The sequence below is a fragment of the Salmo salar genome, chromosome ssa05 (genome assembly GCF_905237065.1).
Source record: "Salmo salar chromosome ssa05, Ssal_v3.1, whole genome shotgun sequence".
Taxonomy (NCBI): domain Eukaryota; kingdom Metazoa; phylum Chordata; class Actinopteri; order Salmoniformes; family Salmonidae; genus Salmo; species Salmo salar.
The window spans coordinates 10,054,621-10,197,116 of NC_059446.1; the positions used below are offsets into that span (position 1 = coordinate 10,054,621).

Genomic DNA, 142,496 nt, shown 5'->3' on the forward strand with positions numbered 1-142,496 from the left:
TATGTAGGGCACTACTGTTGACAAGGTCCTAACATTAAACAATTACACTAGTGACAAGGTCCTAATATTAAACAGTAACACTAGTGACAAGGTCCTAATATTAAACAGTAACACCGGTGACAAGGTCCTAACATTAAAACAATAACAAGGTCCTAACATTAAAACAATAACACCAGTGACAAGGTCCTAACATTAAAACAATAACACCAGTGACAAGGTCCTAACATTAAAACAATAACACCAGTGACAAGGTCCTAACATTAAAACAATAACACCAGTGACAAGGTCCTAACATTAAAACAATAACACCAGTGACAAGGTCCTAACATTAAAACAATAACACCAGTGACAAGGTCCTAACATAAAAGTTATGACCAAAATGTCAAACTTTATCTGTTTTTTCATTGCAATGACACACCAGAGTCTTTTCACTACTTGTAGTATTTTAGTGTGATAGAGATGAATAGCCCTGGTCTGACCCTAGGAGGTCGGGAGCCCGCTGGTTTTCTGTTCTACCTGATAATTCATTGCACACACCTGGGGCATCATTTATAAACGTTGCTTCTGCACAAAAGAAGGCGTATGCCACTTTCTAAGCAAACTTTGGGTTTAATTATTTATTTATTTTTTTACTTGACGGGAGAATGTGCGGTCCTCCGCGGACACTTTGACCCATACCTACGCACATAAACTGGAGAAATTACAAACTGCAACTTGATGGCTGAAACTCGAGAAACGCTTTGAAATTGATACCATTGTGTAAAATACATCGAAATATTACCTCTCACGTATTATATATGAAGAGTTCCCTGGAGTGCACACAAAAAAACATGATTTAGGATAATAAATACAAATGGATATATCTGTTTTTGCAAAAGAACCTCTCAAATATGTTGTACGGTTTAATCGGGAATAATTTTATTGGATCTAATTATTAAACAATACTTGCATGTTACGAAATGTATTCTAATAAATAATGTGAACAGTAGGACAAATGACGTTTAAACTGATGCTGTTTTCGATGCCTCAGTAGGGCAGATACGAGTGCACAGTGTCATATATTGTTATCACATGTTCGTTGTGCAGAACTGTCAATGTGATAATGTCCCTCTGTCATTGTCAGTTACAATCAGGGTAATTACCACACCTGAAGGTGTTACGCAATTCGGTAGCTTTGACGATCAAATGGGTGGGTATAAAAAGGCATGCAATTACAATGCGTAATGACGCACAATGGCTGCTTTGACACTGTTGGAAGATTTGGAGAATTTTCAGAGACCAGAGATTTACTGGCCAATGATCAAATCAAATCAAATTTATATAGCCCTTCTTACATCAGCTGATATCTCAAAGTGCTGTACAGAAACCCAGCCTAAAACCCCAAACAGCAAGCAATGCAGGTGTAGAAGCACGGTGGCTAGGAAAAACTCCCTAGAAAGGCCAAAACCTAGGAAGAAACCTAGAGAGGAACCAGGCTATGAGGGGTGGCCAGTCCTCTTCTGGCTGTGCCGGGTGGAGATTATAACAGCACATGGCCTAGATGTTCAAATGTTCATAAATGACCAGCATGGTCAAATAATAATAATCATAGTAGTTGTCGAGGGTGCAACAAGTCAGTAACACAAGAGTAAGTGTCAGTTGGCTTTTTCATAGCCGATCTTTGAGAGTATCTCTACCGCTCCTGCTGTCTCTAGAGAGTTGAAAACAGCAGGTCTGGGACAGGTAGCACGTCCGGTGAATAGGTCAGGGTTCCAGCAGGTCTGGGACAGCAGGTCTGGGACAGGTAGCACGTCCGGTGAACAGGTCAGGGTTCCATAGCTGCAGGCAGAACAGTTGAAACTGGAGCAGCAGCACGGCCAGGTGAACTGGGGACAGCAAGGAGTCATCAAGCCAGGTAGTCCTGAGGCATGGTCCTAGGGCTCAGGTCCTCCGAGTGAGTGGCTTATGATCCGGTTCCGATTACCAAGAGCCATTCTCTTGGATCTCTGTGCTGTAGTGGGTCCAGGTTTATGGAGACGCACCAGCCGAAACCAAGCCGTGCCTGTCCCATGTCAAGTCCTGACAACCCTCGGATTTCTGGCAACCGGCTGACCGGTCAGGGATCTCTCAGCCAACCTTTAGCCGCGTTATGCCAAACGTGTTAGGAGGTATAATTGGCTTGATGCACCTCTACATAAAGTTACCTTACACGGTGGGTGAATAAAATAAAATAAAAAGTGCAATTTGCAGCAATGTCCAGTTTCCCAAAATGTAATCGGTGCTATTGACTGCACTCATGTTGCTATAAGGGCACCGAATGCGAATGAATTTGCATTAACTGAACGCATTTTCATTCCATTAATGTCCAAATCATCATGTGATGCGGACATGGTACTAGCGTAGTGGTCTGGGTCAACCCATGTCTCATTCATATGGCAAAACAGTAGTGTTGGGCGCAGACTTGAGGCCGGAGCTGTGCGTGGTGGCTGGCTTCTAGGTACCGTTGAGTAATGTAGAAATATTAAATCAATTGCAATTTCTCTACTGCAGTGCCTAACCCATTCACTAACCTTGCAGGCAACAGTGGATATCCCCCTCAAGCGGTGGCTGCTCACCCCTTTCTCCAACCCACAGAGCGAAGAGGAACTACAACGTGTGCCATTGCCAGGTACACGCTGTTGTGGAGCACTTCTGAAGGGCAGATGGCGCTGCCTCGATTCCTCCGGCGGAAACCTTTTATACAAGCCTGAAAAGGCCTGCGACGTTGAGGGCGTGTGCTGTGCTACATAATGTGTTACAGGAATGTGGCTTTGCTCCCTGAAGGGTTGGTTGTTGGCCCCGATCCCCAGGCGTTTATTTATTTCATTTCACCTCTATTTAACCAGGTAGGCTAGTTGAGAACAAGTTCTCATTTGCAACTGCGACCTGGCCAAGATCAAGCATAGCAATTCAACACACAACAACAGTTACACATGGAATAAACAAAACATACAGTCAATAACACAGTAGAAAAAGAAAACAAAAAGTCTATATACAGTGAGTGCAAATGAGGTAAGTTAAGGCAATAAATTGGCCATGGTGGCAAAGTAATTACAATATAGCAATTAAACACTGGAATGGTAGATGTGCAGAAGATGAATGTGCAAGTAGAGATACTGGGGTGCAAAGGAGCAAGATAAATAAATAAATACAGTATGGGGATGAGGTAGATAGATGGGCTGTTTACAGATGGGCTATGTACAGGTGCAGTGATCTGTGAGCTGCTCTGACAGCTGGTGCTTAAAGCTAGTGAGGGAGATATGAGTCTCCAGCTTCAGAGATTTTTGCAGTTCGTTCCAGTCATTGGCAGCAGAGAACTGGAAGGAAAGACGACCAAAGGAGGAATTGGCTTTGGGGGTGACCAGTGAGATACCTGCTGGAGCGCGTGCTGCTATGGTGACCAAAGGCGGCGCCGTGCGCCAGCGTGTGAATGTGATGCGTCGCTTGTAAGAACAAGGTATGAAACATAACACTGAGTAATTCTTTCAATGTACAGCTTATGTCAAAACATTTATTTCCTTCAACTCCTTGGAAATCTCGTTAATAGCGTCGACGGTGTCTCTATGTGTTTGCAGGACTGCATCTGCGAGGACACGGCCGCTGGAGGGTTGTGACGTACGAGGTGCAGTGGAGACGCCGGGGCTGGGCGCACTCAGCTCCTGCTCAGCTGCAGCACCACCGCCCCCGCTGGAACACTCAGCTCCTGCTCAGCTGCAGCACCACCGCCCCCGCTGGAACACTCAGCTCCTGCTCAGCTGCAGCACCACCGCCCCCGCTGGAACACTCAGCTCCTGCTCAGCTGCAGCACCACCGCCCCCGCTGGAACACTCAGCTCCTGCTCAGCTGCAGCACCACCGCCCCCGCTGGAACACTCAGCTCCTGCTCAGCTGCAGCACCACCGCCCCCGCTGGAACACTCAGCTCCTGCTCAGCTGCAGCACCACCGACCCCGCTGGAACACTCAGCTCCTGCTCAGCTGCAGCACCACCGACCCCGCTGGAACACTCAGCTCCTGCTCAGCTGCAGCACCACCGCCCCCGCTGGAACACTCAGCTCCTGCTCAGCTGCAGCACCACCGACCCCGCTGGAACACTCAGCTCCTGCTCAGCTGCAGCACCACCGACCCCGCTGGAACACTCAGCTCCTGCTCAGCTGCGCACCACCGACCCCGCTGGAACACTCAGCTCCTGCTCAGCTGCAGCACCACCGACCCCGCTGGAACACTCAGCTCCTGCTCAGCTGCAGCACCACCGCCCCCGCTGGAACACTCAGCTCCTGCTCAGCTGCAGCACCACCGCCCCCGCTGGAACACTCAGCTCCTGCTCAGCTGCAGCACCACCGACCCCGCTGGAACACTCGGCGACTAAAAATAATATAAAATGTAAATTGTTGGTAAATAAATGTTTAAACTTGAATGCATTTGGTTTACTCTTTTCAAACGAGGGAATACAAATGACATACCTGGATCATCCGGTGCGTCTGGCACGTCCGTGTCCCCCTGGTGTCCCCTTTCCTCCGCCCGTGGCACACACTTTGTCTGTGTAAGGCTATGCGCCTTTTGGCCTACACTTTTTTCTTCTGAGCCAGCAGCATTCACAGCGTCCGCAACATGCTGCCACTAACGCCTTTTTGGCATTTAATGCCCACACTGTCCACTAAACATTTTTTTTCTTTCTTGCTTCAACCTCCCCAACAAGAATTTCCATTTCACACTAGGTTACCTTTTTTTTGCCTTTCTGTCATGTCAGTATGGATGAATATTAGTTAGGGGCATTTCACTGACTATCTACAGGCAACTATGGGCGTTAAAAGGGTGGCACAAGACGTGCGCCAAATTTGGAGTTGATTGGGATTTATAAAGGGAAACCAGCGTTGGACATTTGTGCACACACTGTTATAAATCAGACATTTCTGTGCGTAAGCACTTTCTGTGTTTCGTCCATAAGCCACATTTTTACGTGAATCCTCCGCACAGTTTTATAAATGAGGCCCCTGGTCTAAACCAGTCCCTGATTAGAGAACAAAACAGTGGAACTGGCTTTGCGGTCCAGAGTTGAGTTTTAATGTCAATAGTTTATTTACCCATACCTGGCCTGTTCCATGCTGTCCTAATAGTTTATTAACCCATAGCTGGCCTGTTCCATGCTGTCCTAATAGTTTATTTACCCATACCTGGCCTGTTCCATGCTGTCCTAATAGTTTATTAACCCATACCTGGCCTGTTCCATGCTGTCCTAATAGTTTATTAACCCATACCTGGCCTGTTCCATGCTGTCCTAATAGTTTATTAACCCCTACCTGGCCTGTTCCATGCTGTCCTAATAATTTAACCCATACCTGGCCTGTTCCATGCTGTCCTAATAGTTTATTAACCCATACCTGGCCTGTTCCATGCTGTCCTAATAGTTTATTAACCCACACCTGGCCTGTTCCATGCTGTCCTAATAGTTTAACCCATACCTGGCCTGTTCCATGCTGTCCTAATAGTTTATTAACCCATACCTGGCCTGTTCCATGCTGTCCTAATAGTTTATTAACCCATACCTGGCCTGTTCCATGCTGTCCTAATAGTTTATTAACCCATACCTGGCCTGTTCCATGCTGTCCTAATAGTTTATTAACCCATACCTGGCCTGTTCCATGCTGTCCTAATAGTTTAACCCATACCTGGCCTGTTCCATGGTGTCCTTGCCCAGGTATATGATCCAGTAGAAGAGGTTAAAGAGTGCGAAGGCCAGGGGGAACATGATGCGGGAGTACTGGTCTATGGGGCTGGTACCAGCCCGCGCTGAGATGTGGGGCACAGCTGAACCCTGCAGCAGGAAGATGGGCAACGGATCACTCTGGGCTATGGAGTTATACCTCTTCATCAGGCCCCCACTCTCTGATGGGGGCAGGGGGAAAGGGGGTGATGGTGGAGGTAGAATAGGGTTGAAGGTTTACGGGTGGATGTAGAGGACAGGTGGGGTGTTGGAGGTGGAAGGTTAGGGTGGGACGTAGAGGAGGGGTGGAGGGTTAGGGGTGGAAGGTTAGGGTGGGACGTAGAGGAGGGGTGGAGGGTTAGGGGTGGATGTAGAGGAGGGGTGGAGGGTTAGGGGTGGAAGGTTAGGGTGGGACGTAGAGGAGGGGTGGAGGGTTAGGGGTGGATGTAGAGGAGGGGTGGAGTGTTGGGGTGGAAGGTTAGGGTGGGACGTAGAGGAGGGGTGGAGGGTTAGGGGTGGAGGGTTAGGGGTGGATGTAGAGGAGGGGTGGAGGGTTAGGGGTGGGTGGAGGGTTAGGGGTGGAGGGTTGGGGTGGAGGGTTGCGGTGGAGGGTTAGGGGTGGAGGGTTAGGGGTGGATGTAGAGGAGGGGTGGAGGGTTAGGGGTGGAGGGTTAGGGGTGAGTGGAGGGTTAGGGGTGGAGGGTTGGGGTGGAGGGTTGGGGTGGAGGGTTATGGGTGGATGTAGAGGAGGGGTGGAGGGTTAGGGGTGGAGGGTTAGGGGTGGATGTAGAGGAGGGGTGGAGGGTTAGGGGTGGAGGGTTAGGGGTGGATGCCCATAAGAAGAAGGAGATTACTCAGGGAGGAGCTCAGTACTCTAAGGCTGAGTCACAAATGGCACACTATAACCTATATAGTGCACTACTTTTGACCAGGACCCATAGAGAACAGGGTGTAATTTGGGATTCAAGCCTTTAGCTCTGAGCTCCTAGTTGTGCTCTGTTTATTTTCACACTCATTAGAAACATCTAACCATGAGCCTGACACTACTGAGACGTGATCAAGCTCTCGCAGGACGCCAGCCTTCCATACATAGTAGCTTACTGGATTAGCATATAGCATGTAGCATGTAGCATGTAGAATATAGCATGTAGAATATAGCATATAGCATATAGCTATCTAGCTAGCTACGTCCACAAAGATATGAGAGCATGACAACTGTGTACATTATTATTTAATGTGTGGTGTTCTGTAGTTGAATGGGGACAGTCTTAGTGATAGTGTTCTGTAGTTGAATGGGGACAGTCTTAGTGATGGTGTTCTGTAGTTGAACGGGGACAGTCTTAGTGATGGTGTTCTGTAGTTGAATGGGGACAGTCTTAGTGATGGTGTTCTGTAGTTGAACGGGGACAGTCTTAGTGATGGTGTTCTGTAGTTGAACGGGGACAGTCTTAGTGATGGTGTTCTGTAGTTGAACGGGGACAGTCTTTGTGATGGAGTTCTGTAGTTGAATGGGGAGAGTCTTAGTGATGGTGTTCTGTAGTTGAACGGGGACAGTCTTAGTGTTGGTGTTCTGTAGTTGAACGGGGACAGTCTTAGTGATGGTGTTCTGTAGTTGAACGGGGACAGTCTTAGTGATGGTGTTCTGTAGTTGAACGGGGACAGTCTTAGTGATGGTGTTCTGTAGTTGAACGGGGACAGTCTTAGTGATGGTGTTCTGTAGTTGAACGGGGACAGTCTTAGTGATGGTGTTCTGTAGTTGAACGGGGACAGTCTTAGTGATGGTGTTATGTAGTTGAACGGGGACAGTCTTAGTGATGGTGTTCTGTAGTTGAACGGGGACAGTCTTAGTGTTGGTGTTCTGTAGTTGAACGGGGACAGTCTTAGTGATGGTGTTCTGTAGTTGAACGGGGACAGTCTTAGTGATGGTGTTATGTAGTTGAATGGGGACAGTCTTAGTGATGGAGTTCTGTAGTTGAACGGGGACAGTCTTAGTGATGGTGTTATGTAGTTGAACGGGGACAGTCTTAGTGATGGTATTCTGTAGTTGAACGGGGACAGTCTTAGTGATGGTGTTCTGTAGTTGAACGGAGACAGTCTTTGTGATGGAGTTCTGTAGTTGAATGGGGACAGTCTTAGTGTTGGTGTTCTGTAGTTGAATGGGGACAGTCTTAGTGATGGTGTTCTGTAGTTGAACGGGGACAGTCTTAGTGATGGTGTTCTGTAGTTGAACGGGGACAGTCTTAGTGATGGTGTTCTGTAGTTGAACGGGGACAGTCTTTGTGATGGAGTTCTGTAGTTGAATGGGGACAGTCTTAGTGTTGGTGTTCTGTAGTTGAACGGGGACAGTCTTAGTGATGGTGTTCTGTAGTTGAACGGGGACAGTCTTAGTGATGGTGTTCTGTAGTTGAACGGGGACAGTCTTAGTGATGGTGTTCTGTAGTTGAACGGGGACAGTCTTAGTGATGGTGTTCTGTAGTTGAACGGGGACAGTCTTAGTGATGGTGTTCTGTAGTTGAACGGGGACAGTCTTAGTGATGGTGTTCTGTAGTTGAACGGGGACAGTCTTAGTGATGGTGTTCTGTAGTTGAACGGGGACAGTCTTAGTGATGGTGTTCTGTAGTTGAACGGGGACAGTCTTAGTGATGGTGTTCTGTAGTTGAACGGGGACAGTCTTAGTGATGGTGTTCTGTAGTTGAACGGGGACAGGCTTTGTGATGGAGTTCTGTAGTTGAATGGGGACAGTCTTAGTGTTGGTGTTCTGTAGTTGAACGGGGACAGTCTTAGTGATGGTGTTCTGTAGTTGAACGGAGACAGTCTTAGTGATGGTGTTCTGTAGTTGAACGGGGAGAGTCTTAGTGATGGTGTTCTGTAGTTGAACGGGGACAGTCTTAGTGATGGTGTTCTGTAGTTGAACGGGGACAGTCTTTGTGATGGTGTTCTGTAGTTGAACGGAGATAGCCAGCCTTGGTGAATGCTGCTCGTTACAGCTGCATAGTGTAGACCCCCTAGCTACCAACCCTAACCATGTCTGTGTATTTGTGAGTGTGTCAAGCCATCCACCCGTCCAGTAAATAACTTACAGATGAAGCACTCTCATCATCCTCCTCATCATAACTTGCTTCAGCCAGGACCTCCATTTTTTTCTGCCTGGCGTTCTTCTTCTTCTTCAGTCTGTTGGCCTCCAGCGTCGCGAAGTAGTTGACAGCGGCGAACTCGATGAGCGCAGACGCCACGAAGGCAAAACACACAGCGATGAACCAGTCCATGGCTGTAGCGTAGGCCACCTTGGGCAGAGACTGGCGGGCGCTGATGCTGAGGGTTGTCATGGTGAGGACCGTGGTGATGCCTGTTGGTTGTTAGGATAGGGGGAGATGGAGACCATAGAAACAGAATTAGAACACTATTGTATGAGAGAGAGAGAGAGAGAGAGAGATAGAGAGAGGATTACATCTGCAACCCTATATCTGTGGCTCGTTTGCCTGTTCCCTCTCAGAGCCTCTGTATACACACAGTCTCTCCCAGTCACATCATGCGTTGGATACAGTCTCTCCCAGTCACATCATGAATTGGATACAGTCTCTCCCAGTCACATCATGCATTGGACACAGTCTCTCCCAGTCACATCATGCATTGGACACAGTCTCTCCCAGTCACATCATGCATTGGATACAGTCTCTCCCAGTCACATCATGCATTGGACACAGTCTCTCCCAGTCACATCATGCATTGGATACAGTCTCTCCCAGTCACATCATGCATTGGATACAGTCTCTCCCAGTCACATCATGCATTGGATACAGTCTCTCCCAGTCACATCATGCATTGGATACAGTCTCTCCCAGTCACATCATGCATTGGATACAGTCTCTCCCAGTCACATCATGCATTGGACACAGTCTCTCCCAGTCACATCATGCATTGGATACAGTCTCTCCCAGTCACATCATGCATTGGATACAGTCTCGACCAGTCACATCATGCATTGGACACAGTCTCTCCCAGTCACATCATGCATTGGATACAGTCTCTCCCAGTCACATCATGCATTGGATACAGTCTCGACCAGTCACATCATGCATTGGACACAGTCTCTCCCAGTCACATCATGCATTGGATACAGTCTCTCCCAGTCACATCATGCATTGGATACAGTCTCTCCCAGTCACATCATGCATTGGATACAGTCTCTCCCAGTCACATCATGCACTGGATACAGTCTCGACCAGTCACATCATGCATTGGACACAGTCTCTCCCAGTCACGTCATGCATTGGACACAGTCTCTCCCAGTCACGTCATGCACTGGACACAGTCTCTCCCAGTCACATCATGCATTGGATACAGTCTCTCCCAGTCACATCATGCACTGGATACAGTCTCTCCCAGTCACATCATGCACTGGATACAGTCTCTCCCAGTCACATCATGCATTGGATACAGTCTCTCCCAGTCACATCATGCATTGGACACAGTCTCTCCCAGTCACATCATGCATTGGACACAGTCTCTCCCAGTCACATCATGCATTGGATACAGTCTCTCCCAGTCACATCATGCATTGGATACAGTCTCTCCCAGTCACATCATGCATTGGATACAGTCTCTCCCAGTCACATCATGCATTGGGTATATGAAGTGATATACAGTGTAGGCTGAATTAAGTTTTGGAACACTATTGAGAGCGAGAGAGACACAGACAGACAGACAGACACAGACACAGAGACAGAGAGAGAGAGAGAGAGAGAGAGAGAGAGAGAGAGAGCGAGAGAGAGAGAAACAGACAGAGAGAGAGAGAGAGACACACAGAGAGAGAGCGAGGGAGAGAGACACAGAGAGCGAAGGAGAGGTAGAGGCGAGAGAGACACAGACAGAGAGACAGAGAGTGAGCGAGAGAGAGAGACAGAGTGAACATTCAATTGCCAAAATATTCCATTGTCTCTGTCAGGTCCACATAATTTTTAATCGTCTCATCTACTGCTCAGGAAGTAGCAGCCAACCATCTAACATTATCTCTGTTTGAAATGTCTCTCTGTCTCTCTCTGCCTCTGTCTCTCTCTGCCTCTGTCTCTCTCTGCCTCTGTCTCTCTGTCTCTCTCAATTCAAGAAAAAGGCAGAGGGATGTTATCATCATACTAGACACAGTGACAGAGGGTTGTTATCATACTAGACACAGTGACAGAGGGTTGTTATCATACTAGACACAGTGACAGAGGGTTGTTATCATACTAGACACAGTGACAGAGGGTTGTTATCATACTAGACACAGTGACAGAGGGTTGTTATCATCATACTAGACACAGTGACAGAGGGTTGTTATCATACTAGACACAGTGACAGAGGGTTGTTATCATCATACTAGACACAGTGACAGAGGGTTGTTATCATACTAGACACAGTGACAGAGGGTTGTTATCATACTAGACACAGTGACAGAGGGTTGTTATCATCATACTAGACACAGTGACAGAGGGTTGTTATCATCATACTAGACACAGTGACAGAGAGTTGTTATCATACTAGACACAGTGACAGAGGGTTGTTATCATCATACTAGACACAGTGACAGAGGGTTGTTATCATACTAGACACAGTGACAGAGGGTTGTTATCATACTAGACACAGTGACAGAGGGTTGTTATCATCATACTAAACACAGTGACAGAGGGTTGTTATCATCATACTAGACACAGTGACAGAGGGTTGTTATCATACTAGCCACAGTGACAGAGGGTTGTTATCATCATACTAGACACAGTGACAGAGGGTTGTTATCATACTAGACACAGTGACAGAGGGTTGTTATCATACTAGACACAGTGACAGAGGGTTGTTATCATCATACTAGACACAGTGACAGAGGGTTGTTATCATCATACTAGACACAGTGACAGAGGGTTGTTATCATACTAGACACAGTGACAGAGGGTTGTTATCATCATACTAGACACAGTGACAGAGGGTTGTTATCATACTAGACACAGTGACAGAGGGTTGTTATCATCATACTAGACACAGTGACAGAGGGTTGTTATCATCATACTAGACACAGTGACAGAGGGTTGTTATCATACTAGACACAGTGACAGAGGGTTGTTATCATACTAGACACAGTGACAGAGGGTTGTTATCATACTAGACACAGTGACAGAGGGTTGTTATCATACTAGACACAGTGACAGAGGGTTGTTATCATACTAGACACAGTGACAGAGGGTTGTTATCATCATACTAGACACAGTGACAGAGGGTTGTTATCATCATACTAGACACAGTGACAGAGGGTTGTTATCATCATACTAGACACAGTGACAGAGGGTTGTTATCATACTAGACACAGTGACAGAGGGTTGTTATCATACTAGACACAGTGACAGAGGGTTGTTATCATCATACTAGACACAGTGACAGAGGGTTGTTATCATACTAAACACAGTGACAGAGGGTTGTTATCATACTAGACACAGTGACAGAGGGTTGTTATCATACTAGACACAGTGACAGAGGGTTGTTATCATCATACTAGACACAGTGACAGAGGGTTGTTATCATCATACTAGACACAGTGACAGAGGGTTGTTATCATCATACTAGACACAGTGACATAGGGTTGTTATCATACTAGACACAGTGACAGAGGGTTGTTATCATACTAGACACAGTGACAGAGGGTTGTTATCATACTAGACACAGTGACAGAGGGTTGTTATCATACTAAACACAGTGACAGAGGGTTGTTATCATCATACTAGACACAGTGACAGAGGGTTGTTATCATACTAAACACAGTGACAGAGGGTTGTTATCATCATACTAGACACAGTGACAGAGGGTTGTTATCATCATACTAGACACAGTGACAGAGGGTTGTTATCATCATACTAGACACAGTGACAGAGGGTTGTTATCATCATACTAGACACAGTGACAGAGGGTTGTTATCATACTAGACACAGTGACAGAGGGTTGTTATCATCATACTAGACACAGTGACAGAGGGTTGTTATCATACTAGACACAGTGACAGAGGGTTGTTATCATCATACTAGACACAGTGACAGAGGGTTGTTATCATACTAGACACAGTGACAGAGGGTTGTTATCATCATACTAGACACAGTGACAGAGGGTTGTTATCATCATACTAGACACAGTGACAGAGGGTTGTTATCATACTAGACACAGTGACAGAGGGTTGTTATCATACTAGACACAGTGACAGAGGGTTGTTATCATCATACTAGACACAGTGACAGAGGGTTGTTATCATACTAGACACAGTGACAGAGGGTTGTTATCATCATACTAGACACAGTGACAGAGGGTTGTTATCATCATACTAGACACAGTGACAGAGGGTTGTTATCATACTAGACACAGTGACAGAGGGTTGTTATCATACTAGACACAGTGACAGAGGGTTGTTATCATCATACTAGACACAGTGACAGAGGGTTGTTATCATACTAGACACAGTGACAGAGGGTTGTTATCATACTAGACACAGTGACAGAGGGTTGTTATCATCATACTAGACACAGTGACAGAGGGTTTTTATCATCATACTAGACACAGTGACAGAGGGTTGTTATCATACTAGACACAGTGACAGAGGGTTGTTATCATCATACTAGACACAGTGACAGAGGGTTGTTATCATACTAGACACAGTGACAGAGGGTTGTTATCATCATACTAGACACAGTGACAGAGGGTTGTTATCACCATACTAGACACAGTGACAGAGGGTTGTTATCATACTAGACACAGTGACAGAGGGTTGTTATCATCATACTAGACACAGTGACAGAGGGTTGTTATAATCATACTAGACACAGTGACAGAGGGTTGTCATCATCATACTAGACACAGTGACAGAGGGTTGTTATCATACTAGACACAGTGACAGAGGGTTGTTATCATACTAGACACAGTGACAGAGGGTTGTTATCATACTAGACACAGTGACAGAGGGTTGTTATCATACTAGACACAGTGACAGAGGGTTGTTATCATCATACTAGACACAGTGACAGAGGGTTGTTATCATCATACTAGCCACAGTGACAGAGGGTTGTTATCATCATACTAGACACAGTGACAGAGGGTTGTTATCATACTAGACACAGTGACAGAGGGTTGTTATCATCATACTAGACACAGTGACAGAGGGTTGTTATCATCATACTAGACACAGTGACAGAGGGTTGTTATCATACTAGACACAGTGACAGAGGGTTGTTATCATCATACTAGACACAGTGACAGAGGGTTGTTATCATACTAGACACAGTGACAGAGGGTTGTTATCATCATACTAGACACAGTGACAGAGGGTTGTTATCATACTAGACACAGTGACAGAGGGTTGTTATCATACTAGACACAGTGACAGAGGGTTGTTATCATACTAGACACAGTGACAGAGGGTTGTTATCATCATACTAGACACAGTGACAGAGGGTTGTTATCATCATACTAGACACAGTGACAGAGGGTTGTTATCATCATACTAGACACAGTGACAGAGGGTTGTTATCATACTAGACACAGTGACAGAGGGTTGTTATCATCATACTAGACACAGTGACAGAGGGTTGTTATCATACTAGACACAGTGACAGAGGGTTTTTATCATCATACTAGACACAGTGACAGAGGGTTGTTATCATCATACTAGACACAGTGACAGAGAGTTGTTATCATACTAGACACAGTGACAGAGGGTTGTTATCATCATACTAGACACAGTGACAGAGGGTTGTTATCATCATACTAGACACAGTGACAGAGGGTTGTTATCATACTAGACACAGTGACAGAGGGTTGTTATCATACTAGACACAGTGACAGAGGGTTGTTATCATACTAGACACAGTGACAGAGGGTTGTTATCATCATACTAGACACAGTGACAGAGGGTTGTTATCATCATACTAGACACAGTGACAGAGGGTTGTTATCATCATACTAAACACAGTGACAGAGGGTTGTTATCATACTAGACACAGTGACAGAGGGTTGTTATCATACTAGACACAGTGACAGAGGGTTGGTATCATCATACTAGACACAGTGACAGAGAGTTGTTATCATACTAAACACAGTGACAGAGGGTTGTTATCATCATACTAGACACAGTGACAGAGGGTTGTTATCATACTAGACACAGTGACAGAGGGTTGTTATCATCATACTAGACACAGTGACAGAGGGTTGTTATCATCATACTAGACACAGTGACAGAGGGTTGTTATCATACTAGACACAGTGACAGAGGGTTGTTATCATACTAGACACAGTGACAGAGGGTTGTTATCATACTAGACACAGTGACAGAGGGTTGTTATCATACTAGACACAGTGACAGAGGGTTGTTATCATCATACTAGACACAGTGACAGAGGGTTGTTATCATCATACTAGACACAGTGACAGAGGGTTGTTATCATACTAGACACAGTGACAGAGGGTTGTTATCATCATACTAGACACAGTGACAGAGGGTTGTTATCATCATACTAGACACAGTGACAGAGGGTTGTTATCATACTAGACACAGTGACAGAGGGTTGTTATCATACTAGACACAGTGACAGAGGGTTGTTATCATACTAGACACAGTGACAGAGGGTTGTTATCATACTAGACACAGTGACAGAGGGTTGTTATCATCATACTAGACACAGTGACAGAGGGTTGTTATCATCATACTAGACACAGTGACAGAGGGTTGTTATCATCATACTAGACACAGTGACAGAGGGTTGTTATCATACTAGACACAGTGACAGAGGGTTGTTATCATCATACTAGACACAGTGACAGAGGGTTGTTATCATACTAGACACAGTGACAGAGGGTTTTTATCATCATACTAGACACAGTGACAGAGGGTTGTTATCATCATACTAGACACAGTGACAGAGAGTTGTTATCATACTAGACACAGTGACAGAGGGTTGTTATCATCATACTAGACACAGTGACAGAGGGTTGTTATCATCATACTAGACACAGTGACAGAGGGTTGTTATCATACTAGACACAGTGACAGAGGGTTGTTATCATACTAGACACAGTGACAGAGGGTTGTTATCATACTAGACACAGTGACAGAGGGTTGTTATCATCATACTAGACACAGTGACAGAGGGTTGTTATCATCATACTAGACACAGTGACAGAGGGTTGTTATCATCATACTAAACACAGTGACAGAGGGTTGTTATCATACTAGACACAGTGACAGAGGGTTGTTATCATACTAGACACAGTGACAGAGGGTTGGTATCATCATACTAGACACAGTGACAGAGAGTTGTTATCATACTAAACACAGTGACAGAGGGTTGTTATCATCATACTAGACACAGTGACAGAGGGTTGTTATCATACTAGACACAGTGACAGAGGGTTGTTATCATCATACTAGACACAGTGACAGAGGGTTGTTATCATCATACTAGACACAGTGACAGAGGGTTGTTATCATACTAGACACAGTGACAGAGGGTTGTTATCATACTAGACACAGTGACAGAGGGTTGTTATCATACTAGACACAGTGACAGAGGGTTGTTATCATACTAGACACAGTGACAGAGGGTTGTTATCATCATACTAGACACAGTGACAGAGGGTTGTTATCATCATACTAGACACAGTGACAGAGGGTTGTTATCATACTAGACACAGTGACAGAGGGTTGTTATCATCATACTAGACACAGTGACAGAGGGTTGTTATCATCATACTAGACACAGTGACAGAGGGTTGTTATCATACTAGACACAGTGACAGAGGGTTGTTATCATACTAGACACAGTGACAGAGGCTTGTTATCATCATACTAGACACAGTGACAGAGGGTTGTTATCATACTAGACACAGTGACAGAGGGTTGTTATCATCATACTAGACACAGTGACAGAGGGTTTTTATCATCATACTAGACACAGTGACAGAGGGTTGTTATCATCATACTAGACACAGTGACAGAGGGTTGTTATCATCATACTAGACACAGTGACAGAGGGTTGTTATCATACTAGACACAGTGACAGAGGGTTGTTATCATCATACTAGACACAGTGACAGAGGGTTGTTATCATACTAGACACAGTGACAGAGGGTTGTTATCATCATACTAGACACAGTGACAGAGGGTTGTTATCATACTAGACACAGTGACAGAGGGTTGTTATCATACTAGACACAGTGACAGAGAGTTGTTATCATCATACTAGACACAGTGACAGAGGGTTGTTATCATCATACTAGACACAGTGACAGAGGGTTGTTATCATCATACTAGACACAGTGACAGAGGGTTGTTATCATCATACTAGACACAGTGACAGAGGGTTGTTATCATCATACTAGACACAGTGACAGATGGTTGTTATCATCATTCTAGACACAGTGACAGAGGGTTGTTATCATACTAGACACAGTGACAGAGGGTTGTTATCATCATACTAGACACAGTGACAGAGGGTTGTTATCATACTAGACACAGTGACAGAGGGTTGTTATCATACTAGACACAGTGACAGAGGGTTGTTATCATCATACTAGCCACAGTGACAGAGGGTTGTTATCATACTAGACACAGTGACAGAGGGTTGTTATCATACTAGACACAGTGACAGAGAGTTGTTATCATACTAAACACAGTGACAGAGGGTTGTTATCATATTAGACACAGTGACAGAGAGTTGTTATCATCATACTAGCCACAGTGACAGAGGGTTGTTATCATACTAGACACAGTGACAGAGGGTTGTTATCATACTAGACACAGTGACAGAGGGTTGTTATCATCATACTAGACACAGTGACAGAGGGTTGTTATCATACTAGACACAGTGACAGAGGGTTGTTATCATCATACTAGACACAGTGACAGAGGGTTGTTATCATCATACTAGACACAGTGACAGAGGGTTGTTATCATACTAGACACAGTGACAGAGGGTTGTTATCATACTAAACACAGTGACAGAGGGTTGTTATCATCATACTAGACACAGTGACAGAGGGTTGTTATCATACTAAACACAGTGACAGAGGGTTGTTATCATCATACTAGACACAGTGACAGAGGGTTGTTATCATCATACTAGACACAGTGACAGAGGGTTGTTATCATCATACTAGACACAGTGACAGAGGGTTGTTATCATACTAGACACAGTGACAGAGGGTTGTTATCATCATACTAGACACAGTGACAGAGGGTTGTTATCATACTAGACACAGTGACAGAGGGTTGTTATCATCATACTAGACACAGTGACAGAGGGTTGTTATCATACTAAACACAGTGACAGAGGGTTGTTATCATACTAAACACAGTGACAGAGGGTTGTTATCATCATACTAGACACAGTGACAGATGGTTGTTATCATCATTCTAGACACAGTGACAGAGGGTTGTTATCATACTAGACACAGTGACAGAGGGTTGTTATCATCATACTAGACACAGTGACAGAGGGTTGTTATCATACTAGACACAGTGACAGAGGGTTGTTATCATACTAGACACAGTGACAGAGGGTTGTTATCATCATACTAGCCACAGTGACAGAGGGTTGTTATCATACTAGACACAGTGACAGAGGGTTGTTATCATACTAGACACAGTGACAGAGAGTTGTTATCATACTAAACACAGTGACAGAGGGTTGTTATCATATTAGACACAGTGACAGAGAGTTGTTATCATCATACTAGCCACAGTGACAGAGGGTTGTTATCATACTAGACACAGTGACAGAGGGTTGTTATCATACTAGACACAGTGACAGAGGGTTGTTATCATCATACTAGACACAGTGACAGAGGGTTGTTATCATACTAGACACAGTGACAGAGGGTTGTTATCATCATACTAGACACAGTGACAGAGGGTTGTTATCATCATACTAGACACAGTGACAGAGGGTTGTTATCATACTAGACACAGTGACAGAGGGTTGTTATCATACTAAACACAGTGACAGAGGGTTGTTATCATCATACTAGACACAGTGACAGAGGGTTGTTATCATACTAAACACAGTGACAGAGGGTTGTTATCATCATACTAGACACAGTGACAGAGGGTTGTTATCATCATACTAGACACAGTGACAGAGGGTTGTTATCATCATACTAGACACAGTGACAGAGGGTTGTTATCATACTAGACACAGTGACAGAGGGTTGTTATCATCATACTAGACACAGTGACAGAGGGTTGTTATCATACTAGACACAGTGACAGAGGGTTGTTATCATCATACTAGACACAGTGACAGAGGGTTGTTATCATACTAAACACAGTGACAGAGGGTTGTTATCATACTAAACACAGTGACAGAGGGTTGTTATCATCATACTAGACACAGTGACAGAGGGTTGTTATCATCATACTAGACACAGTGACAGAGGGTTGTTATCATCATACTAAACACAGTGACAGAGGGTTGTTATCATACTAGACACAGTGACAGAGGGTTGTTATCATCATACTAGACACAGTGACAGAGGGTTGTTATCATACTAGACACAGTGACAGAGGGTTGTTATCATCATACTAGACACAGTGACAGAGGGTTGTTATCATACTAAACACAGTGACAGAGGGTTGTTATCATACTAAACACAGTGACAGAGGGTTGTTATCATCATACTAGACACAGTGAGAGAGGGTTGGTATCATACTAGCCACAGTGCGTGCAGGTACAGACTCTTTGTTGATCCAGAAGGCTACTTGTGACAGCACCACCACCATAATCAGAGGGATGTACGTCTGAATCAGGTAGTAGCCTAGCTTCCTCTGTAGTAGAAAATGGACTACCATGACAGAGTAGTCACCTGGAAGATAAACAGAATAGGTATCAGGAGAGAGAGACCACAACACTGATACGGGGAGAAGAAGATACGGCGGGAGAAGAGAGGAGAATTAATGTCCTTGGGTGTCCTTGGACCTGGAAAGGCTGTAGGGATATAACCAATTAGAGACATATAGAGAAGATACTGTATCTGACTGCTCACGGGACGTGATTAACCCCCTGCCCTAAGACAGAACAGATCAGCAAATCATATTTATTTTATATTAGAGTCATTTAGCAGGCGTTCGTATCCAGAGCGACTTAAACTTGGTGGGACCACATATCACAGGGGGGGGGGGTGCAAGTGCTGGTTCAGTTTTTATTTTAAATTGTAATTTTTTGGGGGGGGGTCTAGGTGAGGAGGAGGACTATTTAAGATACTGTTTGAAGAGGTAGGGTTTCTGATGTTTTCAGAAGATGGTCAGGGTCTCTGCTGTCCTAAAATAGCCTGAAGGTAGAGAGGGGCACTTCCTCTTGCTGTTCCGTAGGTAAACACCAGGGTCTTGTAGTGGATGCGAGCTTCGTCTGGAAGTCAGTGGAGTGTGTGGAGGAGCGGCGTGACATGAGAGAACATGGGAAGGTTGATAACCAGGTGGCTGCGGAGTTCTGGATAAGTTGCAGGGGTTTGATGATACAAGCGGGGAGCCCAGCCAACAGCGAGTTGCAGTAGTCCAGACGGGAGAGGACAAGTGTATGAATTAGGACCTGCGCTGCTTCCTGTGTGAGTTAGGGTCATACTCTATGGATGTTGTAGAGCATGAACCTGCAGGAGCGAGTCGCTGTTTTGATGTTTGCAGAGAACGACAGGGTGTTGCCAAGGTTCATTGCACTCTGGGCGGGCGACACTGTGGAGTTGTCAACCGTGATGGAGACGTCTTTGAGCGGGCAGGGCTTGCCCGGAAGGAAGCGCAGCTCCGTCTTGTCGAGGTTGAGCTTGAGGAGGTGGGCCGACATCCAAGTTGAGATATCTGCCAGGCACGCAGAGATGCGTGTCGCCACCTGGGTGTCAGTAGGGAGGAAGGAGAAAAGTAGTTGAGTGTCATCTGTATAACAATGATAGGAGAGACCATGTGAGGATATGACAAAGCCGAGTGAATTGGTGGAGAGAAAGAAGAGGAGAGGGCCTAGAACCGAGCCCTGGGGGACACCAGTAGTGAGAGTACGTGGTGCAGACACAGATCCTCTCAACGTCATCTGGTAGGAACGGCATGCCAAGTAGGATACAATCCAAGAGTGTCCAGAGCCTGAGACGTCCAGGCCTGAGAGGGTGGAGAATAGGATCTGATGGTTCACAGTGTCAAAGGCAGCGGATAGATCTAGGAGGATGAGAACAGAGAAGATAGTCAGCTTTGGAAGTGTGGAGAGCCTCCGTGACACGTCTATTTATTATTAAATCCTCAACCTGTACCTGCTTCCCGTCTCCCAGCGTCTTTCGTCTCAAGACTGTTACAGAATGCAGACACCACAATTGGAAGCGTCAGGGAGTTTTTTGTTTGTTTGTTGGTGACATCGGGTCCGGGTGCCACTGCCGAAGCAACTGGGAATGCCTCAGCTGGCTTGTCGGGCTCCCGCGCCTGTCACGTTCATCTTAAGGATAAGACCAAGGCGCAGCATGCGTATCGTTCCACATCTTTATTAACATGTGAAACTCAGCAAGACATACAATAAACAAAACAACAACCCGTGACGACAGAGGTGCAACATGCACTAACTCAAAATAATCTCCCACAAACACAAGTGGGAAAAACAACTACTTAAATATGATCCCCAATTAGAGACAACGATGACCAGCTGCCTCTAATTGGGAATCATACGCAAACCCCAACATAGAAAAAAGAAACTAGAACACAACATAGAAAAATTAAACTAGACAAAACCCCCCAGTCGCGCCCTGAACAACTCTACCATAGAAAAATACGAGCTCTCTATGATCAGGACGTGACAGCGCCTCAGCCGGCTCGTCGGGCTCCCGCGCCTCAGCCGGCTCGTCGGGCTCCCGTGCCTCTGCCGGCTCGTCAGGCTCCCGCTCCTCGACCGGTCCGTCAGGCTCGCCCAGGTAGGACGCCCGGTGGCGCCCCTAGAGGGGGGGGTACTGTAACGTCTGCTCCCGCTCCCCCTCTCTGACTCTTGAGGCCGCCAGGCTGCTCATCATTACGCACACCTGTCGCCATCGTTACGCGCACCAGCGCTTCATCAGACTCACCTGGACTCCATCACATCATTGATTGCCTCCCCTATATCTGCCACCTCCTCAGTTTCATCCCCGTGTCTGCATTGAAGTTGTTTTATTTCACTTGTCCAGATGCTGTTTTTGCTTTGTTTCATGTCTATTTATTATTAAATCCTCACCCTGTACTTGCTTCCTGTCTCCCAGCATCTGTCGTCTCAAGATCGTTAGTGGTAGCCATGCTGGTTAAGTGTGCCTTGAATTCTAAATAAATCACAGACAGTGTGACCAACAAAGTACCCCCACACCATCATACCTCCTCATCCATGCTTCACGGTGGGAACCACACATGCATCAAACCCATGTCTAGTTAAATAAAGGTTAAATAAATAAAAAAATGGTATGTATATGTGTATATGGTATGTGTATATATATATATATATATATATATATATATATATATTTCTTTTTTTTTAATTGGTGTGTCATCATAGTGGTCTCTGACTTGTGGTCAGACTCACTCACGTGGAACAAACTTAAACTTGCACCTTTTTTCAATGCTGATTTGAATGTCATTGAGAAAACAGAGAAGTTTCAAATATTTTTTTCTCGCATCCTTTCATCCTTTCTGAATTTAAAAGTAATCCTTGAAGTAATCATCTAGTTTTTCAAAAGTATCTGTAATCTGATTACAAGATTTTTGCTGGTAACGAATTACAGTTACCGTTTTTTTTTTGTAATCCCTTACATGTAACGTATTATTGTTTTAACATGTAATCCGTTAGCCCCCAACCCTGCATACACATAAAGGCCTCCTGAGGGGCACAGCGGTCTAAGTTTGTAAGTCGCTCTGGATAAGAGCGTCTGCTAAATGACTTAAATGTAAATGTAAGTCACTGCATCGCAGTGCTAGAGGCATCACTACAGACCCGGGTTCGATCCTGGGCTGTATCACAACCGGCCTTGATTGGGAGTTGATCCAGTGTCGTCCGGGTTAGTGGAGGGTTTGGCCGGGGGGGGGCTCAACATGCTCTAGCGACTCCTTGTGGCGGGTCGGGGGCCTGCAGGCTGACCACGGTCGTCAGGTGAACGGTGTTTCCTCCGACACATTGGTGCGGCTGGCTTACGGGTTAAGCGGGCGGATGTAAGAAGAGCAGCTTGGCTGGTGACTGGCCCTTCGCCTCCCAAGCGCGTTGGGGAGTTGGAGCGATGAGACAAGATCGAAAAAGGCGGTCTTTTTAAACAATAATAATAAAATAAAACAGACACATAGTTGCCAAAGCTACAAAAAGAGCAAACATGAGATCTGAAAATAACTAGGTAGAGTCTTCCTCTCTTTCCTTCTGCAGAACAACATGGCAGAACAGTCTTTGTTTCGGCGACGATCTTAGTTTTGTGATAAAACCGCCAATAACACGGCCTGCCCATTGATATAACTATAGATATTCATTCATCAATCCGTTTGAGCATTCAGTTTGCTTGACATATTGATTTAGAGGCTAAAATAAACATTCTGCCAAATTGCTTTTTGCCTAGCAGAAGTGGAGAGCACACCTCCCTCTACTGATTGCTGATTGCCTAGGAGAGGTGAGGGAGAGAGAGACAGAAGGACAGAGGGGAGAGGGGGGAAGGAGAGAGACCGAAGGAGAGAGGAGTGGAAAGAGGGAGAGAGAGAGGGGAGGGAGAGAAAGAGAGAGGAGGGGAGGGAGAGAAAGAGAGAGGAGGGGAGGGAGAGAAAGAGAGAGGAGGGGAGGGAGAGAAAGAGAGAGGAGGGGAGGGAGAGGAGGAGAGGAGGGGAGAGGGGAGAGAAAGAGAGAGAGGAAGAGAGGAGTGGAGAGAGGGAGGGAGAGAAAGACAGGAGAGGAGAGGAGGGATAGAGAGAGGAAAAGGGGAGTGGAGAGAGGGAGGAGAGAAAGACAAAGGAGAGGAGAGGCGAGGAGAGGAGAGGAGGGGAGGGATGGAGGGAGAGAGAGAGAGGAAGAGAGGAGTGGAGAGAGGGAGGGAGAGAAAGACAGAGGAGAGGAGAGGCGAGGAGAGGATGGGAGGGAGGGAGGGAGGGAGGGAGGGAGGGAGGGAGGGGAGGGAGGGAGGGAGGGAGGGAGGGAGGGAGGGAGGGAGGGAGGGAGGGAGAAAGAATGGAACGGGGGAAGGAAAGATAGTGTGAGACAGCACCAGAATCACAACACTACTACACTACACTATGACCCTTTGTCTAAACACTCCCTCTCACTGCTTTCTCTCAATTCAATTCAAATGGGCTTTATTGGCATGGGAAACATATGTCTACATTGCCAAAGCAAGTGAAATAAACAAACTAGTGAGAAGAAACTAATTTAACAACATCAACAACAAAACTATTAGATATTAACATTAAACATTGCACTCAAAAAGGTTTCAAAAAGATAAAGACATTTCAAGTGTTATATTATCAGCTATTTAGCAATGTGCAAATAGTTGTAGTCTCGCTCTCTCTCGTCCTCTCCCTCCTTGTTATGGTATCTGGGCCACGCCATCCCTATCTTTGCGAGACTGCCTCCTCCTCGCCTCTCAGTGCTGTTCTAGAGATCTTCTGGGTCCTGCCTGGAGAAACATTATCTCACTCTCTCTCTCTCTCCTTCCCCTCTCTCTCTCTCCCTCCCCTCCCCTCTCTCTCGTTCTCCTACTCCTTCCCACCTCTTTCTCTCTCTCTCTCTCTCCCTCCCCTCTCTCTCGTTCTCCTACTCCCTCCCACCTCTCTCTCTCTCCTACTCCCTCCCACCTCTCTCTCTCTCCTACTCCCTCCCACCTCTCTCTCTCTCGTATTCCCTCCCACCTCTCTCTCTCTCCTACTCCCTCCCACCTCTCTCTCTCTCCTACTCCCTCCCACCTCTCTCTCTCTCCTACTCCCTCCCACCTCTCTCTCTCTCTCCTACTCCCTCGCACCTCTCTCTCTCTCGTATTCCCTCCCACCTCTCTCTCTCTCTCCTACTCCCTCCCACCTCTCTCTCTCTCTCCTATTCCCTCCCAACACTCTCTCTCTCTCCTATTCCCTCCCAACTCTCTCTCTCTCTCCTACTCCCTCCCACCTCTCTCTCTCTCTCCTATTCCCTCCCACCTCTCTCTCTCCTACTCCCTCCCACCTCTCTCTCTCTCTCCTACTCCCTCCCATCTCTCTCTCTCGTATTCCCTCCCACCTCTCTCTCTCTCTCCTACTCCCTCCCACCTCTCTCTCTCTCCTACTCCCTCCCACCTCTCTCTCTCTCTCTCTCGTATTCTGTCCCACCTCTCTCTCTCTCTCCTACTCCCTCCCACCTCTCGCTCTCTCCTACTCCCTTCCACCTCTCTCTCTCTCTCCTACTCCCTCCCATCTCTCTCTCTCTCCTACTCCCTCCCACCTCTCTCTCTCTCCTACTCCCTCCCACCTCTCTCTCTCTCTCTCTCTCTCTCGTATTCCCTCCCACCTCTCTCTCTCTCCTACTCCCTCCCACCTCTCTCTAGGATCACTCTCTAGGCTCTAAGCCCCACAGTTCTTTTTTTAAGGCAGACCGCATGCATTAGGCTTGACCACTTAAGCATCTTAGATGGCTGTTCAAGGAAATATGAGCTCTTAGGAGGAATAGGAGGAGGAATAGGGTGCACTACTTCTGACCATATGGCCCATAGGGAATAGGGTGCACTACTTCTGACCATATGGCCCATAGGGAATAGGGTGCACTACTTCTGACCATATGGCCCATAGGGAATAGGGTGCACTACTTCTGACCATATGGCCCATAGGGAATAGGGTGCACTACTTCTGACCATATGGCCCATAGGGAATAGGGTGCACTACTTCTGACCAGGGCCCATAGGGAATAGGGTGCCATTTGGGACGCAGACTTTTTGTCTGAATTTTACATTTTAATGTGCTTTCCTGGAAATACCAAATACATTTTGTCCACACACTTATATTACAGTTAATATGTAAATGTGTAAATGTAAAACAAAAATTATGGGTTATCCCCATTATTAATTCATGAATTTAGGTGTTGTAAATATAAAGTTTGACACACACACTTTTCGGTATACCAATAATTTCTAATTGTATATTAGCCTACAAAATATTAAATGTTGTCCATTAAGTAATGGTTTTAAAACAATGATGATCGAATTTAAAAAACTATGGCACTTATATACCAAGACCTAGACTGTTTTCTAATGAGAATCATGAACGTTGAGTTGATAAACGAGATCCTTCCCAGTGGTTTCAGTCCTCCTGTGGGTCCTTACCTGTGTTGGACTTGAACGTCTCCGTGGATAACTTCTGTCCCACCAGGTCGTACTGTAGCAGACTGATAGACTCCTGAGGACAGTCTACAGAAGCTTCCAGACCCTTCCTCCAGGTGAAGGTGATCTCACTGTTCGTGTACCCATCTGAAGTATACAGCGACAAGATCATTCAGTTGTCACACCATTCCTATATATAATGTTGACAGAAATAACAAGACATCGATCGCGTCTGAAATGGCCCTTTGTTCCTTATACGGTGCGTTATAAAGGGGATATGGAGCAAACTGTTTTGAGGAAGATGAAGCATACGAAGGTTATGGTTTCAGTGCATGAAGCAAACTCTCTCTCTCTGCTCAAAGTCTGTTTTGTTACGATCAATCATTTCAAAATGTTACTTTTACAGTTAATTGAGTTAAATCACAGGATTTGCTGTGATTAATCACGATTAATCGCAAATTCAGAATTTGCTCAAATGAAGCTGTAATTTATGCTTTTTCATACAAAAAAAAACCCATGACAAGAATATGGATTGATTGTGTCTACAGTAACAGTTCGAAGCACACTTTCTTTAACCTCAATATCAACTCGTTTTGACATCACATTGTTGTTTTTAGCAGTGTAGATGATGTTTTCAGTGTATTTTGATCGCTTTTTAGACAATGCAATTAATCACGATTAAAAAAAACATCTGTGAAATAAAATGACAAAAAAGTGAACTGATTAACTCTGACAGCGCTAATTACTTTATGAAAGAGCCAAACGAAGGACTGAGTACTCACAGCTGCCGAACCGCAGAGGACAGGTATGTCCGTCCATAGGGAAGTCCATGAGCCTCATGGGACACTCAGCAACGATGGTTAGTCTGAGATACACAGAATACACAACTTTAGACTTCTGATTTCATCATATAGATCTGTGTAAAAACTGTGTACACAGCACAACACAACTGGTTTCCTCTGTGCAAAGCAGCACTGCACCAGCATAATAGCCTAGTGGTTAGAGCGTTGGACTAGTAACCAAAAGGTTGCAAGATCAAATCCCCGAGCTGACAAGGTAAAAATCTGTTGTTCTGCCCCTGAACAAGGCAGTTAACCCACTGGTCCTAGGCTGTCATTGTAAAATAAGAATTTGTTCTTAACTGACTTGCCTAGTTAAATAAAGGTTAAATAACAATAATAGTCAGTCTTTATTCACCTCCTGTTGAAGAGGTTCTACAGGAGGGTCCAGGGAGGAGGGGTTACCTCATGTTGAAGAGGTTCTACAGGAGGGTCCAGGGAGGAGGGGTTACCTCATGTTGAAGAGGTTCTACAGGAGGGTCCAGGGAGGAGGGGTTACCTCATGTTGAAGAGGTTCTACAGGAGGGTCCAGGGAGGAGGGGTTACCTCATGTTGAAGAGGTTCTACAGGAGGGTCCAGGGAGGAGGGGTTACCTCATGTTGAAGAGGTTCTACAGGAGGGTCCAGGGAGGAGGGGTTACCTCATGTTGAAGAGGTTCTACAGGAGGGTCCAGGGAGGAGGGGTTACCTCATGTTGAAGAGGTTCTACAGGAGGGTCCAGGGAGGAGGGGTTACCTCATGTTGAAGAGGTTCTACAGGAGGGTCCAGGGAGGAGGGGCTACCTCATGGTGAAGAGGTTCTGCAGGAGGGTCCAGGGAGGAGGGGCTTGGGGCTCAGGTTACCTCATGGTATAGAGGACAGTCCCGTTCTGCATGATGCGGAACAGCTTGTTGGGAGTGGTCATGTTGTGGGCGATGGACTTCCTGGAGTTCCTGAAGAACGTGTCGGGTGTCCAGATTTTATCCACCATCTTGTTGTTGAGACTCAGGATCTCCACGGCGCCGTCGTACTTCAGCCTCTCGTCCACCCAGGTCTGGCGGAAGAACATGTCTATGGTGTACTCCTGAGGAGGAGATAGAAGGCTGGCGTTAGATGACTGATCACCAGACATCTGGATCTAGAATGTAGAATGTAGAATCTGGACTTTAGAATTTAGAATGTAGACCTAGAATCTAGATTCTACAATCCTGAAGAAGGCCAGAGGAATACACATTACAAAATGCAGGTCCTGCTCCAAACCATAGACATAATAAATGTGTTTGTAACTAAATATCTACAGTTAAATCCTTATCCGACAAGACGGTCCAGAGAGATGATGAGATGATTATGACAATAACTACCTATAGATATTCATTTATCAATCCGTTTGAAGATTCAGTTTGCTTGACATATTGATTTAGAGGCTAAAATAAACATTCCGCCAGGCCAGGACACTCCCCTAGTTAGTGTATTGAAACAGACTAATGAAACTAAATGGCTCATTATCTAATCTACAGTCTACCCATAAGGCAGCTGTGCAGTGGACAATAAAGCATAATAAATGCATGAGAAACTGTGTGTAAACATAACATATAAACACAGTTGCTTACTCGACATACTGCACATGTATGTGACAGTAAGCCTATGTGGGAATACGCTGAGTGTTTCTTACCATTTCCACATCTGACACTGGGCCAAAGCTTGTGACAAAGATATCTGTTTTCACCTCTGTAATCATACCTGAAAAGGATCTGGTGATTTTAATTGTTGCTCATAAAAATATGGAAAACTGTAAATAGACTAGGAACAATTCGTTTAGAGAAACTAACCAGGTAAAAAATTCTGTACAATGTAATAGCCAAACTATGCTATTTCCTACTTATTCATTGAAAAGTTCTGTAGATGTAAAATATAGTAAAATAAATCAGAATAGAGGAGGACAGGCCTACCTCCGGATCCTGGTCGTAACCAGTTGTCATATCCATCTAGTAGTCGGTCCAGAATACGGGTGATGTTTTCACCTGCGTAGCTTTCTTGTCCATAGACACAGCCAACACTGTAAGAAATCAATACAATCATAATTGATGACAATTTAGACTGTCCTGTGTAGACCTATAAGATTAGTAGGTTAAACCTATTAGGATTAGGATTGTTATGTTTACTACCATACATCATTGATATACATTCAAGAAACTACAGAGGCCTAACCATTGATAAAATTAGAAAAAGGTTATTTTTCTCACCAGGGCAAAGTGACCAATGTCAGAATCAAGAGAGCCATCCTTGGCAGCAGGTGTGATGGAAAAACGTTCCCTGTCAACTCTCTGAGTGTAAATGAAACAGTCAGCCTTTCTCTGTCCTCCACTAGTCTAAACTGAATGTATTTTAAACACAAGGACGTGTGAAGTAATCGAATTAGGAGATTAGCACAGAAAATCCAACCCATGTTTAGACTGGGGCACTCTTTAGGAAAAGAGACAGTGACAGTTGGATTACAGAAAAGCTGGGAAAATGTGTAAACATGTAAACAGTTTTATTGTATCCTCGGGGAGCTATAATCTTCCAGTTGTTAAAATGTATAATCTTGGATGGAATTTCAAGGATATTTGTAAAGGGTTATTTTTAGATCAAGAGTCTTGATCCCTGCGCGTCTAAACAGTAGGTGGCGCTATCTATTCACTTTGTCGGTTGAGCCACCAGAAAATCAATCAGCGAGGAAGTAACTCCAGGAAGTTTCTGGATCAGCTGACTGGTGTAAATACTATCCCACACAACTTTTGTAATATTTTCCAGATAGTTTATTCATATAAGTATATGTTTTTGGGATGGTGCCATATCATTAGGTCGGTACCTGAACATCGTTTGAGAGAATAAACAACATTTAACTAGCTAGCCGGTTAGCTAACCATCAGATCAGGGGGCGTGAGAGAGTTGCTAGCCAGCCGCTATGTCGGTCCACATGGAGGAGAGAAGTGGTGTTATCCCATGGGAAACTGGTCCCAAACCATGGAGGAGAGAAGCGGTGTTATCCCATGGGAAACTGGTCCCAAACCATGGAGGAGAGAAGCGGTGTTATCCCATGTAAAACACCATGGGAAACTGGTCCCAAACCATGGAGGAGAGAAGCGGTGTTATCCCATGTAAAACACCATGTGAAACTGGTCCCAAACCATGGAGGAGAGAAGCGGTGTTATCCCATGGGAAACTGGTCCCAAACCATGGAGGAGAGAAGCGGTGTTATCCCATGTAAAACACCATGGGAAACTGGTCCCAAACCATGGAGGAGAGAAGCGGTGTTATCCCATGTAAAACACCATGTGAAACTGGTCCCAAACCATGGAGGAGAGAAGCGGTGTTATCCCATGTAAAACACCATGGGAAACTGGTCCCAAACCATGGAGGAGAGAAGCGGTGTTATCCCATGTAAAACACCATGTGAAACTGGTCCCAAACCATGGAGGAGAGAAGTGGTGTTATCCCATGTAAAACACCATGTGAAACTGGTCCCAAACCATGGAGGAGAGAAGCGGTGTTATCCCATGTAAAACACCATGTGAAACTGGTCCCAAACCATGGAGGAGAGAAGCGGTGTTATCCCATGTAAAACACCATGTGAAACTGGTCCCAAACCATGGAGGAGAGAAGCGGTGTTATCCCATGTAAAACACCATGTGAAACTGGTCCCAAACCATGGAGGAGAGAAGCGGTGTTATCCCATGTAAAACACCATGGGAAACTGGTCCCAAACCATGGAGGAGAGAAGCGGTGTTATCCCATGTAAAACACCATGTGAAACTGGTCCCAAACCATGGAGGAGAGAAGCGGTGTTATCCCATGTAAAACACCATGGGAAACTGGTCCCAAACCATGGAGGAGAGAAGCGGTGTTATCCCATGTGAAACTGGTCCCAAACCATGGAGGAGGTATTTATTAAAGTGAATGCACCCCGTGGGACGTCTGGCAAAGAAGTCAAATGTAATCTTGGATAGTCTTCACCGTTAGGCTACACAACAAACACATTTCAAAGTTAGGGAGTCAATGTTATTTAAAATAAGAGTTACAATGAGAAAATTGTATTTCTTTTAAATGAAACTGGATGGCCCTCCCTTCAGCAAAATATATTTTACCTTCCCGAACGCAAAACAAAACAGAAAAAATGACTCTCCCGACACCAAAATAATAATTAAAACAAAGTGGACATGTCTGAACATGTCTCTACTGGTTACCCTCACTTCTTGGGCAGACCAGATCCTTAGATATGTCGCATTAGAAACTGTTCTTTGTCGTGAAAGCATTAGATGGCAACACAGGGCTGATGACCAGAAGGTTGTGGGTTTCCACCCCAGACAGAGTAGGCCTACCTTTCCACCCCAGACAGAGTAGGGCCTACCTTTCCACCCCAGACAGAGTAGGCCTACCTTTCCACCCCAGACAGAGTAGGGCATACCTTTCCACCCCAGACAGGGTAGGTCTACCTTTCCACCCCAGACAGAGTAGGCCTACCTTTCCACCCCAGACAGAGTAGGCCTACCTTTCCACCCCAGACAGAGTAGGGCCTACCTTTCCACCCCAGACAGAGTAGGTCTACCTTTCCACCCCAGACAGAGTAGACCTACCTTTCCACTCCAGACAGAGTAGGGCCTACCTTTCCACCCCAGACAGAGTAGGTCTACCTTTCCACCCCAGACAGAGTAGTCCTACCTTTCCACCCCAGACAGAGTAGGCCTACCTTTCCACCCCAGACAGAGTAGGTCTACCTTTCCACCCCAGACAGAGTAGGCCTACCTTTCCACACCAGACAGAGTAGGCCTACCTTTCCACCCCAGACAGAGTAGGCCTACCTTTCCACCCCAGACAGAGTAGGGCCTACCTTTCCACCCCAGACAGAGTAGGCCTACCTTTCCACACCAGACAGAGTAAATAAAAAAAGATATATATTTTAACTAGGCAAGTCAGTTAAGAACAAATTCTTATTTACAATAACGGCCAAACCCGGACGACGCTGGGCCAATTGTGCGCTGCCCTATGGGACTCCCAATCACAGCCAGATGTGATACAGCCTGGATCTGAACCAGGGACTGTAGTGACACCTCTTGCACTGAAATGCATTGCCTTAGACCGCTGCGCCACTCAGGAGCCTACCAACGCAGAACGTTTTAAGCTTTAGTTGCTGGCTACTCTTCTTCCGTGTCTTAACCCAACGAGAGAAGGTCACAAGTGTTTCCCTAAAAGCTCTCTGGGTTTAAATAGCTTCTATTGTACCGAACGTGAATCGCTTCATCAATTGATAGTTACAGAGTTAGATTACTTCCCAAGTAAAGCCTATATTTATGTCTCCTGGACTAAAGAAGGTTGCAGCGCAGCCTCTAAACGTCAAAGAAAGGAAACAATAATATCCCCATTTTCATTGTAGTCACGTCTTTCCCAGGTATGTTAGCTTGTGTCTAGCATAAAGCATGGTGGACCAAAGTGTTGTTATAGATCACTTTATATAATCTGATTCATCAAAATCTTAAGCTTACAAGGGTAGCCCTGAGTTTTTTTGCCATTTTCTTTAATAAAAGGTAGGTCTATGGCATACCCTCTCATACCCCCTAAATTTGAGTTTTAGTTTTAACTTAACAGCCCTTCACTGACATGGAGGTAGGCTACTTGAAGAGTGCATGGTGGGTTGAGGAATTGATGGACGAATCTATGGATATAACGGCCTATAGCCTAATGTCGTCTGTCAAACTGGTTGGCCTAACTCTTATTACTTAAATAGGAAGAAATAGTATCCAACACAAAGCCCTCTTGTCGTTAGTAAAGTCTAATTAAAATGAAGATATTGAAATTAATTATGCCTACTCGAATTTACCTCCTTTCAGCACCATGAGCTGTCCATTTCCCATTGATTGTGCAGGGGCTGCTGTTTCAAGTTTCGGCACCACAATGTAAGTTATTAGAACCTGACTTATTGTGAGGTAATAAGTCTGATAAAGACATCAGGGGCAAGACACATATATTGTGTTTAATAAACTCAGTTATAGTAGTGGCAAGCTATCAAAGTTGACCGGTCCTCCTCTTCTTCACGCTCTCCTTCTCGAACTGAACAGAACATAGGCTACAGGCTATGGAAGGAACGTGGACATCAGGTGGGTCATCCACTCTCTCCTAATTCAATCAACACATAATGGTTAAGTGTAAAGCTTGCATAATAAATCAGTCTTCCACAAGATAGACTCAATTATTTCTCTCTACACATTTCTCATCCAGTGGATAAGCCGTTATTGGTTGAAAATAAACCCTAAGTCATGTGTCTGATCTGTATCGTGCTGATGAAGATGAACAGAGAGGCAGGTAACTGCTGAGCCTCTCTGCTAGAGGGAGAGTATTGTGCTGATGAAGATGAACAGAGGAAGGTAACTGCTGAGCCTCTCTGCTAGAGGGAGAGTATTGTGCTGATGAAGATGAACAGAGGCAGGTAACTGCTGAGCCTCTCTGCTAGAGGGAGAGTACTGTGCTGATGAAGATGAACAGAGAGGCAGGTAACTGCTGAGCCTCTCTGCTAGAGGGAGAGTATTGTGCTGATGAAGATGAACAGAGAGGAAGGTAACTGCTGAGCCTCTCTGCTAGAGGGAGAGTATTGTGCTGCTGAAGATGAACAGAGGCAGGTAACTGCTGAGCCTCTCTGCTAGAGGGAGAGTACTGTGCTGATGAAGATGAACAGAGGCAGGTAACTGCTGAGCCTCTCTGCTAGAGGGAGAGTACTGTGCTGATGAAGATGAACAGAGGCAGGTAACTGCTGAGCCTCTCTGCTAGAGGGAGAGTATTGTGCTGATGAAGATGAACAGAGAGGCAGGTAACTGCTGAGCCTCTCTGCTAGAGGGAGAGTATTGTGCTGATGAAGATGAACAGAGAGGCAGGTAACTGCTAAGCCTCTCTGCTAGAGGGAGAGTATTGTGCTGATGAAGATGAACAGAGGAAGGTAACTGCTGAGCCTCTCTGCTAGAGGGAGAGTACTGTGCTGATGAAGATGAACAGAGGCAGGTAACTGCTGAGCCTCTCTGCTAGAGGGAGAGTATTGTGCTGATGAAGATGAACAGAGAGGCAGGTAACTGCTGAGCCTCTCTGCTAGAGGGAGAGTACTGTGCTGATGAAGATGAACAGAGAGGCAGGTAACTGCTGAGCCTCTCTGCTAGAGGGAGAGTATTGTGCTGATGAAGATGAACAGAGAGGAAGGTAACTGCTGAGCCTCTCTGCTAGAGGGAGAGTATTGTGCTGATGAAGATGAACAGAGGCAGGTAACTGCTGAGCCTCTCTGCTAGAGGGAGAGTATTGTGCTGATGAAGATGAACAGAGGCAGGTAACTGCTGAGCCTCTCTGCTAGAGGGAGAGTACTGTGCTGATGCCTGGCTCCAGGACCAGATGCAGAGGAAACTAACTCTGGAGAGGTTCCATAGAGGTGGGGATATCATGACATTCTCCACAATTTCGTGGTATCCAATTGGTAGTCACAGTCTTGTCCCATCTCTGCAACTCCCGTACGGACTCGGGGGAGGCGAAGGTCGAGAGCCATGCGTCCCTCCGAAACACAACCCAGCCAAGACGCAATGCTTCTTGACTCAATGCCCGCTTAACCCGGAAGCCAGCCGCACCAATGTGTCGGAGGAAACACTGTTCACCTGACGACTGTATCAGCGTGCTTCTCCCAGCGTGTCTCCCAGTCACGGACAGCTGTGACACAGCCTGGGATCGAACCCGGGTCTGTAGTGACGCCTCAAGCACTGCGATGCAGTGCCTTAGACCACTGCGCCACTTGGGAGGACCCCGCAAATTAATTTTAACAAACAATTGGTCCTCCAAAAACTGTGGCCCTCCGTTGAATTTCAAAATCCCGATGTGGCCCTCAAGTCAAAAAGTTTGCCCACCACTGCTATAGACAGTCACACAAGGAGCCTTAACACTAACACTGATTACACTTCTCAATAGCCTAAAACCTCAAGCCTCTTCATCCACATTATCTGAAAAACCTGGATAGATGAAGGCATATTAACATGCAGGCTTGCTTCTGTTTTTACACTGCTGCTACTCGCTGTTTATTTTCCGTGCAGTCTCTTTACAAATTAGCTTGACTAACCTGTACCCTCGCACATTGACTCGGTACCGGTATCCCTGTATATAGCCTCGTTATGTAATTTTCTTGTTACTTTTTGATTTTATTTGTATTTTCTTAACTCTACTTCTTGAAATGCATTGTTGGTTAAGGGCTTGTAAGTAAACATTTCACAGTTAGGTCTACACCTGTTGTATTCGGCACAGGTGACAAAATTAGATTTGACTTGCTTCTTCCACCTCTGTGTCACTTCCCACTCTGTCAACAGAACCCTGGCTTTGACTTCAGTGGAGCAGAGATCTCTGGGAACTTTGCAGGTGGTGGGCCAGCCTTCTACAGCTTGCAGAAGTAAAGTGAGGTCAAACAGCAAGAGGGACTCACCCACTGTACAGTATACCCAAGACTTCTGTCATATGGACACTGTTGAGGCCTGCCTAGGGGTGAAGAGATTGTACTGTACAAGGACTAGTGCTGCGTTCATAACCAAGTGGGAAGGTGGTATTTACACATAAGACAGGGGAAAATCCACTTGAACGGCCCTCCAACTGGTAATTACTAGTGGGAAACTCGTCTATCATCCCTGAGCTCTGACTTCTCCCACATGCGGACCTCTGTCACTGACTAATGAAATGAACTCGATAACAGCATTTTCAGCAGTTAAACATAAAACATTTACAAAATGCAATCAATTAGTATGGTTTTATAACACTAATTTGTTCACAAGCATGATAGCTGTACTTTTAGTTTATAGTTGATGCAGCTTATTAGCCAATTGGCGTTTCTCAAAGCATGCGAATGCATCCAACTGAGATTTTCAATTTCACAACTTGTAATTACCACCTTCCCTCTTTGTTATGAACACAGCAAAGGAAGCGCAGTTGCCTTTGGGCAAAGAATGGACAATGTGTTCTGAAACAATTAGAATATTCAGTCCTTTGAAACTGAACTATAAGCCATAATAATATACAACCCCACATCCTGCCTTTTCTCTGAGCCTGTGCTTTATTTAAGATTGGAGTTTTATTCAGCCAAACCTTTGTCATAGCAGACTTCAAAGCCATAATTCAGTTAACTAGCTGCCGGTATGGGAATCGTTGAAAAGTGTTTTTTTATGGACGTGTGGTTTCAAAACATTGAAGACAGTGCAACCACACAGCTTTTCAATTTGGTTTTATTGAAAGGTCCAAACATGGGTTAAAGAGATTTAGTTGCAACTTTTTTTTTTTTTTGAGGCAAAGTTTTCAAATTCCAGAACATCAACTTTATTTCAAATTCTTAACAAAATACTTTGCTCAATTGTGGTTGGCTATGGCCTCAGCAGATCAAATACTTTAGTAAATGCAGATCAAACTAAGTTCATTTCCTATATCTACTGTGCTTATCTAAGTGACTTAGTGCATTTTAGCGTAATACAATAAATTCATTGTGAGTGGTTGTTTTCTAAAAGGCTACGGTTTTTGCCACAAATCAAGATAATTCAACATCACATTCTGTAATAGTGATCGTGTTCATCTGTAACCATTGTTAGTTATATTGACGTCACAGTAGATAATGGGGGGTGTCATCCACAGCCAGTCTCAGCTCCAAGAGCATGCTATCCTGCAAGCTAAAACCAATACATGTGCAGGATCGTTGCTAGTTTCATCACATCACTGAGGAAACCGCAACAAAAACGCCCTCACAAGTACAAAAAAAAAAAAAAAAATCGAAATAAAATATTTTTCATCACCTTGGGTAGAGGAGTGTGCATTTTTAGGCCAGTTCGTCAACCTAGGGTGGAAGTTAAGGGTTTTGGGTCCGATTTCTTGGTTCCATTGTTTTTGCATTTTCACAAAACCCTTCCCCCTCCTCTTCCACATAGTGGACTGAGGACCTAGGTGGTTCTATACTTCATTGCTTAAAACCAGCAACCACAATAGAATACTATGCAGAGTACTCATGTTGGTACTGATTCAGATAAGAACATACTGTATACACACGTGCAAGCATTTCAACCAGGAAGGATTTAACCGTCGCTAGGTGGCAGCGGATAAACCCACTCTTGACCGGGCATTACTCCCTTAGCTTGCCTTCTCAATGGCACCCTATTCCCTATAAAGAGCGATCCAACCTTATCAAAAGTTGCGCACTATATAGGGAATAGGGTGCCATTTCAGATGCAGCCTTAGTCAATGAAGCAGATGTAGGCTAATAAATAGTGAGCTTATTCAAAAAGAACAGAACAGAAAAACCAGGAGAAAGGGAAAGAAAAGGAAACAGGTTTTTCCCCTTAAAGAACTACATCATCCATAATGCAGTTCTGTAAAGGAAATGGGTTAGTGGTGGAGGTGGGTGACCGTGTAGCAAAAGTAGAGTACAGGAAGTTGTTTTTTTTGGGGCTTTTTGCTATTTTTCCATGAAACTGAAAAACAAAACGTTTTTAGGGGAGAAGAGGTGGTAGCCTACTTCTCCTTTTGTATCGGTGTACTCCTACTTTTGTATCGGTGGTCACCCAGCCCCAGGCTTCAGTAGGCAGACTCGGGGATTGTGGGCATATGGGCGATCTTGTAATAGCTGTGTTTTAACGTGCGTTGCGTTCTGCCAGAGAGGATCCAACGAAGCCTCTGACTGTTGGGCCTGGAGACCCTGGTGGTTGAATAGTCAATCAGACACTTCATAACCAACTCTGTCACGATAACCAGGTCTCCTTCTCGGACCTGAGGAAACAAGAAAAAAATCATTATTATACAGCACATCAGAGTATTCATTTATTTAAAATCCTGCCAATCAGAGTGTGTTAGTGCTGCTGCTGGTCTGTTTGCCCATTTATTCTCTGTATCATTCAAAACATCAGAGGGTTCCCAATGCCAAAGCTCAAACTCAGCGTCTCTCCAGAGTCTTCATTAATCATCAACTTGTCTACATTTTCCATGATCCCGCAACATTAGGCAATCCGTTGGGCAACAGGCCTTGGGGCTCCAACACAGAGCAGCGCAAACACTTCACCTCATAGCTAACAGTGGCTGTGTCTCAAATGGACCCTTAGTTCCTGTAGTCCACTACTTTTGACCAGGCCCCATAGGTTGCCATTTGAGACGCAGCAGCCCCAGTGTAAACACCTTCCATTGCTGGGTTGTGTTCATTAGGCACCAAAACGGGGAAACAAAAACACTCAAACGGGGAGAAACTACCTTGGACTTGTCCAATAAGAAACTCATTTTCTTTGAGTGCGTCTTTTCTCTCGTTTTCCGTTGCAAAACATTTCAAACGTTTTCCGTTGTATGCCCTAATGAACAAGACCCTGGTTAGTGTTCTGGTTAAAACAGACATGTTTGGGGAGTGATATGACACTGGGTGGTAGCCTGAGTCCCACATCTGTTTCTACTCTCTTGCCAACTCCTATGCCCAATGTTTGGTGTGATGACATAGGAACAAGACAGTACAAACAGCGGAGACCAGGCTATCTGGCTAGACTGGACAGTAAACACTCACAGTGAGTTGCTGCTGGAGAGATTGGAAGGCGTTTAGCAGCTTGTCTACGTGCTCATGGTCATGCTGCTCCTGAAGCTCCAGAGCCAACAAGGACAGGGCAAGCAGAGAGGGCTGTGAAGGGAAGGGGGTGGAAAGAGAGGGGGGAGAGGGGTGGAGAGAGAGGGGGGCGAGAGAGGGGGGAGAGAGAGAGAAAGAGTGGGAAAGAGACATTAGGTTGGCATGAAAGCTACACATTAAGAAGGATATTTGTATACATCAACATTTTACAGTTGGTTTGAAACTATTTTGAGTACGTTTTTCCACCCACACTCAAAGCATATCAACCCCCAGCCCTTTCCCAAGTGCCCTGCCCAAAATAGACCTAGATCTGATGTCACAACATGAACTAGCTACATACACATAGTATTGAGAGATTCTAAATGAGACCAAAACAGAACTAAAGTATCTTACCTTGACTTTAGAGAAAGTGAAAGAGCAATGGCAGGCTTTCAGCTGGGCTTCTAGTCTCTCAATGTTCAGGATCTCCTTGCTATGGAAAGAAAATGTGTTTTAATAACGTTTGTTCAAGATGTTTGTCAAGTCTTTTATAAAGCATAAGAGCTAAAGAGAAATGTCCATATGTAATGGAGATAGATATATCTATCTATCTATGAAACTGAGTTTAAGATAAAAGCATCAACGTTATTCAAATCCCCATTATCAAGCCGCTACTTTTAAAGAGCATGTGTCGTCACAAGCCATCACACAGGCTCAATCAGCTGCTTTGTGGAACGCCTTCATAATGAACTAATAATGCAAAAGGGGCCTTATCTATTAACCTAGTGCACAAGTTGACTGCAAAAACAACATCACACCGTGATACCCTGGTATACACTACGGGTGTCAAACTCATTTTGCACCGGGGCCGCAGTCGGTCTTCCACGAAGTCCAGAGGGCCGCACTAAAACGTGGGGATTAACAAGCTGGACAGTCAAGAAACTAAGAATACAGGTCATTATCATTTAGTCAGTGGGTTTGGTTTTAGTCCTTTTAAAGTATACCGAGTTTGTTCCTTTGGTTTTGGTTTTTTCTCAAACCACCTGCCGGATTGGACACCTGTTATGGACCCCCATGCAGGATCTGGCCCACGTGCTGTATGTTTGACACCCCTGGTACATACACGGTTTACCGTCCAAGCCTACAGTCTTCGTACCAGTCATCTTCGAGCGTGTCCTGTATGCAGCTGTAGAACAGTCTGAGGAAGTGGAGGGCGGTGGGGGCTTTGACCTTCCAGTAGAGCTTCTCCAGAATTATCTTCTCCATCCTCATCATGTCGGACACGGTGAAGCGGTTCTGGCTGATCCGGATCAGCTCGTTGGCCATGGCGACATTCTTTTCCTCCTCCGAGGTCTTCACAGCGATGTAGAAACAGGACAGGCCCACACATGACAGATGCTTCGGCTGGATCTGGGGATGGGAGAAGAATGAGAGGAATGTTATTTACCAAATGGTTGAAGTTACTGGTCACACTGATAGATATTGAATATAATTTAATCGATTTTGGGGGTTTTACCTTTGAAATATTTTCACAGTGAAGAGATGTAGAACATTCTGATATTACTTAATGTACCTAATAGAGTGGTGATTTTACAGTCCTCGCACGTCTAATAACAGTCATGCGTTTCCCTGTCTGTATTGCTCACCCTAAAACCAAATGAACTAAGGACGAATTTTAATGAATTCTAATCAAACCCCATCTGATGTCGAGGTCTTACCTTCATGACAGCGAGGAAGCGGTCCAGCAGGTTGATGGCCAGGGAGAAGGTCTCTGCACTGAAGCCAAAGAACCTGGTCAGAGAAAGGAGGTCCTTCACCTCGTACTCCCTGAGCCGGGCGGTCATCCTCAGGCCGTTGTCATGGGCCATCTCAATGATCCTCAGCCCGCTCAGCTTGGGCTGGTACCTGAACTCCTGGTCAGTCAGAGCCTTCAACTGCACGGCAAAGGGCAGAGCCCCTGGTCCAGTCACTGTGGGAAGCATCTATTGAGAGGGAGAGGAGAGAATGTGTTAATAATGTAATGCATTATTCATGCATGGGAATTGATTATATAATGTCTCAAATTAACTTCATGAGTACTGTCACCATCAGTTGACGAACGGGGGACAGAATGTATGGTGAATACATTAATTCAAGGGAATTGGTTAATAAGAGATTTCCATATTTAAGATATTACACCGATGGAATGGTGACTAAGAGGAATGGTATTGATAGTAACATTTGATATCAACTTGATGATTAAGCATTTATTTGAGGTGAATTTAAAACCCGTTTGGGGATGTTCTGGCAGAACGCGCCACAATGGTACTGGTACGTTGGAAACATGTTACATAATATTTAGGAGATGTTATTGTCCAAGGCTGCTACTCCTTCCTAGTAGAGACAATAATGTTCCATTTATCTAGAGCAGGAATATTCAACTGGGGGTCTGCCAAAATATAATTTTTTAAAGTGGGAAATAAAAAATGGATATAAATATATATAGCTAGAAACAAACATTTTATTATACCTACAGTTGAAAATATATTTAGCTTTCTATTAATATCAACTTTATTTCGCAACTCCTAATATTGATCAAATGCCACTCATTGGAGTATCTAACATAGTCTTAGAAAAGGTTTGGCATGGGCAGCTGTATCAATGAGAGCATCCTGACTGCATCACTGCTTGGTATGGCAGTAGGTACCGCCATGCGAGGGCGCTGCAGAGGGTGGTGCGGACAGCCTAGTACATCACTAGGGCTGAGCTCCCTGCTGTCCGGGATCTCTATTATCAGGCGGTGTGTGAAAGGAAGGCCCGTAATGACTCTGACCACCAAAGCCATGGACGTTCTCTCTGCTTCTGCACTGCAAGTTAATCAAGTCTGACACCAACAGGCTCCTGAACAGCTTCTATCACCATGCCATAAAACTGCTAAATTGCTAACGAAATGGCGACACTGGCTTATTTTTTGCACTGTCTCCATGAACCCTCACAGGGCCCTACACACACTGATACTACAACACACATACAAACACTCAATAATTTGCTATAAATTTCTATCGATCCAGTATCCCTGCACATTGCAAATATGGCACCGGAACTGATCCTGTATATAGTACGCTTACTTAATCGTGTTCTTCTAATTTTTATATCTCGTGTGTTTCTGGTTCTACCTTGGTATTTTTAGTAATACATTGATTACTGCATTGTTGGGGTTAGAGGTCACAAGAAAGGCATTTCACTGTACTTGTGCACGTGACATTAAACCTGGGGAAAACACCGGATAAGAGACTACCGGTGCGGAAACCGCTGGCTCCTGGTAAGCTTTCTGGGCTTGGACATTCATTTTTTGCCAACACATGCCTAACCGTTGTTTGACTAGCTAAATAGCTTGCTCTTATCGAAAATCTGTTACCTTTTGAGCTAATACGCTATGTTAGAGTTTACACGGCATCTTCCAGTTATATAAAAATGTGATCAAAATAATTTCTAACTAAAATGTTGATTACTTCTCCTTGCCATTATATTTCAGCTGATAATACTTATGATGGGGGTCACCGGTTTACCTGGGAAAGGGTCCCTGGGCAAGATCAGATTTAAGCCTCTTGATCTAACTAACGTTAGATTATTATATAGTTATTATTCACTAGTGGTCCCTGTCACCACGATCTCTTGAATTGTCATTTAACTGGATTGAACTGGTCGGAATCCTACTACAGGGGCCGCAACTTAATACTGCATGGGGGCATGTCTGGACATGTCAAAACGTTCACATACACCCACCCAAAAAGGTTAGAATTATCTCTGTGTAAACCATTAGGAATACAGTTCACAATGATAATAAACCAGTAGTATTTAAAATATAAAACGACTGGTTTTTAATAGTGTGAAACGTGAACAAGCAAGGCCCCAAGCGCCAGGACGTTATTACACGGGCAACGCGAGGTCTGCGTGATGTTAGGACATGTTCCCTGCCCATGGAGACCAATGGACGACCCGAAACACCGGAACGTATACGCTTCTCTTCCAAATAATACTTTTCTACATTATACATTGATGTTAGTGTTATATTTTCATGTAAAAAAAAATAAGATTATTCACACAACAGGCGGTTTTAAGGGTTGAAGGCCGAGCAAGTGGACAACAGGCCATGGCTAAATACACCGGTAGGCCGTCGAGGCTACAAAATAACTAAACGAACATGTAGGATATCGTTGAAACAATATGGCTAGACAACGAGATGGTTTAACATTGTACTTAGAAGTTGGACACCAAAGAAATAGGTATAATGGTGAAAGGGAGGGCTCTTACCTTGTCTTTGATATGATGAGGAGCGTTGGTTGTTGCGGTGGACAATAACCCAAGCGGATTAAATATATAGTTTCAGGAAAAGAAAGGTTAAGACGACAGTATGTACTTTCAATCAGAAAGCTGTACGCAAACGTTATTTCTCCTCCTATACACACCCCTTACCCTTGGCGTAAGGCGAAAGGAAAGGGCTTTTCAGCCTTTAGTACTAGTCCAGACCATGCCCAAAAATAGCACGGTCTAATTGGCCAATGTTGAAACGACACTCCCTACTTCTCAGTTTTCATTCGATATAAACCCATCAATCAGCAAGAAAGTCACGCCCGTCCCAGTACTGGGTGGGGTTATGTTATTATCATGGTGAGATAGATACCTTCTTTAGAGGAAGAACGACCCACCCGGGCACCATGGAATGCAGTTCCATTCCGACGCACTGTACAATCTCCAGGATAGTTATTGTGCCATATTGTGGACACGATGAACAGTTTTGAACAGTTGCAGACAGTTTTTGGTTGACCAATGTAAACGGTATCTCCAGAATAATTAGGCATATACATGTACTGTGTCAAACTACTGTTGTAAATTGAGTTTCCATAAATCGAATGCATTGAAATTATTTATGAACCATTACGCATATAGGTCCAAACAACTATTTGCAGATTGGCTTTAATCTATAACATTTTCACAATGAATGTAAAACCAACAATTCAAAACTAAGTCTATTTGGTAACTGGAAACCAGTAGCTCTGTGTCTGGACCAATCAGTCATTGGTCTGGACTCTGGAACATTCTAGAAAGCCAGGGGCTCGAGGGAGAGAGTACAGTGGCTCGCTCTGACACCCTATTAGCCTGTATGGACATGAGGAGAGGTAAAAACCAAAGTTCATAGCTGTCAAAATGTATTCATTAACATTGAATAAAAGAAAGGTGAAGATAATTTTTCAAAGTATTTTTATTCATAGCGAGCAAATACTAATCTATACAAGATAGGTATAATCAATAACTTTTATAAGACAATATATTTTAAGGTATTATAGTTAAACTCTTGGACACTTCAGGATAATATTAATATTTTTCAGTAGTTTTAGTGTCTCGTTTTGTTCTGTTGGAATATTGTTCTCAATTTCAGACAAATTCAACAATACACCTTAATGATTAATCTACAGCCATCAAATGATACATTCCCAACTGTTAACACCACCCCATAAATCACATTATTATTTATAAGTAGGTATACTAATCCATAGATCATATGGGGGGTCCACAAAGTCAGTATGTTAAATCAAGTTCTTATTCCTTATAAATAAACAACCGTAACAACCTCTTACAGGTTGCAGCACCCTTAATAAAACTATTACACTACAATTTCACAGTGTAATAAGACAATGTACTAGTCAAAGGCAATAAATTGAACCAGGGGCGCAACTTTGTTTTTAGAAGTGGGGGGGACATAATTATATATTTTTTTAGTTATCCAGTCGGATATACACTCCAAACAGCCTACCCAACTGCTCTGAGGCGTCTGCATGGTCCTAAAGCCCACTGTTGCCTCGTTTTGTATCACATTCCAATGATAAAACTTTGGGGGGGACAAAAAGGCCATTTCAGAATGTCCCTCCATCCCAAGTGAAAGTTGCAACCCTAATTAGAACAGTAACCTGGGTGGGTGGGGGGGGTGGACCCTCACCTAGACAACAGCAAGGAAAGCACATTCGTTAATCAAATTAATTTATAACCTCTGGGGGCTTTTAATCTGAACATTGTTATATTATAGCCTGGGTGCCAGTCTGCTTCTGCTCTCTTGCCAACTGCTTTCTAGAATAGAAACAGACTGGCACCCAGGCTAGTTATCTAATGCTTGTTTAAGAAAACCATCTGTAAAATGCCATGCAGAGAAGTATGCTGTAGAGCAGGGCATTCAACTGACCCTACGAGGTCCAGAGTCTGCAGGTTTTCTCTTCTACCTAATAATTAATTTCACACACCTGGTGGCCCAGGTCTAAATCAACAATAATCACCACGTTTACATGCACACCAATATCCCGTTATTATTCGGGATACTCAAGTATTCCATTTTTGAGTTGATGCATATAAACATCATATCTTGTTTAAAATATCCCGAAAAAAGCTTGTAACCTGGTTATGATAAACCCGGATAAGATGCCTGGGATATGATCAGTGGCGACCCGTCATTCAAGGCAGGTGGGGCTTTGAGCCCCACATTTATTTGGGTTGCCTGTTTTGCATGTTATTTTGGCATTAATACCACTCACATATCAGTTTGAAAACAATGTAAACAATAAAAATAAAAAAAATGTAGTTAATAAAGCCACATACATGGTCTCTTTATTGCTTCCTTGAGTAACGCAGCTCCAAAATGCAGGTGTTTCAGCCTAGCTTAGTGCTTTCTATGGTGGTGGGGCAGCCAGCGGAAAATGCGGAGTGTGGGGGTTGGTAATGTTCTCTAGTTGCACCGTGATTGGCTCAGTGTTCTGTCACTCATGGGGACACTATGTTACCGCCAAATTTAAGGGTAGAGCTTGAAAATTCAAGCCCCTTGGGTGCTGCCATAGACTTACATAAGAAGTGCCCTTCCAAGAAGGCTCAAGGTCATTGGCCACAGATAAAATTGCGTCAAATCACGTTATATCTACAGTAGCTTTGATTGGACTGGGCATCCAAGAAGGCTCGAGGTCATTGGCCACAGATAAAATTACATCAAATCACATTATATCTACAGTAGCTTTGATTGGACTTCAAAATCTTAGCTAGCAGTCATCATCATGAATCAAGTCGACAATCTACTGGTAAATCCTTTTTAATCCTTGTCATATGAAGAGAAATAATGAAGATAAAACGTATCAGTGCTCATCGACCATTGGACATAAACATCTACCTTCTTGCCCTTTTGCTGTTGTCTGTGCCCAATAACATTTGTACCATGTTTTGTGCTGCTACCATGTTGTGTTGCTACCATGTTGTTGTCATGTTGTGTTGCTACCATGCTATGTTGTTGTCTTAGGTCTCTCTTTATGTAGTGTTGTATTGTCTCTCTTGTCGTGATGTGTGTTTTTTGTCCTATATTTATATATATATTTTTTTAAATCCCAGCCCCCGACCCCGCAGGAGGCCTTTTGCCTTTTGGTAGGCCGTCATTGTAAATAAGAATTTGTTTTTAACTGACTTGCCTAGTTAAATAAAGATTAAATCAAATTAATTTTAAAAAAATCATAAAATAAAAAATTATACAAAAAGTTGGAAATTGCAAATTCAACAATGAGTGGTTTGGAAGGAATCAGTGGCTAACTGCAAGCACAGCAAAGCAATCACTAGCCTGCTATTCAGTGGAGAGGGTGTGTGGTCCAAAGTCTGGGTTTAAGGGTCTCTTTTTTAAGTTAAAAATGATAAACATTCAACACTGGCCATCCTGTCTGGGAACTCTGAAAAAACGAGCTTGGACTGGGAAAATACGTTTTGAACGGTCATCCAATTCGGAATTGTAAGTGTGAACTCTGGCCTCTTTCTAGAGCTGAAGATCACTGACATCATCATGATTCAACCTTGTTTTTTCCTGAGTTCCCAGTTGTCTTGAAAGCACCATAAGTCCAGAGAATGACAGACTTTGCTTACAAAGTTTGATGACAAAATTTGCACACGTAGGACCGCCGCGCCACCTTCCTGTTCAAGTGAGCACAGCACAACAAGGTGAGTCCAAAAATGTATTGTATGCTGCTGCATAAATTATGAAATATGCCAGGGAGATAGTATTACTTTCTTAGCTACAGTATACATAAGTGTATGTTGTGCAGTAAACATTTAGTAGCCCATGTGCCTCACGCTAATAATTTGGTCTATTTACCCCTCTTAATTTCACCTAGTGTTCTGACTTGGTGAACATGTAGCCTATAACCTGTTTAAGAGAAATGTAATCATTGAACATTGTAAGAGCTTTCATTGTCTGTTTATATGCCCCTTTTATTTATTCTACGGTTCTGACTTGGTGTACAGGGAGAACACTGTAAGAACGGCCCATGTTCTGAATTCTGTCGCTGTACATTTCAAAAGTGCTGAACAAGTAGTTATATTGACTAGTACGTCCTAGCTCGCTCATTAATGTCTTAATCCAAATTATGGATTGCCTCTTATCCGCTTGTCGTCCCCTTATGCCATAGTTTGTACATCTCAATTGCAACCCAGTTCAGTAGAAACCACATTTGTCTAAGCAAGTCAGCCATATCAGCTATGTTTCGTTCTAAAGGCAGTAAATGAGGCTGAATGAACTGTTCTGCTGATAGCCAGGTGTAGCAGTGGTAAGGTGTTGGGACTGCTGTTGGGACTCTGCTGTTGGGACAGCTTTATGTAGGCCCTAACAGTTTGTGGGCATCGTTTGTCGCCGTTATAGTGCAATTCATGTATTGTTTAGTGTTTTGTTGTGTAGTGGCTTTGCTAGCATGCATCCACCAAGATTAGACATGCCATTGGATATGATGATGTAAAACGGGATACTGTGGCATGTAAACATCTTATCCCGTTTACTGTTGTTTTTGCGGTCGACGCAGGTTCAGTTTCGCATATCATGGGTATTGTGTGATGTTTTCATCTGATTGTCAAACAAATCACTTCAAAAAGGTAGGCTACCTGCTCAGTTCTATCCACCATAATAATTCAATAGTAATTTAGCCTACTGTAATTAATTTACTACTGGCTACATTCACCCCTAATTTACAAACGTTTCTGCTTATAATTTCCTACATTTGGTAGGCCATTTGTTTGTCAACTATAGTTTGATTCATGCAAACTATAAACTTCTGTCATAATTTATTGCCCCAGAAGACTAAATAAAGTAGTGGCTCACCAGAATAATGTTTTACATCAATAGAAAGATTAGGCTACTAATGCATTCAAATGAACACTTGTAAAGTTGTTTCTCGTTTAGGGACCGGGGAGAAAACTCAATAACTCCAAAACAGTGGAAAGCTTGGTCCTGTGCAAAATGTCCAAAACATCTAATCAGTTTGAAGGGTTTTAAGGAAATGAAAACCTGAGAAAACGACAAAACAAGTTTCTGATAAGACTTCAGTTTGACTTGGGTTAATATTTGATATGGTTGAAATACTGTCTGCTTGCATAACAGTGTCAAAGATAATGCATCACATGTGCATTTGCATTTTCTCAAGAAATGCTGAAAAAAAGAAATGATTATTCTCCACTCATGTTTCCCAGCCAAAATTAACATTTGTTGTATAATTTCACTGCAAGAAATTCATTATTCTGCAAGAGTTAATATTATATTACACTACATGAGGTTATAAGCTTACATTCAGTGTCCATATTTCAGTTACTAATCCATTTAAGCCATATAATTAAATGAGGAATATTCAGTTTATTCATGGATACAGGGATACTCATGAGCGGGATATCAAAGGGTGCATGTAAATAGCTTATCCTGAATAAGACCTTAAGCAGGATATGAGCTCTATTATCCAGAATACTGTGCACATGTAAACGTGGTCAATGAAAAAAATGCAGTGGAACTGGCTTTGAGGTCCAGAGTTGAGTTTGACGGCTTTAGAGCATCAGCTTTTAATGAACCAAGTTTGGATCCCAAATGGCACCCTATTCCCTATATAGTGCACTACTTTATTGCCCTATAGATAGCCTGTATACTTTCTAAGTATTAGAGAACGGGTTTAATATTATGCTGAGCTTGGCCTGCACTGTATTGAAGACTCCAGGACCAGGTATTGGTAGGAACATCACTTGAAGAGTTCAGAAAGGAGAGCACATCACAGCAAGGGGTCTGTCCTAAATGGCACTCTATTCCCTAAGTAGTGCACTACTTTTGGCCAGGGGCTTAGGTCAAAAGTAGTGCACTACATAGGTAATAGGGTGCCATTTGGGACTCAAAGGATTTTACAAAAATGAAGCTTTGAATCACGCTGTAAAAAATAGTAACCTCAATAGATTGTTAATAGTTAAATCGGGGAAGAATAGAACAGCCATCCTTTTGGCGTGGTAGAAAGTCAGTCTTCTAATTTAAATTCCTTCCTGATGTTAGGGAGCACGCAGACGGAAGACTAAAGAAGCTATGAAAAGAAAAAGAAAAAGCTCAGGTCATTGATTTGAACAGGAGACAAGGAGGCAGGCTAGCCTACAAGAGTATACATACTGCATGCCCAGGAAAGTCATGATAAATGAACAGAACATAAAACTATAACACTTTCTGTAAACCTCTACTCACTGGGAATTGAGTACTGTACATTTATGGACATGAATATGATGATTATGTGACTAAAAGTAGTCTATAAGTAAGTTAGTATTTTGGTGACCAGTATTTTGCATATGCCAATCCTTAGATTAACTGTTTATTACATAATTAGCCCTCGATTGAAACAGGTTAAAACTATGACAATACTTGCTATTCATTGATTCATTGCCTGGGAACAATAAAGCAATCTCTCCTATGTAACTCAGATAACCCAGGCTTACTGGAGAAATAAAAAACTAGCCTGGTCACAGATTTCTTTGTGCTCTTGTCAATTCCACTGCTCATTGTCAAGCCATACATGCTGTAGGCATGATAGCACAAACACACTAGCACTCAGGCTAAAATAAAACTTTCAGAGCAAAGTAATGGGTGGAGGATATGCAGGGTTGGGAAACAACATTCATGACCCACAAACACCACAGTCAACCAGGTCTTGGGTATTTTAAGACGCCCTACTTTAAATCCTGCTGCTATAGGATATGGTTGCATCATTACATGCAATACAGTTGCCTGGTTACCCAAACTCCTTGCTCTGGCCAAATGCTACGCCACACCCACAGACATTAGATTCTTCTCCGCAATGAGTCTGGATCTGACGATTTCTAGAATGGAAATCAATTCTAGGCCGTCTGATTGGTCCCAGAAACCGATGTGTTGGGCCAGGGCCAGAACACACGTGGGTAAAGCGTTGTTTTGAAAATGTGTCATTGGCTTTGAGACATTGATTGGTTATCAATGATCCAATCTTTGATGACTATGTTTTGTACAACACCCCTCATTATGACATCACCACAAACGACTTAAATGATGTCAGTCTCTGACTGAAGTACGTAGCAAACGATAGAGCAGTGGAATAATTCAGTTTGAGTTGTCAGCCAAGTGATACAGAGGACAGAGAAGTAAAGTACAGGTAAGTGATCAGTGTGGCTGGTAAAAACGCATGAATTGTATCTATACATTCATTATAGGCTGCAAATATACAGCATTGATAAAACCATGATTCGCCTTCTGAAGGGTCCAGAACAATGCATACACGTCCCAAGTGAATTCCCTTTTACTTCTTGATTGGAATGAAAAGGCATACAGAGGTCTTCTCCTCTTTCCCTTTAACAGTAACATTTCAGAGAATAAACAGCAGTCAGAAGCATGTCCTTCAGCTCTGTAAACCATATCTCCTCTCAACTTTTTACCTTTACATATTTAATTCAATTGTATAGAATGGTCGCTTTCACCCTTATTGCATAGTATAAACTCAGCAAAAAAAGAAACGTCCTCTCATTGTCAACTGTGTTTATTTTCAGCAAACATGTCACGTCCTGATCCTTGTAAGATGACATTTTCTATAGTAGAGTAGGTCAGGGTGTGACAGGGGGTGTTTTTGGGTGGTTTTCTTGTTATCTGTTTCTATGTGGTTTTTCTAGGTTTCTATTTCTATGTTGGGGTTGTTGGGATGATCTCCAATTAGAGGCAGCCGGTTCTCGTTGTCTCTAATTGGAGATCATATTTATGTAGGGTTTTTTTCCACTTGTGTTTGTTGGTTGTTAATTTTTCAGTAGTGTGTTTTCTCTCTGCGTCACAGTTTGTTGTTTCAAGTTTTTTGTGTATTGCAAATGTTTCACGGTAATAATAAATATGTGGAACTACAAACACGCTGCGCCTTGGTCCGAACCTTTAAACAGCCGTGACAAAACATGTGTAAAATATTTGTATGAACATAACAAGATTCAACAACTGAGACATAAACTGAACAAGTTCCACAGACATGTGACTAACAGAAATTGAATAATGTGTCCCTGAACAAAGGGAGGGTCCAAAGTAACAGTCAGTATCTGGTGGCCACCAGCTGCATTAAGTACTGCAGTGCATCTCCTCCTCATGGACTGCACCAGATTTGCTAGTTCTTGCTGTGAGATGTTACCCCACTCTTCCACCAAGGCACCTGCAAGTTCCCGGACATTTCTGGGGGGAATGGCCCTAGCCCTCACCCTCCGATCCAACAGGTCCCAGACGTGCTCAATGGGATTGAGATCCGGGCTCTTCGCTGGCCATGGCAGAACAATGACATTCCTGTCTTGCAGGAAATCACGCACAGAACGAGCAGTATGGCAGGTGGCATTGTCATGCTGGAGCGTCATGTCAGGATGAGCCTGCAGGAAGAGTACCATATGAGGGAAGAGGATGTCTTCCCTGTAACGCACAGCGTTGAGATTGCCTGCAATGACAACAAGCTCAGTCCGATGATGCTGTGACACACCGCCCCTTACCATGACGGAGCCTCTACCTCCAAATCGCTCCCGCTCCAGGGTACAGGCCTCGGTGTAACGGTCATTCCTTCGATGATAAACGCGAATCCGACCATCACCCCATGTCAGACAAAACCGCGACTCGTCAGTGAAGAGCACTTTTTGCCAGTCCTGTCTTGTCCAGCGACGGTGGGTTTGTGCCCATAGGCGACGTCATTGCCGTAGATGTCTGGTGAGGACCTGCCTTACAACAGGCCTATAAGCCCTCAGTCCAGCCTCTTTCAGCCTATTGCAGTCTGAGCACTGAAGGAGGGATTGTGCGTTCCTGATGTAACTCGGGCAGTTGTTGTTACCATCCTGTACCTGTCCCGCAGGTGTGATGTTTGGATGTACCGATCCTGTGTGGGTGTTGTTACACGTGGTCTGCCACTGCGAGGACGATCAGCTGTCCGTCCTGTCTCCCTGTAGCACTGTCTTTGTAACGTCCGTCGTTAAAGGTAGACCAAGGCGCAGCGTGAGTTGGGTTCATCATACTTTATTTTAAATGTGAACCAGCAAAAACAATAAACAATACAATGAACGAAAAGCTAGGTGTGCAAACACATGCAACACAAAGACAAGATCCCACAACTGACTGTGGGGAAAAAAGGGCTACCTAAGTATGATTCCCAATCAGAGACAACGAATGACAGCTGCCTCTGATTAGGAACCATACTCAGCCAATAAAGAAAAAACAACATAGGCATACAACACATAGAATGCCTACCCCATGTCACACCCTGACCTAACCAAACAGAGAAAAACGACTCTCTCAGGTCAGGGCGTGACAGTCTTAGGCGTCTCACAGTACGGACATTGCAATTTATTGCCCTGTCCACATCTTCAGTCCTCATGCCTCCTTGCAGCATGCCTAAGACACATTCACGCAGATGAGCAGGGACCCTTGGCATCTTTCTTTTGTTGTGTTTCAGAGTCAGTATGGGAAACAGTGTTTAAACCCTTTACAATGAAGATCTGTGAAATTAATAGGATTTTTACGAATTATCTTTGAAAGACAGGGTCCTGAAAAAGGGACGTTTCTTTTTTTGCTGAGTTTAGTTGCCATGGTGCCCTAGTAGCAGCCTAAGCACAGAGCTCCTGTAAATGTGTATATATTTAGTTATTTTTTAGGTGTTTTTAATTGTTGATTTTTAAAATCATCTCTTTTGTTTTTGATAACATTGCATATAACTGGTGTTCTTGAGCCATGGCTTTGCAGATTGACAGACAGGTTAACACTTTTTGGCTTGGCTAGCTAGCTAAATGGCTAATGTTTTTATTTGAATTATGCATCTGGACGCAGTACAAGCTTTTTTTTATTTTTATTTATTTACCTGGCTGCTAATTCCTGATCTTCTAAGAACATAATTTGAGGAGTGGCGTGAGCAGAAGAGCAGACAGAGGAATACAGCAGTGCTGAGGCAGAGGGCTCATAGTGAGGATGACTGGCTACTTATTCTTGAACTTTGTGTGGTAAACTTTCTGGTGCCCAGAGCTGCTGAGGCATCAGTGTTACACAGAGTGGAAGAGAAGTCCAGCGGCGGCTATAAGACTCAGGCTGGTTCCCAGACTTGCCCACTACAAGATCATCAGCGGACTCCATCACCATCCTCTACCATCCTCTGACCAGCTTTCTCCGCTCAAACCCTGAACTGACCTTCTCTCTGAACTGACCTTCTCTATCTTGAGGATGCAGCTTTCAAAGACTCTTTATTGGTTAACCTGTCATGTTACATTGCTTGCTTGTTTTTTTGCAATTGAAGCGCTTTGAGATTCTATGAAAAGCGCTATAGAAATGTAATAAATCATTATTATTATTATTATTATTATTATTATTATTATTATTATTATAGAATATACTGGACTCTACCTAGCTACAGCAACATAACATACTGGGCTCTACCTAGCTACAGTATAACATACTAGACTCTACCTAGCTACAGTATCATAACATACTAGACTCTACCTAGCTACAGCATCATAACATACTGGACTCTACCTAGCTACATCATAACATACTGGACTCTACCTAGCTACATCATAACATACTGGACTCTACCTAGCTACAGCATCATAACATACTGGACTCTACCTAGCTACATCATAACATACTGGACTCTACCTAGCTACATCATAACATACTGGACTCTACCTAGCTACATCATAACATACTGGACTCTACCTAGCTACAGCATCATAACATACTGGACTCTACCTAGCTACAGCATCATAACATACTGGACTCTACCTAGCTACAGTATCATAACATACTGGACTCTACTTAGCTACAGCATAAAATACTGGACTCTACTTAGCTACAGCATAAAATACTGGACTCTACTTAGCTACAGCATAACATACTGGACTCTACCTAGCTACAGCATAAAATACTGGACTCTACCTAGCTACAGTATAACATACTGGACTCTACCTAGCTACAGCATCATAACATACTGGACTCTACCTAGCTACAGCATCATAATATACTGGACTCTACCTAGCTGCAGCATCATAACATACTGGACTCTACCTAGCTACAGTATAACATACTGGACTCTACCTAGCTACAGCATCATAACATACTGGACTCTACCTAGCTACAGCATCATAACATACTGGACTCTACCTAGCTACAGCATCATAACATACTGGACTCTACCTAGCTACAGCATCATAACATACTGGACTCTACCTAGCTACAGCATCATAACATACTGGACTCTACCTAGCTGCAGTATCATAACATACTGGACTCTACCTAGCTACAGCATCATAACATACTGGACTCTACCTAGCTACAGTATAACATACTGGACTCTACCTAGCTACAGCATCATAACATACTGGACTCTACCTAGCTACAGCATCATAACATACTGGACTCTACCTAGCTACAGTATAACATACTGGACTCTACCTAGCAACAGTATCATAACATACTTTATACATAAAAACTATCAGCAACTTGAAAATCTAGTATTAATATGCATATATTCATATACAGTATACAAGTTCTGTATTCATGTAAAACAGCACTGGATTAATTATTACACTTCTATTGACTATGGTTTAGTCATATTTAGATGACTTTACATACATTTGCATGTATAAATACACAAATGCATAATCTATGTTATACAACGGATGGATCTAATCCTGGATGCTGATTGGTTAAAACCGCATTCCAGCCAGTGTCTATTCCACTAGTCACCACCGGCTAAACCTATGACGTTGAAATATCTATTTACTCTGTTCCATCTCACTGCACAATCCACTGTCTCATCAGTCCAGCCAGGTCATTTATAAACTTGATCTCCATTATAAAAAACATTTGGACATTATATCCCATTTCTTATGGACTAGCAATTTGGTTTTCAACAGCGGAGATTTGTATAATCCTTACTGTCTGTCTCTTTGACATTTGCAACATTGTTTCAATCTTGAAATTCCCTTCTCTGGCTGTCCCATAGTAATGAACGTGTTGGGAGTCGGGATGAGAGAGACAGACAGCTTTTTTCAGCCAGTGGAAATCATGAATCAGCTGGCATCATTTTTATGGATATATACAAAGAAATGTCAATAGATAACAGGTAAAACGAAACGAAATGCAGCTAGTGATTGTGTTAGCTGTGTTGTTGGCTAGCTCCTCTGAACAACACTGTCCTGACGAGAGAGCACATTCTATGCCAGGCATCATTAGCTCATTGTTATGGATGTATCCAAATAAATGTCACTAGAAAACACCTTAAACAAACCCAAACGCAGCTACTTTGCTGTTATCCTGGCTGCACTGTTTGACGTGACTGTATATTAGCCATAGTTGGCTAGCTGGCAAGCAAGGGATAAGAACGTTGCCAGCCAGTATGGCAATGGAACATTTAGAACGCATAACTGTGTCGCGTCCATAGATACAGAACAAAAAGACTTAACGACTGGGTCCGTAGATACAGAACAAAAAGACTTAACGACTGGGTCCGTAGATACAGAACAAAAAGACTTAACGACTGGGTCTGTAGATACAGAACAAAAAGACTTAACGACTGGGTCTGTAGATACAGAACAAAAAGACTTAACGACTGGGTCTGTAGATACAGAACAAAAAGACTTAACGACTGGGTCTGTAGATACAGAACAAAAAGACTTAACGACTGGGTCTGTAGATACAGAACAAAAAGACTTAACGACTGGGTCTGTAGATACAGAACAAAAAGACTTAACGACTGGGTCTGTAGATACAGAACAAAAAGACTTAACGACTGGGTCTGTAGATACAGAACAAAAAGACTTAACGACTGGGTCTGTAGATACAGAACAAAAAGACTTAACGACTGGGTCTGTAGATACAGAACAAAAAGACTTAACGACTGGGTCTGTAGATACAGAACAAAAAGACTTAACGACTGGGTCTGTAGATACAGAACAAAAAGACTTAACGACTGGGTCTGTAGATACAGAACAAAAAGACTTAACGACTGGGTCTGTAGATACAGAACAAAAAGACTTAACGACTGGGTCTGTAGATACAGAACAAAAAGACTTAACGACTGGGTCTGTAGATACAGAACAAAAAGACTTAACGACTGGGTCTGTAGATACAGAACAAAAAGACTTAACGACTGGGTCTGTAGATACAGAACAAAAAGACTTAACGACTGGGTCTGTAGATACAGAACAAAAAGACTTAACGACTGGGTCTGTAGATACAGAACAAAAATACTTAACGACTGGGTCGCATCTCTGGCAACCAAACCGATAGAACGAACGACCAGCAATCAGCTGGATTGGGTAGCAACCTTAAATTTGTGTCGGGACTATATCTCGTGGAAAGATGAAATAGTATGAATAAATTCATCAAAATACACTTTTTTAATGAAAATATGTAAATCATTATTTGAATATGTTGGTAGCCCGTTGTATAAAAGTGATAATGCCTAACAACATCCGTGCCAATATATCCTCCAAAAACTGTCTTCTCTGGCATTATCAGTTAATTAATACACACATACAACACACATACAACACACACACACACACACACACACACTTCACAGTTCACAGTCAATATTTGACACAATGATGGGTAAACTATATTAGCCTGGAAGGCGAGCTGTTGCTCTGTTTCAGAAGCAGTTTGGAAACCATGATAGAACTATACATACTTTCTTCCTAGCAACAGTAAAACAGTCCTAGTCATGTTTCCGCTGGGGAAAAAACATGCGTTACGTTTCCTGGTTTTAATGTCTATGTACGTTTCAGATGGTAGATTGACACATTCACACCAGGAACGTAAAACAACATACGCTAAAGTTATCATAACTGAGTCCACAGGTTTTGTTTTCACACGTCTTGTGGAGTCAGCACTGGAGAGAAAGCCTGCGTCCTGAATTACACCCTATTCCCTATATAGTGCAATACTTGGCGCTGGTCAAGAGTAGTGCACTATATAGGGAATAGTGGGCCATTTAGGATGCACACTTTGATCTCCAGTGCTGACTCCACAAGACATGTATACTGTAGGGAATAGGGGGCCATTTTGGACATGAAGTCCACTGTGTAAGGTCATCTTTCTGATCCTTGAATCCAGAGCGGCTCACAGCCAACTCATCATCATCACACACATTTCTCTCGCTCGCTCTCTCACATGTAGTGTCAAAGAGGTGCCATTGGGGTCCATTCATACAATTTGAGAATTAAATAACTCCCTTGTTTCCATGGTGATGAAGAGACACATTCCTGGTTGCCTTGGTGATGCTGTGGTGCCACAAATCAACTGAAATAAAGAAAATATGGCAAAAAAATATGGTAAAAGGAACATATATAGAATTTGATGAGTTGAAAATCATAAGAAGAAAATAGTATGCAAAACAAAACAAAAAGTTGAGAATAGTGTGTTAACAATGATCGCAATCATTTCAACATTATGGATGTTTCAGTTTTACAGATCAAACCAAACCGTTTTATGATCTGTCCATCTTCACACAAAGAAAGAAAACAGGGACCATCTCTCTACGAATAAAATGAACTGGTTATAATGTGAAATGTGGGAACTGTCCAATAGAGGGCAGTATAACCTCCACATTAACTTGGTGAATCAGCCAAGTCTATGGAGTCAGCAGAGTCATGGTCAACCTTTATTTCCTCACATTTCATCACACTTTCTCCTCCTCATCAGTGTGCTGCTTAACATTTGCTGTCATTGAGACTCTATGAAGTTAAATGTCCAACAGATCTCTCTTTGGTCTGAGGAGAGAGATCATTATTCCATTACAATAGACAGATTGACATTGGGATAGAAATACAGACAGAAGCTTGTAACCACTGATATTCTTTATGCAAGATGTCTAACTCTGAACTGAATAGGCTACCATCTCAGATATCTTAGATGGTTCAGAGTTAGACATCTTAGATGGTTCAGAGTTAGACATCTTAGATGGTTCAGAGTTAGACATCTTAGATGGTTCAGAGTTAGACATCTTAGATGGTTCAGAGTTAGACATCTTAGATGGTTCAGAGTTAGACATCTTAGATGGTTCAGAGTTAGACATCTTAGATGGTTCAGAGTTAGACATCTTAGATGGTTCAGAGTTAGACATCTTAGATGGTTCAGAGTTAGATGTCTAACTCTGAAGCATCTAAGCGTCACCCACAGACAAGTCTATGTTTCTGGTAGCACCCAAACAGTGAATGACACATACAGTCCACAGCCTCAGCCTAGCTACATATGACTGGTGTTATCACAGTCTAGTCATATTTCTGTTGTCATACACTGAGGCTGTGAGAAAAGACTAGTGTTACCCTATCAATTCATTTTGTGTGTAGCTAAACACCAGTGACCCAGCCTAGCGGATATCGAGACAGACAGAGACTGGCAGAGACAGTCTGGTGGTGGTGTGTTGTGTGTGTGTTATTGTGTTTGAATGTGTGTGTGTTATTGTGTTTGAATGTGTGTGTGTTGCAGAACCACAAGCATCAGGCGATCAGGCGGTGACAGGCCAAACTGTGACCTCCTCCACTGTCTGGGAAAACAATGTCAGACTCAATCCGTCCCCTGTATCACAGTTTCCAAGCCAAGATGTCTCCTGGCACTGTAATGCTATATCATTAGTCACTTCCTGACTGCAACTGCGCGAGTGTCAGTCCCATAGAGACAAGCAGATGACTAGGCCAGAGCTTCAGGGCTCTAGTGAATGCTATACTATCACTAGTGCTATAGTATATCAAATAATGGATTCAATGCTAAAAACAACAGAAAAACAAAGTAAAGGAGGGAGAGAGAGACAGACAGACAGACAGACAGACAGACAGACAGACAGACAGACAGACAGACAGACAGACACACAGAGAGACAGACACACAGAGAGACAGACACACAGACAGACAGACAGACAGACAGACAGACAGACAGACAGACAGAGAGAGAGAGAGATAGAGAAAGAAAATACTTACTTCTTCTTGTCCTTTCTGAATGGTTGTGAGGATCCCTGTAGAGACTGACCAATCAGCGTCTCAGCTGCCACCTTCCTCCTGTTGAAGTCATTCATCTCCTCCTCCAGATCATTCCTCTTCTCCTCCAGATTTCTCTTCTCCTCCTGATGCATCTTCTTCAGCTGCTCAAACCTCTCATGGAGCTGGATTGGAGGGGTTGGTAACATGGTAACATATAGGCACTTTGTGCTTTAACGTCTAATAACATAGGCAGTGGAACATCCAAGGAAATGTCTCGGAGTGCTGCACTGAGCAAACAGTTCAAACTAAATGAAAAGGGTCCGAACTGTTAGAAGCTCCCAAAGTGCCCCGTAACCTTATGTCTGTAGACACACGGTCACAAAGTGCCCCGTAACCTTATGTCTGTAGACACACGGTCACAAAGTGCCCCGTAACCTTATGTCTGTAGACACACGGTCACAAAGTGCCCCGTAACCTTATGTCTGTAGACACACGGTCACAAAGTGCCCCGTAACCTTATGTCTGTAGACACACGGTCACAAAGTGCCCCGTAACCTTTATGTCTGTAGACACACGGTCACAAAGTGCCCCGTAACCTTATGTCTGTAGACACACGGTCACAAAGTGCCCCGTAACCTTATGTCTGTAGACACACGGTCACAAAGTGCCCCGTAACCTTATGTCTGTAGACACACGGTCACAAAGTGCCCCGTAACCTTATGTCTGTAGACACACGGTCACAAAGTGCCCCGTAACCTTATGTCTGTAGACACACGGTCACAAAGTGCCCCGTAACCTTATGTCTGTAGACACACGGTCACAAAGTGCCCCGTAACCTTATGTCTGTAGACACACGGTCACAAAATGAGGATGAGTTCAAGTATGAAAGGGAGCAGAACAACATCATAATCTAAACAAAACAAACTCCTAGAAGTACCCGTGAATGATTACCTCCCTCTCCTTTACTTTCAGCTCTGCCTCGGTCTCCTTCACCTTGTTGACAAACATCTGTCTCATGTGGTCCTCGTTATGCTGCAGATCCCCCAGGAACTCTTTCCTCTTGGCTTCATACGTCTCCTGCAGACTGGTTGGTGAGGGAAGACAAGGTAGTTACAGTTAAACAGGCATATGGATGCATCCCAAATGCACCCTATTGCCTATATAGTGCACTACATAGGGAACAGGGTTCCCTGGTCATTAGTAGTGCACTAAGTAGGGAATAAGGTGTCTATATTTCATTGTAGAATGTGTATTAGGTCTCTGACTGCTGTGAGACGTCCATGGGCTTTTGCTCCTTACTGTAGATGTACTCACTGGCCCCTGGAGAGCCAGGTGTTCTGATGCGGCCCCTGGAGAGCCAGGTGTTCTGATGCGGCCCCTGGAGAGCCAGGTGTTCTGATGCGGCCCCTGGAGAGCCAGGTGTTCTGATGCGGCCCCTGGAGAGCCAGGTGTTCTGATGCGGCCCCTGGGGAGCCAGGTGTTCTGATGCGGCCCCTGGAGAGCCAGGTGTTCTGATGCGGCCCCTGGAGAGCCAGGTGTTCTGATGCGGCCCCTGGAGAGCCAGGTGTTCTGATGCTTTGGCCGTATTTTCACTTCTATCACTGGTCTAATTTCAGTTTATATTGTGCATATTTGATGACAAACCTTCAGCCCAAAAAAAGGGTAGACAACCTGCCCGCTATGTAACATTGAACAAGAGCTGGTCTCACCTGAAGGGTTTGTTGTCGGGGTCTGTATCTGTAAATCCCATCTCCTCCAGTTTGCAGCGTCTGTAGAGCTCGTAGTGTCTGGCGTGAGTCTGCTCTCTCAGGTCTTCCATGTTCACTCTCAGCAACATCTCTCTCAGCTTCACAAAGTCACAGTGGCTCTCGTTCTCCACTGATCAAAACAACACAGCAGGACTGAGTTATATGGTTGGTTTAATATGGTGACAAATAACTTATAGTTTGAAAGGGACTGGTCATTCAATAGCAAGTTAACAACAATACGCATTTGAGAAAATAACAATTAAAGTATTTTTGTTTATATTGGCTTTAATGATATGGATCTCTAGTGATTGTGTAATATATCGATGCTTTAATGATACGGGTCTCTAGCGATTGCGTAATATCGATTGCATTGATGATATGTATTCACTTTTCTAGCCCAGGCCTATTGATTCTGAGGTCTTGCTCTGCTTGCATCAGTAGTATAGAAAAAGGGACTTTTAGTGATTACTGTGTGTTCTTATTTGATCTGCTACTGTGTTGTCCACTTTCCAAATTATTTGTATGGTTATATAAATGTATAATCAATGTACAGAATCAATAGAGATATACCTACCCTGTACAGTTCCCCAGGGGTACAGGATCAATAGAGATATACCTACCCTGTACAGTTCCCCAGGGGTACAGGATCAATAGAGATATACCTACCCTGTACAGTTCCCCAGGGGTACAGAATCAATAGAGATATACCTACCCTGTACAGTTCCAATAGAGATATACCTACCCTGTACAGTTCCCCAGGGGTACAGGATCAATAGAGATATACCTACCCTGTACAGTTCCCCAGGGGTACAGGATCAATAGAGATATACCTACCCTGTACAGTTCCCCAGGGGTACAGGATCAATAGAGAGATACCTACCCTGTACAGTTCCCCAGGGGTACAGGATCAATAGAGATATACCTACCCTGTACAGTTCCCCAGGGGTACAGGATCAATAGAGATATACCTACCCTGTACAGTTCCCCAGGGGTACAGGATCAATAGAGATATACCTACCCTGTAGAGTTCCCCAGGGGTACAGGATCAATAGAGATATACCTACCCTGTACAGTTCCCCAGGGGTACAGGATCAATAGAGATATACCTACCCTGTACAGTTCCCCAGGGGTACAGGATCAATAGAGATATACCTACCCTGTACAGTTCCCCAGGGGTACAGGATCAATAGAGATATACCTACCCTGTACAGTTCCCCAGGGGTACAGGATCAATAGAGATATACCTACCCTGTACAGTTCCCCAGGGGTACAGGATCAATAGAGATATACCTACCCTGTACAGTTCCCCAGGGGTACAGGATCAATAGAGATATACCTACCCTGTACAGTTCCCCAGGGGTACAGGATCAATAGAGATATACCTACCCTGTACAGTTCCCCAGGGGTACAGGATCAATAGAGATATACCTACCCTGTACAGTTCCCCAGGGGTACAGTCTGGCTTTTACCATCTTATTCCCCACTTCAACCTCCTCAACACTCCCCACCACAGCAAAGGGCAGATGGGCCTGGAACAAAGGTTTTCATTTAATATGGGAACATTTAGTAACTCTTTATAACGCATGATAAGACTGTCATGAGCATGTATGACCCCTGTTATAATATAACAATGACTTGTTGAAAAACACAAGACCACAGCAATGTGTCACAAATAAGCTGGTGTTTCTTTAAGGCATTGAAGAAGAGGAAGACACTGTTGTCTCTTTTAATCAATCAATCAATCAATCAATCAATCAATCATCGGCTCCTCGGCTGACGCAGTAAATCAGGAAGGCAAGCAATCTGATTACAGTGTACAGGTGCCTGGCATACACAACTGATTACAGTGTACAGGTGCCTGGCATACACAACTGATTACAGTGTACAGGTGCCTGGCATACACAACTGATTACAGTGTACAGGTGCCTGGCATACACAACTGATTACAGTGTACAGGTGCCTGGCATACACAACTGATTACAGTGTACAGGTGCCTGGCATACACAACTGATTACAGTGTACAGGTGCCTGGCATACACAACTGATTACAGTGTACAGGTGCCTGGCATACACAACTGATTACAGTGTACAGGTGCCTGGCATACACAACTGATTACAGTGTACAGGTGCCTGGCATACACAACTGATTACAGTGTACAGGTGCCTGGCATACACAACTGATTACAGTGTACAGGTGCCTGGCATACACAACTGATTACAGTGTACAGGTGCCTGGCATACACAACTGATTACAGTGTACAGGTGCCTGGCATACACAACTGATTACAGTGTACAGGTGCCTGGCATACACAACTGATTACAGTGTACAGGTGCCTGGCATACACAACTGATTACAGTGTACAGGTGCCTGGCATACACAACTGATTACAGTGTACAGGTGCCTGGCATACACAACTGATTACAGTGTACAGGTGCCTGGCATACACATCTGATTACAGTGTACAGGTGCCTGGCATACACAACTGATTACAGTGTACAGGTGCCTGGCATACACAACTGATTACAGTGTACAGGTGCCTGGCATACACAACTGATTACAGTGTACAGGTGCCTGGCATACACAACTGATTACAGTGTACAGGTGCCTGGCATACACAACTGATTACAGTGTACAGGTGCCTGGCATACACAACTGATTACAGTGTACAGGTGCCTGGCATACACAACTGATTACAGTGTACAGGTGCCTGGCATACACAACTGCACTGTGATGTGACAAGGGTGTGTGTGTGTGTGTGTGTGTGTGTGTGTGTCAGACTCACATTCATAGAGGAGTTGATCTCGGTGACAGCCTCGTCCTCAGTAGGAAACTGGTGGATCTGAACACCGTTGCTCACCAGCTCTGACATGATCTTGATCTTGAACTTGTGCAGCTCGCTCTTAGATATGGTGTCTGCCTTGGCAATGATGGGGATGATGTTTACCTGGAGGACAGGGAGGAGCAGCTTTTCCATTCCAATAGCGTTTCAATCATCAGGTCTACTATGGTTTTTATATTAACTCTGGATTGACACAAATACAAGCATCAAAATGCAATGCAGCTCTACTTTGATATAAAACATGAACTGGTTGTGCCTGAACACCTGTCAGTATCGTTCAGGCCTACAGCACCTGTTCAACTCTATGATGTCCAACGCTTCAGATGCTAACACGTCAATGTCCAAAAATGTTTTCCTGCGACAGTGTAAGAGCAGCTCCTAATACAACAATATGTGTACACCACATGACCAAAAGTATGTGGACACTTGCTCGTCAAACATCTCATTCCAAAATCATGGGCATTAATATGGAGTTGGTCCCTCCCTTCGCTGCTATAACAGCCTCCACTCTTCTGGGAAGGCTTTCCATTAGATGTTGGAACATTGCTGCGGGGACTTGAACCAGGGTCTGTAGTGACGCCTCTAGCACTGAGATGCAATGCCGTAGAACGCTGCGCCACTCGGGAGCCCGAGCAGGCCAGAAATTTGTAGAACTGACTTTATCGGAAAGGTCACATCCTATGACGATGCCACGTTGAAAGTCACTGAGCTCTTCAGTAAGACCATTCTACTGCCAACGTTCGTCTATGGAGATTGCATGGCTGTGTGCTCGATTTTATACAACTGTTAGCAACGGGTGTGGCTGAAATTGCCGAATAGACTAATTTGAAGGGGTGTCCACAAACTTTTATATGGTGTATTTCAAACGTTACCTTGCAGTCCAGTTTCTTCATGGTGACCAGATCCAGGGATTTGAGAGAGTGTCCAGTAGGGGCGATGAAGTAGAGACAGATATGGATCCTGGTGTCGTGGTAGTCGAACAGGGAACGCTTGATCTTCATCTCCTCCTGCAGGTAGGTCTCAAACTGGGTGTCGATGTAGTCCACTATGGGCTTGAAGCTGCAGCGCACAGAAAGACCAACATGAATGTGGTCAGGATTTGGGCTTTGGGGATAGGTCAGTTTCAATTACAAGTGAATGGAGAATGTTAGAAAAGCAGGAATTCCTGATTAAACCGGGAACAATCACATCCCTGAGAAAAGTGATAAAACAATACACGGTCTGAAAACATATACAGTATTTATTCTCAACCTCAAATTTTCACCAGAAAATAAATATCGTAGAAAGTTTTCCCTGCTATTCAAGAAACAAATAGTTGAGTATCTGGGTTACAAACCCCCACGATAAGACCGCTCCAAAAATTCACTTCCCCAGTCCCTGTTGTTAGACTATTCAAGTTCCTTTTCAGATTGCATTAGCTCGTCTAATCATCCTCTCCCTACTCTTCCTTCCCATTCATGGCTGCACAAAGACCCAAAGCCTTGAGCTATGCCAATCCTTTCCACTGTATGTGTGTTGGCTGGAGGGCCACTAGTTGAGAGGGCCTGAGGAGGAATGCTGAATGTCCACCGTTGGTCTTCTTATAGCTACAGCCTGTCTTAATAACCTTTAACCACTGAATGAAAGTAGGTTCAGTATCTAGAAACCATCCAAGAAGAAGTGCTATTTTAATGACTAACCCTAACCTGAACCACCCTAACCTGAACCCCAACCTGAACCCCAACCTGAACCCCAACCTGAACCCTAACCTGAACCCCAACCCCAACCTGAACCCTAACCTGAACCCCAACCTGAACCCTAACCTGAACCCTAACCTGAACCCCAACCCCAACCTGAACCCTAACCTGAACCCCAACCTGAACCATAACCTGAACCCTAACCTGAACCCCAACCCCAACCTGAACCCTAACCTGAACCCCAACCCCAACCTGAACCCTAACCTGAACCCCAACCTGAACCCTAACCTGAACCCTAACCCCAACCTGAACCCTAACCTGAACCCTAACCTGAACCCCAACCTGAACCCTAACCTGAACCCCAACCTGAACCCTAACCTGAACCCTAACCCTAACCTGAACCCTAACCTGAACCCCAACCTGAACCATAACCTGAACCCTAACCTGAACCCCAACCTGAACCCTAACCTGAACCCCAACCTGAACCCTAACCTGAACCCTAACCCTAACCTGAACCCTAACCTGAACCCCAACCTGAACCCTAACCTGAACCCCAACCTGAACCCCAACCTGAACCCCAACCTGAACCCCAACCTGAACCCTAACCTGAACCCCAACCTGAACCCTAACCTGAACCCTAACCTGAACCCTAACCTGAACCCCAACCTGAACCCTAACCTGAACACTAACCTGAACCCCAACCTGAACCCCAACCTGAACCATAACCTGAACCATAACCTGAACCATAACCTGAACCCTAACCTGAACCCCAACCTGAACCCCAACCTGAACCCTAACCTGAACCCTAACCCCAAACTGAACCCTAACCTGAACCCCAACCTGAACCCCAACCTGAACCCCAACCTGAACCCTAACCTGAACCCTAACCTGAACCCCAACCTGAACCCCAACCTGAACCCTTAACTGAACAGTCCTGATGCTATTCCTCTCCCTACAGTACCTACACAAATCCATGAGCTAAACATCTCAACCAGATGTCAGGCAAGGTTACTCATCACGTGAGTGTGGTTCACCAAACCACCTCCTATCCAGCTGTTCCTGTACTATCACCTCTCCTCCTTGTTGATCTGGTCTCCGAACCCCACGGTGTCGACTACGGTCAGTTTGAGCTGAACGTTGCTCTCCTTCAGGTCGTAGGTCCTGGGCCGCAGGTACACACCGTTCTGGTAGTGGCTGGCCTCCTCAGCCTCAAACAGTGTGTTGAATAGCGTGTTCATCAACGTTGACTTCCCTATCCCTGTCTCACCTGAGATGAAGAAAAAGAGAAAAGTAGAAAATACGATGAACATTTTAAAAAGATGTGAGTGAGAAAATAAAAATGCTGTGACTGAAGATGTTTTAGCCTGGGTACCGGAATGTTCCTGCATTCAGAAAACATCCTTGCCTTTAGCTACAGTAGAAATAGACTGGCACTAAGGCTGGAGTTGTATCTGTAGTGAGAACTGAGACGCGGTAAGATGTTGCAGGCTGGAATGGTCTCAGACGTTACGTACCAACACACATGATGTTGAAGCAGAATCCCTGTGTGACTGATTTACTGACCAACTGGTCTGGAAGACTGTCAAACCCAACATGGCCGCCCAGCTCCAGGCAACGCTCCCCTTCATTCTGTGGAGAGACAATCACATGTTATAAATGTGTAAACCAAAAATATACACTACCGTTCAAACGTTTGGGGTCACTTAGAAATGTCCTTGTTTTCCCCTCAAAGAATTTTGTCCATTAAAATAACATCAAATTGATCAGAAATACAGTGTAGACATTGTTAATGTTGTAAATGACTATTATAGCTGGAAACGGCAGATTCTTTATGGAATATCTACATAGGCCCATTATCAGCAACCATCACTCCTGTGTTCTAATGACACGTTGTGTTAGCTAATCCAAGTTTATCATTTTAAAAGGCTAATTGATCATTAGAAAACCCTTTTTCAATTATGCTAGCACAGCTGAAAACTGACGTCCTGATTAAAGAAGCAATAAAACTGTCCTTCTTTAGACTAGTTGAGTATCAGGAGCATCAGCATTTATGGGTTTGATTACAGGCTCAAAATGGCCAGAAACAAAGAACTTTCTTCTGAAACTTGTCGGTCTATTCTTGTTCTGAGAAATGAAGTCTATTCCATGCGAGAAATTGCCAAGAAACTGAAGATATCGTACAATGCTGTCTACTACTCCCTTCACAGAACAGCGCAAACTGGCTCTAACCAGAATAGAAAGAGGAGTGGGAGGCCCCGGTGCACAACTGAGCAAGAGGACACGTACATCAGAGTGTCTAGTTTTAGAAACAGATGCCTCAAGTCCTCAACTGGCAGCTTCATTAAATAGTACCCCCAAAACACCAGTCTCAACGTCAACAGTGAAGAGGGGACTCTGGGATGCTGGCCTTCTAGGCAGAGCTCCTCTGTCCAGTGTCTGTGTTCTTTTGCCCATCTTTTATTTTTATTGGCCAGTCTGAGATATGGCTTTTTCTTTGTAACTCTGCCTAGAAGGCCAGCATCCTGGAGTCGCCTCTTCACTGTTGACGTTGAGACTGGTGTTTTGCGGGCACTATTTAATGAAGCTGTTCTGTGAAGGGGGTAGTACACAGCGTTGTACAAGATCTTCAGTTTCTTGGCAATTTCAGGATTCAGGAAGAAGGCCTGACTATAATTATAGGTTATATTTAACCCAGGATGAACCCTGACTAATTCTAGGTTATATTTAACCCAGAATGAACCCTGACTAATTCTAGGTTATATTTAACCCAGGATGAACCCTGACTAATTCTAGGTTATATTTAACCCAGGATGAACCCTGACTAATTCTAGGTTATATTTAACCCAGAATGAACCCTGTCTAATTCTAGGTTATATTTAACCCAGAATGAACCCTGTCTAATTCTAGGTTATATTTAACCCAGGATGAAGGCCTGTCTAATTCTAGGTTATATTTAAACCAGGATGAAGGCCTGTATAATGCTAGGTTATATTTAACCCAGAATATTAGCATGCAGTCCATGCAATCCATTTTCCCATAGCCAGATACTGAACCTGCGCTGTCTTCAGAGTCCCAAATGGCACCCTATTCCCTATGTAGTGCACTAGCTATGATGAGAGCTCTATAGGCCCTGGTCAAAAGTAGTGACTACATAGGGAATAGGGTGCAATTTGGGAGTGTACCTAGACCGTCTTCAGAAACACAGCATGTTGTTATTCCCAACACAGAGAGCTGGACCGTCTTCAGAAACACAGCATGTTGTTATTCCCAACACAGAGAGCTGGGCCGTCTTCAGAAACACAGCATGTTGTTATTCCCAACACAGAGAGCTGGGCCGTCTTCAGAAACACAGCATGTTGTTATTCCCAACACAGAGAGCTGGGCCGTCTTCAGAAACACAGCATGTTGTTATTCCCAACACAGAGAGCTGGGCCGTCTTCAGAAACACAGCATGTTGTTATTCCCAACACAGAGAGCTGGGCCGTCTTCAGAAACACAGCATGTTGTTATTCCCAACACAGAGAGCTGGGCCGTCTTCAGAAACACAGCATGTTGTTATTCCCAACACAGAGAGCTGGGCCGTCTTCAGAAACACAGCATGTTGTTATTCCCAACACAGAGAGCTGGGCCGTCTTCAGAAACACAGCATGTTGTTATTCCCAACACAGAGAGCTGGGCCGTCTTCAGAAACACAGCATGTTGTTATTCCCAACACAGAGAGCTGGGCCGTCTTCAGAAACACAGCATGTTGTTATTCCCAACACAGAGAGCTGGGCCGTCTTCAGAAACACAGCATGTTGTTATTCCCAACACAGAGAGCTGGGCCGTCTTCAGAAACACAGCATGTTGTTATTCCCAACACAGAGAGCTGGGCCGTCTTCAGAAACACAGCATGTTGTTATTCCCAACACAGAGAGCTGGGCCGTCTTCAGAAACACAGCATGTTGTTATTCCCAACACAGAGAGCTGGGCCGTCTTCAGAAACACAGCATGTTGTTATTCCCAACACAGAGAGCTGGGCCGTCTTCAGAAACACAGCATGTTGTTATTCCCGACACAGAGAGCTGGGCCGTCTTCAGAAACACAGCATGTTGTTATTCCCAACACAGAGAGCTGGGCCGTCTTCAGAAACACAGCATGTTTGGGCTCCTGAGTGGCGCAGCTGTCTAAGGCACTGCATCTCAGTGCAAGAGGTGTCACTACAGTCCCTGGTTTGATTCCAGGCTGTATCACATCCGGCCATGATTGGGAGTCCCATAACACGCCGCACAATTTGGCCAGGGTAGGCCATTATTGTAAATAAGAATTTGTTCTTAACTGACTTGCCTAGTTAAATAATGGTTAAATAAAAAATGTATTGTTATTCACAGCTCAGAAGGCTGGGCCGTCTTCAGAAAGACAGCATGTTGTTATTCACAGCACAGAGGGCTAGCCATGAGGACAAGGATGAGCTCAACACAACAATCATCTGTGCCACTGGCCCAGTGCTCTACACACACACACACGTACACACGGGCACAAAGATCCCTCTGTGTAGCTGTTATTTCACACCCTTAACAAACACAATCTGTCATCCGCTTCACATCCATGTGCCGTAATGTGTGTGTGTGTGTGTGTGTGTGTGTGTGTGTGTGGTGCAAACTGAACTACAGTGATTAATTGAAGGACTAACTCAATAACTATGTGCTCAGAATGAGTGAAGATAAGTAGCTTGGATATGAAGATAAGTAGCTTGGATATGAAGATAAGTGGCTTGGATATGAAGATAAGTGGCTTGGATATGAAGATAAGTAGCTTGGATATGAAGATAAGTAGCTTGGATATGAAAATAAGTAGCTTGGATATGAAGATAAGTAGCTTGATATGAAGATAAGTAGCTTGGATATGAAGATAAGTGGCTTGGATATGAAGATAAGTAGCTTGGATATGAAGATAAGTGGCTTGTGTATGAAGATAAGTAGCTTGGATATGAAGATAAGTGGCTTGGATATGATAATAAGTGCCTTGGATATGAAGATAAGTAGCTTGGATATGAAGACAAGTAGCTTGGATATGAAGATAAGTGGCTTGGATATGAAAATAAGTGGCTTGTATATGAAGATAAGTAGCTTGATATGAAGATAAGTAGCTTGGATATGAAGATAAGTGGCTTGGATATGAAGATAAGTAGCTTGGATATGAAGATAAGTGGCTTGTGTATGAAGATAAGTAGCTTGGATATGAAAATAAGTAGCTTGGATATGAAAATAAGTAGCTTGGATATGAAGACAAGTGGCTTGTGTTCAAACCTTAAATTATGACCCCTCTGGCCTTGGGATCAATTTCAAATTCAGTAGGCTGCCATAACGAACAAACATTGAAGGATGTCATGTTGACAGATACACACGTCCTCAGAGTGTGTGTGTTCCTATCCTGTTGAACTGAGGATTCGTTCAGTTCCCTCATGGAGAGACAAGTGGCTGCTACTTACCTACTTATCCTGTTATCCGCAGGTTAGCTTCAATTCACAACAACTCAAACTAATTATCCTCTTAGCTAGTGTTGCACTGACAGTTGAACTCTCCCTCCTTCCATTGTAGTGATGTAGTTACAATGTATCAACCCTCTTCTCTCGACAAACATGCAATGCCTGCGTGGCTATAATAAACACGTTCTAAAACTGTTACAATGTTTCACTGACAGTGGCAAATGACGCATATGTGGACCGAATTGATACAATGTAGCATCGAGTGGCTATTGGTTTAATCTCTGAGTGACAGCAGAGTGAGGTGTCAATATCAGCAATATCAGAGTGCAACGTATAAAATGCGTCAATTGCATACCTAGCATCAATTAACATTTTATAAACAACCTAGAACATGGTCGACAATTATGCGTCAAGCGTAGGCTACAGTTCTCCAAAGGCTATCTAGTCTACGGGAAGGAAATCACTGCTCTCCCGGTGTTGATGATACCCCACTTTAGATGTAACATATCCGTCTAATCAGCAGCTACCTTATACCAGAATATACCAGTAGGCACACTGCAACGTAGGCTATGCATAATGCACTAGGCTGTTAATTCACGATGTTTGTGAAACGCAGCAAATCTCTAGGCTACTTACAGCGAAAATGTCTATGTCCGTGGCGGCCATCGTGAAGAAGAAAAGTGTGGGGAGTAGAATTTACGAGGAGCTGTCTTCATCTGGACCTAGTTGGGTTGACTGCGATGGTTGACAGTGGAACGTCTCAATTCATTCAATATGGCTACTTTGTGGCAACACCCCCTATGTGCTGAAATGCAATTTGTTATAGTCTCACATGTAGTAAGACGGTACTGTACACGGTGGAGCCTCTATTGCATTGATTTAGTACTGTAGCGAGGAGACGGATGGTGCGGCTTGGTTTTCCTTGAGAACAGTTTTACGCACGGAGAAGGAGAAACACAGACAACCTGAGCTGTGTTGGTCTGGGCCGGTCCTGATGGTGAGCTGGAAATACAGACTATAAATCAAGAGGTTGGAAAGTGATTTAATTTTATTATAGGCTAATAGTCAAAGACCTGGAAAAAAAAGTATGCATTATTCTTATTATTCATCAAGTATGCATTATTACGCATTATTATTACTTCGTTACAACATGTAGGCTAATAACAGGTGTTTTATGAACTGACAAAATGAAAAAAACTATTCTGCTAAAGAAAACCAAGGTGTAAAACTTAGAGATGGGACCAAGTCACAATTTTTGCATGTCCTAAGCAAGTCTCAAGTCTTAAGGCAGTGCATCTCAGTGCTAGAGGCGTCACTACAGACCCTGGTTCGATTCCAGGCTGTATCACAACCGGACGTGATTGGGAGTCCCATAGGGCGGCGCACAATTGGCCCAGCGTCGTCCGGGTTAAGTAATAGTCTTTGAAACCCAATGCAATGATTTTTTAGACCGGTGAGGTGGCACCACAGGTCACAGAGTGGTGGGGCAAATTGTTTTCTCTGGGGCCCAGAGCATTTCCTAATCTGGTAGCATAACCAGGTATAAATCAGGACCTTATAGGGTCTGACAGTGATTAATTAGTAGTTGTAAAAAGGTATTTATATGGGAAATGATGGGAGTGAGACCAGATTTTGATTTGAGTAATTTAGCAGATTCTTATCCAGAGCGATTAAGGTTAAGTGCCTTGCTCAAGGGAACATCGGGAGATTTTTCACCTAGTCAGTTCAGGGATTCGAACCATTGACCACTATGATACCTGCTGCCTAGGTATACAGATACGTTCTAAACAGGTCACATGGTTGTAAAGAAATTCTGGAAAAACTCCTGGCCCTAGAGAGGATGAAAATCCTGTCAAACTGCAGCAACGTTGTACTCGTTAATATGAATTATATTTTACAACTACTTTCCTTTACACAGACACAACCACTGCAATTTGACAATATAACTCACAGGGCTGAGCAAATGCAATTAAAAAGTCATTTCCAGTCTATTTATGTTTTGGATTGACATAGTGGATTGAAAAGGTCAAGGTAGCCTAGCCAGCCAGCCCAAGTTTGAATATAGCCTAAACCAAATTTGATCACGTATACATTTTCTCCTAAAACAAATAAACGGGCTATAAATAGGCTACATAACATGACCGCTTCGTTGACCCTACGGGCTGCGGTTGTTATCAGTAGCCTACTTGATCAGACTGAGAAATCATTTTCTTCCCATACAGTTTAGGTATAGGCTGCTGTAACATTTCTGGAAATAGTCATTTATTGTGTTTGTCGTGAGTGATGCGTTATCAGTGGAGCTGAGCACCTTTTGTGCCCGGCCTGCGCAACCTGTGATTTCCGCGAATCCGATTGGTTAAAACACAGAACCTGCAGCATTCCCATATGAAGGACAGATAGGTTTACATAGTGCGCCAAATGACAAATCAAGTCTCTCGCGTCATACAGTTCAAGTCCAAGTTAAGTCACGAGTCATAGATGCTCAAATCGAAGTCGAATGGCAAGTGATTTTTTTTTCTTCTCGCAAATTCGAGTCGCAAAATGGGCAACTCTAGTAGTACGTGTCCAAGTCACGTGACTCGAGTCCACATATCTGGCAAAACTAGACTAGACTAGACCAGACTAGGATAGAATGGAATAGAATAGATCCTCTATACCGGGAAAAGAAAATCGGATGATATTGAAACGTGAACGCGCATATGGCGCGCACCGGCCGGGCACGTTTGGGATGCACCGCAAATCCGCAATCTCCCAACCCAATCTCGCGTTCATGCCAAGAAGATCATTTCTCAGGAAACGTATTTGACTAGACACCGGAAACAGCAGGTAGTGGTGGTGGGACCCTAGACGCATCAAACCTCATAGAAGAAGACGGGCGGGACAGTCGGGGACTAGAGAGTTTCAGAACAACAAGTTAACGTTTCTCCTCTATCTAGGCAGAGGTGAACATTGAAAACGATGTCTTTGACTCAAGAAACTGTTTTGACCTTTTTGTTGGAGCACGGGGGCAAAGTGAAGAATTCGGATTTGCTGAATAATTTTAAACCTCAGATCAATTGCAGTGATCCCGCGGAAAAGAAGCACAATAGAGATTTATTCAAGACAATTATAAACAGCGTTGCGGTCGTCAAACAGATAGATGATGTCAAGTTTGTCGTTGTAAAGAAAAGGTTTCACGACTTTGTGAAAGAGGGAACTCATTTAACCACTGAGAAGTCGGACTTGGACGAGACTATTTGCAGTCAAAACACGTCGTTCTCACCCAGTTCTTCAGAACACAGTGAATATTCAGCCATTTCCAAATCTGGTAGGATACTGAACTCTGACATTGAAAATAACAATTCATGTTGTGCTTCAAGCATACATGGAAATTGTTTAAACGATATTGTAAAACATATGCCTCTGCATATAAATGAATTGGGAGGAAGACCCAATGCGCACCCAGCAGGTTATGGGGGTGCAGTTAGGTCAAGTAACCTTATCAAAAATACTTATCAAGAAACACCCACAATCAAGATACTGAATGTTTCAGCTGATCAAGGGATCAGAAAAACTGGAAAAACTACTGGCCCTGTGTTTGCTATAGTGGCAGTGAAATCTCCACCACAATCACAGAGAGAAGATCCAGGACTGACGAGGCAGGATGGATTAAATATCAAAGTGTCTGTGAGACCAAAAACTTCTGAGATTCCAAGCATGTTGGCAAAGAGACCTCCCACTCCTCTACCACCAGAGGCAGCCGTGACCCCTAAACCCCCAGGCAGAGTGAGCTCAGAGTGGGGTACGGGCACCTACACCTCCCCTGGGGCTAAAATCAGACATCCAGAGCTAGGAGTAGCACCACAAACATCTGGTTCTCCAGAGCTGAGGAGAACCCAAAACAAGCACCTGAAACAAGGGGACAATGTCAAGGATGTCAATAAGTACTCTGAGTCTCAGTCTCCACAGCTGAGGAGAACCCAAAACAAGCACCTGAAACAAGGGGACGACACCACCAATGATCTCACCATGGCGGCCAATAAGGTTACCATAAAAGATGCCAATAAGTACTCTGATCAATCTGTCCCTTTGGAAGCTGCAGCTCATGAGTGGCTGGTGAAGTCTGCTGCCGGTCTCTGGGGACAGATCTACAGCCTCCTGTTACAGGACCCGCACCTGGCCGAGAAGAAAGATTTCATCTCGGGTTTCACTGCCCTCCACTGGGCGGCCAAGGGCGGCAATACAGACATGGTCCGCAACATCCTGGACATCTCCAGGAAGAGAGGCACGGAGGTGGACGTCAACAGCAGAACACAGGGAGGTTATACTCCTCTACACATCGCTGTCATACACAGACATGATGGAGTCATAACCTTGCTGGTGAGAGACTACGGAGCCAGTGTGAATGTAAGGGATAATGATGGGAAGAAGTCATACCACTACCTGGAGAAAGGTGTGTCGTCTGAGCTCAGGGAGCTGCTAGGGGACCCACAGGTATCCCAACAGGACAGGTGTCAGGACAAGCAAGAGGATGAGGAGGACAGGGAGCTACCCAGGGGACTGAATACACTGAGCAGACTGATGGGACACAGGAAGAGACACAAAAACCAGACTGGTGAAGACACAGAGGATGACAGAAAGGATGTGCCGCAGACATACCATCGCAGACACTTCTCAGACATGTTCTATCATCATTGAATGTTCAACATTTGAACAGAGAATCTATTTAAACCCCCTTGAGACTGTATTACAATATTTGATCAAGCCTCAATGTGAATGTTGAGTATTTCACTAAGCTAACTGAACAAGCACTAGTATAAGCCATGTACTGATGGTGACGCAATCTGCTTATCTGGCACTGATATTTTACCTGTCTTCATTTAGTGGCTATATAAGCTCTTAGGAAAGTTATTGACTGTAACATGTTGAAGTAACATTTTTTTATATATATATACTGACCCAAGTTATTTTATAAAGTTGCATAACAAATACCATTAGTGTTCTCCATTAACAGTGATGCCCTTATGTATGATTCCATGGTGTTTATTTTTACATATTTCTTCCTCTGCTTTAATCAATCTTGTTCGTCAGGAATGTGTCAAAGTAAAATACATTATTGGGATGTGCCAATCTGTTCTCGTAACACTAAGAACAAAGCATTACATTATGAGGCGGCAGGTAGCCTAGTGGTTAGAGCGTTGGGCCAGTAACCCAAAGGTTGCTAGCTCGAATCCCTGAGCTGACAAGGTATAAAATCTGTCGTTCTGCCCCTGAACAAGGCAGTTAACCCACTGTTCCTAGGCCATCTTTGTAAATAAGAATTTGTTCTTAACTGACTTGCCTAGTTAAATAAAAAATTACAAAATACTTTTGTAGAGAAAAACCTCACGGTTCCTTCTTTAAAAGGTTGTCCTTTTCCTATCTGATTTAGCTTGTTTCTGTGACATTAATTCAGAAGAAAGCAGCCTCTCAGTTTGAGAATGTGATTGTAGGGGAGGAACGTGGGAGGCCATTATGCTATGAGTAGCTGGATAGAATGTTGCCTTCGCATTAAATTATCAGCTTTGTTTATATGAAGGAGTGATGGGGGAGCTCTGAGGTACAGGGAACACTATCAGTATCTCATTCCTTCCCAGATTCCTTTGGCAGTACAGGAGATGGCCAGAAGAGGACAAGATCAGGCATAAGTAGGGCCCAGTGTTTTGGACAATCATTCCACTGGGCATACACTGGTTGAATCAAAGTTGTTTCCACGTAATTTCAAGGAAATGACCTTGAACCAACGTGGAAGACAGACGTTGAATTAACGTCTGTGTCCAGTGGGATGTCACAACCTGGATTTTAACCTTTTTATTTAAAGATTTTTCAACAAAGCTTTTCCATGTCAGATGGTCCAGCACCATTCTCAGACAATAGTTTTTTATTTTTGGTGTAATTGTCATTTGTGGAAAAGGCTCAAAATAAAGGTTAAATCCTAGGTCATGTAACACGATGATAGCCCAAAACACAGGGCCCTAGACATAAGCTATTCTACACATATGACCAGTTTGGTTTTTAGAAGCTTTGAAGTACTGCACCTACACTGATCATTATTCATTTAAAGGTGGACTCAGCGATATGACATATAGATGCAGAAAGTAAACAGCATACTTGGTCAACTTCTCCGCTGTTTTGGTCCCCTGGCTACCACGCTGTGAACAGCGCGAAGCGAACCCGTGCACATTGCGCAGATACTGTGTGTGACCGTGAGAGAGCTAAGTCTTGCATCTCGCTCCTCTCAATATCTGCGGTGCTGCTCGTGGCAACGTCATTTTGCTGAGTCTGCCTTTAAGCAATGATTGTGTCAAGCCATTTGAGATATTTTTCTGCTGGCTTAGTGGTTCAGACAAAAATTCACCCTCCCAGTCGTAAACAGGCTCACACATGGCTGGGATTCGTCTGACTACGGGGTTAAATGTGTTATTAAAAAGTGCTGTCTGGGATATGTCCCTGTATATCCCTCAGTGGCAGGGCTCCTGATGGGCTGAAACACGAATCCCAGATTGCAGCTTTAACGTCTGTGAGGTTAGTCATGTGAGGAGCAGTGAACTGAACATGTTCACTCAGGCTACCTGCCTAGCTGGCTGCACGCGTCCCCCCATTTATGATTTCACTGCTCCCCATTCTGCCTGGGGAGTCGGGTTCTCTGTCTCACATGTCTGTTTGTCAGACAACATGCCATTTGAAATTGCATTGAAAATTACCACATAATAATTACAATTGTGTGTCAGCCTTCTGTCATTACTCTGGCAACAGATGACGAGCAGCTTAGAGATGACGAACAGCTGGCTGCTCTTTCATGTAATGATCTGTATTGAGTCAGGTTGGTGTGGCTCATCATAGCATACTTGGATCACCTCAACCCTTTAAAACCGCTCAGAAAACCTCTGGGTAAAATTTGTTACAAAAAAAATCAATCTTTGCAGTGTAAAAAAGTTTCCATGTAGAGAGCACAACACTACATTTTAAATTGATCCAATTTAAACATTACACTGATTTATTTTCACCAAAGACCAACAATAGTGATGACGGGTTTAGAACACAGACAATAGTGATGACGTGGTTTGGAACACAGACAACAATAGCATAATAAGTGATAGTTTGTTAAACAATGTGCTATTGTGTCTCTGTCTGGGGAGAGGGCAGCACTCAGAATGGTGATGATGCATTCAGTTAAACAGTTGTATTCACAGCGTCACCGTGGCCATTCAACCCTGCTAATTAGGTATCATCCTTCTATGGGCTTGGTCGGTCTCTTTAGGCCACCATGGCTCTGTGAAATGAACAAAAACTGTCATTATTATAGAATAACTTTACATTAAAGTTTGAGCCCTGAATGCTGATTGGTTGAAAGCCGTGGTATACCACGGGTATGACAAAACATGTATTTTTACTGCTCTAATTACGTACCAGTTTATAATAGCAATAAGGCACCTCGGGGGTTTGTGCTATATGGCCATTATACCATAGTTAAGGGCCATATACAGGCACTCCGTGTTACGTCGTGCATAAGAACAGCCCTTAGCTGTGGTATATTGGCCATATACCACACCCCCTCGTGCCGTATTGCTTAAATAGACCACATCACCCTCTGTCTGCATGGAACTGTCTGGGGAAATAACGTTCAACTTAAATGAAAAGATGAAGAAGTAGTCCCTCTCATATAAATATAGGCCAGTGTATGCCTACCAGACAACCTTTATCCTTAGAAGTGCTCTGGGCTAACTACAGTAAAGGGCTCCCCATTCCCCTGCCCTTAAACACTATTAAAGTATGGCCTGTGTGGGGTTGTATAACAGTAACCAGTACTTTCATAACCCCTTTCTACCCCTAAACTCATGGAACACTGAGCAGAGAACTGGTAAAGACCCAGTGCAGTAAAGACTGTGATTTTCCTGTGTTCTATATAACTTTTCACACTATTAGGTTGTAATAATAATGTGATATTTTAACAATAAAAATAAGCTATTTTTGTTTCTTTTTGACCATTTTAATTGAAAACAATCACCGTAAGGTACATGATTGTTACCCAGAAATTATTTGATATTGAAATAAAAACAGCTGCATTGGACCTTTAAAACTGTTCTGTTCCAAGAAGCCAGTCAAGTGGAAGAGTTCGGGAATGCTGGAGACAGAGGCTGGGGACTGAAATAACACACACAAGGATGTAAAGGAGGGTACAACAGACAAACAGACAGACAGACAGACAGACAGACAGACAGACAGACAGACAGACAGACATTTCAAAACATTTCAATTCAAAACACTCTACAACACCGTTCAAATTGACACAAATGCAGAACAACGCCAAATTCATGAGAAGTTGAATGGATTAGAAAAAGCTTTAAAGGACAATCAAAATCCATTGGACTCCCCAATTACTGACCAGGAGCTCTATAAGAAACTTCAGGCTCTCAAATTTAAAAAAGCATGCGGACCTGATGGTATCCTAAATGAGATGCTCAAACTCACTAGCGCAAAATTTCAATTGGCTATATTAATACTGTTTAATTTGATCCTGAGTGTAGGCTATTTCCCTTACATCTGGAATCAAGGACTCATAACCCCAATCTTTAAGAACGGAGACAAATTTGACCCTAACAATTACAGAGGCATTTGTGTGAACAGTAACCTGGGGAAGCTTTTCTGTAGTATCATCAATGTAAGAGTTCTAAACTTCCTTAATAAGCACAATGTCTTGAGGTAAAAGCCAAATTGGATTTATAGCAAAACATCGCACAACTGATCATATTTACACCCTACACACCCTGATAGATAAACATATCCACCAAAATAATACCAAAATATACGCTTGCTTTATCGACTTCCAAAAAGTATTTGATTCTATTTGGCATACAGGACTGTTCTACAAAGTTATTGAAAGTGGTGTAGGGGGTAAAACATATGACATAATTAAATCAATGTATACTGGCAATACGTGCAGCATTAAAATTTGTAAGAAAATAACAGAATTCTTTAACCAGGGGCGGGGCCTTCGTCAGGGTTGTAATCTGAGCCCTGCACTCTTCAATATTTACATTAACGAATTGGCCACTATTCTAGAAAAATCCTCAGCCCCTGGTGTTAGTCTCCACAATTCAGAAGTTAAATGCCTACTCTTCGCAGATGACCTATGCCTGCTGTCACACAGCACATGGCCTACAGCAGAGCCTGGACCTGCTAGAGCAGTACTGCCAGACCTGGGCCCTGGCAGTAAACCCCAAAAAGACTAAAATAATGATTTTCCAGAGAAGATCCAGATCTCAGGGAATTAGACCAAAGTTCTCAATTGGTACAAAATATATAGAGTACTGTTCACACTACAATTACTTAGGTTTAAAAATAAGCTCAACTGGACACCTTAATGAGGCAGTGAATGAACTGAGAGAGAAGGCACGCAGGGCATTCTACGCCATTAAAAAGCAAATTCAAATTGAAATAGCTATTAAAATTTGGCTAAAACTAATTGAATATGTCATTGAACCAATTGCACTTTATGGCAGCGAGGTGTTGGGTCCACTTGCAAAACAAGATTTCATCAAATGGGACAAACACCCCATTGAAACCCTACATGCAGAGTTCTGTAAGATTCTCCTACGTGTCCAGAGGAAAACTACAAACAATGCATGCAGGGCAGAATTAGGTCAATATCCACTAATAAAAAATCAAAAAAGAGAAATGAAGTTTTGGAAACATCTAAAATACAGTGACCCCTCTCATATCATTACCAAGCCCTGCAATGCCAAGAGCTGAGCAAAGAAAAGAGTCCCCTCATCCAGCTGGTCCTGGGGCTGAGTTCACAAACCTGTTCTACTAACACACTGAAGCCTCAGGACCAGAACATCCAATCAATCAGAATAAACCAAATTACAACACAGTCAAAACAAAACTACATTGCTTATTGGGAAACACAAGCACAAAGCAAAATGCAGTGCTATCTGGCCCTAAATCGACAGTACACCGTGGCTAAATATTTGACCATGGTTACTGATCAAAACCTTAGAAAAACCTTGACAAAGTACAGTCTCAGTGAGCACAGCCTTGCCATTGAGAAGGGTAGACACAGGAAAACCTGGCTCCCTGTAGTTAAAGGCGGTGCAACCACTGCACAACAGCAGAACCTGAGACGGAGCTGCATTTCCTGACAAAATGTCAAAAATATAAAACAATTAGAGAGTGTCATTTCCCCAAATTTGAAACCCTTATTCAAGGTTTCAAAGACCTCTCTGATGAGGACCTCTCTACCCGTCCTGTTAGGGGAAGACACAGAGAGCTGTGTGCTGGCAGCGCACTACATTGCTGCATGCCATAAGTTGAGGGACAGTGTCTGACAGACCAATCAACCTGCACATGTCCTCTACTGTATGCTTATTGTTATTGTTGAATGTATGGTTATTTTGACCCTTGGTTATTGTTGTTACTGTTGTCCCGTTGACAATTTTGATTCTCATTTTTATTTATTTTTATATTGTAAATATCCAAAATAAGCGTTTGGCAATATGTATATTGTTACGTCATGCCAATAAAGCAAATTGAATGGAAAATTGAGAGAGAGAGAGAGAGAGAGCCAGAGAGAGAGAGAGAGAGAGAGAGAGAGAGAGAGAGAGAGAGGTTTGAGTATCAGCACAAGCCCACCCTGACACAATCGGCCTTCTGATGTAAGCTGATTTTTGTAGTCACAGTTAATGTTTACTGCATTTATGACTTGGTTCATTGCAAAGATGATGCTCACTTGTAATCAGCTCATCGGTCCTTCTACTATACACCGACAGTTGAAGTTGATCCTTGGGAACGTTTCATATTTATACATATTCTGTGTAGATGACAAAATAACCATTACCTTCTTCCAAGCCCCCTTACATTTCCCTTCTGGGTTTTGACAGGCCTGAGTTGATTCGTCTTCTTCTTCGGTGGTGTTTACCGGCGGTTGGCATCCAAAGTTATGGTGCATTACCGCTACCTACTGTACTGGAGTGTGGGCCAGAGACAGGGAACTAAATCATACCGTTGCTCTTACAAAATATAACAAAATATTTGAGACTGTACCTAATAACGTTCTACTCAATATACTCTTTAAACTAATTTCCTGTATCCCCTTCTCATCCTATGTCTTTCCGTCTGATACTGCCCACACTGTAGGATACATGCTTCCCCTGGGGTGATTGCGCACACCTGTTCACCTGCAGTGAGATGTGTGTCGGTTTATTGACCTGAGGGAGTTGTCCAAGTTCTGACGGACTGATTTACAATGGAGACTCCTCTCCACTTGACTATTGTTCTTAATTACCGGACCTCTATTTTACTACTCCTCTTGATCGGCGGCTTTTCACTTGGATCGTCCCCGACCACGTCAAATCTAGCTGACGACTTTGGCGATTTTACTTTGTACCAACATGGCAATATCTTGTCACCCCTTCTGAAGGCGCTGACAGCACAGGGACTTCCATGGCAAGACACGACCCCAAGAATGAGACCTGATTCGAGATATGTTCGATACATGAAAAGACTGTACAGGATGTCTTCGAGACATGAGAGGAGTTTGGAAGGGAACAACCACCAGTACAACACAGTTCGACTTATAACCCCGCGGGGTGAGTGCCTGGAGCAAAGCAAAGGTGGGCTCTGAATTTTGGGTGAAACTTAATTTACATGGAAATACAATGGCGTGAGTGAGGTCTATTTTACATAGGGACACTAGTTTAAAACTGAGTGTACAAAATATTAGGAACACCTGCTCTTTCCATGAGACTGACCAGGTGAATCCAGGTGAAAGTTATTATCCCTTATTGATGTCACTTGTTAATTTCACATCAGTCAGTATAGGTGAAGGACAGAAGACTGGTTAAAGGATTTTTAAGCCTTGAGACAGTTGAGCCATGGATTGTGTATTCCATCAGGGCTGACTAGCGTTTTCGGGACCCTAGGCAAGGTTTGTGCATGTGCCCGGAAAGTTTTCTGCCATGTTTGCATCAAGTTTAGATAGTTAAGCCAGCTAACTAACAATCTGAAAATTGTTAGCTGAGCAATTTGAGTGACTGACAAAATAAACGAAAAATTGCTGATTCACAACCAAGTTTCTAACTTGCATCTTGTTTATTCTACTATAGTAACTCTCAACAGGAAGTTGAGACCCCACTGAGTAAATAAAAATATTATTTTTTTGGTGGGGGGGTCGATGCCCCTAGCAGCCTGGGGTCCTAAGCGACTGCTTATGCCAGGAGCTGGGCCTGTGTGCCATTCAGAGGGTGAATGAGTAAGACAGAATATTTCAGTTCCTTTGAACAGGGTATGGTAGTAGGTGCCAGGCACACCGGTTTGAATGTGTCAGGAACTGCAATGCTGCTGGGTTTTTCACACTCAACAGTTTCCTGTGTGTATCAAGAATGGTCCACCACCCAAAGGACATGCAGCCAACTTGACACAACTGTGTGACAGCATAGGAGTCAACATGGGCCAGCATTCGTGTGGAACACCTTGTAGAGTCCATGCCCTGATGAATTGAGGCTGTTCTCAGGGAGAAAGGGGGTGCAACTCAATATTATATTCCTAATGTTTTGTGTACTCAGTGTATTTGATGTAGCCTAGTTTTTAGGACTGAGCAAATAAACATAAAGTGCTGACTTATTCCGACACATTTGGCCCCCCATGCATTAGCATCTGGGTCTGGTCTGCTTAGTTTATTGACTGTATATGAACCAGAAAAAATAAGCAAGTGAGGTGTCTCGCTTCCTCTTCAATCTCTGGTTCTTCTCATAGGCCTTCATTTCCGATGTTTCCTACAGAGTTCTTCATGCAAAACCTCTCCTACAATCTGGACCGTGTCAGAGCCAAGGAGCAGCTCCTGAAGTCTGTCCTGCTGTACTCCTTCGACCAAGAGCAGGCCACGTCCATGACTACCCAATGTTACCTAGATGTGAAAGAGCAGGATGCCCAGGATCAGTGTCTTCTCTGCCCCAGCAGCCATCACTCATTCAACTTCCTGTTCCACACGAACCACAGGAGGAAGTGGGTTGAGGTGATTGTTGATTTAGTGCAATATAATTCAATGCAAACAACTATTTCTTTCCTTAGGGAAATTGTTTTAAGCATAAAAATGGCTTTATTTGATAATTTAAAAGCACAATTCAACCACCTATGTGGATACACTGCATTTACAATCACAGAGGATGTTAAACCACAATAATGTTAACCTATTTTCATTGTGGCGCTCAAGGTGGACATCACGACGTTCCTCCGACCTCTCATCCAGTCCCACAAGAAGGACATCCATTTGCTGATCAACCTGACGTGTGTGGAGGGCAGAGGCAGGGAGGCTAAGGCTGGAGGAGAGGAGAGGTGCGGTAGGGGCCCTGTCGAGCTCCACCTAAGGTCTCCGTCCTTGCTCCTGTACCTCAATGACACCAGCGAGCTGGCACACCAAAGATGGCTGCCCACCAGGTCACAAGGTCATCCGAGGTCAGCCAATGAGATGGACACCTTTGAGAGCCTGGCGGAGTTCAAGCCGGTGCGAAGGCTCAGCCGGAGCAAGAGGAGGAGACAGAGGAGAGACTCTCCAGATCTATTGACGAACAACGCACGAGGCAAAACGAGCCAGAAGACCATCCTCCCGGACCTCCTCCCGACTTCTGACTTCCCTACGAGCGACTGTGCCTTGTACGACTTCAGAGTGAGCTTCAGTGAGCTCAAACTGAGCCATTGGATCATTTTCCCCCACAGGTACAACCCCAGGTACTGTAAAGGCACCTGTCCCAGGGCTGTGGGGTTCATCTACGGCTCCCCCAGACACACTTTCTTCCAGAACATGATCTACCACATACTGGACTCCTCTGTGCCACGGCCTTCGTGTGTTCCCTTGGAGTACATCCCCCTGAGTGTTTTAACCCTTGAAGGTGACTCCATTGCCTACAAGGAGTTAGATGAAATGATCGCTACGAGGTGCACATGCCGCTAAAGGCCCACCTCCAGGGTCAGGCTCAATTCCATTTGAACTTGGTGTAAAACTGAACAATCTCAACTGTTATTCCAATTGTTCTCAATGCTTTTCAATGTAAAAAAATCCTCTCGCTCGGGCTGATCCTTCGCTCTGGAAATTGACTGAATTGAAATGGAATTGACCCCTCCCTCACTGCCTGATGTTGTTTTACCAGCCTCAACACTTTGACTGTTAACCTACCTTCTGCATCAACTGCCGCTAGACTTATTCCATCCTCCTCAAGCTCTTGACTTTTTAGCAACTTTTGTGACTTTTTCACAATCGCCTATTGTAACATCCTGGTCTGGTGACTTCATGTCAAGTCATCAGTGTCTTTGTCAAAACATCAGTGCATGGAGTTCCATTTTATCTAGAACAGATGCATTTACTTGCCAAAAAAGTATTTTTATCTAAATAGAAAATATGGCATTGATTTCCTTTGTTTACTTGTTTATGTGACGTGATAGGCAGGAATGTTGTGAAGATGTCTTATCCCTCCACTTTGTTTACATGTTTATGTGACGTAATAGGCAGGAATGTTGTGAAGATGTCTTATCCCTCCACTTTGTTTACATGTTTATGTGACGTGATAGGCAGGAATGTTGTGAAGATGTCTTATCCCTCCACTTTGTTTGTTTTGTTTGTGTTTTTGCGTTGCGTTGACACATAAGAACATGGATTCGTTTTTAAGTTATTATTTTTGTTAATTTATTTTGGGTGTTCTGCCATCTTTAGTCTCTTCTTTCACACTAACTGGTACATTTTAAGTACATCTGTTCTGGACAAAATATTTAAAAAAAGTGGTCCTATATACTCGTATCCAACATTTTCACGTTTCATTTTATTCCTGGGGATTGCAGACTGTTGTTTCGCGGACAACCTCTCTTTTCGTACGGTCCAGAATGTAAGTTATCTTTTATAGACAACTTGATTTTTGTGTGTATTTATTACCCTGGGTCATGAAATGACTGCATACCTAATATATTGACGAATTTAACTAAAATGCATGTCGTCTATTTATGCAAATGAAATGTACTGTACGGTCTTGTTCGGATAACTGATTATCACAAAAAAGAATAAATGAATAATTAGCTAAATATTTTCTTGAAAAAAAATAAAGAGCATGCACAGATCCCTGATTATTTATTCAATATGATTGTAAATGGTTGTTTGTTCTGACATAAATACACATGACTGCTGAGACACACACCATTGTGTAGTGTAAAGTTTGTGCGTCTGCAATCATGTCAGAATTTACTCCTGTACTAGATGGAGAGTTTACACACTGCTTGACAAAGATTTATCAGCTTGGTTTTCTACCTTTTTTTGGGATCAGAAGTGCCATGCCCACAGGGGCATGTGTCCCCTCAGATTGGTCTGACTGCACTTGAAGAAACTTTCAAAGTTCTTGGCATTTTCCAGATTGACTGACCTTCATGTCTTAAAGTTATGATGGACTGTTGTTTCTCTTTGCTTATTTGAGCGGTTCCTGCCATAGTATGGACTTGGTCTTTTACCAAATAGGGCTATCTTCTGTACACCCCCCTACCTTGTCACAACACAACTGATTGGCTCAAATGCTTTAAGAAGAAAATAAATTCCACAAATTAACTTTTAACAAGGCACACCTGTTAATTGAAATGCATCCCAGGTGACTACCTCATGAAGCTGGTTGAGAGAATGCCTAAAGTGTGCAAAGCTGTCATCAAGGCAAAGGGTGGCTACTTTGAAAAATCTTAAATATAAAAATATATTTTGATTTAACACTTTTTTGGTTACTATGTGATTCCATATGTGTTATTTCATAGTTGTGATGTCTTCACTATTATTCTACAATGTAGAAAATAGTAAAAAATAAAGAAAAACCTTTGAATGAGTAGGTGTTCTGAAACTTTTGACCGGTACTGTAGATGATGAGCACCTTAGTCAGAAAATCCCAGGAGTGGTCAGTGCACGTCACCTAACCCGTATGGTAATTTAAAAAAAATAATTATTTAACCAGGTAGGACAGTTGAGAACAAGCTCTCATTTACAACTGCGACCTGGCCAAGATAAAGTAAAGCAGTGTGACACAACATAGTTACACATGGAATAAACAAATGTACAGTCAATAACACAATAGAAGAAGAAAAAAAAGAGTCTAATAACAGTGTGTGAAATGGCGTGAGGAGGTAAGGCAATAAATAGGCCATAGTAGCAAAGTAATTACAACTTAGCAAATTAACACTGGAGTGATAGATGAGCAGATGGTGATGTGCAAGTAGAAATACTGGTGCGCAAAAGAGCAGAAAAGTAAATAAAAACAATATGGGGATGAGGTAGGTGGATTGGGTGGGCTATTTACAGATGAGCTATGTACAGCTGCAGCGATCGGTTAGCTGCTCAGATAGCTGATGTTTAAAGTTAGTGAGGGAGATATAAGTCTCCAGCTTCAGCGATTTTTGCAATTCGTTCCAGTCATTGGTAGCAGAGAACTGGAAGGAAAGGCGGCCAAAGTAGGTGTTGGCTTTGGGGATGACCAGTGAGATATACCTGCTGGAGGAGAAAAGGCTGTCGATATTATGTGAAGCTTGGATATGTGAGGTATGCTGTGAGAGCATTTGTCCAAACCATTACAGTGTGGGAATTGTAAAGGATATGATCACGTGTCAAATGTTTGCAAACAGGAGAAGTATGATACTGAAGAATCTGTCAATGAAAATACTATGGACTTCCTTGAGTGCCCTGTTAGGGTAATGGAGGTCGAGGTGTCAAGGATCAGGGCTGCCAGCAGATCTCCTATGTGGAGGTGGTTAAGAGAGTCGAAGGGGCAAGAGCCAACAGTGTTGAAGATATGGCGGTGGATGCATTGCAACCAGTTGATAGTATTTTAAGTCAATCGGTGATCTGGATACACTCGTGATGAAAGTGGATTTTGTGGCATTTATAGCTTCAGTGATTAATTGTACAGCATAAGTGTCTAAGAAGTCAAAGAAGCTGGATATATCTGCAGCCGAGAAGTTTTGGGGGCTGCAAGACTTCACGGCAGAAGCACTACAAGGACTTTGTCGCTAGGAAATGTCCCGCCCTCACAGGAGGCTTCTAAGCCTGTGTTATGATCTGATTAAAATTAGTTTTTTTTTACAGAAAAGCAGGTTGATTTTATTTGGTTAATTTCTTTTTTTTTGGTAGTTAGTATGATACTTTATTTTTACTCAAATGTTTTCCCATTTTTGGGATCCTTATTATCAACCCGCACAGTAGTTGGCGGAATGCACATATAACTGTTGCGAACGCCGTTATACCATAGAAGAAGAAGAACGGAAGTTACGTAAAGGCTTACTTCTGCTGGAAGTCATAAATAGCTATTAATCTGGGTCTTGAGAAGCAGTACGGTAAGAGATACTGAAAGTTCAAGGTTTTGTGGTTAATTTCACTATTTTAGTAACCTGTATACGTGTCATATCAGTGTATGTCTTGGGGATTTTACGAAGTAAGAGTGTCGTGTCATTAGACGCATTTTAAATCTTGGCGTGAATGTCAAGCAAGGTCTTCACGTTAGCTACTGGCTAGCTTGTTGCAGGTTGGTCCCGTTTGCTGCAATCTATTTTTCTAGGTAGCTAGTTAGCGAGGTTGTATCGTCTTCATATTTTCTATTATCTGTCAGACACGAGTTTACGTGTTGTAATGTCACTGGCGAAATGACAGAACATCAACACCAAACATTAGATGACAGCTTTTTTTTGTTAGCACTCCTTCAATCTTCTCAGTGTAACAGTTGGAATAATGGGACAATGCAACACCATTTCTCATCATTGGATTGAGGTAAACTTTCAGAGCCATATCTCGCGCCTGTCTGACCCCAGTGCAGCTGTAAGTAAGTGAAGGATGGTAATATATTCTGACTATTATTGTGGAAGACTGGCTGGTTGTCATTTCTTAAGAGGAAGAAATGCACATTTGCCTGGCAACCCAAACTCCTTGCTCTGGGCCAAACGCTATGCCCACGGACATTAGTTTCTACTCCTCAATGAATCGGACTACCTCCCTGACGATTTTCTAGAACGCAAACAGTCGAACTGTTCTGATTTTGTTCCAGAAACCGATGGATTGGGCCAGAGCCAGAACACGTGGTTAAAACGGCTTCTTGAAAATTTGCCAGTTGACTTTAAAACGGATTGGTTAGCGAGGATCCAATCGTTGATGACTTTGTTTTTGTAAAACATCTCACATTTTTTTTACTTACCACAAACTAGGACTGACCCCATTTAGTCGATTGTTTGGTCAATAGGTGGTTCGTCAATGAGATTACTTTAGTTGAGCAGTAGCAAAAAAAAAAATCATGGTATACAAGACACCTGTCCATTGTGGAGGCCGTGGGGATGGAACAGTCCATCAGTTTAAGACATGTGGTAATGAAATTGTATATGGTTATTACGTAAGAACAATGGTGTAACACTAATAAAAATAATATTTTATAACAAATGTGCTTTCTCCCGTGTTGGATAGTGTTCCCTGTCCGTGGTTCTGAAACGTATCAGAGCGCTGTTGAATTGGTGCCTTTTCCCAGACCATGTTGCGATGTGCAAAGTTAACCAGCATATTTGTGTTGAACAATTCAGTGCAGGTAGCAGCAGAATGAGATGAGAACAGCCCTTGCCTTCTTGTCAAAGAAAAGTGAGGAGAGAGGAAACCCCCAACTTAATTCTATAATCAACAACCTTAAAAAGACAGTGACTGTGTGACTGACTAGCACCTGTTCTCTCTCTCTCCCTGCTGCAGTGATCACCACAGAACATCGGTGTTCATAATTTTTTTTTACAGTGCCGCAATTCTGAGCCCGGCCCAGCACGATCAAATCAATTGCTGATCGGACTCCCTCTAATCATTTGTCTTAATTAATTAATCAAGCTTAAAGCATCAGACAAGCTCAGTGCATATAGTTGATTTGATTAAAACATATAGGATGTGTCAATGTATGGAGAAATGCACAGATTTTTTTGGGGGGGGACTAATCAATTGTTCCAACGAATATGTGACTTTTGGTGGACCAGTATTGTTAGTTGTGTGACGACTGCATTGCAACATCTAAACTACTGTACCCTTTTCCTCATCGATACTCCTACCTTGTCATTTCAGATAGTCTCTCTAGACACCATGGGTCGCCACTTTGGAGATTTGGCCAAGATCAGGCATGTGATCACCTACAGTCTATCCCCCTTCGAGCAGAGGGCTTTCCCCAACTACTTCTCTAAAGGAATCCCCAATGTCTGGAGACGATTCACATCATCCGTCTTCAAAGTTGCTCCCCGTAAGTACTCCTAGAGTTTGGATGTTGGTTTCTGTCAGGAACCAGGATATTGTTAGTTATCAAACATCTCCAAGCAAATTCTGGATTTATTTCTGCTGTAGTCTTGATAAGTACAAAAAAATAATAATAAATGTATGAAATGTATGCATTCACTACTGTAAGTTGCTCTGGATAAGAGTGTCTGCTAAATGACTAAATGTAATAAATATGGCCTCATAGCCCAATATTAGACCACTGATTCATTAATTAATAAGACTAGGTCTAAGGGCAGTCCATAGCGATAACGTGTGAGATGAGTCATGTTCCAATGACTACCTGGTAGCAGCATGTCCGGTGTCTCAAGCTACATCCATAATCAGTTCTCCGGTTGGAGAATCACCATGTGCATCGCTGGGCAATGAACAAAAAAACAATTAAATCCAGTTTAGATGCCACCCCCCCTCCCCAAATCAAAACCAAACATGGATTCCATGTTGTATTCTCACTTTGCATGCGCACCGGTCTGTTTCACACCTGTTTGTCTTAATCAGCCTCACCATATGGGCACCATGCTGCCTCAGACAGGAAGTAGATGAAACATGTTCACGCAAGCCAGAACAAAACATTGGCATCCATATTAGGTTTTGATTTGAGGAGGAGGAGGGGTAGCATCAACTGATTTAATAGTTTCTTGTTCACTGCCCGGTGACGCAAACTCTGATTCTCCAATCAGAACAGTTCTACTGATTTTTATGGATGTGGCTTGGGACCTGGGACACACGCTGGGAGCAGGTAGTCATTGTACCATGCCTCATCTCACATGTTGTGACTGGAATAAACCTTATATTAATGAGAGGTGTGATATTGTCTGTGTCCCATGTAGGTAATGACCAGATGTGGCTACTCAGGCTTCTACACACCTATTCAGCTACAACTAAGAATCTTCCCATTGTGTAGTCTGTTTGCTGTAGTTGGATAGATGTGTAGAACGCTTTTAGACTACTTTTATGTTTCCTAAAGCAATGTCGATTGCGACTTAGTCTATGAGTGGTGCTCTGAGGCACACTGTAAAGACCTCTTTTGATACAATTTCTGTCTGCCCATGTTAATCACTAACAAATCTTTGGATGTTTTTAAATGGCCTAACTCTACATGCATTGCTTCTTGTATCTTTCAGTGTATGCCTCCCAAGCCACATCCCTGTTTTCAGTCGCTAACCGGTCTTCTGTTCTTCTTTTCCAGCAATGATCTGCATGTACCTGACATACACCTGGGGCAACCATGTCCACTCAGAAGGAAAGAGGAAGGTTGCTGCCGACTACGAGAATGAAGAGTGAAACCTTAAATCTTGCTGCTCTCTGTCTATTCCTGTTTAAACCTTCACTGTATGTTTTGTCAATAAAGACAATATTTATCTGAATGTTTTTCCTATAAATTTGATACCACCTCACCTGGATATTTGGAATGAATGGTTTGCCATCTTTCGTGTGAGGGGACACTGCAGAGAGATGTATAAATAAGAATGACCTGTCAATTGTCACTTAGTGTGAAGTTACAATGCAATATAACACAGCAATAAGGTTACTGCCCAATGCAATTTTACACAGGCTAACAGGTCTGTATAAAATACAGTATCGTATACTGTCTATACGGCAGGTAGCCTAGTGGTTAAAGCGTTGGGCCAGTAACGGAAAGGTTGCTGGATTGAATCCCGAAATCTGTTCTTCTGGCCCTGAACAAGGCAGTTAACTCACTTTCCCCTGTTAGGCTGTCATTGTAAATAAGAGTTTGTTCTTAACTGACTTGCCATTTAAAAAATGTTAAATGTAAAAAGTAGTGGGCAGTCAGCCTACAACACCATAAAAACCTTTCTCTTAAGAGAATTTTAATATCAAGCAAGAAACAAAAGTTAAATGTCATGGTTCTAGACTACGATAACACCTTTCAAGAATGATCATTGAGTATTTCCTGAGTTAAATTTACCATAAAAATAATCAATTCAATACATTTTGTACCTTTGAATAATTTGTCACAAAAGGTTCCAGAACGGTCCATAGAATTAATCCATATATGTGGACACCCATTCATATTAGTGGAGTTGGCTATTTCAGCCCGTTGCTGACAGGTATATAAAGTCACGCGCACAACCATGCAAACTATAGACAAACATTGACAGTAGAATGGCCTTACTGAAAGATGCTAGGAGAACACTACCTGCCTGAATGCATAGTGCCAACTGTAAAGTTTGGAGGAGGAATAAAGGTCTGGGGCTGTTTTTTCATGGTTCAGGCTAGGCCCCTTAGTTTCAGTGAAGGGAAATCTTAACTATACAGCATACAATGACATTCTAGACGATTCTGTGCTTTCAGCTTTGTGGCAACAGTTTGGGGAAGGCCCTTTCCTGTTTCAGCATGACAATTCCCCAGTGCACAAAGCGAGGTCCTTACAGAATTGGTTTGTTGAGATTGATGTGGAAGAACTTGAATGGCTTTCACAGAGCCCTGACTTCAACCCCATCGAACACCTTTGGGATGAATTGGAATGCTGACTGTGAGCCAGGCCTAATCGCCCAACATCAGTGCCCGACCTCACTAATGCTCTTGTGGCTGAATGGAAGCAAGTCCCTGCAGCAATGTTCCAACATCTAATGGAAAACCTTCCCAGAAGAGTGGAGGCTGTTATAGCAGCAGAGTGGAGGACCAACTCCATATTAATGCCCAAGAGTTTGGAATGAGATGATCGACGAGCAGGTGTCCACATACTTTTGGTCATGTAGTCTAGAATGAACATGCTGTTCCTGTGCTGGTCTCTGTAGACATCCGCGTTGCCTCCAACAATTTTCAAATGCTTCGGCCCTCGGGTCTGGTTTTCGAGACCTGTGCAATCATCATCATGGGACTTTTATACTGAAATCTATCATGTTGAGATGTAGAAGCTTGTTCGAAGGCATCAACAATTTGCCGGCAAGTAGCGCACTCAGTTGCATCTTCATGGAACTAGGGTGGGGATAATGAATTAAACCAGAACGTACATTGATACATTCCGTTTGCGGTCTGGTCTGTCATATTTAGGAGTTAACTGTAAGCCTACTTTGTGCTTTTCCATAGTATTATCTGTTTATTAAGTAACATTTTGCGAAGATGTCTGTGGTAGGATTCGACGTCGGCTTCCTGAACTGCTATGTTGCGGTAGCCCGAGCCGGAGGAATAGAAACTGTAGCCAATGAATACAGCGATCGGTGTACACCGTAAGTGACATTTTATATTTGTGTGGTTTATATGGTGTGAATTGTAATTTTCAACATGTTTGCCTCTAAAGTGATTGTGAAACTAGAGGGATTGGGACACATTTTGTGGCCTTGGCAGCAAGACCGACAAGCCAGCCGGCTAACATTAGCCTAGCCGAGCAGCGGTGCAACACAACACGTGAATGTTATTGCTAGCAAGAGAGATCAACCCATGACTTGTTAAAACGAGCCATCGTTGTACTCTGTTAGCTATTTTACCAATTAAACGTTACGGCATTTGACTTGTGATACCTTAACTTACATTCCCCACGTAACATCTTGAGTGTTTTCGAAAACAATGGGGGGGTTCATTGTTGTCCCCCTTTTTCAAGGGGTTCATTTTTTAATGAAGTATGAATGGACGCATGACTGGGAGGAGGCCTGCGATCTCTCGACAGCAATGGACTTGTTCATAGGAATCATTTGTTTGCTGCTCTGTATTTCTAGCCAGCTAATAAAACGCATTTAGATGGGCAATTTTAATACTACTGTGTTATCTTAGCTAGCGCTGTTATCATATTACGGAAAGCCCTGTGAAAACTGACAAGCATTTCACTGATGTGTCATTCTTTCAGAGCATGTGTGTCATTTGGACCACGGAATCGATCTATTGGTGCAGCTGCAAAAAGCCAGGTATGTTTTAATAGGGGACGCCCTCTCCTTAATTATTTATTTAACTGGTGACACATTGGGGCTATGCATCTTCTAGCAAGTTCTATGGGTTTCTGCTTATGCATAGAACTAGGGATTTCATAACCAGGCCAATATTTGATTACCTGATGGAACTATTAAAAACAGAAGAGAATCATTATGCATTCACGTTCTCAAAGAACCCCAAATAAAACCATGGGGTCAATTTTGCCAGTCTTTTATATCTAAAGTATTTGATTGGGGATTTAAGCTACTATATCATAATTTCTGATTTCTCCTGCTTCATTAGGTATCACATCATTAAGTTACTTTTTAATGTGAGATAATTATTTATTTTGTGTAATGCAGCATCATAATGCAGCATCATTTCCCTGCTAATCCCAAATCAGGTTGTCACAAACTGCAAGAACACAGTCCAGGGGTTCAAGAGATTTCATGGCCGGGCGTTTTCTGATCCGTACATCCAGCGTTTGAAATCCAGCCTGGTTTACGACTTAGCGCAGATGCCTTCGGGCACCACTGGCATCAAGGTAAGGAGAGATAAGTGACGATTAGTTCTCCTTAAAAAGGTGGGGAATACATGAGTAGAACTAATGGAGAGATGAGTGCCAGATGGATTACTCATCATCCTTGTCTAATCTGTAATCAATATAGATATTGGTTGTCTATCCGTCTGTCTTTGCCGTATAATATTTCCATGTGTTATTCTGTATTCTACTCTACCTGTGCGAACCCCAAAAGCAATCATTTACAATGACAACTGGTGTCTGTGTCCTTTAGGTGATGTACATGGAGGAGGAGAAGGTGTTCAGCATTGAGCAGGTCACTGCCATGCTTCTGACCAAGATGAAAGAGACAGCTGAGCATGCACTGAAGAAACCCGTGGCTGACTGCGTTGTCTCTGTGAGTATCAATCTGCAGCGTGCTAGTATGCACTGGGTGCTACACTTTACTAGAAGGACCAGGAATTTGGTCACGTGTTAAACTGAGTTTGGACAGTTAGACTAAAAGACCGGATATGGAGTTTCTAGGCCTGCTGGCTAATGACAGCCTGTATCATCTTCCCCAGGTCCCCTGCTACTACACGGACGCCGAGAGGAGATCAGTGGTGGACGCAGCACAGATCGCTGGACTCAACTGCCTGAGGCTCATGAATGAGACAACTGCAGGTATAGAGAGAGCTGTGTTGACCCCTAACAGAGTTACTGTAGCTATTTAACTCACCCACATCGTATTATTTGATATTAAGGTGATTTGCTCTTTCATAATGAAGAATGATTATACATATCTTCCATCCAGTGGCGTTGGCGTATGGAATCTACAAGCAGGACCTCCCTGCTCCAGAGGAGAAGCCCAGGATTGTGGTGTTTGTAGACATTGGACACTCTGGATACCAGACCTCTGTCTGTGCCTTCAACAAGGGCAAGCTGAAGGTAGGTGTCTTTAATCAGGAGACCTCTGTCTGTGCCTTCAACAAGGGCAAGCTGAAGGTAGGTGTCTTTAATCAGGAGACCTCTGTCTGTGCCTTCAACAAGGGCAAGCTGAAGGTAGGTGTCTTTAATCAGGAGACCTCTGTCTGTGCCTTCAACAAGGGCAAGCTGAAGGTAGGTGTCTTTAATCAGGAGACAGAGGAGGCTATGGGGGTCATGCTGATTCTACAAAATAACAGTTTTTACTGGAAACCAAAATGTCCACAAAGAATTTACAGACAACTTCAATAACCTTTTGGCTATTAAACAAAACAAAAGCTCTAGTGCCTAGAGTTGTTCTGGCCAGGTCACATGGGCTCAGGAAAAACTCCCGGCCCATATAATTAGTTTTTGCTCATATTCATGTTTTTTAATACCATTTTCTTTTCCTCAGGTTCTTGCGACGGCCTGCGACCCGGAGCTGGGCGGGAAGGACTTTGACGAGATGCTGGTGAGACACTTCTGTGAGGAGTTTGGGAAGAAGTACAAGCTGGACGTGAAGACCAAGCCCAGGGCTCTGGTCAGGCTCTACCAGGAGTGTGAGAAACTCAAGAAGCTGATGAGCGCTAACTCCTCAGACCTGCCCCTCAACATCGAGTGCTTTATGAATGACATTGACGTCTCTGGAAAACTCAACAGGTATAGTGTTTTGTAGTCTATGAGATCGTTATCTCAACTGAACACCTCAGAATGCATGGCTGTGGTCCTTGATATAAACAGGTCTTACATGATCTATAAGATGAGTCATTATTTTGGTCTGTGATGCAATGACTACATGACAAAGTTATGCTGAACAAAAATATAAATGCAACATGAAACAATTTCAAAGAGTTTACTGACTTACAGTTCATAAGGAAATCAGTGAATTGAAATAAATTCATTAGGCCCTAATCAATGCATTTCACATGACTGGGAATACAGATATGCGTCTGTTGGTCACAGATACCTTAAAAGAAATGGGTCTCGGGATCTCGTCACGGTATTTTTGTGCATGCAAATTGCTATCGATAAAATACAATTGTGTTCATTGTCCGTAGCATATGCCTGTCCATACCATAACCCCACCGCCACCATGGGGCACTCTGTTCACCACGTTGACATCAGCAAACCGCTCGCCCACATGACGTCATACACATGGTCTGCTGTTGTGAGGCCGGTTGGTTGTACTGCCAAATTCTCTAAAACCACGTTGGAGGAGGCTTATGGTAGAGATATGAACATTCAATTCTCTGGCAACAGCTCTGGTGGACATTCCTGCAGTCAGCATGCCAATTGAATGCTCCCTCAAAACTTGAGACATCTGTGGCGTTGTGTTGTGTGACAAAACTGCACATTTTAGTGGCCTTTTATTGTCCCCAGCACAAGGTGCACCTGTGTAATGATCATGCTCTTTAATCAGCTTCTTGATATGCCACACATGTCAGGTGGATGGATTATCTTGGCAAAGGAGAAATGCGCACTAACAGGGATGTAAACCAATTTGTGCACAACATTTGAGCGTATGGACAATTTCATGGATCTTTTACTTGTTGCGTTTTATTTTGTTCAATGTAGTTATTATATTGTAAGTATAGTGACACCTTAGAACGCATGGTGGTCCTTGAAATCTGGTAGTTTTATCAGAGAAATTGCATGTTGATGATGCATACATATGTAGCATCTTATTTGACCAGTTTCTCACAGCAGGAAAATAATCTTGCAGCAACATTTGTAATTAATTGACATTTTTGCAGGGATTGATAGATTTTTATTTAGGGGAAATCAAGTGTGACATTTTTAGGTGGAAATGATAAACTCTTTAGGAGCCTTTTTAAACCTTTAATACACTACACCTTTGCATTTCCTGCTGTGCAAGAAGTTGTGATCAAATTAAGGTCCTACATCTGCATCTGTATTTTCTCTAGGGTTCAGTTTGAGGAGATGTGTGCTGACGTTCTGGGCAGAGTGGAGGCACCACTACACAACCTGATGGAGCAAGCCAGTGAGTATCGTAGGTTTGCATATAGCATAACATTGAGCATCATCTGTGTAGGCATTTAGTATTGTCTTTATAGTTTTGAGTTATGTCAGTGACTGTCAGTTCTGATTGGTGTCTTCCTGGTTCCTGTCCAATCAGAACTGAAGAAGGAGGACATCTATGCGGTGGAAATAGTGGGCGGGGCATCCCGTATCCCGTCTGTCAAAGAGAGGATTGGCAGATTCTTTGGGAAGGAGCTGAGCACCACCCTGAATGCTGATGAGGCCGTGGCCAGAGGATGTGCCCTGCAGGTCTGATGATCTCTCTGTTCCCCCCCTCCTGACCTTAAAATGACCTTTTGGACATCCAGGATTTGCTTGCACAGCAAATTAGAAAAGGAACGTTAGCCTCCAAACGCTTCTGCTACTATACTATGTAGTAATGATCGGGATTCCAACGTTTATCATTCTTAGCAGTAGGACCTAATTCATTGTGGTAGATTTATACTGGAGTATGGTGATGGAATAATGGTTTGCCTCCCTGCTAAGAATATCCCCTGTCTGCCTCCTCAGTGTGCAATCCTGTCCCCTGCTTTCAAAGTGCGTGAGTTCTCCATCACAGATGCAGTTGCTTACCCAATCTCTCTGAAATGGAACTCTGCTGCAGAGGAAGGCTTGAGGTAAACTACTATATATATATAGTATATATATGGATTTATTATCACCTTGATTTTATAGATGTTTTGTTGTCCGTTGTAGTTATTTTAGTGCTAATAAACTAGACTGTTATGCGTGTTGTTCATTGTAGCGATTGCGAGGTATTCCCAAAGAACCATGCTGCACCCTTCTCCAAAGTGTTGACTTTCTACCGGAGGGAGCCGTTCTCTCTGGAAGCGTACTACAACACCCCCAAAGAGCTGCCGTACCCCGATCCCACCATAGGTATGTACACAGCGTGGACTCCACAATGAACCGTTTCTGTCTGCCAACAGTATCGTCTATAGAAACAGTCAGTGACGCTTCCTAGCAGCAGTGGCCTGTTGACTACAGTTTGCAACAGTTTGCAATATGAAGATTTTTGTATACATTTTTGTTGTTGTTTATAACTGTTTTTGTCAAGTGTCTGTAATGTAAGTTTCCCCCTAAAGGGGCCAATAAATTATAGCCCAGTTTGTCATCAGTATTTCCTGTGAAATGTACCGGCTATGTGCCATTACCACCTTATTTCCTGTGTCCTCTCCTATAGGTCAGTTTGTGATCCAGAAGGTGGTTCCCCAGGCGTCTGGGGAGAGCTCTAAGGTCAAGGTGAAGGTGAGGGTCAACATCCACGGCATCTTCAGCGTCTCCTCAGCCTCGCTGGTGGAGGTCCAGAAGACCGAGGAAGGAGAGGAGCCCATGGACACAGAACAGCAGGCAACACCAGAGGAAGAGGTCATTATTAACAACCATATTCATTCACTACACAGACAATTAACTTTCCAAACCAGAGTCCAATGAAAGGTAGGCCTACAAATGCGCTATTAAACCATACAACCTGAGGAAGAGGGGCTTCAGTTAGGTACACTACTATATTTTGATGGCATTGCTATCTGGAAGTCTGTCTGTATCATTGGGCAGAGATGTGGTGTTAATGAAGTGACCTGCGCTCTCTGCAGGGCAACATGCAGACTGACCAGGACGAGACAAAGGCCCAAGGAGATGGACAGAAAGAGACAGAAGAGGAGGAGGAAAAGACACCGCCAGAGAATGAGGAGATGGAGGTAATATTGAATATGACACATTTGACCTCTATGATCGTAACGTTTATGGTAGAATTCTGCACTTTCTGTCCTGGAGGACTGCGGTTTGTACAGACTTAGACAAAAGCAAGTAGCCTGGTCCCAGATCAGTTTGTGTTGTCTTGCCAATGACCAGCTGATCAGACAGAACAAACCCATCTCAGAGCAGGCTGAAAAACGCTCACCAGGAGTGAAGAGCACTACTTTCTGGATATTTAGTCTTAATGATGCTGTTTCCCTCTCTCCCTAGACCTCTCCAGAGGAGAGTAAGGCAGAGAAGAAGTCTGACCAGCCTCCCCAGGCCAAGAAGCCCAAAGTTAAGACAAAAGTCTTGGAGCTTCCCGTTGAGAACAGCCCTCAGTGGCAGCTGGCCATCGACATGCTCAACCTCTTTGTAGAAAATGAGGTAATTCAATCTGACATCTCTGGAATGTTTTTTGTTCAGCTGCTGTGTTTCTTCCTACTGCTATCCTCTCTATCTTTGGTTTCTGTCTGTTCTGTATTGTATTCATCTGGCTGTTTTCTATATACTTGTATTTTATATCTTTCTCTGTTTTGAGTAGTGCTTAAAGAGTGTTCTGTGGTAACTTGAAGTGGTTGTTTGTCTGTTTCCACAGGGGAATATGATCATGCAGGACAAGCTGGAGAAGGAGAGGAACGACGCTAAGAATTACGTGGAGGAGTATGTGTACGACATGAGGGACAAACTACACGGCAGGCTGGAGAAATTCGTCAGTGAAGCTGTGAGCGCTGTGGCTTTTTCTGTCACTTTCTGTGGTACTTTCAATTCTGTCTGACATTAGCTGCCCATGAAACACCCAACAGGTTTCTTAAAGGGATACTTTGGGATTTTGTCAATGAAGCCCTGTAACTACTTCCCTACAGTCAGATGAACTCATGGAAGTAGATACATGGCTTCTTTGCCAAAATCCTGAAGTATCCCATTAGCAACAAGGTAGACAGTATTATAAAGTCCTTTATATCAGAATTGTATTCTCTGTAATATGTTTAAAAGTCATCCATTGCTTACTGTATGTTAATGACAGTATGTTGAATTTGATTGTTGTAGGATGGTATACCCTGTCCTTAACTTAATGTTAATGCCTGTGTTTTGACTGTGGTGTAGGATGGGATACCATATCTTTAACTGAATGTTAATGCCTGTGTTTTGACTGTGGTGTAGGATGGGATACCCTGTCCTTAACTGAATGTTAATGCCTGTGTTTTGGCTGTGTTTTTGACTGGTGTAGGATCGGGATATCCTGTCATTACAACTGGAGGACACAGAGAACTGGCTGTATGAAGACGGAGAGGACCAACCTAAACAACAGTACATCGACAAACTGGCTGAGCTGAAGGTAAAGCTTAGTGTTATACACTGTCACTATGGTACAGTTTCCCAGACCCTAACAGGTCCCAGGTAATGCTTTCAGTTTTATGCATTGTTTGAAGCTCAGTGTTAAATTAAAATCTCCCTACCATCATATCTACCAGTATGACACCGACGTCGATGATAAATCAACTTGATTGGAGGTACACAACACACTCCCTTGCCTCTCGCCATAAGCCGTCCGGCCGTTACCAAGAACCACATACCGGATTTTTTGCAGGGTCGTTAGCAATTAAGTTTTCAGAGTATTTTCTGCGCCTACCTAGCTCAAATCCTAGACGTCGGATTAAAACGGGCGACAGGTAGCCTAGTGGTTAGAGTGTTGGACTAGTAACCGGAAGGTTGCAAGATCGAATCCCCGAACTGACAAGGTAAAAATCTGTCGTTCTGCCCCTGAACAAGGCAGTTAACCCACTGTTCCTAGGCTGTCATTGAAAATAAGAATTTGTTGTTAACTGACTTGCCTCGTTAAAAAAACGAGACTATAGCGTCCGTAAAGTGACCATTGGACTTAAAATAATGTCGGATTGACTAAGTTTGATGGTGCAACAGTTTATTACATAATGTATCTCTCTCACGTGAACATTTCCGTCCATTAATAACCAACGATGTGCTACCTTTTTTTGTAGCATTTCTGACAATGCTAACATTTTCTATCTAACGGGTTGAGCAACTCTGTTGCTCAGCAACAACACAGCTGTTGCTGCCTGCAACAGGCTGCCAGTCATAAGAAGTGGCTAAGAACAAAACTAGGCTACTGTAGATGGCTAGTTATATGGTGGTATTCAAGCTGAGGTTAATTAATAAATGCTAGGCAGCTAGCTAACGTTACCTAGTCTGTTTTTAGAATGTTTGAATGCTAAGCAACCGGCAAACACATTGTTTGAAGTGCAGTAGACCAACATAGCTGCTGTAGTAGGTCAAATCTGTGTGCTGGAAAACCTTGGTAGAGCATGGGTGGAGTAGGCATTGTGCTCATGTGAAATGTCTTTTTTCGGCTTCAGACCAATGCCTAGTTCTCACACAAAATGTTAGTTTTTAGTTTTTAATTGTCATTATGAGTTAAAGTCCTGCCAAGTCAATTGTGTGTTCTGCAAATTTCTTTTACATTTTGACAATCAGATGAAAGTAGCATCACCAAAGTTTGAAAAAGGAGTTTAATTGCTATGAAAATGACTAGTTTCCTCCTCATTCTAGTTCAAATGGGTTGGATTATCTAGTGTTTCTGACGTGTTGTCTGCTGTCTCCAGAAACTGGGCCAGCCTATCCAGGAGAGGTACATGGAGTCTGAGGAAAGACCCAGAGCCTTCGATGACATGGGGAAACAGATCCAGATGTACATGAAGGTCGTTGAAGCTTATAAAACCAAGGTACCGCTGCCCTTATAAACCCAAGGTACCGCTGCCCCAGAGTTATAGATGTAATGATACATTGGACTCATAATGCTCCACAGAAATACAACAATCATTCTAAACCCTTGTAAATATCAGAAGTTGACAATGGTTGCATTTCAGGAATGACCAAATGTGTATTGTATTATGCTACTAAAAGGACGTAATATACATTATTATTTTGGGGCGGTAGGTAGCCTAGTGGTTAGAGCGTTGGGCCAGTAACTTAAAGGTTGCTAGATTGAATCCCTGAGCTGACAAGGTAAAAATCTGTCGTTCTGCCCCTGAACAAGGCAGTTAACCCACTGTTCCTAGGCCGTCATTGTAAATAACAATTTGTTCTTAACTGACTTGCCTAGTTAAATGTACAAAAAAGATTATTACTACACAGTTTGCTACAATGGACTACATCTTTATTATTTGTGTACCCCAGGAGGAGCAAGTATGACTGTCGTAGATATGTAGTATAGTACTGTCATTAATACTAGAATACACCATTGTCTTACGTCAGATGGCGTCCCTCACTGCAGGCAGGATCGACTCGCTATCTGATGTAAGACAATGAGAATACACAAGAACAGTTCTGTTAAAATGCAGTCCAGTTCACCAACCTCATCCTATTGTTACTTCCTACCAGATATCTTCATATTCCAGGGTAACACGTTTTACATATTCACAGCAATTCTAAACCATTGCAGATATCAGAAGCCGTATATGCAGTATGTAACTGCATTTCAGAACCAACCTAATATGTCTTTAATATGTATGCTACAAAAGACTACGTCTCTATTCTTTGCTTGGGGTTTGAATTCACAACGTCTTTGGTTTCAGGAGGCCGATATCAGAAGTTGTCTTTAGTTGTATTTCAGGATGTCTTATGTATTATGTACAGTGCATTTAAAAAGTATTCAGACACTTTGACTTTTTTCCACATTTTATGTTACAGCCTTATTCTAAAATGGTTTCAATAAATAAAAATCCTCATTAATCTACAAACAATACCCCATAATGACAAAGCAAAAACAGATGAAATTTTTTTTTTGCAAATGTATTAAAAATATAAAAAAAACATACCTTATTTACATAAGTATTCAGACCCTTTGCTATGAGACTCAAAATTGAGCTCAGGTGCATCCAGTTTCCATTGATCATCCTTGATGTTTCTACAACAATTGGAGTCCACCTGTGGTAAATTCAATTGATTGGACATGATTTGGAAATGCACACACCTGTCTATATAAGGTCCCACAGTTGTCAGAGCAAAAACCAAGCCATGAGGTGGAAGGAATTGTCTGTAGAGCTCCGAGACAGGATTGTACCGAGGCACATTTAGGGAAGGGGACCAAAAAACGTCTATAGCTTTGAAGGTCCCCAAGAACACAGTGGCCTCCGTCATTCTTAAATGGAAGAAGTTTGGAACCACCAAGACTCTTCCTAGAGCTGGCTGCCCGGCCAAACTGAGCAATTGGGGGAGAAGGGCCTTAGTCGGGAAGTGACCAAGAACCTGATGGTCACTCTGACAGAGCTCCAGAGTTCCTCTGTGGTGATGGTTGTCCTTCTGGAAGGTTCTCCCATCTCTGCCGCACTCCACCTATCGGGCCTTTATGGTAGAGTGGCCAGACTGAAGCCACTCCTCAGTAAAAGGCACATGACGGCCTGCTTGGAGTTTGCCAAAAGGCACCAAAAACCATGAGAAACAAGATTCTCTGGTCTGATGAATCCAAGATTGAACTCTTTGGTCTGAATGCCAAGCGTCAAATCTGGAGGAAACCTGGCACCATCCGTACGGTGAAGCATGGTGGTGGCAGCATGCTGTGGGGATGTTTTTCAGCGGCAGGGACTGGGAGACTAGTCAGGATCGAGGGAAAGATAAACGGAGAAAAGTACAGAGATCCTTGATGAAAACCTGCTCCAGAGCGCTCAGGACCTCAGACTGGGGAGAAGGTTCACCCTCCCACAGGACCATGACCCTAAGCACACAGCCAAGATAAAGCAGGAGTGGCCTCGGGAACAAGTCTCTGAATGTCCTTGAGTGGCCCAGCCAGAGCCCTGATTGGAACACAATCAAACATTTCTGCAGAGACCTGAATATAGCTGTGCAGCGACGCTCCCCATCCAACCTGACAGAGCTTGAGAGGATCTACAGAGAAAATGGGAGAAACTCCCCAAATACAGGTGTGCCAAACTTGTAGCGTCATACCCAAGAAGACTCGAGGCTGTAATCGCTGCCAAAGGTGCTTCAACAAAGTACTGAGTAAAGGGTCTGAGTACTTATGTAAATGTGATTTCCATATTTTATTTTTAAAATGTATACATTTGCAAAAATGTCTTCACCTGTTTTTGCTTTGTCATTATGGGATATTGCGTGTAAATTGATGAGGGAAAAACAATTGAATCCATTTTAGAATAAGGCTGTAACGTAACAAAATGTGGAAAAAGTCAAATGGTCTGAATACTTTCCAAATGCACTGTATATTAGACTGTTTCTTTGCTTGTCGTTCCATCCCCCAGGAGGAGCAGTATGACCATCTGGACCAGGAAGAGATCAACAAGGTGGATAAGATGGTGAATGAAGCCATGATCTGGCTGAACAGCAAGATGAACCAGCAGAGTAAACTGAGCTTGACTGTGGAGCCTGCTGTTAGAGTCAGAGCGATACAAGACAAGACTAAGGTGGGACTAACTACTGTACTGCTGACTAACTACTGTACTGCTGACTAACTACTGTACTGCTGACTAACTACTGTACTGCTGACTAACTACTGTACTGCTAACAATTCCTTTACCGCTGGCTAACTGCAGTACCGCTGGCTAACTGCAGTACCGCTGGCTAACTGCAGTACCGCTGGCTAACTGCAGTACCGCTGGCTAACTGCAGTACCGCTGGCTAACTGCAGTACCGCTGGCTAACTGCTAATACTGTTAGTCAGAGAGATACAGGTTAGAATAGATACAGTACTAATTGTTAGATATTTTTTGATATTCTAACAAAAATATCAACTTGCGGTTATTGCTTATGAATTCAACATTGGTGTGTTATGAGGTCCTTATGTAGGGATCCTTCTAGTGAAGTGTTACCCAACCTTGCAACCAAGCTACAATATACTGTCTATTGCCTTTTGATCATGAATATCATTCTACTACTCTAATAATGCATGCCAGCATTCTGCTTATCCAACTTAACATTGCTTGCACAGTTATTTGTCATTTTCACTCTTCCCACTATTTCCTCTCAATAGGAGCTGTACTCTTCCTGCAACCCCATCGTGACCAAGCCCAAGCCCAAGGTGGAGCTGCCTAAAGAGAACAAGGCAGGGGAGCAGAATGGACCAGTCAACGGCCAGGAGAAAGCCCCAGCCGAGGGCACCGAGAAGGGGACTGGCGACAGCACAGGCAACCCCCCCTCCACGGAATCCACGGAACCTAGACCTGACATGGACCTTGACTAAGCACCCAGACGGCAACCAGTGTCTCATCTCCCAGGGGCTGTGTGTTCATCTGAAAAGTGTCTCCTTCCATGTTTCCTTGTCGCCTTCCCCTTTCAGACCTGATAGGACTGGATAGATGAGTTCAACTAAAGCATTATGGGGGGAAAAAACTAACTCTACCTGAATGGTCTACCAAAAGGCATGCTGGGTATATTAACTACAGTACTGTAGCACATCATGCCTTATCTATCTTGTCAGATATGTTGAGATAGGGAAGGAATCAACCTAGGCAGCAAGGGAAGGAGACAAGGTGATGGGATTGAGACGCAGCCCAGAGCTACTAATGGAGTGTCAACTATTTTGGCTTTGTTTGAAATGGCTCCCTATTTACTATATAGTGCACTACGTTTGACCAGTACCCATATGGCCCTGGTCAAAAGTAGTGCACTATATAGGGAATAGGGGGCCATTTGGCCCTGGTCAAAAGTAGTGCACTGTATAGGGAATAGGGTGCCATTTGAGATGTTGCCGTTCACTCCACATGTCAATGCAGGCGTCATACTGTAATTTCGGCACATTTACCCCTAGTACCTGATGAAGATGATGGTGTATTTCTGCTGCCAATAGCATGCCCATTCTTTTACTGCTGATATAAAATGTAAAAAAGCCAACTGCAATAAGCCTGTTACGATGAGCGCTGTATGATGGTATTTCTGTTGTGTGCTCGAACTGTTCCGGGTCATTGTCGCAATTTGGTTTTAATAAAGTTATTGAAAATTGCTTCCCGTAGCCCTTATTTGAGCATTTTAGAGGAATGCAGTTTCGTTCAGGCTATATTTTGACAAGCCCAAAGGCCGGTAGATGGCGATGCTGAAGACTCAATATCGCCATCTACCGGCCTGGGCTATATTTGGACGATGTATGGATATCTAGAGAAAAGTTGTTTTTCTCCCCCCTGATTTCTTAAACGTAACCAATGCATAAATGCAATGAAAAAGGTCTCACTCATCTGTCAAATAACGACTGCAGTATAATACGCTACTTTAAATATAAGTAACTTTACTATTATATCTAAGACTGTATACTTTAATAAACATACTGCTTTACTCATTCCATGTTTACACGGTTTTTTAGTCTATGACACTCCGACGTTGCTCGTCCTAATATTTCTATATTAATTCCATCATTTAACTGTTTGATGTGTGTATTGTTGGAGCTAGGAACGCAAGCGTTTCCCTACACCCGAAATAGGATCTGCTAAATATGTGTGCGACCAATAGAATTGAATTTGAAAGGAAGGTTTGCCTCTTCATCCCGCTCGACATTCAGCGTTCCTCAATCTGTTATCAAGGCGTTCAGCAAGACCTCCTCCCGCAGCTGCGTCAGTCATATGACACAGGTTCCTGCTTTCTCAACAAAAAAAGTATTTTAAAGGGGAAAGGCGGATTCGGTAAGTTGATCAATGCGGTTGTTTTTCATTTACTTAATGCACAAAGTAAGACGCTAGTACAACCGTCATCAGCGGGCGGTTTTGGATATGCATGATACCGTTTTCAAGTACAGTGGATTCAACATTTGCAGTTAATTCAAAGAGCCGTCAATGCATTTTAGTATAGTTTGATTTGGTCTACTTCCCCCGTCAATTCGGGTAGGGATACTTTAGTACGTCTTCCGGCTGCAAGTCCTCATTTTATGGGTCTAAAGTCTGCTTGTTTTGGAGGAGAACAAATATTGCTTCAAGATCTGTTCCTTCTGATACAATAACATCTGTATTCACCATCCAAGTTTGGCTTTGTAATTTAGGACCATGAAGCTGATCATCCTGAATGATTATGACCAAGTTGGTGAGTGGGCTGCCAAGTACATCAGGAATAAAATCCTTCGCTTCAACCCTGGACCAGACAGATTCTTCATTCTAGGACTCCCCACAGGTAAGCAATCAGTTGTTTCTACAGGGCACGCCTTCCTTTCCATTGTACAAGCAATGGTGCAATCATAATAATCATTCGTCAAATGTCTATATAAAGACATTAACATTGATTTATCAATATTTCTCCCCGATGTACACCCCAGGAGGTACCCCTCTGGGATGCTATAAGAAGCTGATTGAGTTTTATAAGAAAGGAGAGATCTCTTTCAAGTATGTCAAAACGTTCAACATGGACGAGTATGTGGGTACGCTTCACCTTTACAATACTTCTCTATTTCACCTTCTATTTCTACACCATACAGTATCAACATTCTTCACAGCATGAGAAGCCGTACAAAACTGTGATTACTGCTTTTAAAATCATGCAGGTATTGCTCGGAATCACCCAGAGAGCTACCATTCCTTCATGTGGAATAATCTCTTCAAGCACATTGACATCAAATCGGAGAACACCCATATTCTGGATGGTAACGCTGCCAACCTTGTGGAGGAGTGTGATTCCTTTGAGGAGAAGATCAAAGCAGCTGGAGGAATTGACCTCTTTGTTGGAGGTAGGTAGGTAGGTAGGGAGGATATTGATACGATGGTATTAAGTATAATGATTATATTTACTCTGTTATACAGTGCATTCGGAAAGTATTCAGGCCCCTTGACTTTTTCCAAATGTTGTTACTTTACAGCCTTCTAAAATTGATTAAATAATTTTTTCCCCTCGTCAATCTACACACAATACCCCATAATGACAGCTCGAAAAACGGTTTTTAGAAATGCTTGCAAATATATATAAATAAAATATCTTATTTACATAAGTATTCAGCATCCTGTTTCCATTGATCATCTTTGAGCTATTTCTACAACTTGATTGGAGTCCACCTGTGGTAAATTCAATTGATTGGGCATGATTTGAAAAGGCACTTACCTGTCTATATAAGGTCCCACAGTTGACAGTGCAAAAACAAAGCCATGCTAAAATTGATAAGAAACGTTTTTTGCTTTGTCATTATGGGGTATTGTGTGTAGACTAATGAGGTAAATAAAACAATCTATTTTAGAATAAATCTGTAATGTAGCAAAGTGTGGAAAAGGTGAAGGGGTCTGAATACTTTCCGAATGCACTGTAAAGTCCCACAGTTGACGACGCATGTCAAAGCAAAAACCAAGCCATGAGGTCGAAGGAATTGTCTGTAGAGCTCCGAGACAGGATTGGGGAAGGGTACCAAAAAATGTCTGCAGCATTGAAGGTCCCCAAGAACAAAGTGGCCTCCATCATTCTTAAATGTAAGAGTTTGGCACCACAAAGACTCTTCCTAGAGCTGGCTGCCCGGCAAAACTGAGTAATCGGGGGAGAAGGGCCTTGGTCAGGGAGGTGACCAAGAACCCGATGGTCACTGTGACAGAGATCCAGAGTTCCTCTGTGGAGATGGGAGAACCATCTCTGCAGTACTCAGGCCTTTATAGTAGAGTGGCCAGACGGAAGCCACTCCTCAGTAAAAGGCACATGACAGCCCGCTTGGAGTTTGCCAAAAGGCACTTAAAGACTCTCAGACCATGAGAAACAAGATTCTCTGGTCTGATGAAAACAAGATTGACATTTTTGGCCTGAATGCCAAGCGTCATGTCTGGAGGAAACCTGGCACCATCCTTACGGTGAAGCACGGTGGTGGCAACATAATACTCTGGGGATGTTTTTCAGCGGTGGGGACTGGGAGACTAGTCAGGATCGAGGGAAAGATGAACGGAGCAAAGTACAGAGAGATCCTTGATGAAAACCTGCTCCAGAGCACTCAGGACCTCAGACTGGGGCGAAGGTTCACCTTCCAGCAGGACAACAACCATAAGCACACAGCCAAGACAACGCAGGAGTGGCTTCGGGACAAGTCTCAATGTCCTTGAGTGGCCCAGCCAGAGGCCGGACTTGAACCCGATAAAACGTCTCTGGAGAGACCTGAAAATAGGTGTGCAGCGACGCTCCCCATCCAACCTGACAGAGCTTGAGAGGATCTGCAGAGAGGAATGGCAGAAACTCCCCAAATACAGGTGTGCCAAGCTTGTAGCGTCGTACCCAAGAAGACTCGAGGCTGTAATCACTGCCAAAGGTGCTTCAACAAAGTACTGAGTAAAGGGTCTAAGTACTTATGTATTCAGACCCTTTATGACCCTTATATATTTCAATGACATAATTGAAGAAAATACACACCACAAGCACAAACCAGTTCAGAAAACAACAGACTTTGAAACGTCAATATCAAAATCCAACAAATGTAACCCACCCTGTCTGTTAGGTATTGGACCGGATGGCCACATTGCCTTCAACGAGCCAGGCTCCAGTCTATTGTCCAGGACCAGAGTGAAGACCCTGGCTCAGGACACCATCCTGGCCAACGCACGCTTCTTTGACGGAGATCTGTCTAAAGTACCCACCATGGCTCTGACGGTGGGAGTGGCCACTGTCATGGACGCCAGAGAGGTTAGAGCTGAATTCAAGATGTCTGTCTCTGCATTATGTTTCTGGTCTGTCTTCTCTTGTAACTTATTTTTCATGGACAACTGGTCCCTTTACAGCTCCTATACTTATTAAATGATTATATAATGAGGCTGTTACACATTGCCTTATGTCATTTTACTGCTGCTTTGTTGTAACAATGTAATACTAGTGTATAACAATCTATAACCATGAAATAACAGTTTATAGGATGATGATGATGATGATGATGATAATGTGTTATTATCATCATCATCATCATCTCCTTAATGTCTCCAGGTCATGATTCTCATCACGGGAGCACACAAAGCGTTTGCCCTGTACAAGGCCATAGAGGAAGGGGTTAACCACATGTGGACAGTGTCAGCCTTTCAGCAGCACCCTCAGACTGTGTTTGTGTGTGATGAGGATGCTACCCTGGAACTGAGGGTTAAAACTGTCAAGTACTTCCAAGGTGAGGGTCTACTTACTCACTAAAGGACTTAGCCTTCCCTGTAGCTCAGTTGGTAGAGCATGGTGTGTGCAACGCCAGGGTTGTGGGTTCGATTCCCACGGGGGGCCAGCACAAAAAAAAAAAAAAGAAATGTATGCATTCACTACTGTAAGTCGCTCTGGATAAGAGCGTCTGCTAAATGACTAAAATGTAAATGTAAAATGTCCTCACAGTTCATTCCATGATTGTGCTGCTTGCATAGCTTATGAACAAGTGCTTCCATCAGTTTTCAAATTCAGTGTGTTTTGTTTTATTATTGGCCCGGGAGGAATACATTATTTTCTTCAATAAAAACAGAATTGTGAATGAAGTGGACATCTAACTCACTTGACCTATTGTTATTTATCCTACAGGGATGATGCATGTACACAACAAGTTGGTGGATCCACTGCCTTCCAAGTAAGACGAGGGCGTTGCAAAAACATCAGGAAACCTGCAATAACCAGGATAACTGATGCCAGACCCTCCAAGATATGACAGTGGCCAAGGGTGGAGGATCAATTGTGTGTGTTGTACTGTGTTTTACTTAAAGTTACATTTTATGTAACATAATAGTATGCCTACTTGTAGTAGGCTACATGGATTATGTAATACATGCATCTTCGATAAAACAGGTTTCTTAGCTACATTGTTAAATTTGATACAAACTTGACTTTGAATGTGTTTGAATATGTTATGGTAATAAAAGTAACTTTGGAGATGAATCGGTATTTGTTATATATTCGTAACGTTATAGCTAGGTACGTCGTGTTGAGTTCCACTGGATCACATGACACCAGAGGAGGAACGACACCAGACCTGGAAGGAAGGGAGGGAGATGGCGGACCTGTGCTAGTTTCAATCTTAGCGTATCAATATTATATTCAGCGCACAGTTTGCCAAACAAGTGATCATTTTCAAACACTCAACGTCCATCCAGGATGGCCGAGCAAATCAGCAACGTTAGATATCAGGAGGTAAGTTTATTTTTTTTTTATAACCAATAAAATTCGCATTGGAAAACGAAACGTCGTTTTGACTTTGGGCCCAGTTTTGCTAACGTTGTAGCTCATTGTTTCTTCAACATTTAACTTGACAGTTACGGTTAACACGTTCGCTTGCTAACTCGTTTTATGGTGGTTAAGTGTAGTTAGCTAGTTAGTATAACTCATTTAGCTAACTAACTACAGGCCCATTTGTTATGACGACCTAACTGTTGACATGTCCCACCCTATTAGGCCGTTGAAAGGCTAATCCGCTAACGTTAACTAGATACCTAGCTAGTTACCAACCATAATCATAGTAGTGATATTCAAATCTATCAAGATTGCACAAGAACACACTACCAGCAGGCCTACATTCATTGATAGGTGTCGACAACCAATCTGAGACTAATGCCACAGAGGTATACCACAAATCAGGATCAATTAGTTAGCCAGCTAACTCGCCTAAATATTCGGGAATAAGATTGTTCCCGAGACAAGCTTGAAATGGGCATGGTCTAATTGATTCAACAACCAAAAACGTATCCAGTGCCTTCACACCCCTTAATTTTTTCCACATTTTGTCAATGATCTACACAAACTACTCAAACATTTTGTAAAAAATAATTCGATTATTATTCAACCCCCTGAGTCGATATGTGTTATATTCACCTTTGGCAGCGAGTACAGCTGTAAGTATTTCTAGGTAAGTCTCTTAAGACCATTCCACATCTGGATTGTACAATATTTGGCCATTATTCTTTTTTAAATTCTTCAAGCTCAAATTGGTTCTTGATCATTGCTAGACAGCCATTTTCAAGTCTTGCCATAGATTTACTAGCAGATTCAAAACTGTAAATAGGCCACTTGGTAACATTCAATGTTGTCATGTTAAGCAACTCCAGTGTATATTTGGCCTTGTGCTTTAGGTTATTGTCCTACTGAAAAGTGAATTTGTCTCGCAGGGTTTGTTGGAAAGCAGACAGAACCAGGTTTTCCTCTAGGATTTTGCTTAGCTCTATTCTGTTTCTTTTTATCATAAAAAAAACCTCCCTAGTCCTTGCTGATGACAAGCATACCCATAACATGATGCAGCCACCACCATACTTGAAAATATGAAGAGTGGTACTCAGTGATGTGTTGTTGGATTTGCCCCAAACATAACACTTTGTTTTCAGGACATAAAATTAATTTATTTGCAATTTTTTTTCTTCTCCAGTTTTAGCCTATTTTAGTGCCTTATTGCAAACAGGAGACATGTTTTGGGATATTGTTTATGTACAGGCTTTCTTTTCACTCTGTCAATTAGGTAAGTATTGTAGAGTAACTACAATGTTGATCCATCCTGAGTTTTCTCCTATCACAGCCATTAACTTCTCTAGGGCCGGCGGGACGAAATCGTCCCACCTACGTAACAGCCAGTGGAATCTGTGGCGCGTTATTCAAATACCTTAGAAATGCTATTACTTCAATTTCTCAAACATATGACTATTTTACACCATTTTAAAGACAAGACTCTCGTTAATCTAACCACACTGTCCGATTTCAAAAAGGCTTTACAACGAAAGCAAAACATTAGATTATGTCAGCAGAGTACCCAGCCAGAAATAATCAGACACCCATTTTTCAAGCTAGCATATAATGTCACAAAAACCCAGAAGACAGCTAAATGCAGCACTAACCTTTGATGATCTTCATCAGATGACACACCTAGGACATTATGTTATACAATACATGCATGTTTTGTTCAATCAAGTTCATATTTATATCAAAAACCAGCTTTTTACATTAGCATGTGACGTTCAGAACTAGCATACCCCCCCGCAAACTTCCGGGGAATTTACTAAATTACTCACGATAAACGTTCACAAAAAGCATAACAATTATTTTAAGAATTATAGATACAGAACTCCTCTATGCACTCGATATGTCCGATTTTAAAATAGCTTTTCGGTGAAAGCACATTTTGCAATATTCTAAGTAGATAGCCCGGCATCACAGGGCTAGCTATTTAGACACCCAGCAAGTTTAGCACTCACCAAAGTCAGATTTACTTTTAGAAAAATGTTATTACCTTTGGTGTTCTTCGTCAGAATGCACTCCCAGGACTTCTACTTCGATAACAAATGTTGGTTTGGTCCCAAATAATCCATTGTTATATCCAAATAGCGGCGTTTTGTTCGTGCGTTCAAGACACTATCCGAAAGGGTAAAGAAGGGTGACGATAATGGCGCATTTCGTGACAAAAAAATTCTAAATATTCCATTACCGTACTTCGAAGCATGTCAACCGCTGTTTAAAATCCATTTTTATGCCATTTTTCTCGTAAAAAAGCGATAATATTCCGACCGGGAATCTGCATTTAGGTAAACAGACAAAAGAAAATAAAGCATGGGGTCGACTCGGGCACGCGCCTAAGCCCATTGTCCTCTGATCGGCCACTTGCCAAAAGCGATAATGTGTTTCAGCCAGAGGCTGCCTCGATATCATTCAGCTTTTTCCCGGGCTCTGAGAGCCTATGGGAGCCGTAGGAAGTGTCACGTTACAGCAAAGATCCTCAGTCTTCAATAAAAAGAGCCAAGATGAACAACAACTTGTCAGACAGGCCACTTCCTGTTCAGAATCCTCTCAGGTTTTTGCCTGCCATATGAGTTCTGTTATACTCACAGACACCATTCAAACAGTTTTAGAAACTTTAGGGTGTTTTCTATCCAAAGCCAATAATTATATGCATATTCTAGTTACTGGGCAGGAGTAGTAACCAGATTAAATCGGGTACGTTTTTTATCCGGCCGTGTCAATACTGCCCCCTACCCCCAACAGGTTAAACTCTGTAACTGTTTTAAGGTCACCATTGGCCTCAAGGTGAAATTCCTGAGCAGTTTCCTTCCTGTCCGGCAACTGAGTTAGGAAAGACGCCTGTACCTTTAATGACTGGGTGTATTGATACACCATCCAAAGTGTAATTAATAACTTCACCATGCTCATAGGGATATTCAATGCCTGTTATTTTAATGTTTTTGTTTTTAACAATTTATCAATAGGTACCCTTCTTTGTGAGGCATTGGAAAACCTCCCAGGTCTTTGTGGTTGAATCTGTGTTTGAAATTCACAGCTCGAATGAGGGACCTTAAAGATAATTGTATGTGTGGGGCACAGAGATGAGGTAGTCCTTCAAATAGGGTTGCACATTTTGGGGAATATTTAGAAGTGGAAAATTTCTGTGTGAATGAATGGAAATATATGTAATATTTATACCACTTAAATGTAGATGTTTTTTTGCATTGGATATATTTTCCATATCATATGGAGACAGAAACATAAACCTTTTACCTTATCATAAGTAGATATGATTAAATTCTTGATTAAATAAAAACAATTTAGTTACGAATTGGACTTTAATTAAATGAGTTGACTCTTCACATGGGATGATTTCACTGAACAACAAAAAAAAGGGAATATTGAATGATCCCCAATGATCCATCGCATCCCCCAAAAACGTATTCAACATACATTTAGAAACTAAAGCTTTGGTTGTCTTCCTCTCAGGCTTCCATGTCTTCTCCCTGGACCTTCTCAATGTTCACCTCATCTTCACTGTCACTTTCCAACCTTGTTGAGGATGGCTTGTTGTCAGGCTCAAAAAGCCTCAAATTTGCCCAGATGGGCCCTTGTATTGGTCAGCCTGTTGCGTGCTTTTGTGTGTCTTTTCCCAAACAAGGACCAGTTGCACTCTGAGGCGGCTGATGTTGGTGGGATTTGGAGGATGATGGAGGCAACAGGGGAAAGAGCCTCAGATCCACAAAGTTCCTTCCACCAGGTGGCTGATGAAATATGTTGGCATGACTGCCATATTGCATCTCCATCCCAAAGCCCTTGCTTGAAGTGTACATCGCCAGACTGAACCTTGCCCTCATCCAGGCCAAGGTGTCGAGACACTGTAGTGATGACACCATAGGCCTTGTTGATCTCTGCACCAGACAGGGTGCTCTTGCCAGCATACATGAGGTCCAACATGTACGCTGTGGCGTGAAGGGCTTCAGGCATAAGTCTTCACACTTTTTGATGTATTTCAGAACTGCAGTTTCCTCTGCTTGGAGCAACAGTGAAGTGGGCAGGGCAGTACGGATTTCTTCTCTTACATCTGCAAGCAGAGTCTGAACATCAAACAGGATGGCATTGTCTCCCTCAATCCGTGCAATGACTACTGCTATAGGTTTCAGGAGTTTCAGGCTGCTTAACACTCTCTCCCAAAATACAACATCCAGGAGGATCCTCTCACTCGTCCATATATTTTTATGTACATATTCTTATTCATTCCTTTACACTTGTGTGTATAAGGTAGTTGTTGTGAAATTGTTAGATTACTTGTTAGATATTACTGCACGGGCGGAACTAGAAGCACAAGCATTTCACTACACTCACATTAACATCTGCTAACCACGTGAATGTGACAAATAAAATTTGATTTGATGGGGCTGTCCATATCGGCAGACTGTGATATGGCCATTTCTTGGAGAGACTCCTTCCCCTCCAGGAGACTGTCAAACATGATGACAACACCACCCCAACGGGTGTTGCTGGGCAGCTTCAATGTGGTGCTCTTATTCTTCTCACTTTGCTTGGTGAGGTAGATTGCTGCTATAACTTGAGGACCCTTCACATATCTAACCATTTCCTTGGCTCTCTTGTAGAGTGTATCCATTGTTTTCAGTGCCATGATGTCCTTGAGGAGCACATTCAATGCATGAGCAGCACAGCCAATGGGTGTGATGTGAGGATAGGATTCCTCCACTTTAGACCAAGCAGCCTTCATGTTCGCAGCATTGTCTGTCACCAGTGCAAATACCTTCTGTGGTCCAAGGTCATTGATGACTGCCTTCAGCTCATCTGCAATGTAGAGACCGGTGTGTCTGTTGTCCCTTGTGTCTGTGCTCTTTTAGAATACTGGTTGAGGGGGGAGATGATGTAGTTAATTATTCCTTGCCCACAAACATTCAACCACCCATCAGAGATGATTGCAATACAGTCTGCTTTCGCTATGATTTGCTTGACCTTCACTTGAACTCTGCTGAACTCTGCATCCAGCAAACAGCAAATGAGTAGATAAAGCATGTCTGGTTGGAGGGGTGTATGCTGGGCGAAGAACATTCAGAAATCTCTTCCAATATACATTGCCTGTGAGCATCAGAGGTGAACCAGTTGCATACACAGCTCGAGCAAGACATTCATCAGCATTTCTCTGACTACATTCCTCCATTGAGTCCAAAAAACTTCTGATTCCAGAGGACCATGGACTGTTGCTATCGATAAGGTGTCTGATTCATCATTTTCACCTCGAATAGAAGTAGAGGGACTTTTGTCAGAGGTTGCTTGCTGTGAGCGCTGAGGGAACTTTATGCACTTGGCCAGATGATTCTGCATCTTTGTTGCATTCTTCACATATGATTTGGCACAGTATTTGCAAATGTACACAGCTTTTCCTTCTATATTAGCTGCAGTGAAATGTTTCCATGTATCAGCTAGTGCCCGTGGCATTTTCCTGTAAGATTAGAAAAAAGTAAAAATGAAATTTAAAAAAACCCAAGTACAGATAAATGGTGAAAGAGTTAGAATAAACAACTCCTTTGTAAGATACTTTTTTTTTTTTTTTTTAAACGAAACATGTATGGAAACAGGTGAATTAACACTCCTCAGTTAGCAGGCTCAAGCCAGGTAAAACCCACATGGTAGCAAAAACTAGCTAGCAGAAATTGTTGTTAGAAATTATTTAAACACACTTTGCTGTAAGCTACTATTTACTAGTTAACAAAAATATCACATGTCGTATAAAATATATTCAGCCCACACAGTATTGTAATCAAAGCATTTAGTCTTTGGCTCAGACAGTGTAGTAGTGTGGGCTCAATAGCATCTCATTAGTGTGCAAGATCTTGAGAATCAGCTGTACATGTGATGGAAGAATTCACTGTACATGTGATGGAAGAATGCACTGTACATGTGATGGAAGAATGCACTGTACATGTGATGGAAGAATGCACTGTGCATGTGATGGAAGAATGCACTGTACATGTGATGGAAGAATGCACTGTGCATGTGATGGAAGAATTCACTGTACATGTGATGGAAGAATGCACTGTGCATGTGATGGAAGAATGCACTGTACATGTGATGGAAGAATGCACTGTACATGTGATGGAAGAATGCACTGTGCATGCAGAGGGTTGCAATTCCATTAAATTCGGGATAGTTTAACCAAAATATGCCACAAGACCTAGAATTGCCTTATGTGTATCCCACAAAAAACGTTCACTGTTATCAGCTAACTTTTTTTTAATGAATTTCAGCAAAATTCCCCAAAATTCCAGGGCTTAACTTCACATGAAAAGTTCTGGGGAAATTCCGGAAATTTACCGGAAGTTTCCGACCCTTTGCAACCCTAATCATGTTAAACACTTACTGCACACAGTGAGACCATGCTACTCATTATGTTTACTAATGAATTTATTTAGGCTTGCCATAACACGGGGTTGAATATCTATTGACTGAAGACATTTCAGATTTTCATTTTTTATTAATTTGGAAAAATATCATTCCACTTTAACATTATGGGGTATTGTGTGTAGGCTAGTGACACAACATCTACATTTAATCAATTGTAAATTCAGGCTGTAACACAACAAAGTGTGTAAAAAGTCAAGGGGTTTGAATACTTTCTGAAGGCTCTGTATGTAGGCACCTGTAGTTATTTCTTGTTAATTATCAAAGTTAGCTGGCTAACTCATTGATCCTGCATTGTAGTATACCCCTCAGGTATCAAAGGTTCCTGTCATGTCACTGATGGGGTGTTGCCAGTCAATTTGTCTGACGGCCAGAATAGTGCAACATCAGCATCATCCCACTGTGTGTGTGTGTGTGTGTGTTGCATCCAGCTGGTGAATGAGGAGGAGCCAGCAGCAGCCCAACCCCCTCAGGAGGAGCCAGCAGCTGTCCTGGATGCCCCTCCCCCCTACAGCAGCATCTCAGCTGCCAATGCAGGTAATTGGCCTCTGTCCATCCATAGCACTACACACAGTAACTGGCAATATATTGACTCATCTCATATGGGGTTGAGGACGGTTTCATACGCAAGTCAGGAATTGAATATTGTAATATACAGTATAAAGCTGTGGTGTTTTAGTGAGCTCCCAACATTCACCTTGCTACTAGCCAACAGTGATGTGCTGCGTCACGTTTTCTGCACCTTTCCGTTTCCCCTGCAGCGTTCTTTGACTACAAGGAGGATGCAGGCAGGTTCCCCAACCCCCCGTCCTACAACGTGGCTACCACACTGCCCTCCTATGATGAAGCAGAGAGGACCAAAGCTGAGACCGGCATCCCTCTGGTCCCTGGCAGGGTCGTGGTATGTCTGTCCTTTCACAGCGGTATTCATTGTTCAGGCATTGATAACTCCAGATTCACTAGTATTTATTATTGTGAGAGCCTGCATCCTAAATAAACACATTTTGACCATCATCATTGGAAGTTGTCTGACAACCAAAATGTACATTTCCTTTTTCTCCCTTCAGGAGGATGACTTTGACGATGCTGACCAGCTGCGCATAGGGAATGATGGCATCTTTATGCTCACCTTCTTCAGTAAGTCTTCTCTCTGTTTCCTGTACTGTGTAGTTGTTGTTATGGACAGACAATATCTGTCTGCATCTCGTGGGTTCATGGGTACACTAAACAAAGCAACGACATTAAGCCATGCCAGGGACTTGTCATGAGGTGGAATTCTGTGCAATTAGAAAAGCTGTTGTGTAATCTTTCACAAAGCATCATGGTCTATGTGTGGTGAACGACAAGCATGTTAACCTCTATGGGCTAGGTGGGACGCTACTCAACAGCCAGTTGAATCCTGTGGCGCGTTATTCAAATACCTTAGATATGATATTACTTCAATTTTTCAAAAATATGACTATTTTACACCATTTTAAAGATAAGACTCTCGTTAATCTAACCACACTGTCCGATTTCAAAAAGGCTTTACAACGAAAGCAAAACATTAGATTATGTCAGCAGAGTACCGAGCCAGAAATAATCAGACACCCATTTTTCAAGCTAGCATATGTCACATAAACCCAAACCACAGCTAAATGCAGCACTAACCTTTGATGATCTTCATCAGATGACAACCCTAGGACATTATGTTATACAATACATGCATGTTTTGTTCAATCAAGTTCATATTTATATCAAAAACCAGCTTTTTACATTAGCATGTGACTAGCATGTGACTAGCATTCCCACCGAACACTGCCGGTGAATTTACTAAATTACTCACGATAAACGTTCACAAAAAGCATAACAATTATTTTAAGAATTATAGATACAGAACTCCTCTATGCACTCGATATGTCCGATTTTAAAATAGCTTTTCGGTGAAAGCACATTTTGCAAGATTCTCAGTAGATAGCCCGGCATCACAGGGCTAGCTATTTAGACACCCAGCAGGTTTAGCACTCATCAAAGTCAGATTTACTATAAGAAAAATGTTATTACCTTTGTTGTCTTCGTCAGAATGCACTCCCAGGACTTCTACTTCAATAACAAATGTTGGTTTGGTCCAAAATAATCCATAGTTATATCCAAACAGCGGCGTTTTGTTTGTGCGTTCTAGACACTATCCTAAAGGGTAAATAAGGGTGACGAGCATGGCGCAATTCGTGACAAAAGAATTCTAAATATTCCATTACCGTACTTCGAAGCATGTCAACCGCTGTTTAAAATCAATTTTTATGCCATTTTTCTCATAAAAAAGCGATAATATTCCGACCGGGAATCTGCGTTTAGATAAACAGACAAAGGAAAATAAAGCATTCGGTCGAAGCGGGCACGCGCCTAAGCCCATTGTCCTCTGAGTGGCCACTTGCCAAAAGCGATAAAGTGTTTCAGCCAGAGCCTGCCTCGATATCGTTCAACTTTTTCCCGGGCTCTGAGACCCTATGGAAGACGTAGGAAGTGTCACGTTATTGCACAGATCCTGAGTCTTCAATAAAAAGAGCCAAGATGAAACACTACTTCTCAGACAGGCCACTTCCTGCTTGAAATCTTCTCAGGTTTTGGCCTGCCATATGAGTTCTGTTATACTCACAGACACCATTCAAACAGTTTTAGAAACTTTAGGGTGTTTTCTATCCAAAGCCAATAATTATATGCATATTCTAGTTACTGGGCAGGAGTAGTAACCAGATTAAATCGGGTACGTTTTTTATCCAGCCGTGTCAATACTGCCCCCTAGCCCTAACAGGTTAACTGATGAGCCTCTTCTTATTGGTGATCTATGATTGATTGATTGATTGATTGTCCTCTCTTGTCTCCAGTGGCATTCCTGTTCAACTGGATTGGTTTCTTCCTGTCCTTCTGTCTGACCACTTCTGCAGCCGGTCGCTACGGCGCCATCTCTGGGTTCGGCCTGTCTCTCATCAAATGGGTTCTCATAGTCCGGGTAAGATCAACACACATCACCTCTTTGTTCTTTACAACACTGGTCCTGGAGTACTACGGGGAGTTCAGGCTTTTGTTCCAGCCCAGCCCTAAATGCTTTGGGATGCTATTGTGTGTACGACTGGTCCCCTAATGTTATTTTACTGTCTGTTGAACGTTCCAGTTTTCCACCTACTTCCCTGGCTACTTTGATGGGCAGTACTGGTTGTGGTGGGTCTTCCTGGCTTTGGGTAAGTGGAGCTTAAGTCTGAGCTCAATTTGAATGAATGATTTAATGTCTGTCTGTGACTCTCCAGGCTTCATGCTGTTGTCTGTCTGTCTGTCTGTGACTCTCCAGGCTTCATGCTGTTGTCTGTCTGTCTGTCTGTGACTCTCCAGGCTTCATGCTGTTGTCTGTCTGTCTGTGACTCTCCAGGCTTCATGCTGTTGTTTGTCTGTGACTCTCCAGGCTTCATGCTGTTGTCTGTCTGTGACTCTCCAGGCTTCATGCTGTTGTTTGTCTGTCTGTGACTCTCCAGGCTTCATGCTGTTTGTTATCTGTCTGTGACTCTCCAGGCTTCATGCTGTTTGTCTATCTGTCTGTGACTCTCCAGGCTTCATGCTGTTGTCTGTCTGTGACTCTCCAGGCTTCATGCTGTTGTCTGTCTGTCTGTGACTCTCCAGGCTTCATGCTGTTGTCTGTCTGTCTGTGACTCTCCAGGCTTCATGCTGTTGTCTGTCTGTCTGTGACTCTCCAGGCTTCATGCTGTTGTCTGTCTGTCTGTGACTCTCCAGGCTTCATGCTGTTGTCTGTCTGTCTGTGACTCTCCAGGCTTCATGCTGTTGTCTGTCTGTCTGTGACTCTCCAGGCTTCATGCTGTTGTCTGTCTGTCTGTGACTCTCCAGGCTTCATGCTGTTGTCTGTCTGTCTGTGACTCTCCAGGCTTCATGCTGTTGTCTGTCTGTCTGTGACTCTCCAGGCTTCATGCTGTTGTCTGTCTGTCTGTGACTCTCCAGGCTTCATGCTGTTGTCTGTCTGTGACTCTCCAGGCTTCATGCTGTTGTTTGTCTGTGACTCTCCAGGCTTCATGCTGTTGTCTGTCTGTCTGTCTGTGACTCTCCAGGCTTCATGCTGTTGTCTGTCTGTGACTCTCCAGGCTTCATGCTGTTGTTTGTCTGTGACTCTCCAGGCTTCATGCTGTTGTCTGTCTGTGACTCTCCAGGCTTCATGCTGTTGTTTGTCTGTGACTCTCCAGGCTTCATGCTGTTGTTTGTCTGTCTGTCTATGACTCTCCAGGCTTCATGCTGTTGTCTGTCTATCTGTCTGTGACTCTCCAGGCTTCATGCTGTTGTCTGTCTGTGACTCTCCAGGCTTCATGCTGTTGTTTGTCTGTGACTCTCCAGGCTTCATGCTGTTGTCTGTCTGTGACTCTCCAGGCTTCATGTTGTTTGTCTGTGACTCTCCAGGCTTCATGTTGTTTGTCTGTGACTCTCCAGGCTTCATGCTGTTGTCTGTCTGTGACTCTCCAGGCTTCATGCTGTTGTCTGTCTGTGACTCTCCAGGCTTCATGCTGTTGTCTGTCTGTCTGTCTGTGACTCTCCAGGCTTCATGCTGTTGTCTGTCTGTCTGTCTGTGACTCTCCAGGCTTCATGCTGTTGTCTGTCTGTCTGTGACTCTCCAGGCTTCATGCTGTTGTCTGTCTGTCTGTCTGTCTGTCTGTGACTCTCCAGGCTTCATGCTGTTGTCTGTCTGTCTGTCTGTGACTCTCCAGGCTTCATGCTGTTGTCTGTCTGTCTGTCTATGACTCTCCAGGCTTCATGCTGTTGTCTGTCTGTCTGTCTGTCTGTGACTCTCCAGGCTTCATGCTGTTGTCTGTCTGTCTGTCTGTGACTCTCCAGGCTTCATGCTGTTGTCTGTCTGTCTGTCTATGACTCTCCAGGCTTCATGCTGTTGTCTGTCTGTCTGTGACTCTCCAGGCTTCATGCTGTTGTCTGTCTGTCTGTGACTCTCCAGGCTTCATGCTGTTGTTTGTCTGTCTGTCTGTGACTCTCCAGGCTTCATGCTGTTGTCTGTCTGTCTGTGACTCTCCAGGCTTCATGCTGTTGTTTGTCTGTGACTCTCCAGGCTTCATGCTGTTGTTTGTCTGTGACTCTCCAGGCTTCATGCTGTTGTTTGTCTGTGACTCTCCAGGCTTCATGCTGTTGTCTGTCTGTCTGTGACTCTCCAGGCTTCATGCTGTTGTCTGTCTGTCTGTGACTCTCCAGGCTTCATGCTGTTGTCTGTCTGTCTGTGACTCTCCAGGCTTCATGCTGTTGTCTGTCTGTCTGTGACTCTCCAGGCTTCATGCTGTTGTTTGTCTGTGACTCTCCAGGCTTCATGCTGTTGTTTGTCTGTGACTCTCCAGGCTTCATGCTGTTGTCTGTCTGTCTGTGACTCTCCAGGCTTCATGCTGTTGTCTGTCTGTGACTCTCCGGGCTTCATGCTGTTGTCTGTCTGTCTGTCTGTGACTCTCCAGGCTTCATGCTGTTGTCTGTCTGTTTGTCTGTGACTCTCCAGGCTTCATGCTGTTGTCTGTCTGTCTGTGACTCTCCAGGCTTCATGCTGTTGTCTGTCTGTCTGTCTATGACTCTCCAGGCTTCATGCTGTTGTCTGTCTGTCTGTCTATGACTCTCCAGGCTTCATGCTGTTGTCTGTCTGTCTGTCTGTCTGTGACTCTCCAGGCTTCATGCTGTTGTCTGTCTGTCTGTGACTCTCCAGGCTTCATGCTGTTGTTTGTCTGTCTGTCTGTGACTCTCCAGGCTTCATGCTGTTGTCTGTTTGTCTGTGACTCTCCAGGCTTCATGCTGTTGTCTGTCTGTCTGTCTGTCTGTGACTCTCCAGGCTTCATGTTGTTTGTCTGTCTGTGACTCTCCAGGCTTCATGCTGTTGTCTGTCTGTCTGTGACTCTCCAGGCTTCATGCTGTTGTCTGTCTGTGACTCTCCAGGCTTCATGCTGTTGTCTGTCTGTGACTCTCCAGGCTTCATGCTGTTGTCTGTCTGTGACTCTCCAGGCTTCATGCTGTTGTCTGTCTGTGACTCTCCAGGCTTCATGCTGTTGTCTGTCTGTCTGTCTGTGACTCTCCAGGCTTCATGCTGTTGTCTGTCTGTCTGTCTGTGACTCTCCAGGCTTCATGCTGTTGTCTGTCTGTCTGTCTGTCTGTGACTCTCCAGGCTTCATGCTGTTGTTTGTCTGTCTGTCTATGACTCTCCAGGCTTCATGCTGTTGTCTGTTTGTCTGTGACTCTCCAGGCTTCATGCTGTTGTCTGTCTGTCTGTGACTCTCCAGGCTTCATGCTGTTGTTTGTCTGTGACTCTCCAGGCTTCATGCTGTTGTTTGTCTGTGACTCTCCAGGCTTCATGCTGTTGTCTGTTTGTCTGTGACTCTCCAGGCTTCATGCTGTTGTCTGTCTGTCTGTCTGTGACTCTCCAGGCTTCATGCTGTTGTCTGTCTGTCTGTCTATGACTCTCCAGGCTTCATGCTGTTGTCTGTCTGTGACTCTCCAGGCTTCATGCTGTTGTCTGTCTGTGACTCTCCAGGCTTCATGCTGTTGTCTGTCTGTGACTCTCCAGGCTTCATGCTGTTGTCTGTCTGTGACTCTCCAGGCTTCATGCTGTTGTTTGTCTGTGACTCTCCAGGCTTCATGCTGTTTGTCTATCTGTCTGTGACTCTCCAGGCTTCATGTTGTTTGTCTGTGACTCTCCAGGCTTCATGCTGTTGTTTGTCTGTGACTCTCCAGGCTTCATGCTGTTGTTTGTCTGTGACTCTCCAGGCTTCATGCTGTTGTCTGTCTGTGACTCTCCAGGCTTCATGTTGTTGTCTGTCTGTGACTCTCCAGGCTTCATGCTGTTGTCTGTCTGTGACTCTCCAGGCTTCATGCTGTTGTCTGTCTGTCTGTGACTCTCCAGGCTTCATGCTGTTGTCTGTCTGTGACTCTCCAGGCTTCATGCTGTTGTCTGTCTGTCTGTGACTCTCCAGGCTTCATGCTGTTGTTTGTCTGTGACTCTCCAGGCTTCATGCTGTTTGTCTATCTGTCTGTCTGTCTGTGACTCTCCAGGCTTCATGCTGTTGTCTGTCTGTCTGTGACTCTCCAGGCTTCATGCTGTTGTTGTCTGTCTGTGACTCTCCAGGCTTCATGCTGTTGTCTGTCTGTCTGTGACTCTCCAGGCTTCATGCTGTTGTCTGTCTGTCTGTGACTCTCCAGGCTTCATGCTGTTGTCTGTCTGTCTGTGACTCTCCAGGCTTCATGCTGTTGTCTGTCTGTCTGTGACTCTCCAGGCTTCATGCTGTTGTCTGTCTGTGACTCTCCAGGCTTCATGCTGTTGTTTGTCTGTGACTCTCCAGGCTTCATGCTGTTGTCTGTCTGTCTGTCTGTGACTCTCCAGGCTTCATGCTGTTGTCTGTCTGTGACTCTCCAGGCTTCATGCTGTTGTTTGTCTGTGACTCTCCAGGCTTCATGCTGTTGTCTGTCTGTGACTCTCCAGGCTTCATGCTGTTGTTTGTCTGTGACTCTCCAGGCTTCATGCTGTTGTTTGTCTGTCTGTCTATGACTCTCCAGGCTTCATGCTGTTGTCTGTCTATCTGTCTGTGACTCTCCAGGCTTCATGCTGTTGTCTGTCTGTGACTCTCCAGGCTTCATGCTGTTGTTTGTCTGTGACTCTCCAGGCTTCATGCTGTTGTCTGTCTGTGACTCTCCAGGCTTCATGTTGTTTGTCTGTGACTCTCCAGGCTTCACTGTTGTTTGTCTGTGACTCTCCAGGCTTCATGCTGTTGTCTGTCTGTGACTCTCCAGGCTTCATGCTGTTGTCTGTCTGTGACTCTCCAGGCTTCATGCTGTTGTCTGTCTGTCTGTCTGTGACTCTCCAGGCTTCATGCTGTTGTCTGTCTGTCTGTCTGTGACTCTCCAGGCTTCATGCTGTTGTCTGTCTGTCTGTGACTCTCCAGGCTTCATGCTGTGTGTCTGTCTGTCTGTCTGTGACTCTCCAGGCTTCATGCTGTTGTCTGTCTGTCTGTCTATGACTCTCCAGGCTTCATGCTGTTGTCTGTCTGTCTGTCTGTCTGTGACTCTCCAGGCTTCATGCTGTTGTCTGTCTGTCTGTCTATGACTCTCCAGGCTTCATGCTGTTGTCTGTCTGTCTGTGACTCTCCAGGCTTCATGCTGTTGTCTGTCTGTCTGTGACTCTCCAGGCTTCATGCTGTTGTTTGTCTGTCTGTCTGTGACTCTCCAGGCTTCATGCTGTTGTCTGTCTGTCTGTGACTCTCCAGGCTTCATGCTGTTGTTTGTCTGTGACTCTCCAGGCTTCATGCTGTTGTTTGTCTGTGACTCTCCAGGCTTCATGCTGTTGTCTGTCTGTCTGTGACTCTCCAGGCTTCATGCTGTTGTCTGTCTGTCTGTGACTCTCCAGGCTTCATGCTGTTGTCTGTCTGTCTGTGACTCTCCAGGCTTCATGCTGTTGTCTGTCTGTCTGTGACTCTCCAGGCTTCATGCTGTTGTTTGTCTGTGACTCTCCAGGCTTCATGCTGTTGTTTGTCTGTGACTCTCCAGGCTTCATGCTGTTGTCTGTCTGTCTGTGACTCTCCAGGCTTCATGCTGTTGTCTGTCTGTGACTCTCCGGGCTTCATGCTGTTGTCTGTCTGTCTGTCTGTGACTCTCCAGGCTTCATGCTGTTGTCTGTCTGTTTGTCTGTGACTCTCCAGGCTTCATGCTGTTGTCTGTCTGTCTGTGACTCTCCAGGCTTCATGCTGTTGTCTGTCTGTCTGTCTATGACTCTCCAGGCTTCATGCTGTTGTCTGTCTGTCTGTATGACTCTCCAGGCTTCATGCTGTTGTCTGTCTGTCTGTCTGTCTGTGACTCTCCAGGCTTCATGCTGTTGTCTGTCTGTCTGTGACTCTCCAGGCTTCATGCTGTTGTTTGTCTGTCTGTCTGTGACTCTCCAGGCTTCATGCTGTTGTCTGTCTGTCTGTGACTCTCCAGGCTTCATGCTGTTGTCTGTCTGTCTGTCTGTGACTCTCCAGGCTTCATGTGTTGTTTGTCTGTCTGTGACTCTCCAGGCTTCATGCTGTTGTCTGTCTGTCTGTGACTCTCCAGGCTTCATGCTGTTCGTGTCTGTCTGTGACTCTCCAGGCTTCATGCTGTGTGTCTGTCTGTGACTCTCCAGGCTTCATGCTGTTGTCTGTCTGTGACTCTCCAGGCTTCATGCTGTTGTCTGTCTGTCTGTCTGTGACTCTCCAGGCTTCATGCTGTTGTCTGTCTGTCTGTCTGTGACTCTCCAGGCTTCATGCTGTTGTCTGTCTGTCTGTCTGTCTGTGACTCTCCAGGCTTCATGCTGTTGTCTGTCTGTCTGTCTGTGACTCTCCAGGCTTCATGCTGTTGTCTGTCTGTCTGTCTGTCTGTGACTCTCCAGGCTTCATGCTGTTGTTTGTCTGTCTGTCTATGACTCTCCAGGCTTCATGCTGTTGTCTGTTTGTCTGTGACTCTCCAGGCTTCATGCTGTTGTCTGTCTGTCTGTGACTCTCCAGGCTTCATGCTGTTGTCTGTCTGTCTGTGACTCTCCAGGCTTCATGCTGTTGTTTGTCTGTGACTCTCCAGGCTTCATGCTGTGTGTTTGTCTGTGACTCTCCAGGCTTCATGCTGTTGTCTGTCTGTCTGTCTATGACTCTCCAGGCTTCATGCTGTTGTCTGTCTGTCTATGACTCTCCAGGCTTCATGCTGTTGTCTGTCTGTCTGTGACTCTCCAGGCTTCATGCTGTTGTCTGTCTGTGACTCTCCAGGCTTCATGCTGTTGTCTGTCTGTGACTCTCCAGGCTTCATGCTGTTGTCTGTCTGTGACTCTCCAGGCTTCATGTTGTTGTCTGTCTGTGACTCTCCAGGCTTCATGCTGTTGTCTGTCTGTGACTCTCCAGGCTTCATGCTGTTGTCTGTCTGTCTGTGACTCTCCAGGCTTCATGCTGTTGTCTGTCTGTGACTCTCCAGGCTTCATGCTGTTGTCTGTCTGTGACTCTCCAGGCTTCATGCTGTTGTCTGTCTGTCTGTGACTCTCCAGGCTTCATGCTGTTGTCTGTCTGTGACTCTCCAGGCTTCATGCTGTTGTCTGTTTGTCTGTCTGTCTGTGACTCTCCAGGCTTCATGCTGTTTGTCTATCTGTCTGTCTGTCTGTGACTCTCCAGGCTTCATGCTGTTGTCTGTTTGTCTGTGACTCTCCAGGCTTCATGCTGTTGTCTGTCTGTCTGTCTGTCTGTGACTCTCCAGGCTTCATGCTGTTTGTCTATCTGTCTGTCTGTCTGTGACTCTCCAGGCTTCATGCTGTTGTCTGTCTGTGACTCTCCAGGCTTCATGCTGTTGTCTGTCTGTCTGTCTGTGACTCTCCAGGCTTCATGCTGTTGTCTGTCTGTCTGTCTGTGACTCTCCAGGCTTCATGGTCTGTGTGTCTGTCTGTGACTCTCCAGGCTTCATGCTGTTGTCTGTCTGTCTGTCTGTGACTCTCCAGGCTTCATGCTGTTGTCTGTCTGTCTGTCTGTGACTCTCCAGGCTTCATGCTGTTGTCTGTCTGTCTGTCTGTGACTCTCCAGGCTTCATGCTGTTGTCTGTCTGTGACTCTCCAGGCTTCATGCTGTTGTCTGTCTGTGACTCTCCAGGCTTCATGCTGTTGTTTGTCTGTCTGTCTATGACTCTCCAGGCTTCATGCTGTTGTCTGTCTGTGACTCTCCAGGCTTCATGCTGTTGTCTGTCTGTGACTCTCCAGGCTTCATGCTGTTGTTTGTCTGTGACTCTCCAGGCTTCATGCTGTTGTTTGTCTGTGACTCTCCAGGCTTCATGCTGTTGTTTGTCTGTGACTCTCCAGGCTTCATGCTGTTGTCTGTCTGTGACTCTCCAGGCTTCATGCTGTTGTCTGTCTGTGACTCTCCAGGCTTCATGCTGTTGTTTGTCTGTGACTCTCCAGGCTTCATGCTGTTGTTTGTCTGTGACTCTCCAGGCTTCATGCTGTTGTCTGTCTGTCTGTCTGTCTGTCTGTGACTCTCCAGGCTTCATGCTGTTGTCTGTCTGTCTGTGACTCTCCAGGCTTCATGCTGTTGTGTCTGTCTGTCTGTGACTCTCCAGGCTTCATGCTGTTGTCTGTCTGTCTGTGACTCTCCAGGCTTCATGCTGTTGTCTGTCTGTCTGTGACTCTCCAGGCTTCATGCTGTTTGTCTGTCTGTCTGTGACTCTCCAGGCTTCATGCTGTTGTTTGTCTGTGACTCTCCAGGCTTCATGCTGTTCGTCAGAGGGTTCGTCAACTACTCCCGGGTTCGCAAAATGGCCGACCCTACTTACGCCACACTTCCTCGAACGAGAGTCCTGTTCATCTACTGAAGGTGAGGCCCTAATTCACACAACATTCCTGTGTTACAGCAGAATACGACCTTATCAAATCATAAGCCTGGTCCTTTATTAAGAAATACAGGTATTACTAATCTATCAAATCATATAGATTTTCTCCACTCACTAGTTTCCTTCCAATGTAGTCTGGTTACATGTAAATATACCATAAACAAACATGGTGCATAGTAAACCACCCTTTCTCCTACAGAGATACTGATCTCCACCATTAACTTATCTCCTGTTCACTTTCCACAGCTGCTTTTTGAATAAACAAAACGCCCCTGAATCTGGATAGAGAATCCTCGATCTGACCTGAATCTGGATAGAGAATCCTCGATCTGACCTGAATCTGGATAGAGAATCCTCGATCTGACCTGAATCTGGATAGAGAATCCTCGATCTGACCTGAATCTGGATAGAGAATCCTCGATCTGACCTGAATCTGGATAGAGAATCCTCGATCTGACCTGAATCTGGATAGAGAATCCTCGATCTGACCTGAATCTGGATAGAGAATCCTCGATCTGACCTGAATCTGGATAGAGAATCCTCGATCTGACCTGAATCTGGATAGAGAATCCTGGATCTGACCTGAATCTGGATAGAGAATCCTGGATCTGACCTGAATCTGGATAGAGAATCCTCGATCTGACCTGAATCTGGATAGAGAATCCTCGATCTGACCTGAATCTGGATAGAGAATCCTCGATCTGACCTGAATCTGGATAGAGAATCCTCGATCTGACCTGAATCTGGATAGAGAATCCTCGATCTGACCTGAATCTGGATAGAGAATCCTGGATCTGACCTGAATCTGGATAGAGAATCCTGGATCTGACCTGAATCTGGATAGAGAATCCTGGATCTGACCTGAATCTGGATAGAGAATCCTGGATCTGACCTGAATCTGGATAGAGAATCCTGGATGTTTGAAAAGCGTCATACCGACAAACAGCAACAAAACTGCAGAAGTCTAAAACCAAACTCCTCAGATAACCATCACAACACAGCAGGATGGGAAAAAAACACAATCTTGATGAATACAACTCTTGTAACATTCAGGAATTAAATACATCAATTGTTTTATTTTATTTGAAAAACGTAATTAATGGATAATGATAGTATGTACTCTTTAGTGGCGAATGTTAAGTGCTATTTGACATTTTTCAGTCTGTAATGTATGTGTATTGCCTTATATCATTTGATGGTAGTGTATTAGCATGCACCTGCACCTCAAGGGATCAGTCTTATTTCACTAATACTAATACTTTATTCAAAGCCCACAAGTGGAATGCATTACGATGCAGTCGTAATGCATTATAAGACTTGTCATAAGCACTTGTAACACCTTTATGTTCATAGTAGTCACCAGCTCATAGTAATCATGAGATGGGAAAAAAATAGTCACATATGGTATTACAATTTCTGAGTTTGTAATAAAACATTGACGTTTTCTACATGCTTATAACAAGTAATAATGCGCTATACCTGTTGGCTTCATATGAAGCGTTGCCCTTATTTCTAGCCAGTAGAGGGCAGAGTTCTTTGCTAAAATTTGTCATCATGAATTATTCCTATAAGACAGAATCCTACCTTTTTATATGCGCACCTACCTCAAACGTAAGGTATCGTATGTGCACATCTTAAGGTAAAGATTTTGTCCAAAGTGTTTTTGTTGTACAAGTCATACAGTTTTGTGTAGAGAGAAAAAAACCTTACGTATGGAAAAACTATGATGCTATCAGAGAATGTAAGCAGGTGCACTTTTAGAAACTTACTAATAAAATGCCAGGGAGTTCCTCCCAATGAAATCAACAATACACGACCAAATGGTAGTACCTGTAGTCAGTGAGTATAGAGCTTTCATAAGGGTGAAATGGCAATTTATAACTGGTCTATGACCGTACTAATTGGATTTAGTAAGAAGACGAGCAATTATACTCTACTTGTCGATCTTTCTCTTTAGGCAATTGTTGGCATATTGTTAACTGTAAATGATCTCAAACATGCTGTTGGATCACCCTGTATGCCAGCCAGTCTGTTTTAAACCAGTTGTTTCGATTTCTTGCTTAGCCCTTAATGTGGAATGGTACAGCACAGCTACAATCCAAACCCAGTCCTAGACACACATTTCTCTGGTCTCTGTGTGAAATAGTACAGCTGCATCCTTGGGATTTTATTGTTATGAGATATTGTTTTAAACTGTAAAAAGCTTAATGTCTAATAAATGTCACTTTCAAAAGCGAGACAGATCTCTATTCCAGGTTTTGTGTGCAGGCTTTGCCAGAGATTTAAGGCTTATTGTAAAATGTTGTACAGCACTGACACCTTGTGGTTGAAAGACACAATGACCCGACACCAACTGCTACAGTTCCCATTGTTTTTCTTTTAATGGTTTTCAATGTACAGTTTCTGATACCTTTTCCATCAGCTTTCTATAACAACTGGCTGGTGAGAGACACTACTCATTTCCATATATAGGCTACATATCATTAGTGTTGTCATGATTCAATATTTGATATTACATTTAAATATATGCCATTTAGCAGACACTTATCTAAAGCGATTGACAGTAATGTGTGCATACATTTTAAGTACGGCTGGTCCCAGGAATCAAACCCACTATCCTGGCGTTGCAAACGCCGTGCTCTACCAACTGAGCTACAGAGGACCACAGTGGGCATTAGTCATCAACAAAGATATACATTCTAGATGTCTAGTTAGCAGCATAAAGTAGATTGCAGTTATAGCGTGGAGTGGAATGAATCATTTGGTCAAGTTTTAGCATGATTCTACCAGTCAGATGTCCATCATATAGCTATAATAGTTTATACAGATGACAGCATCTATAACAGGTCGGTGAAAGCATAACTGCTGTTATAACCTGCAACTCAAGCTTCAGTACTAGTTTACATTTAAAATACGGTTTGATTAGCCTGTCTGTTTGCCTGCAATTTCCCACTGAGCACCTTGGAATGGATGTGTCTAAAATGGCACCCTATTCCCAATATAGTGCACTACATTTGGCCATTTCAGATGCACCCCTGTTACACCCTTCACTCCCCTGTGCCTTCCAACCGCCGTGGCAAGAAGAAGATGGCCTTCTGCCCTATGTGGGTTCTGGAGCCAAGTTTGGGTTTCCCGTTCTTCTTCAGTCCCACGTACCAACTCCTGTCTTGGTACTTCTGGGCCTGGTAGGTGTTGTAGTGGTTCACCTCCATCTTCTCCAGGAAATAACACTGATCAGTTACTATCGACTATATGGGAGAGACAGAAAGCCAGATAGTCAGACTACTTAGTCATCACAAACATATGCTGATCGTTGATTAGATTACCTGTGGGTGGTCAAAGGCTCTAGGTAATCCAAAACAGATTGGTAAGGTTCTGGGGGTGGGCTCCCGAATGGTGCAGTGGTCTACGGCACTGCATCTCAGTGCTAGAGGAGTCACTACAGACACCCTGGTTCAATTCCAGGCTGTATCACAACTGGCCGTGATTGGGAGTCCCATAGAGCGGTGCACAATTGGCCCAGCGTCATCCAGGGTAGGCCGTCATTGTAAATAAGAATTTGTTCTTAACTAACTTGCCTAGTTAAATAAAGGTTACATTTTAAAAGGCTATAGATAGTCATAAACAGTTTGAATGATGTAAAATAATGCTTTGAAGGATAATAATTGTAAATGTCTCCTATCACTATCCTAAATGCATGTGTTAACACCAATGTTAAAACAGCACCGTTTCTGTGACTTTTATGGCTAGGTTAGTTAGGGAGGGTGATGAGGTCATACAGACAGTTTAATACTCACTGAACTGTATAGCTTTCCTTCACTGCTCATGGCCAAGTAGCGTCCTGCCTCTGTCCCCTGGATGACAACCACACCATGGTCCACAGATTTCACCCTCAGGACCGCTAAGACAAGGAAAGGGTACAAGGCAACGTCAGATTGACAAAGACAGAGCCCCCACACACAGGAGGACAAACTAACAAAATAAGTTCACGACAAGCATTCCAACCATGCTTAAAAATTAAATTCCACACGATAACAAATAGACACAAACGAGAAGGACAAACCGAAATAAAGTCAAGTAGACAAGCATGCTGGAAGTTGGTTACTATTTCAAACACTGGGGTTAGCTACCTTTGTTGTTGTCGCTGTTTGGTTATCATGTCATTATGCAACATTCAGAGACTTTGCTTTGAGAAAACGGTCATCTCAATAGCCTCAGTATGAATGCTAGATGTTATGCAACTGGGAGCTTTTAATAACTGTAACATATTACTAATAACATTGTCTGCAAATCTGCGAGAGTACTTGTGAAGAGATCTATGTCAGCATCTTTTCAGACCGCATAAACAGCTGTGTTGTTGCAGCCTAAATATATCCCACACATTCCCGACCATCTATAGAGATCGGCTTTCAGTCATTCACACATAATTCACACATACACTGTCCTTGTTATTGAGCCATACAATTATTATGGGACATTATTACAGTGTGGGAGACTGATGATTATCTTTTCTGAAGTTTAACAGCCTGGAAATGTCCATTATTTTAGGTCGATTGTGAACTTTTGCAAACCATTAGAGCATGCATGAACATAAATGTATTACAGTTGAATATAAAGTTAATTATGCAGATAAATATAAATTTCTTGATTGGATGGACAATTCAATAAACTAAATAATAGCCGAATTAATAACAGATGTTTGTATTATTTACATACAGTAGTATTTTTGTTCATTTGTTAAACAAAATCCACTGAAATATTATAGTATTTCTGTTTTTACTGTGAACGTCATTCTCGTCCCTCTTGCCTTCCACGGTCCCATCCGGGAGAATCTGCAGATGATGTCCGCCATTCATGCAGTATAGGCGGGTCAGCTTTTTATTGTCGAGCAGGTTACTTCCGAATCTCTCATTATCCTGCCCCACCGGTAAAAACGTTATTTCTGCATCCGTCATTTTTGGATAAGCTCTATATTAAAATAACGACGGTGGGTCTGACCACCTGAGAATAACCACCTGATGCGCGCTCTGCGGCAAGAACGAAAACAACCCGTTAGTAAAATCGCCTTTTGATGGCAAACAGGAACATGTTTGGACTTTATAGTCACCCATAGAAGCAACAACGATGTGTGGTCACGCGCGTTTTGGGTCGCGGGGGAGCAGAGCACTGACCAACAAAGAGGTCGCGTACATGTAGCCTACATTGTTTCGCACCCAGGATGTGGAGGATTAAAATTAGAAACACACTATTAGGATACAACAATGACACCTGTTACACATACACCTGCTGGCACTTCCTGTTATCTTAGACCAGGGCCAGTAAACTATTCATGAAGCGTCAGAGTAAGAGTGCTGATCTAGGATTAGGTCCCTCCTATGATGTTATTAATTATGATCTCTCAAGACAAAGGAGATGATTGTGGACTACAGGAAAAGGAAGACCGAGCACGCCACTATTCTCATCGACGGGGCTGTAGTGGAGCAGGTTGAGAGCTTCAAGTTCCTTGGTGTCCACATCACCAACAAACTAACATGGTCCAAGCACACCAAGACAGTCGCGAAGAAGGCACGACAAAACCTATTCAGGAGACTGAAAGATTTGGCATGGGTCACCAGATCCTCAAAAGGTTCTACAGCTGCAACATTGAGAGCATCCTGACTGGTTGCATCACTGCCTGGTATGGCAACTGCTCGGCCTCCGACTGCAAGGCACTACAGAGGGTAGTGCGAACAGCCCAGTACATCACTGGGGCTAAGCTTCCTGCCATCCAGGACCTCTACACCAGGCGGTGTCAGAGGGAGGCCCTAAAAATTGACATAGACTTCAGCCACCCTAGTCATAGACTGTTCTCTCTGCTACCACACAGTAAGCGGTACCGGAGCGCCAAGTCCAAGAGGCTTCTAAACAGCTTCTACCCCCAAGCCATAAGACTCCTGAACATCTAGTCAAATGGCTACCCAGACTATTTGCATTGTCCCCCCTCCCCTCCCCTCTCCACACCACTGCCACTCTCTGTTGTCATCTATGCATAGTCACTTTAATTAACTCTACCTACATGTACATACTACCTCAACTAACCGGTGTCCCCGCACATTAACTCTGTACCGGCACCACCCTGTATATATTGTTATATTTTACTGCTGCTCTTTAATTACTTGTTACTTTTATCTCTTATTCTTATCCATATTTTTTTTTAAACTGCACTGTTGGTTCGGGGCTCATAAGTAAGCATTTCACTGTGAGGTCTACTACACCTGTTGTATTCAGCATTTCACTGTGAGGTCTACACCTGTTGTATTCAGCATTTCACTGTGAGGTCTACTACACCTGTTGTATTCAGCATTTCACTGTAAGGTCTACACCTGTTGTATTCAGCATTTCACTGTGAGGTCTACACCTGTTGTATTCAGCATTTCACTGTAAGGTCTACACCTGTTGTATTCAGCATTTCACTGTGAGGTCTACACCTGTTGTATTCAGCATTTCACTGTGAGGTCTACACCTGTTGTATTCAGCATTTCACTGTAAGGTCTACACCTGTTGTATTCAGCATTTCACTGTAAGGTCTACTACACCCGTTGTATTCAGCATTTCACTGTGAGGTCTACACCTGTTGTATTCAGCATTTCACTGTGAAGTCTACTACACCTGTTGTATTCAGCATTTCACTGTAAGGTCTACACCTGTTGTATTCAGCATTTCACTGTAAGGTCTACACCTGTTGTATTCGGAGCATGTGACTAATAACATTTGATTTGAAAAGGCTAAATTGATCCGAGATTACCACTCCTGCTGTGAGAGAATACAGGCCCTCACCTCTTTATCCAAATAGATTTCAATCTCAATGAGACTAATCTGAGCAAATAAATTTATATTTCAATCAAACCTATTCTAACAAGAGAAACCATGGCTACTAGGCTACAAGGTAAAATTATCCATCCCAGTTCACAGGAATCCTTGGGGGCCTCATCTTTCACCATACAACAATAATAAATAATACTTCATTGAATGGAACCCTTAAACAAAGTAATCAAACCAAGACTACATCCTTACAAAGTACATTTAGGACAACATTGTCAATAAAAAGTCATTTGGGAACCAGTAAGCAGGATACACATTCCTGTCGTGTCGTTGACTATCATTAAATGTGAAGACTGTATATTATCAAATCAATTCTCTATGTGTAATTTAATTACGCGATTAAACTAATCATGTAACTTTAATTAACTAGGAAGTCGGGGCACCACGGGAACATGTTGTTTATAAAGCGTCAATTTCCTGAGATTTTGATATCTTATCAAAACAGTCACTTATTAATGAATTTTACCTCATCAGTCTCATTACTGAATGTCGCAAACCCTTGGATATCTGCACGATCCCTAGCATAGAATCATGAATCTGCAATATACAAATTGGCTTAATTATTTATTTACTTACTAACTTAATCAATCACATAATTAAATAAACACACACACAATAGGTCATACATTGGTTACTACATGATACAAAGAAAAATTCGCTAGCGTACGAAACCGATATGACAGCTTGGTAGACAAAGGAAAGGGGTGGGGCAGTTCAAGAGCAGGAAACTCAGAGTGGAGTCACTACATACATAGAAATTGCTAATACTTTGAACATGAACAACCGCTCATTCGAAAATAAATTGCAGTTTTACATATTTACGAGTGCCTGCCTTTGTTGTCCCTCTCTGCGATTACCAGTCCGTCTGCTGGATAGTCAGTCGACAGAGAGCCTCTGGTTTGTCAACCAGAGATCACGGGGGCATGGCCACTGACTTGTTAAAACTTTATATATAAATAAGTATCTCGTTAAGAAGACCAACATCACATTACATCTCCTCACAAATAGTTTCATATTCAATCAGATATTTTATACCACATTCAGATGCAAACCCCAAAATTGAGAAGTGTACACAACCAAAGACACAGTAATGTGTGTTTCCTGTCCTTCATGAGATCACTAAATGAAACACACTCGACATGACTGTCCCTTAAGCGTTCACGGACCATTCCCACATTCTCAAAAATAGAAATATAATTTTTTTCTCCCATTTTGGGGATTAGGAGTTTTGGCAAGGAGATTGTCTTTGTCCTCCATTGGCTCTCTCCCTCCATACTGAGAGTTTCTACCAGGAATTTGATCATTGCAAAACCTGATGTGGGAGAGTGAGGGGGGGGCAGTACAATATACACCCAAAAGGGCCACGTCGTGACATTCCTGAGGTGGGAGCCAGTCTCCCATCACGTGTGGTCATAGAAATTCTGTGTTGAAATTCTGAAAAAAAAGACTGACATGAAAGTGGAGGTTGGTGTAGGAGCTTCTTTCAGTGCCAAGACATTTAAAGTCCAATTCCATAAACTAGAATAGGTCTCCTGGCAGCTAGCCAAGGAAATCATTTGATCTAGTCCTTAGTCTAGTCCTTGGGCTCCCGAGTGGTGCAGCGGTCTAAGGCACTGCATCACAGGCATCACTACAGACACCCTGGTTTAAATCCAGGCTGTATCACAACCGGTGATTGGGAGTCCCATAGGGTGGCGCACAATTGACCCAGCGTTGTCCGGGTTTGGCCGTTGTAGGCCGTCATTGTAAATAAGAATTTGTTCTTAACTGACTTGCCTAGTTAAAGAATAAGAAAAGGTTACAAATCAAAGCAATAAGCCCCAGAATGGAAAAGCCTCTTTATTGAATGAACCATTGCTTAATTATTGTAATAATGTGATTATTAAAAGTATATCTGACAAGGTGACTTTTTTCATTGTTCAGATAAAGTGAGTTAACATGATCAATCTGCATACAATTTCTTGTTTTGAATAGGTACCACAAACAACGAAGACGTAGTTCAACATTTAATGGAAGGAAAAGCATCAACATGACCTACTACAGATGAGCAATAATACAGAGGATATAGAAAACTATTATTTGTGGGAGAAATACAACACATTGTTTTTCTTTACATTGGGTTATATGTACATAATTAAAATTGTGTATAAGCTAAACAAGTCATCTTCAAAGGAAAGCATATACCTGTGAATCATCATCATCATCATCATCATCTTTCTGCCCTTGATAATACGTTTCAAATTTAACATCTGTTTTATACAAAATAGAATTTCAAAATAATATTTGGGGTAGTGCAAATTGTCAGGTTCAAGCTGGTTGATTACTTTCACAAACAGTTTGTGCGAAGTTTTTTGACTGACTGACTATATTCATAATATTAGTACACAACATTTGACCAAAGCCACACAAAAAAGGAAATATAAAATGTGTTATACGACAAAGTCCTGTACGTCTGTCACTCCAAGAGCTACTAAAACTACAGGGAAACTTTGAGTCTGGATTTGCTTTGGCCACCTGGTAGAAAATCTAATATACTGGAACTGTGTTGTCTAAATAAATGGTTATATATATTGACACTTGAAACTTTTCCTGAAAATCTGTCCTGCAGAGTTCATTCACTAAAGTGAACATTTTCTGTCTAAAATAGCTTATATTGGAAAAGAAAACGACAGTACATGTCTATAATCTCTGTTTAGAGCAACACATGGAACTCAGGTATTTGTCATTTCTATTGCATATTTTCAGATTTTCTTGTAAAAAATGTACTGCATAATACAATTCCACAGAGACCAATACATTTTTGGTAGTAGTTTGTGGTTTCATACCTGTTATATGAAAGGCAACAGCAGAGAATGATTTATAGCCACACTGAATGTGAAAGTAACCCATAGGAAATCCACAAGCAGGGAGACTTCATTTTCTAATTTTATCCATTGAAAGAAAAATAAATGTTTTCCTTTAGGATATATTGGGAAGTTAACAATGGCTAATCAAGTAGTGAGAAAATCAAATGACGACTTTTGCATGTCCAGTATGTATGAAACTAACGTACCTGAACGGCCAGGTGAGCTTTTATTTAACCCGACTGTTAATTCATTATGTCAGAAAAACACACCCTGGGAATCAAAACTGAACGTTTTTGGTTTTAAAAACAGTTCCATCAGTGAACATAGATGACCACATACATTTTTAACCAATGACAACAACCTGAGTATGATCTAGTTGTTGTTAAAAACCACTAATGTAGCTTCTTATTGGCATAGTGTATGAAAATCACAAAATAAGAGATGCCAGTTTTCCAACATGTAAATAGACCAATGACAGCAAACAAATAACTGGCATTGCATTTTTTAATGCAGGTTAGGTAAAAAGTTAGAACAGATCCCACCTTTTCAAAATGGCTTCACGTCTCGGGTTAACAATTCTCTCAAATCCCCCTCAAATGTACGGAATGTGACAACACCATACAATTACATTACAATGAAAACATGTTTTTAGAAGAAAACTATTTCCCCTTAGAGGACTGGGAAACCCCAGTCCTCTGTTGCTGGGCCGAATGTCTCCTGGTTGATGTCTTTTCCCCTCCTCATCCACTAAGCTACAGACTACGTCCAAAATAGCACCTTATTCCCTATTTTGTGCACTACTTTGGACCAGAGCCTTGCCCTGGTCAAAAGTAACACACTACAAAGGGAACAGGGAGTCATTTGGGACACGCTCACAGTTTGAGTGAGAAACAAGATGACAGAGAAGGATGTTAGTACTAAGTGCTTTACTGGAAAACTTTTAAGTAACACACACACACACACACACACACACACACACACACACAGAGCGAGAGAGAGAAACAATAAGAGCTGAGATGTTGTAAGCAAGATGACTAGGTGGGTAAGGGGTTGTTGTGAGAGCAGCAGTGGGAGGTTGTCCGAGACCAGGGTCAATCAGTCAGTTCTCCAGAACCCCTGTGTATTGCTGCTTTTCATCTCATAAAATGGTCAAATTGTCTGATATGTCAGTGATATGTCAGTGTTGCCAGAATGTAAGCGCTATAAGGATTAATAATGACAAGTTATCCATGTTTCATTCACACACACACACCCCTCTACTATCCATTCAAACACCAGTGTGTTCATACAGAAAGCAGCATATAGAGTATTGAGGGTCAACACTGGGCCCTCTGACTTGGACTGTTACTATTTAGATCTTCCTTAAGAGACCAACAACTACTGTACAACTCAATTCAAGAACAGCCATTTTCCCATCAAATCTTAGGGGAAACCATAGCAACCAGCTCTTCTGGTTTTGGGGCTGTCGATACATAATTTAAAAAAATGGAATCTGCACTCTCCATTTTTGATTGGCTGACGCATCGCTCTCTCCGAAACATTCCAATAATGACAAATGGGCAAAAAAACAAACAGCAAAACAACAGTTAAAACAAAAGCAACAGGAAGAAGGTTCACCGATGGACAAAAGTACTTTTGCTGACAAAAATAAGTTCAAAAGGTGACAATTAATAGCTTCCTTTTACAAACATCCAATAGAGTTAAAGCCATGTTCTTTACTATGTACTTTCACAGGTCATTGTACTAAAATAGTATTTAAAAATGAGACGTGTACAAGAGATCAGGTGAATAATGTATGCAGATTGGGAGTATTATTTAAATCTACTGATCTTATTGTTATAGTTTACACCGAGGAGCCATAACTGAGCTGCAATAGCAACAGACTAACACGGCAGCCATTGTAAAAAGGAAAACGGACTGCATGTAATAGAAACAAAACAATCACATACACTGAGGATCAACCGTGATGGTGAAAGAATACCTATCCTCGGACAGTCAGAGAGAGAATGGCTAAAATCAGACTTCAAGCTAAAAAAGGCACATTTTTTTTCTTCCCTTTTTCTGATCGACGGAGTGTGTAAACCTGGCAGCCAGCACGTAGCTTAATGTAGACAAAGATAGATCTGTGAACTGTGTACTGTATGCTTTCATTATATAAAACTATTTCATCATGTTACGACTGACTTAAAAAAAGCTATGCAACATGCTTTGGAAAATGACAGTTACGAAGAAAACAAAACGTCATGTGACTTGATAATCAACTCTGTTACAACCACGTCCTAAAATCAACAGTAGGTAGAGGAATACACAGTGGGTTAACCTGTTGAATAACAGTACAAGATAGTTATAGTGTTACCTTTGCTGAGGTAAGAAATGACCTGTATAATAAACTGTATATACTGTGGCAGCAGAAACTTAGACATCCTCATCATCATAATAATCTGTACATAGATACTTATTTCATCTAGATATTGTTAAGTTCTGCGGGTCATACACCTGAGAAAACACAAAGGGTTAGTTTAGTTCAATCCTTGATTATACTTAAACTTATGAAAACATTTATTTTATATACCGGATCATAGATCATTGATGTTAAACAAAACAAAAATCCTCAGCTCTCTCCGTCTCGTCTTCTCTAGACAAATCTCTCCTTCCTCCAACGATGGCGCTTGTTTCATCCACAAAATCAGCAAACCCCTGAACATTGTATAATTTCTCCCCAACAGCCTCTCTTCCTCCCTGTCTCCCTCGGTCAGGGGAAGGTGAGGGGATTTTAAGGCATTGTGTCTCGGTGGTGGACACGGCCAGTGGCGGTGGCACCACACAGTCATTTCTGGTGGAAGAGGAGGGGCTTGACGCTCCCTGCTTTGAATTTTGGTAACTGGTTGCTGATGATCTCTGCTAACATCTCTGGAAACTCCACCGACAGAGACTTGTTGACGAACGTGTAGAAGCAGAAATCCAGCAGCCCACCAACCATCTAAAAGGGAAAGCAGAACATTTTACATGTTTATTTATTGTCTGTTGGTCACAGAAATGTTGTTAGTGTACATTGAAAACAAAACAGAGACACTAAACCACAAATAGCTAGAATAATGACAGAACACACATCATGTCCCAACATTGCAAAATTGTCACCGTTTCTCATATCATTGTTCACAACCCACTCATACATGAATCTCATATCTAGCTGTATGCCATATGTACAGAAACTGAAACATGAATCTCATATCTAGCTGTGTGACATGTGTACAGAAACTGAAACATGAATCTCATATCTAGCTGTGTGACATGTGTACAGAAACTGAAACATGAATCTCATATCTAGCTGTATGCCATGTGTACAGAAACTGAAACATGAATCCCATATCTATAGTGTGCACCTGTGTGCAATCTAAGTGTAACATGATCTGTCACATGATCTCAGTATATATACACCTGTTCTGAAAGGCCCCAGAGTCTGCAACACCACTGAGCAATGGGCATCACCAAGCAAGCGGGACCATGAAGACCGAGATCTCCAAACAGGTCAGGGACAAAGTTGTGGAGAAGTACAGATCAGGGTTGGGTTATAATAAAATATCAGAAACTTTGAACATCCCACGGAGCACCATTAAATCATTATTAAAAAAAGAATATGGCACCACAACAAACCTGCCAAGTGAGGGCCGCCCACCAAAACTCACAGACCAGGCAAGGAGGGCATTAATCAGAGAGGCAACAAAGAGAGCAAAGATAACCCTGAAGGAGCTGCAAAGCTCCACAGCGGAGATTGGAGTATCTGTCCATAGGACCACTTTAAGCCGTACACTCCACAGAGCTGGGCTTTACGGAAGAGTGGGCAAAAAAAATTAAGCAAACATGTTTGGTGTTTGAGGAGACTAAAATGTTGCTTTTTGGCCATCAAGGAAAATGCTATGTCTGAAGCAAACCCAACACCTCTCATCACCCCGAGAGCACCATCCCCACAGTGAAGCATGGTGGTGGCAGCAT

The 142,496-nt window shown here is 43.3% G+C and overlaps 10 protein-coding genes across 22 annotated transcripts in view; 5 read left to right on the plus strand and 5 right to left on the minus strand.

Moving 5' to 3' along the window:
- Positions 1-3,365: 3,365 nt before the first annotated feature.
- LOC106604218 (gamma-aminobutyric acid receptor subunit alpha-4) lies at positions 3,366-28,877 on the minus strand. Its single transcript, XM_045717880.1, has 8 exons — positions 28,778-28,877; positions 28,501-28,568; positions 27,692-27,912; positions 26,794-26,876; positions 26,015-26,158; positions 19,430-19,582; positions 8,800-9,065; positions 3,366-5,830 (listed from the first exon to the last, which is right to left on the minus strand). The coding sequence occupies exons 2-8, from the start codon at positions 28,564-28,566 to the stop codon at positions 5,666-5,668; spliced, it is 1,098 nt and encodes a 365-aa protein (XP_045573836.1). The 5' UTR covers positions 28,567-28,568; positions 28,778-28,877; the 3' UTR covers positions 3,366-5,665.
- Positions 28,878-36,076: 7,199 nt separating this feature from the next.
- On the minus strand, positions 36,077-42,970 carry LOC106604232 (cyclin-G1). Of its 2 annotated transcripts, XM_014198696.2 has the most exons (7): positions 42,724-42,970; positions 40,149-40,412; positions 39,587-39,840; positions 38,845-38,923; positions 38,395-38,505; positions 38,094-38,188; positions 36,077-37,619 (listed from the first exon to the last, which is right to left on the minus strand). In XM_014198696.2, exons 2-6 carry the CDS (start codon positions 40,410-40,412, stop codon positions 38,117-38,119), a joined length of 780 nt encoding a protein of 259 aa, XP_014054171.1. In that variant the 5' UTR covers positions 42,724-42,970; the 3' UTR covers positions 36,077-37,619; positions 38,094-38,116. The 2 variants fall into 2 exon arrangements, with proteins under 2 accessions (XP_014054171.1, XP_014054170.1); XM_014198695.2 differs by lacking the exon at positions 38,094-38,188.
- A 5,118-nt stretch (positions 42,971-48,088) lies between these two features.
- LOC106604230 (septin-8-A) lies at positions 48,089-71,444 on the minus strand. Of its 2 annotated transcripts, none has more exons than XM_014198693.2 (10): positions 71,084-71,443; positions 66,495-66,609; positions 66,052-66,247; positions 64,177-64,363; positions 63,248-63,409; positions 61,897-61,993; positions 60,426-60,594; positions 59,668-59,800; positions 58,717-58,898; positions 48,089-48,806 (listed from the first exon to the last, which is right to left on the minus strand). In XM_014198693.2, exons 1-10 carry the CDS (start codon positions 71,111-71,113, stop codon positions 48,752-48,754), a joined length of 1,326 nt encoding a protein of 441 aa, XP_014054168.1. In that variant the 5' UTR covers positions 71,114-71,443; the 3' UTR covers positions 48,089-48,751. The 2 variants fall into 2 exon arrangements, with proteins under 2 accessions (XP_014054168.1, XP_014054169.1); XM_014198694.2 differs by lacking the exon at positions 48,089-48,806 and adding an exon at positions 56,277-57,040 and having other exon boundaries at positions 71,084-71,444.
- Positions 71,445-81,476: 10,032 nt separating this feature from the next.
- On the plus strand, positions 81,477-85,629 carry LOC106604233 (growth/differentiation factor 9). Of its 2 annotated transcripts, none has more exons than XM_014198699.2 (3): positions 81,477-82,056; positions 83,248-83,480; positions 83,679-85,629. In XM_014198699.2, exons 1-3 carry the CDS (start codon positions 81,714-81,716, stop codon positions 84,414-84,416), a joined length of 1,314 nt encoding a protein of 437 aa, XP_014054174.1. In that variant the 5' UTR covers positions 81,477-81,713; the 3' UTR covers positions 84,417-85,629. The 2 variants fall into 2 exon arrangements, with proteins under 2 accessions (XP_014054174.1, XP_014054172.1); XM_014198697.2 differs by having other exon boundaries at positions 81,479-82,080; positions 83,679-85,628.
- Positions 85,630-87,719: 2,090 nt separating this feature from the next.
- Positions 87,720-91,126, plus strand: LOC106604229 (cytochrome b-c1 complex subunit 8). Of its 2 annotated transcripts, none has more exons than XM_014198691.1 (3): positions 87,720-87,811; positions 89,556-89,727; positions 90,949-91,126. In XM_014198691.1, exons 2-3 carry the CDS (start codon positions 89,574-89,576, stop codon positions 91,041-91,043), a joined length of 249 nt encoding a protein of 82 aa, XP_014054166.1. In that variant the 5' UTR covers positions 87,720-87,811; positions 89,556-89,573; the 3' UTR covers positions 91,044-91,126. The 2 variants fall into 2 exon arrangements, with proteins under 2 accessions (XP_014054166.1, XP_014054167.1); XM_014198692.2 differs by having other exon boundaries at positions 87,793-87,999.
- A 1,388-nt stretch (positions 91,127-92,514) lies between these two features.
- LOC106604228 (heat shock 70 kDa protein 4) lies at positions 92,515-105,835 on the plus strand. Of its 4 annotated transcripts, none has more exons than XM_014198688.2 (19): positions 92,515-92,953; positions 93,568-93,625; positions 94,033-94,173; positions 94,424-94,546; positions 94,713-94,812; positions 94,943-95,076; positions 95,507-95,751; positions 97,017-97,102; positions 97,229-97,380; positions 97,642-97,748; positions 97,877-98,010; positions 98,315-98,499; positions 98,736-98,828; positions 99,097-99,252; positions 99,464-99,589; positions 100,097-100,204; positions 101,487-101,606; positions 104,139-104,300; positions 104,867-105,835. In XM_014198688.2, exons 1-19 carry the CDS (start codon positions 92,847-92,849, stop codon positions 105,074-105,076), a joined length of 2,547 nt encoding a protein of 848 aa, XP_014054163.1. In that variant the 5' UTR covers positions 92,515-92,846; the 3' UTR covers positions 105,077-105,835. The 4 variants fall into 4 exon arrangements, with proteins under 4 accessions (XP_014054163.1, XP_014054161.1, XP_014054162.1 ...); XM_014198686.2 differs by having other exon boundaries at positions 92,519-92,953; positions 98,724-98,828; XM_014198687.2 differs by having other exon boundaries at positions 92,522-92,953; positions 97,017-97,093; positions 98,724-98,828.
- Positions 105,836-106,337: 502 nt separating this feature from the next.
- On the plus strand, positions 106,338-110,664 carry LOC106604227 (glucosamine-6-phosphate isomerase 1). 2 transcript variants are annotated; one of them, XM_014198682.2, is made up of 7 exons: positions 106,338-106,505; positions 106,859-106,986; positions 107,129-107,230; positions 107,354-107,536; positions 109,268-109,452; positions 109,747-109,921; positions 110,314-110,664. In XM_014198682.2, exons 2-7 carry the CDS (start codon positions 106,863-106,865, stop codon positions 110,361-110,363), a joined length of 819 nt encoding a protein of 272 aa, XP_014054157.1. In that variant the 5' UTR covers positions 106,338-106,505; positions 106,859-106,862; the 3' UTR covers positions 110,364-110,664. The 2 variants fall into 2 exon arrangements, with proteins under 2 accessions (XP_014054157.1, XP_014054158.1); XM_014198683.2 differs by having other exon boundaries at positions 106,498-106,703.
- Positions 110,665-110,669: 5 nt separating this feature from the next.
- On the plus strand, positions 110,670-131,033 carry LOC106604226 (NEDD4 family-interacting protein 1-like). Of its 3 annotated transcripts, XM_045717881.1 has the most exons (9): positions 110,670-110,916; positions 117,855-117,960; positions 118,185-118,324; positions 118,491-118,560; positions 120,288-120,412; positions 120,575-120,641; positions 128,672-128,780; positions 129,043-129,067; positions 129,595-131,033. In XM_045717881.1, the coding sequence occupies exons 1-7, from the start codon at positions 110,881-110,883 to the stop codon at positions 128,776-128,778; spliced, it is 651 nt and encodes a 216-aa protein (XP_045573837.1). In that variant the 5' UTR covers positions 110,670-110,880; the 3' UTR covers positions 128,779-128,780; positions 129,043-129,067; positions 129,595-131,033. The 3 variants fall into 3 exon arrangements, with proteins under 3 accessions (XP_045573837.1, XP_014054155.1, XP_014054156.1); XM_014198680.2 differs by having other exon boundaries at positions 129,043-131,033; XM_014198681.2 differs by lacking the exons at positions 129,043-129,067; positions 129,595-131,033 and having other exon boundaries at positions 128,672-128,784.
- A 120-nt stretch (positions 131,034-131,153) lies between these two features.
- fgf1 (fibroblast growth factor 1) lies at positions 131,154-134,010 on the minus strand. 2 transcript variants are annotated; one of them, XM_014198662.2, is made up of 3 exons: positions 133,604-134,010; positions 132,594-132,697; positions 131,154-132,044 (listed from the first exon to the last, which is right to left on the minus strand). In XM_014198662.2, the coding sequence occupies exons 1-3, from the start codon at positions 133,749-133,751 to the stop codon at positions 131,844-131,846; spliced, it is 453 nt and encodes a 150-aa protein (XP_014054137.1). In that variant the 5' UTR covers positions 133,752-134,010; the 3' UTR covers positions 131,154-131,843.
- Positions 134,011-137,481: 3,471 nt separating this feature from the next.
- LOC106604224 (glucocorticoid receptor-like) overlaps positions 137,482-142,496 on the minus strand; it is a 69,303-nt gene continuing 64,288 nt past the window's right edge. For both annotated transcript variants that reach the window (XM_014198678.2, XM_014198677.2), the window contains exon 10: positions 137,482-141,483. In XM_014198678.2, coding sequence (XP_014054153.1) covers positions 141,331-141,483 — 153 coding nt within the window. In that variant the 3' untranslated portion in view covers positions 137,482-141,330. The remainder of the gene's footprint in view (positions 141,484-142,496) is intronic.

Coding starts and splice junctions, on each gene's coding strand:
- LOC106604218 (XM_045717880.1), bottom strand. CDS start 28,566: ATGATTACAGAGGTGAAAACAGATATCTTTGTCACAAGCTTTGGCCCA. Junction 26,877..27,691: donor ACTGTCCTCTATACCATGAG/GTAACCTGAGCC, acceptor TGTGTATCTCAG/ACTAACCATCGTTGCTGAGT. Junction 19,583..26,014: donor GACGTTCAAGTCCAACACAG/GTAAGGACCCAC, acceptor TTTATCTTCCAG/GTGACTACTCTGTCATGGTA.
- LOC106604227 (XM_014198682.2), top strand. CDS start 106,863: ATGAAGCTGATCATCCTGAATGATTATGACCAAGTTGGTGAGTGGGCT. Junction 107,231..107,353: donor CAACATGGACGAGTATGTGG/GTACGCTTCACC, acceptor AAAATCATGCAG/GTATTGCTCGGAATCACCCA. Junction 109,453..109,746: donor CTGTCATGGACGCCAGAGAG/GTTAGAGCTGAA, acceptor TAATGTCTCCAG/GTCATGATTCTCATCACGGG.
- LOC106604229 (XM_014198691.1), top strand. CDS start 89,574: ATGGGTCGCCACTTTGGAGATTTGGCCAAGATCAGGCATGTGATCACC. Junction 89,728..90,948: donor CGTCTTCAAAGTTGCTCCCC/GTAAGTACTCCT, acceptor CTTCTTTTCCAG/CAATGATCTGCATGTACCTG.
- LOC106604228 (XM_014198686.2), top strand. CDS start 92,847: ATGTCTGTGGTAGGATTCGACGTCGGCTTCCTGAACTGCTATGTTGCG. Junction 98,829..99,096: donor CAGAGAATGAGGAGATGGAG/GTAATATTGAAT, acceptor CTCTCTCCCTAG/ACCTCTCCAGAGGAGAGTAA. Junction 99,253..99,463: donor ACCTCTTTGTAGAAAATGAG/GTAATTCAATCT, acceptor CTGTTTCCACAG/GGGAATATGATCATGCAGGA.
- LOC106604226 (XM_014198680.2), top strand. CDS start 110,881: ATGGCCGAGCAAATCAGCAACGTTAGATATCAGGAG. Junction 118,561..120,287: donor CTTTATGCTCACCTTCTTCA/GTAAGTCTTCTC, acceptor TCTTGTCTCCAG/TGGCATTCCTGTTCAACTGG. Junction 120,413..120,574: donor AATGGGTTCTCATAGTCCGG/GTAAGATCAACA, acceptor TGAACGTTCCAG/TTTTCCACCTACTTCCCTGG.
- LOC106604232 (XM_014198695.2), bottom strand. CDS start 40,412: ATGCTTCCCACAGTGACTGGACCAGGGGCTCTGCCCTTTGCCGTGCAG. Junction 39,841..40,148: donor GCTTCCTCGCTGTCATGAAG/GTAAGACCTCGA, acceptor TCCCATCCCCAG/ATCCAGCCGAAGCATCTGTC. Junction 37,620..38,394: donor CTCTCCAGCAGCAACTCACT/GTGAGTGTTTAC, acceptor TTGTTTCCTCAG/GTCCGAGAAGGAGACCTGGT.
- LOC106604233 (XM_014198697.2), top strand. CDS start 81,714: ATGGAGACTCCTCTCCACTTGACTATTGTTCTTAATTACCGGACCTCT. Junction 82,081..83,247: donor GTGCCTGGAGCAAAGCAAAG/GTGGGCTCTGAA, acceptor TGTTTCCTACAG/AGTTCTTCATGCAAAACCTC. Junction 83,481..83,678: donor ACAGGAGGAAGTGGGTTGAG/GTGATTGTTGAT, acceptor GTGGCGCTCAAG/GTGGACATCACGACGTTCCT.
- fgf1 (XM_014198662.2), bottom strand. CDS start 133,751: ATGACGGATGCAGAAATAACGTTTTTACCGGTGGGGCAGGATAATGAG. Junction 132,698..133,603: donor CCCGGATGGGACCGTGGAAG/GCAAGAGGGACG, acceptor TCCTTGTCTTAG/CGGTCCTGAGGGTGAAATCT. Junction 132,045..132,593: donor AAGGAAAGCTATACAGTTCA/GTGAGTATTAAA, acceptor TCTCCCATATAG/TCGATAGTAACTGATCAGTG.
- LOC106604230 (XM_014198693.2), bottom strand. CDS start 71,113: ATGGCCGCCACGGACATAGACATTTTCGCT. Junction 63,410..64,176: donor TGAAGAAACTGGACTGCAAG/GTAACGTTTGAA, acceptor CCTGTCCTCCAG/GTAAACATCATCCCCATCAT. Junction 58,899..59,667: donor TGAAAGTAAAGGAGAGGGAG/GTAATCATTCAC, acceptor CCTCCAATCCAG/CTCCATGAGAGGTTTGAGCA.